We start from the raw sequence: 133,739 nt of genomic DNA on the forward strand, positions 1-133,739 counted from the left end.
AAGAAGGCTTCTGTTATTTTTATTATTTTGCAAATTCAGCCAAGAACTTCCTTTCCCAAGTTTTGTTTTTTATGAGTTTTCTCTCTATACATATTAGAGGCTTTGATATAGCCTCACCAAAGAGAGGAGGACAGAGAAAAAAAGCCTTTTATTTTATTTTTACTCTTTAGGAAAGTGCCTTACTTTGTCCTCCAAGAGCAGCCTTTCCCTCTCATCTCTCTCCCACTGCAGCGGCGGCCTTGATAAAAACTTTTTCTTTACTGACCTTCTATAGAATGGCTTGAATATATTATATATATATAGCGGGGCACAAAGCGGCGGCTTTTACTTGACAAAGCTTTTTAATTGTGTATATATATTTTTTTCCTTAGTCGAAATCTTGGTTTCTATCTCCTCAGCAGTAAAATCAAAAAATAAATATATAATTTAATAGTTGGAAACATCAAAACTCTTGTTCAAAAGCTCTTTGTCCTTTTTAATTCATTTGATTTACATAGATCATTCGGTTCTGTTTAATACTTGTTTAGTTTGGTGTGTTTTATTGTGCTTATTATTGATGTTCTATCATAATTGAAAGAACATATTATCATACATACATCAGCATGCTCTAAGATATTCATCTGGTTACTTTTATGGAACAAGGATCTTCCGTGTTGTTGATTGTATATAGTAAATAAATATGTAATGGAACTATATTTATATATATTATTTTTCTACCAAATGCTTGATTAGAAGACACAATAAAAAGGGCTTGAATGGCAGAGAGTACTGGGAGAAAGGAAAGAGAAAAAATAAAAAGGAATAAAATATGGGGGGGAAGGAGGGGATGATTGAACTGAATCCCTGAGAGTAGTTAACCATTACATATTTATACACTATACACAACGAAGGAATATAACCCTCACCTCATCTCCAGGTTGTTTTTGTTGTGTTTGTGGATAGAGACATGAGACTCGGACCTTGTCCAATTCTTTCGTCGTCGTCCTCAAAGAAGAAAAAAAGAAGCAGTATTAATTTGAATATCCCTACCATTCCTAGTTTGTGGAGTATGAAAGCTTTGTTTCTTCAATGATTACACAAGAGGGGAAGTACAACATCATTCAAGTATTATGAAGACGTCGAGGAGGAGTATCCATAGGAAGTTGTCTACACATCCTTCTTCTCCTCCTCTTCAATTAAGTTTTAAATTGAACAACAATTTTAAAAACAAGTGTAGTTATCAACAGAGCGAGGAATGTTACAATAATCAACTTGAAATATTGTCCTAACGACAAATAAAACATTTTCATTCGTGTATGCATATGCAGTACTCATTATTGTCTTATGGTCATTTCCAAGTCCTACTCCTCCGTCTACTACTACTACACCGACACACATTCGTCAAATTCCCATTATAAAAATTATCCATTTCCTCCGTCTCTTCTTTTGTGGAAAGACGAACGAAAACGAGAAAAAATATTACAAACATGAATAATCCCAGTGATCTCTTCCTCAAATTCATTCTCATATTTGGGATTCTTGCCGTGTTTTTTGGCCGGACTCTCAAAATGAGTGTCGCTGCTCAAAAGTAAGATATATATCCCTAATCAAAGATGCCTTTTCGACACTTCTATTAACGAATTTTTTATATTCATTAACCAACATGATTTTTTATTGTGTACAGGTTGTAACTTTTATAAGGATATTGCACAGGGTTATCATTTGCACTACGTTTCATATCACCGTATTCAAATACAATAATTATTACCAACTATTAATAGATGCTATACCATTACATTTTGATTTAGTTTTATGGAAATTAGATATGTATTATGCATTTACGAGAACTGTACAATGTGTCAAAGAATTCTACTTATTAACTATTAGTAATAATCAAAGTATCTAATTACACCATTCAGTTATGAATCTTCCAAAGAATATTCAATTATGAAATTGTCTTCATTCATATGATTCATGACATTTTTTCTTATACAAGTTACAACTTGCTCACAACATCAAGAATACGTTTTCTGCTAACATAAGGGATTTAAAGAAGAAATTAAGACTCACTATATTTATAAATATATATATTTTTCTCTCATTTCAGCGGCAATTTTAATGATGTAAACATATCGGCAATTTTAAATAGCTTTCAGATGGGTTACGATAAAAGAGTACGGCCAAACTATGGTGGTAAGCAATCCTCTACATATTATATAAATATCACATAACATATCATAATCTAGTTTTTTTTTACATATAATTATTTGATGATTTCTCAAATAATCTGTCAATTTCGAGTATATATATATTTTATTATGAGTACTCTATGCTTGAAGTTGACATGCAGTTCCATGATGTAATGAAGTTTTTTGACATCCTAAATATTATTTATTCACAATAATAAGTTATACATTTGTATATATTTTTTAAAGGAGACAGAAAACATGTCTTTAAATTGGGATAGTTGTTTAAAAGCTAAAGATGAGAACAGGATTTTTCCATTCTATGCTTATTGAATGATAAATGGGGTTTATATATATATTTACAATTCATCTCTATGCTTAAAGATTAGATAATTGCTTCCACCACTAGAGTATTTTATCTCTTAAAATATTAAGTACAACAACTACATATTCGAAGTATGTAATGATAATCTTACACATTCAAAATGACGTGCTTCAATTTAGTTATTATGAGGGATTTTTATATAAGGGAAACAGGAACCAAGTCATGTATCCGTTTGTTTTTTACTACTAATAATTACCACTTTTTTTCACCATTTTCACAACAAGAGACAAAGTTTATCAATCATTCTTCTTCAAGTCTACTCGTAATCTCCTCAGTTATTTTTTACTACCTTATATAGCATATCCTACTAGTCGAATACCCGAACCCCTATCTCCTAATCATCTTTTTACAAATAAACAGTTCTCTTGCAGCAGCCACTCACTTATACGAGAATTTAAAAAAAAACCCGAAATAACTACCATCATCCTCAATATGTATTAATTAATTATTATTAATTACCAACAATTAACTAATAATAGAATCGTAGTATTAATTCTATTGTTTCTTCCTTTTCTTTCAATCATAATAATTATAACCAGAGCTGTAGTAAAAAAAAACACTTCAGTCCGGATTTGTACCAGGGATCATATGACAGAGTTGTATTTGACTCAACTATCATCAATGGGCTTGGATTAGAGATGTTGAATTATTCGAATAATTTATAATTAAGTGAAGCCCTTTTATAATTTTTCCAATCACTTTTTCTTTAAGGAAACAATAATTTTTTTTTTTATTCGATTGTTTGAAGCATAAAAAGTCCATATCTGCGGATCGAATATAGTACATTTAGAAGCTAATGTTCCAATATTCTTTGTTTGATTAACTTCTCTACCCTGGAAGAGTAATGCACTCATATGTCGCAAATTCGGTCCCATGGAAGAGCCTCTATTGATTATCGAAACCATCCATGTATTTGATGGGCAACTATCTTTTATCATGTTCGGTTTTTAGTTAGGTTCCATAAGTTTTTAAGTACAGGGCGAGTCTCTTTGTTGGGCCTAGATCAGTGATATACTTGTATCCAGAAAATCTGATCTACATCAAGAGCAATTTTGGATTAGATAAACTATAATGCACTTAATAGGGAACCGTCTTTTGTCACGTTGAGTATTTGTCCTAGTCAGGTCTCATCGGTGGGTCTGGATGAGTGATATACTTGTACATATTTGACAAATTCGGTTCCATTCAAGAGCAACTATAGATTAGCTAAACTGTACTTAATAAGCAACCGTTTTGTGTCATGTTGAACTTTTAGTCCAAGTCAGGTCTCATCTGTGGGTCTGGATAAGTGATGTACCTGTATGTCCCAAGTTTGATAGTTCATAAAAATAATAAACAAGACATAGGCAGAAAAGTCCCGGGCTTAACAAGGAAAACACATTTTTTTTCACGTACCAAATCGCCTTTTTTTAAATCATTATTTACTTATTCGCTTTACACCTCAACACTTTTCAATCCATTGCTTAGCTTGAACGGTATTTTTTCCCATCAAGAAGGAGTGTAAAATTAAAACCCGTAATTGTAATACTTAGCATAATTACTCACAAACTAAAGAAATGAATTTTAATCAAATTTTGACACTGTCATTTGAAGGTTGGTACACACTAAAAATGAAGTGAATTTAAAAAATAAACGGGCTATCTATGTGTGAAGTCCCAGACTTTTCAGCCAATGTGTTATATTATAAGTCAGTATATGAGTATTTCTGTCATATGGACTTGTAGTGCAATGATTTGCAAGGGCGTCCGCAGGGGGTGGGCTGGAGGGGCTGTAGCCCCCCAAATTAAGGAACTTTTGCTTTTACTCCAATTTATTTTGTCATTCGGGCAAACTATGGAGCAGGGCAAAAAAATTAATTCTTTGTGAATTTTAATTATCAATTTTTTTTTCTATTTCTAACTATGGATTTTTGAAATTTTTGTCCAAAAATTTTAATATTTAAAGATATATTTTTTGAATTTTTTTTCCAAAAAATTAATTTATTTTATGTAGCTTTGGAGTTATAAACTTTTTTCCAAAAAAATTTATTTTTTGTGAATAGCTGTGTACTTCAAAAAAATTCACAAAACCAATTCAAAAAGAATAAAAAAAATATATATATATAAACCTGTGGACGCCCCTGATTTGGAATCGGTGACCGTCGAATACAGCAGCTCTGGACAACCACTACTAATAACAACACACCAACCACCATTTTTAGCTCTGCTTCTTCCTTTTCTTAAGAAAATAGTCACGAACAAAAACAGAACAAGAAAAATTATAAAAATATTTTTTTGTTTTATATTCATATTTAAAAAAAAACACAAATATGACGAATACATAAGTACATACATAGTGATTTATGTATGTATAAACCTTTTTGGACACAAATGTATTAAGAGTCAATTTGTATACGTAGGACATCAATATCTTAAAACTTACTTATCATTATATTATTACTCTAATTAATTAATTATAATAATCTAACTCATATGAGAGAACTGAAATTCCCTTAGTTACTTATAATTCTTTTTAACTTACTTAATAATCATATTAGAATATTTTTTTGCTTAGTTATCTATCAATATTTATATAAATATTAATTAACAAAACTACGTATTATATACAAACATCAATATGTACATTCTATCAATCACACACACCACGAAGGAAATACCGATAACCGTACTTTTTACAGGTCCAGCGGTTGTCGTGGGCGTGACCATGTACGTCCTTTCCATCAGTTCATTATCGGAAGTTGAAATGGTACAGGACTACTGGGATTCAAAAATAAATATATAATACTCAGTCTTTTATTTATAACTATAGATCATACTTTATTTCATTTTTACAACTATTTGCTTTATTTATTAGTTGGATATTTTTTATTTCATTTAAAAAACTGCAAATGAAGCTCGTTCCTCTATTTATCTATTCTATTGTTTATTTTTTTAATTGTCTTGCACGTATGTTTTCATTATTTATTTATCACCTACTCAGGGCAAGGGTAAACAGATGATGAAAAGTTAGTTTATTTTTTCTACAGACCCTTTTGGTTACGTTATTTTCTTTCTTGTTAATAATAATTACTCACTTGCATACCATAAAACATACTATTATATTGAATATCTGTTAACTCCCTGTTACTACCATTAATACCTTTCGTCTGTTTTTTTGTGTGCATAGTTATAATGTGCATTATCATTTTGTCCTCTACTCTTTGTCTCACTACCCCCCACCCCCAACCCCAAGTCATCGTCGTTACTATAATAAAAACCTCACATCTCTCAGACGAGCATCATCTCTCAAAACTAACCCTGGAATGAACTCTGTCTATCTCCTTGCAACAAACCATTATTACATTATGATAAAATATATGGAATTAGCTTTATATACTCCAAAATAAATTAGAGATAAATAATTAATCTATAACGATTTGAGTGTAGGAATAGGTTTGTTGTTTTTCTAAAGGTCATGAGCAAACTAATGAAGAAAAAAAACTACAAGATGGTGCTAAGATCATGTGCCTGAGTAACAAGTACTTTTACAGGGAGTGAGCAAACTAACAAAATACTGTCATATATTTCTGTAAGATGGCAGTAAGATACTGAGTCTGTTAAACAAATAGCCATATCCTAATAGGGAAGAATGTGACTGTTGACTAAATAAAGGCGATGTCAAATATATATGTTGGTAAGAGCTAAATATAAATGATCTTATCAATTATTCCTCTGGAGTTTCTAATATAGTTTCTAGTAAGGAAAGAATTTGAGGTTAATCTCTATTTAAACAATATTACCATCCCTACCAATATGGCGTGAGTAAACTAACACAACATTCATAGTTGGCTGTAAGATGGCGTTAAGATTCAGAGTCTAGTAAAAATACAACCATGCACACTGTGCTTATAGACACGAGGAAACTAACAAAATATTTTCATATCTAGCCGTAAAATGTCGCAGAGATAGTGTCTTTAGAAAACAAACAAGTAAGCAACACTTATGCTCAAATGAAGCGTTTTCACTGATATCACAAATAAAGTCAAAGTGACGCCATGTTGTAGACTAAAATTATTAAAACAAATATATATATATATACACGTATATTAATAAATCCTCCACTAAATGCCTTAAAAAATGTAATAAACTTTATATGATATACCATGATGTCAAAGGAAAGTCGTGATATTCGGATATAATCAAATTACTCCCAATAGTTATTGAAAATCTCTATCAAATGGCTGGATTTGTACAATTAATTCAGTTCCGGATGGATATTCGAACCAAAGAAGTCGAATAACATCATGCAAAAGCAGTTTTGCCCTTTAGGATGAAACCCACATTTATTATTGTTATATAAGCCATAGAACACGAAAATGACCTTAAATGGTAATTTTCGTGTTTTACAGGTTTGACCTTTAAAAAAATCAAGTTATTAGGGTATAACTACAATTCAGTGCCCTATTTCGACATGAAATAACTATATAAATGTAAATCAAAGTAATTAACAAATTGTTAAAAACATTTCAGCATTTGAAAAAGGAATTATTTATCACTTTATCTTGATTAGAATTCATAAAAAACGTATATAGTGACCCGAAAATCCAGTAAAATGAAGGAACTTACATAACATCTAATATTTTTTTTTTTTTTTTTTTTCAAGAGCTATATATCATAGCTGAAGTTATAAAGTAGACCTTATACTTCAATTTTTAAAAAAATCTTTAAAAATGTCGATTTTGATTTATTTTTAGTCAATTTAGTTTTAATATTTATTAAGAAATTATATAAAACTATATTTTGAATCTGAAAACTAATCAATTATTTTGAATATGAAGCATCTATAAACTTTTTTTAATCCGCTTCCATTTAAATTATTGATTATATTGTAATTATAGACTCATAAGCTATTCTATTTTTTCTCTTGGATTACCATTTAATCTATATGGAACGCAACCTAACCAGGTTATTTTATTAAATTTATTAATAAATATTAAAAACTAAATTAAATATATTTAAATGAGACACCCAACTTTGTCATAAAAGCCTCAAAGCAAGTACTAAATTATTTTTGGGTTTAAATACCTAGATATATTATTCTTCATTTGTGGGAACTTATTTAATAACTTAGATCCCAATGGCAGGACGCCATAATAATGATGGCGTGACGTAAAAATCTCACACCAAATTAATTTCAAAACTTGAGAGCCCTACTGATGAGACATGAACGTTGCTTACTTAATAATAGTAGTTTGTTTACTTAGCCAAGAGTAGTGACGCCATCTTGCGGCTGAAAAGAGATTAAAATTATATAATACGTAACATAGGTTATTACCATTTAATTTCGAAAGGTGAAAGTCACACAAAACGTTTTTTAAAAAGAATACAGGATTACTGAAAAAGTTAGCAATCTATTTTGGTGAAGCTTTAGAGGAAGGTTATATATGCTAACAGTCAGTGAGCTTTAAATTTTGAGAGGTACATGTCAAAGGTCAGGGTCACACAGTAAAAGAGCTAACTGTAAAGAATGCATAATTTTACCCAAGATCAATAGAAATACAAGGTTAGCCCATCAGGTAATCGGGCTTGCTAAGCTTTTCAAATTGATGAATGGTACCGACTGTTGGACTAGACAGCCAGATTTTGACCAAACACGCAACCAATCATAGTTTATGACGTCACTATTGCCAAAATTTTCAATTTCATTTATTGTAGCGACTTCTGAGTAAGAAAGACAGATTTTGACCAAATAAGCAACCACTCATACACTATGACGTCAATATGAAAAAGCATGGGGGAAGTCAAACATCAGTGGGAAAAGCGTTATGGTATAACCTTGAAATACATGGTTTTACCATAATGCATGTTCGACGGGTGAATTTAAGACTACATATATATATACTATTAATAATATAATTTCTAGTAATTTATGGTGTTAGTTTACCTTTGTTATTCTCTATCTGTCTGTCTCACCCAGCAGACGGTAGAGTACATCAAATTAAAAATTCTTGTAAGTCCGATTACATGATGGTCTAACCTGTTATTTCTATTAACCTTGATTTAACCAAGTGCCGATTCTAGTTTATTATGTATTTGTTTTGTTTTTTTACTTATTTTTTTATTATTGCTATGGTCCAGTACTGCAGCGCCACCTTGCATACATTTTTAAAATGTTAGTTTGCTCATGTCCCATTTGTATTTAGCTACAAGATGGCGTAGAGATTTTGTGCCTACGTAATTAGTAAAAAACGGCTCATACCCTAATTAATAGGGTAAATTCATAACTTCATAATTAATGCCTATGTTTGGAAAAGGTTGGAGTGAAAGACTCGAAAGAAAAAACAATCAGTATTTGATTATTGCGTGGTGGAAGCAAAATAAATTATGTAGTATGCTATAAAACAAGCCAAATTAGTCTCATTCTTACATCATACATACATAAAAACACAAATTACATGATGTATTTATTGTAATTATTGTTGGGGTCATTACAACTAAAGAGACTCCATGGAAAGAGATGACAAAATGGTTGATGAAAAGGTAGTAAGTAAACCAAAAAAAAAACCCTGATCTGTTTATAAACTATGTTAACCCATTCACACAACCTCGATAAAAACAGATCAACAAGAGTTGAGCGGAAAGGTTGAATAAAATTAACAATGAGGCACAAGACAAAAATGTATCCATAGCCATATAAGAAATGGGAAAATTATGTAAATCCTTGCGTTTGTTAACTTTAAAAACGATATTGAAATGTGGAAGAGTGATCCTATTCATAATTTGTACCTATTATGAACATTCAAACGTATAAGCAAGCGAGGAGATCAATAGTAATCTCTATCAGCTTTTTTTGCATAGTTATGCAAAAAAAGGACCTTGCTCACGGTAAAACTGACCCTGAATATACAGTAGAGGATTAGATCCCTTGACGATTTTTTAAGTTTGCCAGTGGATAAAGATTTCATATCGGATTGAGGCCACTCCATGACCTTAAAGTACTTCTTCTTGAGCCATTCCTTTGTTGCGGTAACCGTATATTTTGGCTCACTTCCTGAGCTGGAAGATCCATTACACGACACATTTTGAGTGTGTTCCCAAAAAAATCCCGATGCGATTCTACTAAAACTTCCGGATTCTGATTCTTTAATACTTTAAATATTAACTAAAAAATACCATTTTGCTATCAGGAGCGTCCGCTGGATTACTATTATGATTTTAGTTATGATTTAAGGTTTTTGGAATTTTATTTAAAAAAATCCAAAAATTAAAATTTTTATGAAAATAATATAATTTGTAATATTTTTTTTTTTCAAATATACAATTTGATATTTTATTTTTTCCGAAAAATCTACAGCTATTCCTATAAAATAAACTTTTTGTAGTAATAATTTTAAAAATCCACAGTTCAACAAAAAAAAAAAATTTTAATCCGCTGCTGTTCTCAAAATAGTAAATTTTTTGGAAAAAAAATTCAAAAATTAAATTTCTAATATAAAATTTTTTGAAAAAAAATTCAAATATTAGATTGTTTTGGAGGAAATTTTGAAAATACGGTTTTATTCAAAAAAATAATTTTTTGAGAAAATTTTGAAAAATTACATTTTTCCTGTAAAAAAAAAAAATCATAAATATGTAAATTCTAGTAATCAATCAGAATTGGAATTGCAAATTAAACATCCTTTTCCTGATGCTGATTTTGACTTTAAAAAAAGCACCGGATTCTCCGAGTAACACGCCGATTAATCGTGCGATCATTAGTTTCCACCCTCAGACTTGACGGTGGGGAGGGTATTTTTATGGGTTATACTCAGGATTTTTATTCCATTTAACAGTTTAAAATAATAGAACATTCTTATTTTGTTAGTGGGCTAACTTAGAAAATCGCCAAGGGATCAAATGCTTATTTCTTCCACTGAACTTTTGAGTCCTTCATTTATATTTGCTTAACAATTTGATAATAAATCCATCAAGTCCACTTTCTCCTTGGAGTCTCTTTAATGACACTCATGTATTTCAATCATATCTACAACCATATTATAATATTAACACTTAATTCCACGCAAAAAAAAAAAAAGTTCTTGGGTTTACTCATCATATGTTGTTTTTGTTCCTTCTTCAATTTTCCCATCCCGCCACCACATCTTTATGTCATATTTGCAGGTATTGCAGTTACTGTGGGAGTGTCCATGTATGTTCTCTCCATATCCCGTTTGTCTGAGGTCGAAATGGTATTTATACATAGCATAGAATATACATCAATCAATTACAATACTTTTATACAATAATCATTTACATAATATTTAAATCTCTCTTAAGAAATCATAATACTTATTACTTACTTAGTCCAATCATACAATCATTATATTACTCTCTACTAGGGAGGGGCGTTGCTAGCTTCGTTCAATTATCAACACCGAAATACAATTACTTAATTAATTTGGTTTGTTACATGGTCTTCCTAACAGAAATCTGAACAAATTTTAGTACAACAATCTTTAATCATGCAGGCCCCTCCGTGTAAAATACAATTTTTTTTTTCAAATGGACCGATCTTGTCGAATTGGTTATATTTCGATTTTTAACCCTAAAATCTAACCAAGCCAACCCAGAAATGAAAGCCTTATAACCAAAAATATTGAACAAGGTAGGGCTGCAATTCTAGAGCTATCTGCGAATGGAAAATTACCATAAGAGATCTATAGTATTAGGCTTTAACCACTCTACTCTGTACCGGGTGACCGCGAAAGGTATACCAATTTCTTGTACGGTGTCCAAATCAAGACCTAGAGGCCAAAAGAATTGATTGAGGTAGTTAAAAACACTATTGAAGGCAGAATATGTAAAATGACCGTCAATTTCCTTACTCATGAATTTATCAGGAGCTAGGCCACTATGCAGGGCTTGGTGAAGCAAGACTTAATCCTTAATGTCTACATGAGAACTCCTTGTAAGATTTTGAAGCCTTTGAATCTAGTAAAGCCTTTGACTCGCTGTAAAGTCCTCATCAACAAGCTTGAAAAGCAAGACCCTTGGCCTCCCCACAAACCCATCTGCCCCCCCTGGACTTTGGTAATTTTGGACACCTTAAAGGATTTGGTAATTCGATACAAGTCAAATTACAAAAAGAAGACCCACATCATCACTGCTTAAGCCTACTTAGAGCCGAGCTTTGTAAAGAAATTCTGTACAAAGAACCGCTCCAGGCTGGAACTGGGCATTATGGAAAAAGGCGGCTTATATGAAAAATAACCATTTTTGTAATTTTCAAAAAATGAGCCTATATATCTTAAAAGCGATAGAATATATAAACTTGAAATTTTATTTAATCAATCATACAATTAAGTTATAATTTATTCGATATGATTGACAGTAACTTCCATAGGAGCCTCTGGGCGGGCCTTAAAGGCAGATCAAGTCTTCCTGATGTAGGCCTAATCCATTTTGTCCCAGGCCGGAATTATGCAAGCTTTTAGGTCATCCACATTCCTATGGGAGGCTCTACAGGCTTCCATCTCCACAATATTCCATATGCTGTAATCCAATGGATTCAGATCTGGTGATGATGGGTACTACATGGATGGAGGCCAAAAATAAGATAAATTGGACTCAAGCCAAACTTTGGACTTTAAGCCTTCAATTTAACCCAGATGCCTCAAATATGTCCATAACAGCATACCAAGTAGTGGGGAGCTCTTTTTTTTGTTTGCTGCATGATTTTAATCAAAACAAAATATAAAAAAAAGCTACTCGCAAATTATCTTTGTAAAATCATAAAACCTCTTTAGAAATTTCAAAGTTTGTAACTTCACTCCTTACTCTCCATTTTCAACCTTTTATACTTGTTCAGATTTCGGTTACCTACACTGTATTTGTATATGAATTTTTTTAAGGTGGGTTTTACAATTTTTTTTTTTTTTTTGGTGAGGGGGCTTGAGGCCCTCCAAATACAGGCTAGCGACGCGCCTACTCTCTACTACTACTTAGTACTTTATATCAATTCATTATTATTATAATCACCACATCAACTATTACTACTAGTTACTAACTAATATATCAATATTAATAGCGTTACATTTTATATTAATTCGTTAGTGTTGAGACTCGGTCCGAACCGCTTCCTATTCTCAGTTTGTTCTAAACCCATGTATAATCCCTTCACGACGTACCTAACTAACTCACAAAAAATACACACTATATTTGGTTGTCAGCTTCTTTTCTTCTAATTAATTTTTTTGACGTTGATTGGCTGAATTATAATTATCCCTTTGAATCTGTGAACAACTCCTAACAATTATTAAATATTAATTTTATATTTTGGAAGATTTGACAAATTATCAACAGATTATAGGATTTTGTATAATAAAGGTTGCATGGTACATTAAGCCTTTGTATTGTATCTTGCGACCTTTTATTTGACAATAAATCAAGAAAGATCTCAAAATCAATTTGTAGTTTCTAGCAAGGATGCCATAGGGGAATACTGTCACAGTGGGCTCTGTACTTGATTAAAAAAAGTACATTTTAAATGTAGGTTTCATTTGATGGAAAAGAATAAAATAGCTCTCTAAAAAAATAATAAAAATATTTATGTAAAAAAAAAACTGTCATTAAATGAAATTGGATAAAATCATTCAGTCATTTTTTATAAAGTGGGACCGATTAAGATCGGATTTTACTACTATTAGACTGGTCCAGACTCAAAGCTATTATAGAAAGTGGCGAAATGTGCGAGCTAGTTCTATTATTAATATCTTCTTTTTTTCCACACAAGATGTCGTTTTGTTTGATACTGCAGATAACGTCACTAAATATCATTCTCTTATGACGTATATAACTTTTAGTTTTTTAATTTCCTTCTTAACTCAGTTTACAAAGGTGAATTCATGGAAGTTATTTGGGTGTTAATTCCGTAACACAAAAATATACGGTGCATATTTTTGTCAGCTGTGAATGTCTCAAATTATTTTCTCCTAATCAATGTTGATACACGTTGATTTGTTGGATAAGAATGAACTCCTTTTAAGGTGCTATGAATAATTATTGAATAGTTGTTGCATATTTGAGAAGAATTGGGGCGGAATTGCTAACTACCAACTGATTTTTGGCCTTTTTTTACTAAGTTTCTTTTTGTGTGAAAGGTTACGTGATACATTAAGGGTAACGAGGCTACACTAAGAAAACTACCTTGTAAAACTATTGATCATGTGGTCTTTATTTCGCCACTTGAATTATAGCGATCCATTGAATCCATAGCGAATAAGTTGAGTCTAATTAGTTATAACGGTGGTCGTCTGGGACGGGTCTAGTACTACGGTTCTCAGACCGAAGCCCAACACTAATATTAATATATAAATGATATATCCTTCTTCTACTAGTAACTCTTTTCTTCTAATCAACTTCTTCATCATTATTCTTATTATTTCATGAGACCCCCTTATTTTTCTATTATTGTTTCATATTACTTATATATTTTTTTTATTATACCACATCATATTATATGCTCACTCACTCCGTCTTCCTTTTCTATAATAAATACAATATCAAGTTTTTCTGCGACTACTATATATATATATATAAGATGGTAATGGTGATTGTGAATGACTCATGTTGATGATGGTCTGACTGCATTTGTACATAATAATAATAATACTATCAAATGCCGTAACACGACTAAAAAGGACTCAACATTCACTTTTGATAGTTATGTACTTTATGAACATACGAGAGACCTTTGTTTTGAATTTCAATTAAGGTTAGTGAGGGAAAAAGTTACCGCCTGCGGTAAGAAACTAATATATGCAAAATATTTACTCAATGTTTGAAACAACCACAATAATTACACTGGGGAACACTCATTTTGTACGAATGAATTCAAGTCAAAAAATGAATTTATCTTTGAGGGCAGAATCCAAAACTGATCGCAGTTTTACTTTCAGTCATCTGAATTCTGAAATATCTGGGATTATAGTAATTCGGGACCATTATCTTTCAGAGTCATTTTTTACCCTTAAAATAATCCCCAAATTAGAAATAAGATTAGTAAAACTTATGTAAAAGTTTTTTTATTGATTCTCTATCTTGTTCTGAACTGGATATATTTCCATTTTTAGTCTGAAAAATGATGAAAAATGGTACTCTTCTTTAGACCCTTCAAATTAATTTATAATACATAGTGATGAAGAATATCATAGCTTTAGAAAAATATTCAATGTATAATTGAAAAAAGATCAATTTTAAAAATATGTATGAAAGGATTTTTATTTCATTTTGTATTTTTTTAAGTGATCTCATTTGTAAAATTAATATAATCTACTCATTGTCAAGGGGTCACTTTATTGTTACAATCCTGGTATTTTATTCACTCTACTCCCTTACAATGTCTGGTAGTTTTCCTCGGATGAATTCTCCTCCCTTCCTCCCTAGTGGAATTCGGAATCTGAATTCGAACATCTCTTGAAATGGATGATCAAGTTAGAAGCATATTCCTTCGATCTTCCTTTTACGAGGTATGAAGTCATGAAATTGACATCCTATTCAAATAATTTGGACATCATTACTTATAACTCAACAAAGTTTTGTCAAAAAGACAGTTCCTTTTTTTTTTTTAAATATGTTTCTGTATTTGTATCAATCAAAAGCTTAATCAACAATATTAGACTTTTAATTGCTTTATGTTTTTAGCGCTTTTCAGCTGCGTTTGATTCAAAATAAAGGAGGAAGGTTCAAATTCAATTATATATTTTTAAACTTTGACATAAACAAAATTATCTCTATTCCTTTTAGAAAGTCATAAAACAGACAAGTTTTCCCGTTGTATTTTGGATTCTTAAAAAAAATGCAATTAGATGCTTAATATTCTATATTAAGGTAGTTCAATTATTAAAGAAAATTATGCAAACATTTTCATTTTCATAAATGTTTACTTTCTAGAAGATAAAACTTTGTTGATTACGTGTAGTTTAAAGAGTTTTTAGGTTTATTTAAATGTGACATTGTATGTTCAATGCTAACTCGAAATTAGGGCAATTATTCAAATAGAATTGCTTTATTGAGATTCTGAAATTATATATATTATATATCCGCCGTATCTCAAAAAGGATCAAACTGTTTGTTGAGTCCTTCAGTCGTGATCGATGCTCAAAAAAATCATCATTGAGATCCACAAGATTACCACAAACACAAATTATGTAATAACTATCTATTCCCTTCATCATTACCATTTGAGCGACCATCAAATTCATAGTAGTTAGTTGTCTTTCTTGACCTCTAATGGCTTCTCTAAAACTTAAAGTAAAGATGAGGTTTCAAATTATTTATTTCATTATTTCCATCATTCATTATATTATAATCTCTTATAATAGTATTTAGAAAGAGAGCAGTGAAGTCCTGGGTTTACGATCTAATGTGTTCATTCAACAAATAACTCGTAAATTGAGGTCCCACTGTGTCTGTAACACAACAAAGATTTTGTAGTTTTCTTCTTCTTTTTAAATACATACTTTTTCTTCTCTACTTTTTATACTTAATTCTTTTCTTTATTCATGCCCCTTTTTTACTTGGTTTTGCCTTATTTATCTCTTTTAAAATTCAATTCAATGAACCGTGAGCGGATTTTGGGCAATTTAAAATAATAGTATGATAAATAGATACTGCTCATGGTTCTAGGTATTTTTGCCGCCAACATTTTTGCTGCAAATATTTCATGCGGCAAAATCTCCCCCGGACAAAATTACCAATGGTAAAAATGTTCTTGGAAAAATTACAAGTCAATATATGCCATATGTATATGTCGTATAAGATAAATAGAAAAGTCTTATTTTGCAGAAAAAAAATTATTTTAATAATTATATACATTATTACTAATTAAATAAACACAACGCAGTAGTACATGGTTCGAATTTAGTTCGAATCATCTTTACCTTTATAGTACTTTAAATAAATTAAATGATAAAAAAAAAGAGACCGGTTCTAATGGAATAAGTGCTCCGTCAATCGACATGATGGATTATTCATATTGTTAAATACTCATGGACTGAGGATCAAACATAACATCTTCTTTCATTCGAGTTGCTGTTGTCTTCTCATATTATTTAATTTATTTTAAGTAGGTCAACTATAAAGATTATTCAAACTATATTCAAACCACATACTACTATGTTGTGTCTACAATGATTATTAATGGATATTTTAATAAAATACATATTTTTCTACAAAAGAGTGCAAATTAGTTAACCTTATATGACATATTGAGCATATGAACAATAAGTATTTATCATACTGCCATTTTAAATTGGATTAAAATATACAATTACATATATTGAATATCATTTTTCGATCAAATACCCCTAATAAATGGTCCTTTGGCAAAATTACCTTCAGCCAATGTCCTAGAACCCCAATAACATCCAACCCATAGAGGAAGGTGTATTTCTTTTTTTCTCTATGATTTAATAACCCATTACTTTCAATAAATCATTACCTTGAAGATTTAATATACCTTTTGTAACATTAGAAGTGGTAATAATGTTAATTGCAGCCACAGCAATCTGTAACTAGATGTCGCTTACTATCATTAATATACTTTTTTTCTTCAATGGTCTAAGTCAGGGGCGTGCAACTTTTTTGGTATACACATATTTTTTAGAAGAACGGGTCGCAGGTCGCACAGCCCTGATCTAACTAAGTAACTACTACAAATTACCTTTGCAGGGTGACTGCAGGATTATATTAGGGTTGACTTTTTCAAAAAATCCTAAAATTAATTTTTTTAAAGACAATTAGTAAATTATATTTTTTGAAAAATTAAATTTAAATTTCTATTGTTACATTTTCAACTAAAAAGTAAAAATTTCTTAATATGAGGGGTGGGGATCTTCAACTCACCCTCTGCGGACGCCCTGTTTTGTCCCCTGTAAACACAGAAACAATCTGGAACAAAAATTAAAAAAGGGAGGAATCATAATGTTTTTACATCATAATTTTTAAAAATGATCACATATTTCGGTCAATTAGTAGCTTAATCATCAAGTTTCTAAGATGCGTTGAAATATCCAAGATCGTTAACTATAGTTTGATTCCTTCATTTGATAAATGAGCCTTAATTTGACCCTAATAAGTATTTTTTTCTAATTCTCTTTGCTACATTAATTAGTAAAATTGATGCTCTACTCAAAGGGTTGATCAGAATAGTTTAATGATAGAGATTGACGATAATGTTTCGTCGAAGAAATCCAAATAATATGTACTCCAAACTTTATTTCTAGCTTGCTTCTGTGTTGACAGGCCACATTTACATATTTGATTCTTCAATCACATCCTCTCGTTTTTGTTGGGGGAGTAAATAGATGGATCCGTCCATGACTATAGTTATAAAAAGTATGACCCAAATCGAGTGTATAAGATTTTGAAATTGCAACTATACTTTCCAACGGAGCTGTTCTCATTATCCCTTCATTCTTGATGAGGGAACTCAGTAGTATAAAACGAGTTTGCTCATGAAAACCGGGAGAGTAACACTGATGATTTGTTTAGGAGTACTAAGTCTATAAATCCTTAGATTTGAGGGTCGTCAGCGGAGTAATTCTTGTCTATGTTTTTAATAGATATGGAGTGACAATTGCAGGGACTTCCTTAATATTATATATTCGGGAAAGCTTTCTTTTTTTTTTTTTTTTTTTTTTTTTTAAACTAACACTTGTTAACCCAAGTTAAATTTTTTGGACCAAAACTTCAAAATTATATTTTTTAGGAAAAAAATTTCAAAAATCCACTTCTGTTATCAAAGAATTTAAAAATTAAATTTCGTTTATTAAAGGTTTTGAAAAAAAAAATTGAAAAATCAATAGCTATTCCCAAAAAATTAAATTTTTTCGGAAAAAAAACAATTTCAAATATTATATTTTCTGGTAAAAAACGAGAATTCCTTAATTTTTTTTTTTGGATGAGGGCTACAACCCATGCAGACTCTCCTAATGTGTATTTAGTTCCTTTCACTTATACCTTTACGCAGCGAATGTTATAAAACGTTATTACTGCTAAGCCTCTCTCCTCCCAAATATTCTTTAAATTGTCCGGGTTATCACACTAATTTTTTTTTTTTTTTTACATACCGGCGGGTAATATTTTTTATAACTCTATCCATGACCGTATCAAAACAACCATAAATATATATGTACCATCTTCCGATTATGTAAAAACCAAATGACTTTAACTATATCATCACCATCATCTTAGGAGAGAACGAGAGACGCGACGTTCCTCAAAAGATGATGTCTGCTATAATATAAGGGATGCCCTCACTTAAGAAGGGCAAAGATGGGATGGCTATGGGGGATTAATGAGTCATCATTATCAGTGCCTTTGCAATTATATATACAAATATATTAAGAGGAAATCCTTGGATTAATTAACTAATTAAAAACGAATTAAACTTTATTGAAGTTGCATATAAAAGTTGTTTATACAACGATAATGTTATGTATTATGACATCACTCATGAGTATATACATATATTAGGGTTATATCCATCTTTTATAAGAGACTTCAAATCGATCCCGTCCCGGTCCTTGAAAAAAGTTATCTACAAAGTATAATTTATACTAACATTTACGAAAATAAAAGTGATAAAAAATCTGCTGAATGGAATGACCATGACGTAGAAAACTATTCATTTGTCATTAAGGCTTAAATAACATATTTATTCAAAATGGCTGATATTTTTACCAATCTTAACATAACGGCTACAATTTTCTTGTTGCTTAACCTTGTTCCCATCTTTACATCGCATCATTTAGTAAAGACTGTTCCATTCAGTGTCGTAAAACTTAAGGATTTTGACTAAATATTCTGAACTATTGTACTTAATAATTATTTATTTTTAAATGTGCCCCATAACCTGTGACTACGAAGGGATGTAATAATAGCATAAGTTTTAAATTTGTGGTCTTTATACTAAATTAAAATTATAATCCTTTCAGATTTTGGGCTTTTATATGAACAAAAGTCATATTTTTTTTTTTCTTAAAAAATGAATGAATATAAACGCCATTTTGAGCTAGTACCTACCTTCTCTTAGAATTTGTAGTGCTCTTTCTTGGGTATAGGTCTTAATAAAAAATTAATAGGACCATGGGACGTCTTTAGTATTTAAAACCGGATTGAACGGGACGGTAAAACTTGGAACTGATAAGTGTACATCCCTAAAATATTTATTCAATTTATCAATTTTTAGTAGAATTTAATAGGCTTAAACAACATTATATTAATTATAGTCAACATACATATTATCATGAATAGAAACCCAGAAATAGAAGGTCTTTTTGTTAAATTCTTTTACAGGTCCACCCGTGACAGTAGGAGTTACCATGTACATCCTATCCATAAGCTCCGTGTCCGAAGTCATGATGGTATTATTATCTTTATAAAAAACAAACAAGAAACTAATAGTATTATAATAATATCATATTGTGTACATAATATTAATTTAAATAATTCAATTCGTTATATCTACTTATCACTAATGTTACATATTATCACGTATGTTTATAGTATACAAATGTCTAGTGTTGTATCTGTACTCATTAATTCGGTCCAGTCCAGTCTTCGAACCGGTTTTGTGAGTCTTTCGGACTGTTAAAATCCGAACTGATCTAAAAAAAATAATAAGAAGAATAGCTTAGTGACGTCCTCAAAGACTCTATTTTGTAAATTGTATTTCAGAAATACAGTACTGAACTGAACCGGGCCGAGAATTAACTGGATGGGACACAACACTAAAAGTGCCTCGTTCATGTTGTCCTCATTAAGGCTGTTCTTGTCGTATCTTTTTCGTTTTTTTTTATTTTATATATACTGGGTTGATCTTATGTAAAGGTACACATTTTATTATTTTCAAGAGTAAAATTTAAACGGGAGGTTTTGTGAGGATATTTATTTCACAAAGTCATCTGAAAAGGGTGCTTGGCAGAACTTTTATTCAGTATTTGAGCCCTCAGCTCTAATAATTGCCTCAATACGAGGTATAAATCCATTGCAAGCTCCGCATATCTAGTCAGAGTCGAGCCTGGTAAACTCCTTCTTGATGGAAGCCTCTAGAGAATGGACACTCCTATGAGGAGTTGCAAACACCCTCTCCTCCAGACGTGCCTACATAGAGTAGTTCAAGAGGTCCGTCCCTGGAGAGAAGGGTGGCCACATTTTGATGTCTTCAAAGTTCAAAAGGCTTTCTCTTAGTGGTGCAATAACACAGAGATCCGTTTTGAGTGAAAACAAAGTTGTCACTCAGCTTTTTTCTGGCCCAATGTAGGACTTTCTTATCCAAAAGTGCAATGTCAGCATCTGTATTGAGTTGCTCCTTCCTCTTGACAATAATTTGAGGGCAGACTACCCACAATGGGCAAGATCATGGTTCCGGTTGGATTTTTTTGTTTTAAAGACATGTCTCACTGAAGCTGAACCAAGCTCTTTGGATATGGTCATGGGAGACATGCCGCGTGTTGCTCCATTTTACCAGTTCTCATTTGTATTGTTTTTTTATTGAGTGGAAACTTTACCTACATAATTTTGAATCACAAAACCTATCTTTCACCGAGTTTGAAGACAATGCACCATTAAATATCCGATTTATTAAATTTGAAATTAAGTGGACCAACTAGATAGTATCAACCCTGTATAAATATTTGGCTTTTTAGTAATCATTATTTTGCTATGTACTTTTTCCTCTGTCTGTCTTGGGAAAGGAAATATCTCTATATATGGAACGCCGTACACTTTTTTCCCCCTTTATCATATTTTTACCAACTTAAGGCTACTTTTCTATTCGTAGAATAGTTTTGAAATGAAAGAACTAATTGAATAAACGCAAAATTATGTCTTAAATATCATAAACTGCATTTAATTACGTAACAGGGATGCACTGATTAGTAAGCAAAGTAGCCAATTAATTGGTAATCAACCAATACTGCTGATCGAGTGTGTTTTTTTTTGCGGTTTAGTTACTTCTGGTCTATGACCTTTGCTTCAGTTTAAGGATAGTATGTTAACATTATGTACTTATTAACATAATAAAAAAATATTCGGAAGAATGTCCCTTAATAACCCAAGATACCTAAAGACTGAGTTTATTAGACACACTGTTTTCATGAAAAAATAATTGAAAAGCAGGCCCAATTTTGTCACGTATTAAGTGTACTAATATAAGATGTTGTGTTCTTGCTTTATAAGGAGTGGGATTTATTGTTTATTTCCTTTTTCTCACCCCTTCTTGCAGCTGATCTAATAAACTGTCATGGCAGCTAAGCTGCTCTCCTTTTAAACATTATTCAAATTGTCAAGATTATCTGGGTTTAATACCAATACAAGGTTAGACACTCATGTAATCGTCTTGCTATAATTTTCAATTTGATGTATATTTACCGACTGCTCGGCAAGAAACACAGATTTTGACGTCATAGAGTATAACAACGGTACTCTAACAGTAACAGTCAAGGAAGGTGATATATAGCTCCTCTTGTTAATTGTTATACTCTATCAAAAAAGCGTAGTGGGAGTCAAACATCAGTCGGAAAAGCGTTATGGTATAACCTTGAGGACTACCATTATTCATTTAGGGTTTCTTTTATTTTTACATATCTGCAGGACATATTTTATACCACACTACTGATATATCTTGCCTCTAAGTATCCCTGGACAATTCAACATTCACTTGTTGAATTATTTTTTAACAAATCAAAATCTGTATTTAGTATTTATATACATATTTTTTAATAATCTGCCAAATTCCTTAATGGTGCATCCCTAGAAAAACATTTCTAATTCATAAGTTTGAACTCAATTGTCTTTTTCATTTTATAAATATTCTACAAATGATAAAATAGCCTAAAGTTGGTCAAAAAAGGGAGGAAAAAAAAGAGTGGGCGTTGCATTTGCAGAGTATTATTTACTGTGGGATAGGTTCTTACTAGTTTTTCTTCCGTCATATTTTTATTTTCTCTGTATTGTGACTTATGTATGCCTACCATGCCTATTATTGGATACTGTGTACATTGTCTGAATAAATAAGTACATTATAATTAGTGTTGAGACTCGGTTCATGAATGGTTTGGCCTTAAATAATTTTTTTAACCAATTTGGATCCATATTTCGGATCGTAGATTGAAATTAAATCGCTTTCAAATTGTATATATGTATCAACCAATCTTTTTGCTTTCTCTATTTATGAGTTGTACATATATTATTTATGCAACACATTTGGTAACATTGTTAACCCATGTACCAAATTTGAAACAGACATGACGTCATCATTCATCAACATTTCGTCTGTATAATCGGTCTAGACCGAATTTTGAATGTAACCAATCCAGACGGAAATTTTCATTGAGAGTGGGAAAGACCGAACTTATTTAAATGATCCGCTTAGTGCGGTACACTAAAAATCACAAAGTATATACAGGGTGCGGAAAAAATACCTTCCTTTTCTCCAAAATAAAAAAAAACAAAAAACAAGTCAAACAAAACAAATCAAAAAAAGTTTTATGATAATACGCATTTAAAATTTTGTTTCCACAGCTTTAAAATCCTCTTAGTTAGGTTATAGTATTAATTTTAACTCTCTAGCAACATTATCTGTGGAGTTATTCGCGTTGAAAGAATTTTGCTTATTTCAAATTATGAAAATGATATTAAAAAATCGTTTTTTCTTTATTATGAATTGAAGCAATTAACTGATTTTCTTAAATTGCATCAATAAAAACTCTGGAGCTACATTTTAATTAGTTATATTATGAAGAATCATTTTTTATTTTTTGGGGATATATACTTTCGAAGGCAAAACTACTATTCCTCCAACCCATGACTTTAATTTCAAGAAAACTTCTTTTACCACTTTTACAGCCTGATTGCTACATATTCTAAGGAAAGGAAGTTACTCTGTATTAGAAATTTTTCCAAACACAATAATTTCTTAGAAAAAAATTAAAAATGTTTTTATTTCTGAAATTTTTTTTAAAAACCAAAATTTCAAATATTTAATTTCTTCAAGAAAAATAAAAAAAATTGATTTCTTTTAATACATATTTTTATAATGTAAAAATACATAGCTGTCTACAAAAAATAAAATTTTTGTAACAAATTCCAAATATTAAATTTTTTGGATAAAAATTTCAAAAATCCACAGCCAAAATATTTTGAAAAAAAGTTCAAATATTATAATCTTTTAGAAAAATTTCAAAAATCCATAGACATTCATAGAAATTTTATTGTTTTTGGAAAAAATTGGAAAATTTTAATCCAATATTATTTAAAATTTGATTATTTTAATTAAATTTTATTCTTAATTCGAAAATTTTAATTAAATTTTAAATATTACATTTTTTGAAAAAAATAAATCAATGTTTAAATTTTTTGAAAAATTAAATTTTCTAGAAAAAAGCAAAAATTCCTTAATTTGGGGGAACTACTCCCTCTTTAGTTCACCCCTTGTAGATGCCCATGAAGAAGGATTACGTTATTACGTAGCAAACCATAGACTATGTGTTTAATATTCCATGCTCACGCTAAAACCGAACCTTGTTATTAAGTCATGTACTTATTTTATTAGTGAATGTACACAAGTAAATTTCTCTCTTTCTCGCATCTTCACAACACATTTTTGAGAAACAAACATTGATCTGTTCATCAATGAGAACACTCTGTATCAAGAACTAATTAGAAATGGAAGTTTTTAATTTTTTAGAGAGATGCGCGTTCCTTCTTATGCTTAATAAAATAGGCATGACTTTTTTATTTAAATATAAGTCTGTTTGTTCTGCCTGAGATTATTCAGCACACATTTTAATTCCATTTGATGATTCATTAACTTACTTCAATCACTGGAATGATGTATATTATATAATTTATTAAATGTTATATTTATTTATTTGCTTTTTCCCCATGTCAGTATTTGGTCAAAAATGTACGTATTATGTATGTGATAAATCAGCACCAAGACAATCTTGAAAATATCCAAAAATAATTAAAAATATCAAATTTAAACCCAAGACTGATTACTCGAGCCGCTTTATTTCCTTTGAAATTTCGATTATGGCTAGTGTGGAAAAGTTGTCATGGGGTATGCAAATTATTTATGCTAAATTTCGTTTTTTTTATAAGGTCATTTTTAGGTTGCACATCTCGGTCACATTAGGAAAAAAGGCAAAAACTCTTTACTTAGTAAATGTAGATACTTAGAAGATATTTCTATGTATTTGGATTGAATAATTTGCTAGACATTTGGGTACAATGTATAATTTTGCCCACACGTCATGCTTTCTTTTTCATTCTCAAAATTGGAGACAGTGACAGGCGGATGGTTGAAATTCAAATATTGAAACCTTTTAAAAATAAGGAAATAACTTTCCAAAGGAAATAATATATTATTTGATAACAGGAAGAGAAATCTCTACTTTTTTCGAGATATTCGGGTAATTGGCACTTTGGGGGATCATAAAAGTAAACTTTCAACTATCCACTCTCATTGTCTCCGATTTCGAGACAGAACAAGAAAGTATGACATGCGGGCAAACTTATACAATGTACTCTGACATTTTTGTAACAAAAAAAATGATTAATATTTGTCATAGGTTAAAATCATTTATCCATCAAAATTAATAAATGAAAATTAATTATTAATGCTGTATCTTCATTGAGTAAATAGAGAACTTTTGTCTCCTTTCAATCTTTTAACTAATGTGCTACCTAATGATGACCTCGTAAAAAAATTAAATTTTGATTAGTCCTTACTGCATGAAAACATTTCCAAACTAACCGTAATTGAGATTAGAAAAAAGTAGAAAAATAAGCCGCCCTACTTTTTACTATAGTTTAAAACAATCATCCGATTAATAAGACTTTATTAGAGCTTTTGTAATATATAATACAAAAATCACAAATGTAAATCAGACTCAATATTGAGAAAAATAATTCAAGATTGCTGAAGTGTTGATGTGCCACGTATGTATACATCAATATCTCCCAATCGGAGTGAACCCTTGTTTAAAAAAATTCAGGTGCATGCAATTTATGAAGGTTTTTTCATCTGCTATGAGTCATTTTTAATCTACGATTCACAAGAGTTATTTAAAAGTACCAACAATCTATATCGAATGGGTGTCTACAGGATTATATTTGGGTGGCAAATGGGGGGGCTTGGTATTTGAAATTTTATAAAATAAAAAAAAAGGTTTGAAAAAAATTACAAAAAATCCACAGCTTTTCACAAAAATATAAATTTTTGTGAATAATTTTTTGTAAATATAAATTATATTTCAATATAATATTTTTTGAAAAATCCCGATGACAATTCTTTAATATTTTAAATAATAGCTGAAAAATATCATCCTGTTATAAATTTCTAAGAATTACAGTGAATAAAATAAATCACCTTCCTTTCTTCTTCTTTTCCACCTAAAAATTAAATTTTTCGTCAACAGTTGTAAATTTTTGAAAATTCTTTCCACCAAACTTAATATTTGATTTTTTTTGAAAAAAATGAATTATTTGTAAGCAACTTTGGATTTTGGGTTTTTTCTCAAATTTTAATATTGATTTTTTTTGGAAAAAATTAACTTCTTGAATATTTTTTCCAAAATTTTAAATATTAAATTTTTCAAATTTTTTGTCAACTGCTATAGATTTAGGCATTTTTTCCCCCAAAAAAATGTAATATTTGAAAATATTTTACAAAAAAATGATTTTTTTGAAAGTAATAATTTTTTTTTGAATTTTTTTTTTAACAAAAATTGAATGTTTGTATTTTTTTTTAGAACAATTTAATATTGGAATTTGAATTTTTTTCCAAAAGTTTAGTCGCTAACTTAGGTTTTTCTTTACACAGATCCCATCTTTAACAATATGAAAATGTTGTTCGAAATTTACATTGCTGAAAAGTAGGTCGCCCAAATAAATCCTCACTAAAATGACACTCGCTGAAAATCAATTTTGCTGAATCACTCCATGAATAGTGAACATTTATAATATGTATGTTATTATGATTTTTATTTTCAAAAAAAAGTTAAAAATTATTAAAAGTGATGTATATATGTATGTAAGCATGAAAAACTTTTCTTATATACATAATATCATATTAATCATACATGAAAAAGGGAATCAAAAATATATTAAATAAAAAAGTTTATTTTTTGTTTTTGATCGAATGAGAATAATAATATATTCGCACTCCACAAATCTGAATATTTATATACAATATAAATCTAGGTTCAAAATAAATTACCAATGTATATAATTTAATTCTAAATATGATAGCTACTTGAATATAATGTTTTACATCAGTGGTTCTTATCCGGGGTGGAGAAATTACCCTTTTATTTTGTATATTATGCCATTTATGAAAAAAGGGTCAAACTATACTATTTTCTATAAAAAACCCACATCAATGTCTATATGTGGTGCGTTTACCTAAAAACAGTCTTAAGTAATCATAATAAAAAAAAAATATTCAAAAATTCTTTTTTATTTTGGGCAAAAGTTCAAAAAATTAAATTGTTTGGAAAAAAATTTCAAAAACTAAAAAATCAAATATACCATTTAATATTTCATTTTTTTTTGAAAATTTACAAGTTCTTCTGTATAATTAAATTTTTTTCATAAATCCACTGTTGTTTACTAATAAAAAAAGTTTGCAAAAAAATCGAAGAAATCCTCAGCTCTTTTCAAAATAATAAATTTTGTTAAAAAAAATTTCAAAAATTAAATTTCTACTTTGAATTTTTTGAAAAAAAAAAATCAAATATTAAAATTTTTGGTAAACAAAATTATTATTCTCAGAATTAATTTTTATTAATAATAAGAATTTCTTTAAATAATAATAAATAATTGAAATCACATGGCCACCACATATAGATGCCAAAATTTGAACCTATAGTTTAGAACCTTTATTTCATTTAAGAGACTTATCTATATTGCTCGGTCATTCCTAAATAAGCAAATATACTTCATGCATATGGACTTCAAAGAAGATTCCTATGTTAGATGGACTAAATGTAATACTATAATGTTTACTTATACTTAATCAGTGCTACTCCATCTAACCAAACCAATTAAAGGAACATTATATATATATTTAAAAATATGTTATAATTTTCGAAAAAAGATCATTCGTTTCAAATTCGGTCTGTCCCAAAAATTTGACAATTATGCCAAAGTTCTTCAAAAAGCCCCCTTCTGAGAAAAATCTTAGTAACAACACTGTCCCTAATAAAATATATCCTGTAGACGCTCTGATGGTATCCTTATCAATACATTTGCCACTGGTTGCAGGAGATTGGAATGGAAACAACCCTGGTGGCCTACATTAAACGTTCCTTTACCGATTTTACGTCCACGGCAAGAACCTGCATGAGATTGCACGAGGACTTTTAATGGATTGAAGTAAAAATTTTGTTCATTGCAAACTTTCTATTTGTGCTACGGGGTCAGAACTCACATTAAATGGTTCATTTAAATGAAAATAAAAAAATCATTTTTATTTTTATAAAAGGTCCTCAATTTTCTGTGTACAATATCTGTGAGGGTATAAGCTACTGGGCTTATGAAATTGGATTAAGAACCACTGATCTTTATTATGGGGTATCATGAACAAAAAATTTTAAGAAATCAGGGGTCAAGGTATTTTTGAAAGTGGCTTTTTCGAAAAATAAATATCTAAAAAAAAAAAAATGTAATATCCTTCTGTATGAAGCTATTTTTTATTTTATTATGTTACAATACTAGTTTTGTTCACAAATACCAAATTTAGATCTTCAGAATAATCTAGTTTTAATTTCTTTTAGATGTCAGTGGTTTCCCAAAATTTATTTTCAATGATACTCCATCATATATATTTATCATAATCGTGTGTATTTTGGGCATGCTTAAAAAAAATAATCAACAAGTTAATCCTAACAATTTGAAAAAAGTTTGGAGGAGAGAAACTAAGGTGTGATGACGTTTCTTAGATGAGCTTGAATCTGCAGCCATGAGGGATGAGGGGGGAGAAACCAATAATCAATGGTTTTGGCAAGAATCACTCCAATGTCAGTCGTTAATTCTGTTCTGAGTCCAACAAGGACCGTCCATTTCAGTCATAGAACTTGTAAAGTTGAGTCCTTGAATACGTCGCTAAACTTTATTTCTTCTTCTTTTTAAATCAATTCTAGTACTGACAGTCCTAAGGACCGGTCTCAAAGACTGATAGGAGTAATCCTAAGAATGGACTGGACTGGCATAATACTGCTTAAAATTATTACTTTGTAACAAATCCTCAAGGTTACTTAGTCTTTTATGAGCACACACGAATGTGCAATTAGGTATGGAATAAAATTAAATGTAGTAGGACAATAAGTTCCCTACTCAGGAGTATACTAATAATTACAGTAGTTGAGGAAAATAAAATTTATTCTTTAGATAACCAATTTCAAGAAGGTGGGCGGGCCTACTATAAAATACACACGATTTACATTACTACTTATCTACAAAGATGGGTAATGGGATTTCTTCTACAATCTTTTACAGATGTCTTCTTTTTTTAAGTTTAAACAGGGTTTTTTTCTTTCAAAATTGTTTTTTTTTAATATTATTATTTATTATCTATTTATTCGTTTTATGGAATGGAGTCCCCATAAGACTTTTCATGCCATGTCTTAGTTGGAACAGTGTTTTTTCCAATCAAAAAGTACTGATAAATTAAAACATAAATTTTAATCCATTGTTATGGAAATAACAAAAGATGCGTATCACTTTGCACAATAACACAAACTAAAGAACAGATTGTCATGAAATTTTGACAGCTGTCTTTTGAAGGTTGGTACTAACTGAAAATGAGTTGATTTAAAAAAAATAGTGCCATCTATGTGTGAAGCTCGGGACTTTTCAGGCCATGTGTTACATACATAAATTGGTAATTTGATTTCTTCTACAATCTTCAACAGACTTCTTCCAAAAGTTTAATTCGTTTTTTTAACTTCTGTGTATAATTATAGCAAACATTGCTTTCATCCATTTCCTATTATTAAATATATATTAAATTGCATGGTGATGATTTTTGTGTAATAGGTAGGGCTCTACTTACTAAGCATCATAGGTGAGGTAGCACAGGGGGTAAACAATAGCAAAAACATATAGCTTGCTATACCTATATACGTTACATAAAATATTTATAGGTACATTTTGAAAAACCCATTTCATATTGTTGTTGTAAAATACCATACATAATACTTTCTATTTAATAAACAAAGCATGATGCACGAATTCTAATGTTAGGAGGATGTGAAAAGGGTTTGAATCCCGGCGAGCGTAATTTAAATATAAATATATATATTTGTTGGTAACCTGCAATTCAAATATTAGTACTTTCATTAATTCAAAGGTATAAAGCAAAGTGATGAAACGCTTGTTCTCACGATGATGATATTTTTTATTCAATCGAAACATGGAATTTCTAAAAAAAAAAAAAAGAGATGCCAAATTGAAGCTATGGGAATTTTTGCCATGCTATAATATCTTCCGGCAAGCAAAGATGTACATATTTAAACTTTTTTTTTTTTTAATACATACATATTACATAGAGTCAACGAACGAAAAAAACAGCTGGAAATTGTATTTTTGTTACTCCCAAAAAGCGAATGGTGTAGCTTGAGCACTTTTCCTCATCTTCCCCCCACAAGATGTCACTTCTGAAAACCCATATATGACGTTGCCTTGCCGTATTTACACGATGTGTTATAATGTATATATAACAGTCTTGCCTCCACGTACCACTGAAGAGAGTTCGTGTTTGACTCTTTGAAAACCACTGCCTTATTGTCATATTTTTCAGAAAAGATAATGTTGTTACGACTATTGTCTTATGCAACCTCTCATTCAAAAAGAAATAGCAGGCATAAAATCAGTAGGTAGTTGGACAATGATTGCCAATTATGGATGTATTACTCTATAATTGGTGAGAATTGTTCATAGCTAGTCATAATTCAACCAATCAACGTTTAGACATATATCTTAGTAAGTTACCATATATATTTTTTTTAAAATTACATTTTCACAGGTTTTTTGTACGCTTACCGGGAACTGGACTATTTTCATATCTTAGATTAACATAATCGGTTTTTTCTTATTCTTTTTACATACAATAAAGTGTAATACTAAACTTCCCAATAATACCCATCTCTGAATGTGGAATTTCCTTCTTTTCTTTTTTTTTTTCTGAAAATAGCAAGAGAAAAAATTATATTCTTTTTTTATGTATTTGACACACAAAAGAAAATGCCTCGTCAGTTTCTCTCAAAAAATGACCAGGTCTTTTCCTCTTCCTCTTCCTCTTTCTCTCTCCATCTCTCCCCCTTCCCTCCTTCGTCTTCTTAAATAAATATGTAAATTTTGCCTGCTGCTTTAAGTATTGCTATTACTACTAATAAACCACTACATAAAAAATATATTGTTAACATTTTGTTATGTTTTATTTTTTAGTTTATTTTCTGTTTATTTGTGTGTGTGTGTTTGTCTCTCTCTCTCTCACTTATCTATACAAGGAAACCTCTCTATATATGAAGCCACCACTCTTTTGATCTCTTCCTTTTTTCTTTTTGGACTTACATTGGGCTATTCTTTTAAAAATCGTACTATAGTATTAAAGTAAAACCACCATTGTTCCGGAATTATCTCTATGATAAGAATTTGATACCTTCCCAATTTTTTTTTATCTTCACTGGAATGGAGTCTGGAGACTCGCTAAGGCCTTGATGTGTTTCTTCTAAAGTCACACCTTTGTTATGGTAGTCATATGTTTTGTGTTTCTTAGAACAGGTTGCAGTTAGAACAGATTTAATTGTTCAATAATAACAAAAACATATATTCCGTTAGTATTTACCACATAATTTTTTTGGGGGAGTTATTATACAAATACGACCAACTTTTGAATCTAATTTGTTTGGTGTTATTTAAAACTGAGTAGTTTTTTCGAAAAGAGTTAGCTATGAAAAATTGTTTATATTCAAAACTCTTTTTGAAATTGATTCTACTCATAGAGAAAAATAACTTTAAGTGGCTCCAAAAAAGAAAAAAATGAATTTTATCTTTTAAGCTGCATAACGATTCTACTAATAGAAAAATAGAGCCTTAAGTTGGTCAATAACAGAATGTTCTCTTTTAGTCGCAATGGAAAAATGGCTTCAAGTTTGTATACAATAAGAAAAACGGTCTCAAGTGGGTTGAAAAAGGAAGGAAGGGGACAAATAGTCCAGGTTCCATGTATAAAGGTTTCCTTGATCCATCTATTTATTTATCTTTCTCTGTGCCTGTACAGTGTTTTTATTTTGTTTTAACTCAATTGTATCTATAGTTTGTATGTAATAGAGACGTTTTTTTACTTGAATGTAATCATTTTGAACTACTACATACTTTCATTAAATATAAAATACTTTCTCTTATAGTTTTTTTGAATTTAACTCATTCTCCTTTCTTTTTCTTTCTCACCTTTCTCTTCCCCTCTCTACCCTACTCTCTGTATCTCGCCTTCTCTCCCCTACCAACAACACTACTCTCTCCTTCCCAACTCCCCGCCAACGCACACTTTTTAATGGAAACACCAAGGACTTTACCCTGGATATGTACTTTCGTCAATTTTGGCAAGATCCTCGTCTATCCTTTACTGGTCGGCCTGGACTTGAAAAACTTGTTGTAGGAGCGGAGTACATACGACTCATATGGGTGCCAGATACATTTTTCGTGAATGAAAAAACCGCATATTTCCATAAAGCCACAACTGAGAATCAGTTTCTTCGTATTCTTCATACTGGAGAAATCCTGAGGAGTATAAGGTAATATATATATTTCATTAAATGTATAGTTTATTTATAAAGTAGAGACCGACCAGTCATGTGTAATCTTTTATGGGTAGGCGTTCGCAGGGGCTTAAGTCCCTCGCCCCCCAAAAAAAAGGAAAAGATTTTTTCTTTTTATCTTAAAAATTGAATCTTTGTAAACTTTTGAACTTTAATATTTGAAAATTTTTTACAAAAATATATAATTTTTTTGTAAAAAAAACTGTGAATTTTTGAATTTTATTGTGAACAGCTATGAATTTTTGAAATTATCTTACAAAAAAATTAATTTCTATAATTATTTTAAAAAAATCCTAAAACTCCCCCCAAATATAATTGTGCAGATACTCCTGTTTATACGTGGGGCGCTACGAATTAAAGTCCTTAAAAAAGGGTAAAATGCCTTTTGATAAAAAACAACTTCATTGTTATGCCCCTATATGTTTTTAAAATAAATGTGAGTTGGGAATATGCATAACTAGTGAAATAAAATGTCTATATTTTTTAGCTGGCTCGTTATTTTGAAATTGGTAATCTGAAGAATGCATTTTCTTTTCCTTAGCAGTTGTCATTATTATTTTATTCCTGAGTAATAAACTTCCTTTCGTAAATAGATTCAAATACATTCAAAACCTGATTGGCCATTCGTATATACTCAGAAAAGACGGAGAGTAATCTGTAGGATTTGTTATGGAGTTACAATTGTAAATAATGTTGTGTCAATTCTTACTTATTTGGTCCAATCTAATCCTAAAACTAATCCAAGCACTCCTTGGGATCGGTGCTTAAGGAATGTCGGTCTTGACTAGAACTGATTAAAAATAGTTGAGTGATGTCATCAAAGACCCAACTTTATAAGTTTTAGGATGAATATGTAGGACTGAACTGAACCGAACCGAAACTGAAGAGTCCTATATGAGGACTGGCATCGGGGTAATTCTTGCCCATGTGCTATTGTTGATTGTAGCTGTTCTAATGAAATGTTTTGAGAGCTAAGCTACTCTCCTCTAAAACATTCTTCAAACTTTCAGAGTTACCATGTTGATTTTCTGTTGATTTTTTGTTACAGACCCATTATACACACTACTACATTCATCATTATTTTATGCTCTTTTTGTTATGGCCATCTGAAAAGAATCCTTTATTTATCAAAGCTTTCTTCATTATTCTTTTTTGTATTCGAGGGAGAACTATAAGAATAAATGATAACTAGGGCTGTAAAGACGAAGAGTAATTCTGAATATTAGCTGTGGATTGAAGTGTATGAGTTGGACATGGGAATCATTCTATAATCATTGCTATATGCGGGATGGGGTTTGCAGAGTCGTCAGCAGGGTTTGGGCTGGAGGGATTGTAACCCCCTTCAAAAAAAAGAAAAAAATCGGCAAACTATGCAGGATAGCAAAAAATTGAATATTCATATTTTTTCCCCAAGAAATTTTTTTTTGTGAATGGTTGTGAATTTTTAAAATTTTTTTCGAAAAATGTAATATTTGTGTTATTCTCAAAATATTTAATATTTGAAATTATTTTCCAAAAAAATTAATTTTCTATGAATACCTAGGATTTTTGAATTTTTTTTTCTAAAGAATTAAATATTTGAAATTTTTTTCAAAAAAATTGGACATTATGTAAATAGCTATGCATTTTGGAAAAAAAAGTTTCAACAATTTTATTATTAAAATTTTTTTTTTCCAAAAAATTTAATTTTTTGTGATTAGCTATGGATGTTCAAAAAACATTCAAAAAACCAATCCCCTCCCAAGATATCATCCTGGGGACGCTCCTTGTGTGTGTTTCTTCTTGAGCCACTCCTTTGTTGCTTTGTCCGTATTTTTGGTTTCGTTGTTGTGCTGGAATACTCATTACACTATACATTTTCAGTGCCCTTCAGTTATAATCAGGAATTGACAATCACGCTACCCCCTTGCTAGTAATAACCAGTCGTGCTAGCACAGTGTTCTGTATCTTGCCTGTATAGCTACCTAATACCCTACCTTAGGTACTGCATATACACAAAAAAATTTGGGTTTAAATTATGAGTATTACCTTGTGTTAACGTCTCATCATCATACGTCGAAGAAACAATGAAAACAAATACTATGTTTGAATTATAAAAGTAAAGTATTCTTACTTTACTCCAAAAACTAACCTTAGTTTAAAATAAAAGTACCTATTCCTGTTGTAGTCTAAAAATGATTCACCCGTGTATATGTTTTTTTAAATTTGTTATTGCTTTTACTAGCTCTCTTGGCTACTGTTATATTTTAACGACTGTCGAGACTTCGTATTACTCAAAAATTTTCTTCATCCAAACAATGTATCTCACATATCAAATAAACTTTCGATTAAAATTATAGACAGTTATTTTTATTGTCAGTGGGCAAACTTACAAACTCCACGCAAGGGATCAAATACGTAATTCTTCCACTCCATATATATAAATATACTAATAATACAGCTTGATAACTAACGCAATTTTAAAGAGATCCACTCTCGCCGGGAAGAGCTCTTTTTTAATATCTCTTGTGGTTATTAATATGGAACTTTAAAGGATAAAGGAAAAACTATAATATTTCGTTTATCGAGTTTTTTTCACATCAAAAAATCAAGATCAAACCCTCAAAAGTCCATATTGGTTGAGTCCTTATAGTAATAAGTAAATATTATACTATAAATATATATATATTTCAAAATTATGTCAGAAAGAAATCAACATCAAATTTATATACATATAAAGATATATATAATTTAAAAATGTGTGGCATCATCACAGACGAGAGAGAGAGAAATATCATATAAACAGATCCCCCCTTTTTTTTACATACATAATCTATCTTTAAGAATATTTATTTTTAAAGGCCTTTTAAACATATCAATATTAGGGGGCTCTTAAAAATCAATTTTTTAGTTTGACTTGTCTGCCCCTTCAATTTTGTCTCTACAAGAAAAATAAGAAACTAACTATTACACAAAGGAACAATTGGGGGGGATTTAGTACGAATGAATTGAAAACAATAATCGAATCTTAGTTCTTCTCACAGTCATCTGAATTCTGAAATATCTTAGTAATTCCGGACTGTTATCATTCAGAGTCATTTAGGCCTTTAAAACACTCCTCAAATTAAAAGTAGGATTCATAAAACTTTTGTAAAAGTGTTTTTATTGGTTTTGTATCTTGTCTTGAACCCAATATATTTCTATTTTTGGGCTGAAAATGATGAAAAAGGACAATCTTCTTTAGACCCTTATAACTTATTCATAATGCATTGAAATCGAGGATCTTTAAAAAAAAGAAGAAAAAAAGGGCTAAACTTTGTTGTACTTCGAAACTGAGTTTGGAATCAATCATTAATTTGATGCGCATATTACTCGTATACAGGGCCAACTGTTAATATTTACACATCTCTATTGTGCAAATTTTGAGATATTAAGAATTATTTTTTGATTGCTAAGAAAACCACTGTCTTAGTCGTTACAATGAACACTCAGTACAATATGAGGGTTGAAATCACAGCGCTCCTCCATGCAAGATTGTCTTTGATGGCAAGCTGGGAGTAGACTGCGAACTCGAAGAAGACGATTTACATTGTCTACATGCAGTTGAAAGTCGTGAAGGACCTGAGAAACTCTAGGAAAAGTCAGGAATCCCTCCGTGTCTATCAACCGCATGAAGTCGGCCTTCAAGAAAAAACCGAATTCTTCTATTGCCGACATGGCCAGAAAGAAGAACAAGTTCCCATCAGCGGTCTTCAGGGCTCTAAAAAAGGCAGAAAGAAAGTATCTGCGACGTTTTACGCGCCCTCTGTTGACAGAACAGCAAAGAAAAGTATTTTTTGATGAGATTACTTTTACTGTTGACCCTATCTTCAACAGGCAGAATATGGCAAAGGAGCACTGATATATCTCCACCACTAAACACCCTACTTCCGTGATAATGTTAGGATTTTTGTATCCAACGGGAAGGCCTTGAAACCTTTATTCTATTTAGGATACAGACTGAAGGCTGATGAGTACATCGAATTTCGAGACACCAAAGTTCTGCCATGGCGGTGACTAGAACAATGTTTTTTCTTAGCAATTGACAGCTTATTATGTGTTCTATAAGAATACTTATAGGAAAATTGTAAACAATTACTCTTAAATTCTCGAAATTTCCATAATGAAGTTGAGTAAATAATAATAGTTTGTCCGGTATAACAGTTTGTAAAAAAGCGGAGAATTGTAAATTTGAAAATAACTTTTTTGGAAATGAACTCCATAATTATTGAAAAATTAGCTATTTAATAAATTTTTTTCTATTAACATTAAGTTATAATACCGACTTTATCTCTAAGCATAAATATATTTAATTACCTTTACAGGTCTAGATCTTTTTTTATTGTCAATATTAAATCCCTTTGATCATCAATGATCTAATTTAATTCCTTAACGGATTGATCAATTTTTCAAATATAAGTCAATTTCGTAGGGAAACAAACTCTAAGAAATCACATTTATTTTTTGTAAAATAACCATCCTTATAATTGGTAATATATAATAAATATGGTTGCCGTGATTCCTGAGAGATAGTATATCAACCTTTGATATTTGAATTTTACAAGAGAGCGAGTCATCAATCTTCTACGAGAGAAGATCCATTGTGAATTCGAAGATCCATAGATCTTGAATCACTAAATGGATCGATCCTCTGCGAAGGCTACATATTTAACACAATCAATGAATACCTTCCATTAATTCCCATCGAATTCATCATGATCATGGATTCATTTGCTCAAAGAAACCCTGAAGCTGAAATAACACCTCTCTGACAAAGGTTTTTCAATAAGAGCGCTTCAAGTTTTTTGTTTTTTAATAAATAAAACACAAACAGTTAAAGGTTTTGCCAAATTTATTTTTTCAGTACAAATTATTAACATTTATGTATGAAAATCGAATTCTCAAGCGTGACCACCACGAGCACGTTTATAGAAGGCCAATTGCTGAACCCAAGCTTGCAATAATCTATTCAATAAATTCACTGATATTACAGAAATTATGAACTTGATATTTTTCTGAGCTTTCTGAGGTTATTGGTGTAGTATACCATTGACATCATACGCCCCCAAAGAAAATAATCTAAAGGCGTTAAATTGGACGATCAAGGCGGCCAATCAACTGGTCCATTTCTCTAAATAACACACTCACCAAGTTTGCTTTGAAATATATCGATTGTAACGCTTACTGTGTGACAAGTGGCACCGTCATGTTGAAACTACATGCTTGCCAAGTTCCTACCTTGCAATTGGGGTTAAAAAAATTATCATGTTATCATGGTGCGATAGAGATTTCCATTTACAGTAACGTGGCGATTATCATCATCAACGAAAAAAATATGGCCTTATTGATCCCTCCAGCAATACGCTACGGAGATAATACTGGGGCTATGAAGTCCGCGTTAGAAGTCGGGAAAATTGTATCAACTTTGGCTACGAAAGTTATTATAACTTATGTAAATAAAACTAATTTATAATCTAAGCATTACATTATCCCAATTCCCCAACATCCCTTAAAGTTTATATTATTATGTTACGTATAGCGTAGCCACTATCCATGCTAGTTCATTACTTCTTAGCCCTGTGAATAGTCAATGGCATTAGTGACAAGTGTAACTTTGCTCCGAGAGGTTGTATGAATGGTCGTTTTTTGGTTACGAGTGCATACATTATACTCAAAAACTTCAGAATTTATTTATCAATAGATAGCTTTTCTTGCATTTCATTTGATGTTCCTCTTATTATATTCCAAATATTTTTTCAAAACCTGGCACAATTATTTAGTATAGCAAACTAATAACTACCTACAGCTATAAATTAAATCAATATTTATAGTTTCTACACGGAAATGACTCAATATTACTTATATAAACTATAAAATGTATTATTGTAAAATTGTTTGTTAGAGTTGGAGTTGGTGACATTCAAAACATTGGTATGGGATTCAGACATTTTATGTACATCTATGAAGCAATTGTACTGTATTGTTTGAGTGAGTTGATGGAAATGTTTTTGTGAAAATGGACAAAATTGAGCATACATATAAAGGCTTGTTGTGGTAAAGTTTGACTCATATTAATCCATCCAACTTGGAGTAATTGACTCTAAACAAAAAATATCTCGTAAACAATTATTTTGCAAAGAAAAAAGCCAAGTACTATTTTGAGGGGTTACAAAAATGGGAGCATCGCTAAGAGAAGTGTGTAGAGCTACAAAGAGACTATGTAGAAAAACAAAAATTGTGGAAAAAGGTGGGGGGGTGTCTTTGTTAGGTGGGAAACTTTTCAAAAAAATTCCTTTTAAGACTGCCGCAAAAAAACAGTACAAATTAAAAACTACATATCTCGTCTCAAATCCGCTAAGGGTTTTACATTGATTATAATATCAAATGGTTTATCTACAAAAAAAGAACAATTATTTGGTATATTCTTCTTGGACGTCGTAGAATTTTAATTTATTCTACGTTTCATTTGTGTTGTAAAAGTATAGCACTTGCAAATATTGAGAAATACCCCAAGTTCTAGAGCCAAGGACCACAACGACCTCTGAATGTCACTTAAATGGTTCAATTTTTGGCAAATGAATAATAATATATTTTCACTATTAGAACCAATTGCAAGGTTGTGAAAAAAGGCAAATAATTTTTTTTTTAATTTACACATTAGGGACCACTCTAATATGTATATTTATATATTTCTGTGAGAAGAAGAAGGTGGGGAGAAAACTTGAAGGAAAAATCAAAGCTTATATTATATATATTTAAGTATATAATGATCACGTTCTTATAAAAATGCCTCTCATCTATATATATATTATTTGTTAGGCATTGAAGAAGGTGATTTTATCTAAGGAATACTAAAAAGATATGTTTATACATATATATATTTCTATATATCACTGATAACTTAGTATTTTTATTTTATTTGAATACATTTTTCTGCCTTAGCAGAAAATATATTTAATTCTGAGGTACATACTACGAGGAGGGTCGTTTGAAAGGTCCGTGCAAAGTCCAAGAGATGGCACTACTGGCGTGTATTGAGGTTAAAGTTACTTAGTAGCATCTCTTGGATGAACACACACCAACTTTCAGCCAGATCTGTCTATTTCTTTGAATCGAGGAATTGGTCGGAAAGATTATGGAGACTGTCATCCTCATCGACTATCTGGAAAAGGGTAAAACCATTACAGGTGCATATTGTTCCTCGTTATTGGACCGTTTGAAAACCGAGTTGCAAGAAAAATGCCAACGATTGCCCTACAAAAAATCATTTTCATCAGGACAATGTACCAGCTCACACTTCAGCAGTTGTGGTCGCAAAATTAATGGATATAGGGTTCCAACTCTAAATGTATACAGCACTCTCTATCAATCGTACGCATCTTCACTCTTTTGTCATCCATCATCATATCATGGGGCTTACCAAAGATTTATCGAGTACAAACCCCGAACTTTCAGCGTCACTTGTGCCCATATGGCCACTCTGAAAATTTTGAAATAAATAAGAAACTATTTTAATCGAAGTTGCAGAGTCCCCATAACGTTAATCAAGCTTCTTTTCAGTCTCTGGAGGCTTTTTGCCTATCATAAAGTAATGTTTAATCAACTCCAGAAATGATTATACGTCCATTTTTTGAAGTTAGCTTCCTCGATTCAAACAAATGCCGAACAGAAATAAATGGACCGATCTTGCTGAAGGTGGGTTTGTGTTCTTCCAAGAGATGCTACTAACTAAACATAATCTTGATACGCGGCAGTAATGTCATCTCTTGGACTTTGCACGGACTTTTCATATGACCATTGTGCATGGTTGGGTAGCATAGCGTGGACTCGAAAGGCTGCTTTAGAAAAACTTTAATATATATTTAATTTCAAAAATAACAAACAAGTTCCAAGTCATTGCATCCCTCCTGATGATGGTCTTGTAGCCACGAAGAAGTCTTGGGCGAGGTAATTCCTCGATTTGGTGGGATCCTCCTTGATTATCTTCTGCTAGCTGGACGGGAAGACGGATCCCTCTTTTAATTACCCCTCTAATTCCTGAATTACTTTGGAAGTCTTCTCCATCATTCTTCATATTACCCATCTTGAAAACCAGGCTCCTGGAGCACTTTACAATGTCGATAATCCTCGCCACCTTAACTTCAGCATCTAGGAATCTAGCATCTAATTTTTATAAATAACACACTTACTAAATTTGCTTTGTAATGAATCGATTGGAATGTTTGTTGTGTTACAAGTGGCATCATCTTGGCAACCTACATGTTTGCCAAGCCCATACCTTGCAATTAGTGCCAAAAATAATATCATATCATGGTGCAACAGTGATTTCCATTTACAGTAACGTAGCAATTATCATCATCAACGAAAAAATATAGTCTAATGATTCCTCCAGCATGAAGTCCCTACCAAACAGTAATTTTTTTTCGGAATGCAATGATCTCTTGTGAATCACTTGTAGATTTCTGCTTTACCAACAACGCATATTTTGCTTATGAACAAAGCCATTGAGGAAAAAATGAGCTTAATCAATCAAGATGAATTTGCGATGAAGATCAATTATTTTTTATTGCAGTTATAAAGTTTGGATAATTTACAATTGCTCATCAAGTGTATATCCCTCCATGATGAAATGTATACTAATGAAGTGTCTAAATGTCAAAGGAAGAAAAGTAATAGGGATTCGTTTTTTCCCTAACAAAAAAAAATAATAAAAATAAAATAAAGTGTCCTTAATTAAAGGCCCTTTACATTTGTACTCATTAAAACTCAATCGACTTATTACCCAAAACAGGGGTAAAAAACATAATTATACATTAGTTGTGAAGAAAGAGGAGAAACCTATGAATGTGTTGTATTAAGTCCTTTAATACGTCAGTCGTGCTTTTTATTTTTGCGCACTGCGTATTTGTGTTGAGCATTCATCGTGTTTATTTTTTACAATATATGGTTATAAATTCATCATGCAAATATATAAGCTACTGTGGTTCGGTATACCAGGGTATAGAGAACATTTAAAATAGTACTATAGAACGTGACGTCATAAATTGGATCATAACTGAATACGACTTGGGGGTTCATAGTTGATATTTTTACTTATAAAATGGGCACATTTCCAAAGAATATTTATTGAACATCATCAAATGGCATTATTTAGGTGTGTTACAAAATGCCGATTTACGGAGATGGAAAATCTTGCAGGAGGCGTGCACAGAATTTTAGAAGTGTTTTAGGGATCCCCGTATAAATACTGGATGTTTATTACTTAAATTATGGAAATCCATTTGACATCATTTATATTTAGTGTAGAAAAATTCTTAATCCTTCACCAAGTTTTTTTTTTTTTTTTTTTTTTTTCAATCTGTTGCTTTGTTTAATTGCACCATTCACTGGAAAATAAGTCATCTCAAGATAGCATTCAAACCCACGGATAGGGTGTAATATATCAAATAAAAGTTATAATGAACTTTAAAACATTTATTTATCTAGTATCATGTATAGTTTAAAAAAATATATGTTTATGCGACGTACATCAATTTTATCCCGACACTAGTACCTTCAATCTTTATTACTACGTAATATGAAAGTACTTACTTTTAGTTTTTAACCTCTACTTTTTTTTCAATAACTATATTAATTGAAGATATTTATATACTCGAATTTCATATTATACAATTCAAATTGCAGGGATTTAAAACTATCATCTTTTGCACAATATTGTATTCAGTAATTCATGAAAATTTCATTCAATTCTTTTGATGTTTAAAAAAATTATGTTATTTTATTAAAATATCATATTTTATTAGATCACAGATTTTGATGTAAGTTTTAACATAAACACCACGAAAAAAAGATACATATTTTCGATGATAAATTGCTCATAGCTTCCTTAATATTTAAGCTACAAACATGATTTTTCTATCAAAAATGTCTTTTTTAACATTATCTATAAAATAAAACATGTTTTAAAAATTTAAATTCTATTTATTCCTTTTAGGAATAAATAGAATTTAAATATTTTTGTAACATTTTTAGATTATTAATAAAAATTGACTTAATAACTTAATCAAAACCACTTGATAAGAATGATACACAGTGATAAATTCAAGATTTATGTACTGAAAACCCTTACAAATGGCTAGATTTATAAAATTTATTTATCAATCTGATCGTTGAGGAATGATGAAACTATTGTCATAACTAGGCAATAGAGCCGCGGGGTGGGGGGCTTGGTTTTTGGAGTTTTTGGGAAAATACTCAAAAAATCTTTTACTATACCAAAAAAAATATTTTTTTTTTAAATCTCAAAAATCCACGTTTGATAACAAAAAATTCCAAAAATCATTAGCTATTTACAAAAAATTTATTTTTTGGAATTTCTTTTCAAAAATTAATTGCTATAAAAAAAATTCAATAAGTTAAATTCATTCAAAAAAACTTCATGTATGCAATTTCAAATATAAAATTTTTGAAAATTAATTCATAAATCCACAGCTATTCACAGAAAATTTAATTCCCCCGAAATAAATTTCAAGTATTAAATTTTTGGCAAAAAAAAATTAATCGGTTTAATATTTGAAATTTAATTTTAGGATTTTTGATTAAAAAACCCAATTTTTTTGAAGAAGTTGACCTTTTTTGTGACCTTTGACCTTTTATATGACCTTAAAAATGTACTTCATAAACATAAAATGTTATATGTTTATTGTTTTAGGCATAAAAAGGCTTTAATGATGATAACATTGGCGAATTTCTTCTTATTACTTTGACAATAGATATAAAAATATGCATTCATGGGTGAAAAAGTAATTTTGGGTGTAGAGGGGTTGGGAAATTTGCCGGGATTTTTTTTTTTTTTCTAGAGTGCTTAAAAAATAATTTTCCCTCCGAAAAATCGGGCTAAAATTGAATTTGATTTTAACACCCCCAACCTCCCTATACTATAATATGAATCAAACACTAATCCTTATATATGTATTTATTACTTAAATAATAAACATATACATTTTTTTCTAGATTAACAATCACAGCTTCGTGCCCAATGGATCTACAGTACTTCCCCATGGATCGGCAACTGTGTTATATAGAAATCGAAAGTTGTACGTATTTATTTAATTAATTAGAGAATAATTAATTCAATCATCATGGTTTGCATTATAGTCGGTTATACTATGAGTGATATTCGGTACAAGTGGAACGACGGTCTGAATTCGGTGCAAATTTCTTCGGATGTATCTTTGCCACAATTCAAAGTACTGGGACATAGGCAGAAAACAATTGAGGCTAGCCTAAGTACTGGTAAGTATTGCTCAAATGTCCTAGTAGGGTGACCAACCGTCGTCCTCCTCTTTTCTCTGGACATTTCCTTAGTTTTTGCCATGGACTTTTGTTTATAAATGTCCGATTTTTTGCGGATCAAAGAGTACATGTTAAAATAAAGAAATTCAAAATCACAAAAAAAAAAAAAAAAAGCAAAATCTTATTTAAAAAAAAAAAAAATACCAATTTACTACTAAATTAATCATTTCAAACTTTTAACCCCCTCCTTTTTAATACTGACACTAATTAGTATGGGGTATCATAGCACAAAATTGATAGAAACAATGGATTAGGGCTTTCAATAGTTACCTTTTAGAAAAATAAGACTTTCTAAAAAAAAAAAAAAAAAAAAAAACCCGGGACCCTGGGCTTACCCTACTGGGGTTGGCCGGAAAGTTTTAGTATTAATTTAGACTTCTTTTATTATGTTATAATGGGATTTATTTTACTAATATTAAGTTTAGATCTATTAAAAATATTAAGTTATAATTTTCAACAAAATAATAATAATTTAATTAAGAATTAATTCAATCAAATTAAATCTTCTTCCTAAAAATTAGAATCACGAAATTACTAATTTATTCCAGGTTAGAACCTGTTCACACATTTTTTCCATTGATCGGGATATTACTGAAAAGTTTCCCGTTCATTCCTTGATATTTTTTCGTTCATTTTTTTAATACGAAAAAACCACCACGTAATCATTTTTTGTTCAAATTTAGTTGGCTACGATAAGACTTTTTCCCTCAAGAGATATCACTGTTGAGATACCACAGATGACGTCACTTTATGCAATTTTTTCTTCCCGTTACAGGATTCACCTTGTTGCGTAGTTAATTGTAGATTAATTCCTGATACCCTAAGTGCCCCTAGCAGACAACAAAAGTATTCTCGTAGGCAACAAAATTTGGACAAAAGTAGATCACGTGATCGTCGTTTCGCCACTTGGTTCTAGCTTTGGTACTGGGATATAAGATGTCTTTGGAGAACACTAAAAAAGGAGAGAAGAAATGAACGGCTAAATGACTGCCGGTCAAATATTTCCCCCCTTAATCGCTTCATTCTTTTCCTTTCAGACGTTACGGTACTACTGCTCCATCGATTAAGTGATGGGACGATTCCAAAAAAAATATCGATGCCGATTCTAATACGATTCTAGTAAACATTCCTGATGCTGATGCTTTCATATTTTAAATAATAGTTAAAAAATACCATTTTGCTATCAGGGTATCCACAAGATTAAACTTCTTTTTTTGAGCTTGGTTTTTGGGAAAAAATATCAAATATACAATTTGATATTAAATTTTTTGTTAAAATCCACAAATCATTTCAAAAATTCAAAAACAACAGCTGTTCACAAAAACATAATTTTTTTGCAAAATCCTTTTAAGATAAAATTAAATTTTTTGAAGAAAAATATCAAAAATCCACAGCCCCTCACAAAGGTTATTTGCTTTGGAATTGTTTTCCCCCAAAATCCAGTTATTCACATACTGTTTTCATTAAAAAAAAATGTAGAAAATTTTTATAAATTAATAGATATTCAGAGAAAAATTATTATTTTGAAAGAAAAGAAAATGAAAAATTAAATTTCAATATTAAATTTTCTTGTAAAAAGCAAAAGTATTAAACATATAATAATATACCAGTCGTAAATAAGAAGTGGAATCGTAAATTATACATGATTGTCCAGATGCCAACCCTGATTCCAGAAAAAACACTATATTCTCCGATTAATCGTCCTATCACTACTATCGATCCTTAAATTGTTCATTTCAAAGTCTACACCAATCCCAGCCCATCCTTGTCCTTCCACAATAAACCGACACTGATTAGTGTCCTCCTTTATTGGAAATCAAAATATGGTCACCCTAAAATATGTTCACTCACATTATACTCTCTCTCAACCTACTATTTCTTACTTTTCAGGAAATTACTCTCGTCTAGCTTGCGAGATTCAATTTGTTCGTTCCATGGGTTACTACTTAATTCAAATTTATATACCTTCAAGTTTAATCGTTATTATTTCTTGGGTTTCATTTTGGTTAAATAGAGGAGCCACTCCTGCTCGGGTCGGTCTCGGTGTGACTACCGTGCTAACCATGACAACTCTCATGGCCTCAACTAATGCTGCTCTACCCAAAATTTCCTATGTTAAATCTATAGACGTTTATTTAGGAGCTTGTTTCTTTATGGTGTTTGCTTCACTTCTAGGTACATATATACATTAGACCAGAGGTTTTCAAAGTGTGGGAGAGCGAGCCACCCCACCCCCTCCCTAGGCGTCAAATAGGGGATCATTACCCCTCATTTTTTGAAATACAATAACAAGTGCATGATTACTATTTATGTTTTCATCAATATATGACGTCGCTATTATGAAAATGCTCCCCCCTCTTTTGGTATCCCTGACCCCCCTTTCCACATACACCTTTACAAAATTCAATATTTTCTTCTTCTTCGTTGGTTGACGGTGTGTGCATTAATTTTCTGGTTTGGTGCCGCTTCGGAGAACTTTCACGCCCCCCTGGGGAGTGTGCTTCCCTGTTTGAAAACCGCTGCATTAGACTGTTTATAAAATACATCATTCAAATTATAAAATCATGAGAGGACTGGTAGGAGCTAGGACTTCTATAACCTTTCCTTTAGTCGTATTTCTATTGAGAAGCAATTCACAAAACGGAGTTGCCTGGAGCGAACTATTTCAAATTTCATTTATTTGATGAGGGATGATTAGAATTCAAAATTGAGATAGATCTTAAATTGTGACTGAATCATCTTGATGATATAGAAAAAAATACAAGTTTCATTATTTAGGGGTGAGGGGCTCTGTATAATTAGGTTTGGTCGATGTTATAGGTAGAAACTAACTCCAACAGGCATCCCAACATCCAAACACTCAAAGAAAAGATAAACAGATCAAATTTACTAGAATTGGACTATTTATACTAGAGCTAGAAGCGTTGGCTGGAGATCCACAGTGTCGTTACCTTTACTGTATCTCACAACCTTTCCTCTAATAAGGGACAAAACCAGTTTGTAGCAGTTCGACAATTATTCTACACAACTAGTGAATTATATTTGAATACTTATTGTCTGTTCTTTACAGCTTAATATCAGGAGCTAATTGTAATTCAACAAAACATAGACGTTCAGAAAACTAGAGAAGGATCATTTATAAATTTTCATGTTAGTGAGGTAATGCCGTGTTCCACAACCAAATACTTATAACATTCAGCTGCCACTATGTTATTTGAATAATTGGAAATGAGTATTATTCAATATTCCTGTACAATAGTAGTACCTGATTAGAAATGCATTTCGTCACTTTATTAAACTGATGTTTCAAACCGTATCTGCAAATAAAAGGAAAAAACAGACAAACTTTGCTCCAAAAATATAGATACAATGTAATCTCCTTTTTCTTTTGAAATATGATGGGCTGAGCTTTAGCTACACCAGCTCGTTGTAACATTCATATTTCTTAGATCAAGTAGTCTCACACACTCAAAAACGAGGATACCACAGACAAACTATTGAGACATACAATACATAAGGTTCCCTAATTTTAATCAAAAATATCGCCACTAGTATAAAAATTGACGCTACAGTCAATAATTAACTACACATTTGTTGTTTCAATGTGAACCAAGTTTGTTTAATCTTTTTTTTTTCAAGGAACGAGAGAACTACATACGGTAAATTTGAGCAAATTTTTGACAATAGAGCTCAAACCAAAAACAGAACTAATGTGGAAATCAATTAGAATGGAACTTTATAGGTTGTTGTTGTGGATACAAGTAGCAAGTTCCATTCATGTTGAACTAATACTGGTTTGTTAATCGACGCAGTCAATTGTCCTTAACGATTAACTACAAAAATATCTTAGATTTTATAATTTTACCAATGCCTATATTGGTGTCAAAATCGCGGTTGGTCTGTTAGTAAGCAGAATGATGGAAAAAAGACCGATTTCGATAAAACTTTATACAAACATTATATATGTTAACAGGAAGAGGGCAATAAATTTTGTGAGCTAGAGTTCAATTGCCAAGGGCACATAAAACGCACCATTACTTTAGACCCAATTTAGATACATGGCTCAAATAAGCCACTCTAGGAAAGACTGGGGCGTAAACCTACTCACATTGAGTTCAAGAGAATAAATTCTCCTGAGTGTGTTGTCCATTAAACTATGTTGTTCCAGTTTTTTAATTATTATTATTCACTTTATGGATCAGAGTCCTCATATCACTTTTGAAGCCATTGCTTAGCTTGAATGGTATTTTTTCCATCAATACACAGTGTTAAGTGTTAACACCAAATTGTTTTGAAAATAACAAAAGTAGCGTATAACTTACCACAATTACTCAGAAACCAAAGAACATATTGTTATGAAATTTTGACAGCTGACAACTCCATCTGACCAATTAATTGAACACATTAAAAAAAGTAGGCTAATTTTAGTGGGAAATAATTTTAAGCAGAGGTTTGCATTCTACAGAGTGCTTTATTCTAGCTGTATCATGTATCGTCTTCTCCTTCGAACAGAAACAGGGAATTGGGTAAAAATCAGTTGATGAAGGTGGTCGTTAGTCCATTCTTTCAAAGTAGGGTTAGGATTAGGCCAGAGAGATAATTGACAGCTGACAATATAAACCATAAGTTGTGGTAGTGAGGAATAGACGGAGTTTAGATGGATATAGGTATACAGTTGTCGCATAAAATTCATCTATAAAATAAGGAAAATGCTGGGATTTTGTCCTCTCACGATTTTATTCACATGTATTTTAGAAACAGTCTATGTACTACACATAAATGTGTTACCCAACCTCGTATTTCAAGAATCATTCATCATACATTTAAAAATACATGACAAATGTATTTGTCATGTATTTTAAAATGGTTTTTTACATTATTGATTATTTTATCTTATTTTCCCCAACTTAAAGAATACGCTAGTGTGGGCTACATGGCAAAACGAATTCAAATGCGTAAAAATCGTTTTTTGGCCCTACAAAAAATGGCAGAACAAAAGAAGAATGAAGCCATGAACGCTAGTAATGCAGCCTTAAACGATGGCGATCACGGAATGCCTAAGCAAACTGTAAGTATTATTATACAATAATTATTGTAATTGAATTAATTATGCGTGATCATCAGGTCTATATCCTAGTCACGTGACCATGTATCACCTCCGCCTGATAAAATCTTATTTTATGTCTTATATGTTCTTATATGTCGAAAAGTCAACGTTATTTCTCAATTATTTTTATTCCCATAATTTTGCAATGAAGAATATTTTTAGTCTCTTCTAAAGAAAGTTATTTAAAAAAAAAGTAAGATGTCGAATGCCATGAAAAACAATTTATAAAAATAAGGTATTTTGTCATCTTTATCAAATTTTATCTTCCAAATTTAGCTATTCTATAATAAAAAACACATATTTTGTCAATAATATGAAAGATTTGTAGACTTTCTGAAATTTTATTTGTCAAATTTGGGTTTTTAAAAAAATAATCCTAGTTTTGGTCCTGATGATCATCAATTTCGGAATGTGTACTCTGTTTATGTTTTCATTGATAATAATAGTTAATATTAAGTAAAACTCACTCAACCATGACAAGATCAAACATTCCGGTTGCTACATTAGGGAGCCTTGTCCAACCAAAACAATACATATGTCTTCGCCCCACCTGATATATACACACACACAGAAAAAAAAAATGCTATGCAAAAAATTAGTAGCCAATTATACTTAAGTGTCTTAGTGCCCACTAATTCAAAAAAGATTTTATGTAATAATATTAAATGAGCGATATGGGTACTAATGAACCAAACTACTCTGTAGCAAAAAAAAAAAAAATTCACGAATGATTTTAAATATCATAATTTATAAAAGCAGTTCAATTATATATTATTTAATCAGTAAAATTTATCAATTAATTATAATTATCGTCAGAAAATGAGGATCCTTTCGAATTTATACTCTTTAATAAAAAGGAAAGCTATTAATAGAACACAAAAGTACTTCATAAATCTTCCATGGAACCATCTGTAGTAGTGAGTGGCATGTAGAGTGTGAGGGGAAAATGGGAAATGGTACTATTAAATAAATAAAAAATATTTTTATTTGCTGTTATATTATTTCGGGAAGAATAATCAAAATTATAAATTATAAAATTATATAAGGCGAGAAAAAGGTACAATCTCAATTATTGACTTAATTTTGTGGGATGAGTTAAGATACCCAATAATTTTACATACATTTTTTAACCTCTATTTGATGTAAGAATTATATTGACCGGCTATGGTCTTTCAAATATAATCAATCTATTTCCCATTCTTTTATTGTGACAATCAATTTTGGCTACTTAAAGTGAAATTTGTCACATTCCATGTGGAAAAAAATCACTCTAGCTTGCCTTTGTGTTGACGGGCCACATAAATAAGTCCATCTATAGTTTATACCAGGGATATTCAACCTTTTAATATAAAGGGTCGCATTTTTAATTAACTTTCATAAAAAATGTCTACATATAACAAAACTATTTCAAATTTTGGTCAAATTTAAATATAACTTTTTAAAAAAACAATTTATTACTGTTTTCCCATAAAAAAGTTTTCTCAGAGTGATAATTTTTCAAAGATTCCTTTATTTGGGGAGGGCTAAAGTCCTCCAGGTCTCTAGTTTTAATGATAATTTTGCTAAAAATAAGAATGACAATGGAATGCATTTAAATATTAAGTGGGCTGAAATGCGGCCTGAGAGCTACAGGTTGGACATCCCTGGTCTATATCGCGTGTCTCTATAAATCATGAACGAATTTTTCCAAGCTCAACTTTATCAACTTGTTCAAAATCAGGGGCATATGCCAGATTATGAAATGAAACGTTGTATCAGGATAATTTTTTGTTTTCATACCCATAATTGTCAAAAATTATTTTTCAGCCCGAAGGGGGGTTTCGGACGCCCCTGATAGTGCAAATACAAATAGTAAGACGAGACATAATTTATACAATTAAATCTCAAAGTTGCTACCCTTGGCCTCAAGCCAAGGCCTGAAATCCTAGCAGGTCTTCTTCACGCATTCCTCCGACATGTCAGTCCACTTCTTTGTGCAGCCTTTACGATATCTATATTCACCTAGGAAGTAGTACACACCTTCATCTTGCCTCAAATACCATAGTCTGGTGAGGGCGAAGGGCACATTGCACAGGGACAGATATTTGCCAAGTTGTCTTCTCAACGCTTTTTAGGGTTGTTGTTGTTTTTTTTCCCTTGTGGCTTCCAGGCTTCCTCTCAAGGCTCTTGTTATTGTTGTCCATTGATGTCACTGGCGTTGGTCTCATTTTCAAAAGGGAAAGAAGGGGCGGGAAGGGAAGAAAGAAAAGAAGAAGAAAAATAAACCAGGGCAAAAGAAGGAGAAAGAGATAAGACTGATTCATATTTAACTGAGTTGTTCTTTTTGTAATTTGAGCACATGCACTCGGACACATATTCCGGGTGATTAAAGGTTTGTTTTTTATCATGTAGAATATGTATTTTCGGGCTTAAATGGTTGTCGGACATAACATAGACTGTAATGTCTTTGTTGTCGCCCTTCAGCTTTTGATTCTTGATAATGATACCCTTAGAGCAGTGGTCTATGTGTAAGATCTTGTCATTGCTCATTCCTGCGTCAAGAAGCGTCGAAACAAGCGATTTCTTTTCTCCTCCATCTTAGAGTGTCCTTTGTCTGATTAAGAAGTATTGTTTGTCTTCTACGTGTTAATATTATGGAAATAAATTGTTTACAAAATCAATGAAACCTTTCCAAAATGTCCTTCACAATTTACTGTGACACGCTGTAAGCGTCTGTAAAATATACGCAACGCCTTCAATTTTTATTATTGTATGTTAATATTCCTAAGGATGGCGACTGGGTTCCTTTCAGTACTAATATAGACAGATAAGTACGAATAGAATAACAAGGAAAGCTGAAATTGAAATTGGTTTCCAATACATTAACTGTTTTTCTTTTTTGATATTTTGGGAATAAGTAAAAGAAAAAAGCGGGAAATTGAAGTCATCTTCTTTATATATATATACAAATATTGAAATTGCTATTGTTACTCTCATTATTTCTCAGCTTCGAGCCAAAATCTTGAGTAGAAAACAAATAGAACAGTAAAACTATAAATAGGGTTAAGATGATTATTTCTTTGTGACACACGGGATTTTGGTAGATTTTGAACAAAGATTGTTAAAATAACTGTTCATTAATTTATCACAAAGGTTGCGTGATTATTTTATGACATCATTTGTTTATGAAATGTAAATAAATAAAAAGATAATTATTTATGATGAGTCTCCGTTGTTTGTTTCGTTTTTGTGCCATCAAAATTGACTGAGGAACAAGCAAAATGGCAGAGGGTGTGTAATCTCCTCCGCGCACAAGTGAACGTTGTTTTAAACAGGAGAAAGGATTACTTCTTGGCTTAATCAAGGGCTCCGGTCGAGGTAACCTTCTGGACAAAATATCCAGCTCAGGTCATGGTCATCGGCGTTGTGACTTCCGACGGTAGCAAGATGCCTCCCAATTTTTTCAAGGCCAATAAGAAAGTCAACACGGACGACTACTACAAGGTTCTCAGATTCCATGTCTTGAAGAACACTTTCCCGAGGGACAACTAAGTCCCTTAATAACCAAACGGGGCCTCAGTACACACGTCCAAGAAGGTGCAGCATTTCTGCAGGGAGAATATGGTTAGCTTCTGGCTGGAAGAATACGGGCCTTCGTCCTAACCCCCTGGATTACGCTGTTTGGAGTACCTTGTAGGGCAAGACTTCTCACCTGAATGTCGATGCCCGGAATGCCATTATCACGGAGGAGTGGAACAACTTGTCCCTGGACTTCATGAAGGCCAACTGTTATTCTGTTCGTCGCCGTACTGAAGTTATCATTCAGAATTGAGGGGACATAATGAATAGAAATTGTAGAAAATTGTTGAGTTAGCAACTTTTTCTTCAAAAGTTTGGAATAAAAAGGTGATAAAATAAAAATATTGAGAAGTGAAAACAGCTTTCTAAAATTATTTAATTTTTAAGTCCTCAACCCTTGCTTACGATTTTTACCTGACGTCACAATTTTAATGTAAATTTTGGGCCTAAATACCCAAGTTTTGTTACTATGGCAATCTGTTTTTCGTTAATATTAACGAAAATGATTATGTATGTATTGGAAAGTTGTCTCTTTTATGTATATCAACTTTGAGCCCCCAAATTATGTTTACTTGAACTATGATGCAATCCATGACGTTAGTGAAAACGCTTTATTGACAGACTTTTTTTCAGTCAAGACCTAAGTTTCTCCATACTCCTGATTTATAAATTGTAAAAATATGATTTATGGAACAAATTAAACTTCCTAAGACGTACTGGGGTTATTGTCTCAATGTTCACAACTTTGAAACACAAATAATGTCATTGGCAATTCCTTTATAGAATCTTTCTAGACCGAATTTTAAATGATACAAATACAAAGAAATATTTAAATGAGACTAATCCAGACAAGATTTTTCTTTCAGACTGATTAACACCAATCTTCTTAAAGGGACCGAATTAGCTCGGTACACTAAAAATCATTACAGTTTTAGACTAATCTAGGATTTTCAAACCAGATTTTGAAGAAAAAAAAGTCAAATATATCAATGGCTATGGATTTATGAATAATTCTTTCCAAAACATTTAATTTTTGAAACTTTTTGTGTAATTTGATTGTTTTTTTTAACTCCAAAAAGTGCAACAGGGAAATTTTCTGTGCTCAAGAAACAAAACCTTTATAACTTTTTAATAGAAAAGTGAAATGAAAAATGTTATTGAAAATACTTTTAGAAATCAATCTTGGCAAAAATTATTCAATTTGACCACCTCCACCCTCTATCAAAGGTTGGAACTTGGCGCAGGTTGTAACAAAATCCTCGGCAGAAATGTTGGCCTTGAGCTCATGGACATTTCTGTGTGAACTCTTTCCAACCTTGCTCTCTAAGACGCTCCACACACTGAAATCGATGGGATTGAGATCCGTACTGGAAGAGGGTCATAAGGTATTTTGCCTGAAGTGCTCCTTGCAGAAGTTATGTGTCTTCAAGGCCGTAGGGCTGGAGCACTGTCAAAGTTTTACACATAATTGCTCTCAGTATAATTAGCCTTCAGCCAGGGCAAGATTTTTCACCTCAGGACCTTATAGTAGGCTTCAGTCCCGATTTTCTCATTGGGCTTAAAGAAGAAAGGATCAATTTTCTTCCCATCAGAAGCATATTGTTTGGGCTGGATGTTTTGTTCTTAAGGTATCCTGTACTCCCTCAGGTGAACCTGATACAAATTTGTCGTTTCTGCGGTTCAAAACATTCACAGTCAACGGATGACTCTTCAAGTAATTAAGGACTGTTTTGCATCCATCAATACTTAAGGTTTCATATTCTCGGTGATGAGATGTCTTGGAGTCCTGACAAAGTTCTTAAGGCCGAGGTCATCATGAACTGCCTCAACTCTTAATTAACACAAACAAATTAATCTTAATAACAGGAAAATTTTACTGTCGCACTCTGTATATTTAATAATGCGGACATCCCTTATATCTGACCCTAAAATGTATTAAAAATATGTGATTACATCGTTATATAATCATATTTCCATATAGGAAACGATAAATATAACTATTACAATGGAGAGACAGAAGTATTTCTCTCTATTTATGATCCTTTTTATCGCCCCAAAATCTATAAAAAAATCATGATTATTATTCAAATTGAATTTTTTTATATAGATTTAACATTTCTTTGATTTGATTCAAATATCTCTGTTGAAAATTAACATCAAGTAGTAATTAATCCAAGTGTTAAGTTTACTTTAGTTTTAAAACTATGAGACTGAGTTTAACCAATATTTATTTGAAATTTGTCAATTTTATGCAGTAAAAAGATCAACTTGGAGCCCTTCTAAGAAAACAAGATTTGAAACTATTTTTACAAGATCCAAAACTCCCTTTTCTATATAAACTCTTGTAAATATGAAGCACGAAAACCAAGCCTCCATAATCATATTAATACTTTTGATGCAAAAAATAATTATATAGTCGTACAAATGAAATATTGCAGACGTGTCCATGTATAAAAAGAGACTGTTTCTGTTGGTTTTTTGTTATCGGTCTCATATGTATAAGTTATCTCATTATATATATTATTTTTCTCAACCTCTAATAATTATTATTTTATTCTTTAAGACAGAACAAATATGAATTGATATAAGTATAGAGTAGTAACGTATTAGTGTACCCATGGAGCACAGAGAGTGACACTGAGGATTTCTTAAGTAAATACACCATGCAACAGCATTTTTTCCCTCAGGCAGAACCCCACATTTATTATTGTTATTTAAGCCGTAGAACACGACTATCATCATTACAACTTTCAACGGATATCGGTTTGGCCTTTAAAGCCTTTTTTTTAAATTAAGTTTTTAGGGTAAATTACGATTCAGTGCCATACTTCGACATCAAAGAACTATATTTATGAAGGTTGCGTGAATATAGATTATAATAATTTTTCGGATAAAAATGAATTGCTTATGAGTTCCATGAATCAGTTAATTTGATTATGAAGCATCTATAAACCCCTTACATCTAAATTATTAATTATAATTATAGTATAAATTATAATAAACGATTCTATTTCTTCCCTCAGAATATTATTGTTATCTATATTAACACAACCTGACCAGCTTATTATTTTTAAATATCTTAATAAACATTAAAAAACTAAATTGACCAAAAATCATTCAAAATCAATCTTTTTTAAGGGCGCAATTTTTTTTAAATTGAAACATAAGTCTATTCTATAACTTCAAGTAGAATATTAAGTACTTGATGAGAAAATAAAAAAGATATTAACTTCTAAGTAAGGTTACTCAATTTTTTGGTGGTTATATACATTTTTTATTAATTGTAATCGAGATGACTAAATAAATCATTCAAATGCTGAAATGTTTGTATCAATTTATATTTGCTTTTATTTTCATCTGTATAGTTTTTTCATGTCGAAACATGTCACTGAATCGTTGTTCTACCATCAAAACTTGATTTTTTAATAAAGCCTTTAAAGGCCAAATCGATATCTTTTGCAGTTTTAATGGTCATATTTGTGTTCTATGGCTTAAATAACAATAATAACAGTGAGTTTCAGCGTGTTATCTTCCATACTAACAAAGGAACAGATGAGTCAAATTTTATCAACTCATCTAATACTCAAATTGTAGATCAATATCACATAATTAAATGCCCTAATTTTTTAATGGAATATCCTTTTAGATTGAAGGAAACAAGAGTATTATTATAAATGTACCAGGAGTGGAGAGTGGACATAAATAGTACACATGTTTTGTATAAAGGGGACCTCAGCCAAAAATGTATTAGTGTAGGTGATATCGGTTTACTAAAGTTTGGGAATCCCCGGCTTAAGAAATATTATAGGGATTTGTCAAGCTTAGTAGCGGACCTGGATCCATAATCTAAATCTTTTATTTAGACCATCTGGTGCCTAAAACCACTTTTACAGTTCTATAAGAACCCCTTAGCTATTTAGAACTCAGATACAAATGTAATACCCTAGCAACGTAAAAATCATTGAAAAGTGCTGGAATTGCACAAAAAAAAAAAAAAGAATCCGAAAATTGACTTTTTGATTAAAGCTAATTTATTTTCTTAAGATATATTGTATTTTCTTTATACCTCCTATATATGAAAAAAAAAAAAACAAAAAAAGAGACTGGTAAGCATTATATTGCGGTCTTTGTTCGACTTTGTCGGTTATAGTTCTAGCGGTTTATGAACTGGAACTTCTTGGATCCTAGAACCGTTGGGCCAACAATGGCACAACCTTGCTAATGAAGTTTCTAAATGTTAAAGGATGAAAATAAATATGGCGGTGTTTTTTCCTTAACGGAGAAAAAAAATTGAAGTGTGCGTAATCAAAAACTCTTTACTTGATGTCATTAATAAACACTGATATTTGAATATAACTAAAGTAATGTGTATTGAAATTCGATAAAAAATGTCTCAATTATACATTTTTTTGGTCGATTAAGAAAGAGAAAAGTAACATCATTAGTTAGAGAAAAATGTCTGATTATTTCCATTATAATAGTTAATTTTTATCTACAATATATAAAAAAAATTGTATAACGATGTTGTTATACCATATTTTAAATACATTTTAGGATCAAATATATTTAATAAAAATAAGCAATAGAGCAGGGATTATCTACGAGCTCCCTGTGCTCCATGTTCGGCCTGCAAATGCATTTCGTACGACCTGTTAAAATTATTTCATAACAATAATAAAAGAAAAATGAATTGGATGGTGGTATAATTAGCCTAAACTGTGTTTTTATAGCCCGACTGACATGCACTACCCAACAACCTAGGAAGGGTGTGAATCCATTGCACCCAATAGTTTTTCTTGGTGCTAGATTTGATTCTCTTTTTTGTAGCACGATGCCTGGACAGCAACCAACATTACCTCCACTCTAAACTATTGACTAGTTTTTAGTGTTCTCTGGTTGGATCCTTTGTTTATATTAATTACGGATGCGAGTCTGTGGTCTCTGAGATGAATGTGGGGAGAAAAAATGTTGCACTAAACTCACTCATGAGCCCTTAGATTAGATAATGCAGATTGTCACAACCAGTCGTCTGGGTGCGAACTTTAAAAAGACTGCTCAGAATCGATGTGGAAATTACAGATATTAAGTGTTATAATATCTATAAATAAAAAGATTCAACCGTCAATGACTTTTTTCATTAACTCTCAAATTACATAAAATTGAAGCTTATTAGTGTGGCCTGCAAGGTGACTCTTCATGTAGTTTTGGTTTTTTTCCCAAAAACTGTTGAGAATCCTTGCAATAGAGAGATCGATTTTTTTGACGATAGACTGTAAGGCTCAAGTCTCAGTATTCCTCAACTTATTGTTAAAGAGGGAATGTGTTATAGAAGAAAAAAATACAGTGATTAAAAAAGAAAAATGTTGAATGTGTGTGCTCCTTTTTTTCATTTCTTCCCAGTATTTAATAGAGAGGAGATCTTTAATATCTCTCTCTAAAAGAAGAATTATCGTCTATCTTTGGTGTAAATTCCTTTGAATTGTCATGATAAAATGAATTTAAACATAAATGAAATATTTTCCCAGCTCTAATGCTATTTTTTAAAGGTGGAATGTTCTCCTTTTTATAGCAGTAATTTATTTTTTCCTTCCAAACTCAAAAAGGGGCGTACATTGTTTTTGTATAGATTATAAGGCTTACGTCATTTTTTTTTATGGTCCCACGTTGAGATCTAATTGCACATCCCAAAGGGAGTATGTTTTGTTTTATACTAGAAACAAATTTTTATGGAGGGTCAATTTTTTTTATGGGGATTGATATGCTCTAAAAAAAAGTCATTCTGGCAAATTATACAGCGGACCCCGTCAAATTGTTACGCCATTATAAAAATGTAACCGTAAGTCAAATCATATTTTATTAAGGTCTGATATTTGGGTAAAATGTTCCTTAAATTAGAGAAAAGTATTCTTCTTATTTTAGTTTCAGATGTGGATCTGGGTACCATACATTTATTCGAATATGTATATCTAAAGATCCCATCTGACTCGGATTCGATAAATTGTGGATCTATCCTATTTTTAGGCATAACACATATTGCAAATGAAGCGCAAGAATGATACAAAGACAATTTTGAGGACTTTTGGTCTCTCTCCTTACCTGAACTTAACCCCTTCTTGACTTTGCAATGTTGGGTATGGTCGATTGGGGGGGGGGGTACGATAAATAAGTGAGAATGCGTCTCTAGCAAGCTGTAAAGATTGAGATAGACCCCAGTTGTAGGATAATATTAAACCTGTAAAAATGTAATCACACATATTCCGATTATATATGGGCTGATATCAAAATAATTTTCGATGCGATATTATTAAGAATATATTTTCATATCCAGTATTTTTCAAAATATTAGATGTACCCATATCCTTGAAAGCATATATTTTGTCTTGTCAGAATTGGTTTTCTTTCGTATGCCAACAGATTTACATCCAAAGTATAGACCATTGAATAAATATCAAGGATCAATATATATTAGTAGCTTTACAGTAATAAGATATCTCTAGCGTAATAATTTCAAATTTGAGATTTTATTTTCCAGAAAATTTAATTTCCAATTTTTTTTTTTTGGTAAATAAAATTAGGTTGATTTTTTTTTTTTTTGAAGGGGGTGTCTGATAAGATATGATAAAAAAATTGGGGGAGGCTTGAGAAACCTATATGGGGCTAGCAACCCCACTGGCCCTCACTACTCCATGCACCACTTAAAGAGAGTTCACTTACCAGCAATGATATTTGATAGTTGAAATGCAATAGTTTGAGAATCACTACTCTAAATGTCATACCTACTTATAATATCTGCATACATATTTTCAGGAAATACGAGTAGATATGCAAGAATCCAAATCCTTATTTGGAGCTCGTTCTCAAACACGACACCTTGATTTCTCCAAATCTCCTCTGAACCATCCTATCCATTATTATCCTTGTAATAACATGGAAATTCAAAATCAACCCTCAAATCATCTCAATAATAACGTTACAAACAATTGCATGAATGGCCATCAGAGTAAATACAATCCTCCTCCTCCTGTTGTTGTGAACCCTGATGAAGGTCGTCCGCAATTCCTCAATTCATCAAAACTCCCCCTTCGAATCCTTCCAACAGCTTCTTATCCCATCCATTACAAAAAAAATTTACAAAAAATGTTGGGGATTTCTCCATCTGATATTGACAAATACTCAAGGATATTCTTTCCTGTAGCGTTTACCTGTTTTAATTTAATGTATTGGATCATTTATCTGCACGTATCTGATGAAATTGCAGAGGACTTGGTCATGCTTCATCCCTCTTAAAACTGTCCACTGAGCTTCCTTCTCAGCAACTCGTCAGACAGTTCATTCCTATTACATAATATTGGGTATCTATTAACACATATTTATATTCTTGTGTGCCAGTGTGTTATTGTAATTGTTGTACTATGAGCACATTTGCTGCACCTCAAAGTCTTTTATTATCACTTTCAAATATTCATGCACGGTAAATTTGTTCGGGAGGGAAATTGTCAGTGTGGACAAGTTTACTACAAATTTTAGGTTGGATGGTAAAATGGGATATTTTGGACACTTTTAAAACTAATTGATCGATGTTTACATGTTTAATGTATAACTGTCTATATTATAGATGGAACGCACACACATATTTTTTTTAACTATTAAAGACTATTTTGTCAATTATCAGAATAGTTATGAAATGCACCAATATAATTAAATTCATGCGTGGACACTTATTATTATTCATACTGTTTAATTGTTTCCCACGAACACCAATGATGTAGTGTTCATAAATTACTTATTGATTTTGATTGTATAATTGTCAATAATTTTTTTTGCAATTGGACGGGAAACTTACACATCACACAAGGAACACAAGTCCCTACAAAAAACCAATACGCAAAATATTCACCCAATTATTGTTGGATCGGTAAAAAAACAAAACTAAAAAGACTGCAGTTCTATCAGTCTGGCCCTAATTGAAATTTCCAGTCCTAAGAACCATTCATATGGTTCTTTTAAGGTAATTGCAACAGGTGAAATAACGTAGTTACCACTGACTAGTAACTACATCATTTCAAAATCCAAAGCTATTCTTAAAAAAAAAAAATTGAAAAAAAAATCCAAAAATCCAAACTTGTTCACAAATAAATCATTTTTTGAGGAAAAAATTCAAAATATTAAATTTTTTGGAGAAAATTTTGAAAATCAAGAGTTATTCTCAGAAAATTATCAAAAAAAAAAATAGAACAAGTTTTATCAGAACCTCTCTCAAAGAGACGAGATAGCTGAAATTTAAAGTAGGAGTTACTATTTTTTTTCACTCTTATATTCTACAATACTATATCTAGATGTGAAGAAAATAACGATTCCTAGGGCCGTAAGACAAAGAGATAAAAGATTTGAAGTTAAAGTAGGACGTGTTTGACTAGAACACATTATTATACATTCTAGTAATAATTAATTATTTTCTTAGTTCTTATATTCTGTTATCCTACCTGAATGTTAAGAAAATAAAGATAGCTAGGACCATAGGGCTGAAAGACCGATGTATCAGTCCTTAGGACCGATACGTGGTAATAAAAGATTGGGCTGACAAAAATAAAAGACTGAAAAGGTATGGAAAAACACTGATTTGGAAATCAGTCGTTGGACCAATCCAACACAAAACTCAATAAATCCAAACATCAACAGCTGAATTATTGAAAAAATTTCGCAGCTTCATAGGGGAACATTCGAATTCAACCAATTCACACGCCTCATTATATTATTTGTATAACTCCTTTGCAACTAAAAAAATATTATTTAATAATTATTGAGGATTTTTCACAGTTTAATAAGAGTTACTGGGACATGAGCGTTGTTTTCTTATATTTTTGCGTAAACAAACCGTATGAAGGGGCGATGTTTTGTAGCTAAATAATACAACTCCCTAAAAGATTATATTATTTAATATAAAATATAGGTGTATGTTACTTATTAGGGACCTGTGAATACAATGAGCCATAGACTGTCACATCACGTTGCAGATAATTTATGTTTTTTGTGTCTCATGTACTATTGAGAATGATAAAAATCTGGTGTATTTTATAGCCGCCCCATTTTTTTGCAATTGTTATTTGAAAAATAAATTTTCTTTTCCTTAGCAGTTGTCATTATTATTTCATTCCTAAGTAGTGTACTTACTTTCTTAAATAAATTCAACTGTAGAATTTGTTGCAGAGCTATAATCCAGAATTAGATTTATTTATTTTTTTTTTTTTTTTTTGTAGAAAATTTCAAAAATATATAACTATTCATAATGAAATGCAAGTATTAAATTTTTTATTTCAAAAATCCAAAGCTATGCACATAAAAAATTTCACATATTAATTTTTTTGTAATAATTCACAAAAAGTTAGATTGGTTTGCTCTCCTGCATAATTTACCCGAACGACCTTTTTTTTAAAGGAAATAAATCTCTAAAAAAAAATTCTACTCGTAATTTTGCTAAAAAAAAAATTTCATACTGAATAACATACCTTAATTTTTTTTTTTTTTTGGGCTTGGCTGGAGGGAATTCACCCTCTAGTGACGCCCCTGAATTACTTCAAGATGTATCGGTTTTACATTCTTTAAGGACCAACAAGTGGTACTGGTCTGATTGCGGTCCTCGTTTCTAAAAAAGGACCAAAGCAACACAAGGCTTACGTTGGTCAAATGAAATGAAGGGGGAAAAGAATGCACGTCCTATGTATAGAGTAACCTTTTTATAATCCAATCGAAATATTTTTTTTGCGATTATCCATACTGACCATTTACTTCCAGCCAATTTCCCTAGAAACCGTTCATGTCTGCGTTTTACAAAGTTATTGAATTGAATAATATACACGCAGAAGCTTTAAAACGTATCTTCACTCCTCGTTGCAGCCCTCATATTCAGTGTTGCACTAATATTAGTATTAATATAGATTCCATCCACTTTACATATTTCTATTTTAGGCTCTGTGTACCGTTTTTGAAAGTGGAGGAGCCAAACACTAATTTTATTAAAATTATCATTTTGCAAATCCTTTTGTTAGGACATTTGCATTTTTAAGACAGTATTTTTAATGTCTTGTGATTAGTTTCTTTTTCTCTCTCTGCAAGGTAACTAACATTAGGGTTTCTCGTTTTTACTGAATGGAGGAACCCCAAAAATACGTTTAAATGATTTGAAACTCAATATACGGTAACGACTTGTCTGCAGATGTACGGTGCTATCATCGCAAAAAAACTAAATAGTACTTTCAGCGATAATTGATTATGAATCAAAACAGTATCCAATGTAAAAAAACGGAGTAATTTGATTGTTTTGACAGAATTTCAAGTTCTTCTTGTGTGTAAAATTTGAGTTTATGTCAGATTTCGATTGGAAAAAGGGGCCCCTAGTGGCTATTCTCATTGGTTATCGTTTTCATTTTTTAATCGTTTAGTTCACTTTAATTGTTCATTTTTCGCATTCATTTAGTTTACTATGTTGTTCCCTTTGAATTTATATAATCGTTCACTTTTTAAACAAATTTTCCTTTCGTTTGAGTCAGTTCCAGACAAATAAGTGGCATATATAGTTAATCGAAAAATTTACAACATATTTTAATACATAAGTCATCAAACTACGGGATATATGCCCTCTTAGTCCATATTCTAGCTCTTGGGATATTATAAATTGTTGAAATTATTTGTATTGAACGAGTGAGTGTTGTTGATTTATTTCATATGCCTATATTTTTGCACAGAATTATGATTGAGATAAAATTATTACTATTAATTTCCTGTAATTTCGAATTAATATTGTATCATCGCCATACCTTTTTGTTATTTGCACGCGTCCTTTAAATACATACCTGGCACCAGATCTCTTCAGTTCTTGGATGTTTCAACCTCGTTTATACGAGGGTCGTTTGAAAAGTAAGTGTTAAGTCCGAGATATGGCCCTACTGGCACGTATCAAGGTTATGTTTGTTCATGGAAGAATACACACAAACTTTCAGCCAGATCAGTCATTTTTTTTCATTTTGGCATTCGTTTGAATCGAGGAAGTGGAGTGATTTTCAAAAAATGAGCGTGAAAGAATTTGGTTTGTTGATTAAACATTACTTTATGGGAGGTAAAACTTCTCGGTAGACTAAAAAGAACCTTGATAAACATTATGGGTACACTACAACTTCGATTAGAAAAGTTCCTAAGCGTTTTCAACATTTTTGGAGCTGCCATATAGACACAAGTAACGTTGAATGTTCCGGCTTACTTCTCTAAAAATCGATAAAATCCATGATATAAAGATGCAAGACAAAATAGTGAAGGTGCGTAAGGTTGCTTACGAAATTAGTTGGAAACTTTTTTCGATTAATTTTGCAAACACAACTGCTGAGTTGTGAGCTGGTACATTGTCGTGTTGGAAAAGGACTTTATTGGAATAATTGTGGCATTTTTTGCAGCTCAGTTTTCAAAATGGTCCAATAACTATACCTAATATGTTCCTGCAACAGTTTTACCTTTTTTCAGATAGTCCATAGGTATTATTCCTTGCGAATCCAAAAGACAGTCGCAATTATATTTCCAGCCGATTCTTCGATTCATACGAATGATTAACAGCAAGAATTTGTCCGATCTGAATGAAATTTGGTATTTGTTCAGCCTAGAGATTCTACTAACTAAACATAATCTCGATTCGTGCTAGTAGTGTCATCTCTCGTACTTTGCACGGACTTATCAAACGACCCTCGTATATTATAGCAAAAATAAATTTTCTCGCATATAATTTATTTATTGGCTAACAAATTATATTCGTGAGGAATTATGTATGAATTTATTCGAGTAGGAATGGAAGTTACTTTAGTTTTTTTTGTTGCCAATATCGTATATTCCTCGACAAACTTGAAGTGCTCAGGAGTAATGCTACAGTGGTTTCAGACAAATTTACTGTCACTTCAGAGATAAGTGATCTCAAGGAAATCCCTGAGTGTGAAGTTTTAACTTTGGTTGGCCTCACAAACCTTATGCATTAATGGGTTATTGTGTTCACCAAGCCTCTTAACGCATTCGTGTTGTAAGTATATTGTTTACTTTGAATTCTTAAAGTTGAAAGCTAGCAACGCCGCTAAAAACATGATTTAAAAAAAACAATAGTAATTATTACATTGGAAGAAAGAAGAACGTTTTAGCCTACTCTGGTTAGACCAAGATTATTTATCCGGCTGAGGTCACAATCTGTTACATCATCACAAAGGCCAGGTCCTTAGTCCTAATGTTGCTGTTGGTATTACCTAAGCAAGCCACATGGGCATTGTTCTTGTTGTAGACAGGGTCCAGAAAAAATGATTCGATTTTCTTTGTGTTTGGAGTAATTCAAAAGTAACCAATTTGAGTTTTTTCCATTTTGCTAAAGAAAGGGCAACCTTAATCCTCTTGAGTAACTTTCCACCAGCCTTATAAACGTCTTGCTAACTTTTGACCAATCCCACTTCTACATGTTTATGTACTCGGCGAACTTAATTGCCTGGTTCTTATCAAAGGGCTTGCTTACCTCTTTGGACTTTAACCTAGTTGGTCTATAACTCCTAGGCTTGTCCTTAAGGATGTCCCTATGGTTTAACGATTAATGACTCCTTACAGTGGTTTTTACTACCTCAAGAGTCTTCATGATATCGAACGTGTTCTTGCCAGCGTGGACTAAAAGGCCAATGGAAGCTCTGTTTTCTCCCATAGAGATTATCCCTAACCATTCACAACCATGAAGTTCTTACAGTTTAAGAACTAAGAAAAGGTCGAATTTCTGTAGAAAAATTCAAATTACTCCCTTGAATCTTTTTTTTTTTTTTTTTTTTTTTTTTTTTTTTTGGAAATAAACTTTGCTATATTTTGGATTTTTCACATTGCATAGTATTTTTAGTTATAATTATAGTTTAAAATCTTATTGGCTGCAATACTAGGGCCATGCACCTGCAGACAGTCGTGCTGACGTTAAACAGTCCCTTTATACCCACTGAGTTCTCAGCTTGCAGTGATTGACTGGAACTATCTAATTAAACTCACTGAGCTTTTGCGATTGAAAACGGACTTTTCCCCCTATCGGTAACTCCATAACTTGTTATTAACTCAAAAATGAATTAACCTCAATTCATAATAAATATTAAATACAGAAATAATTTTATGATAAATAGTGAATTTACTATAACGTGGACTAAAAATTTGATACACAAGATATTTTAGTCTCTAGGGTTGTTACCCCTAGGAAAGTGGAATAAAATATCCCAACGAGATAAAATATCACTTTAGACAAGCACACATATGCAGATATTGTTTTACTATACGATGTTGATCTTCTTAACAGTTGAATCTACATAGGTTTCCATTCTAGGTTATTTTAGCCTATAAAATCTATTCACTCGAATCTAGTTAACTTAATTTTATGATTGGATAATTTTCAATTTGACTTGTACTCCAGTCAGTATTTGCGTAGTTGTAGTTAGGTTTGAGCTCTAAATCAAAGACTCTAGACGTGGTTTAGACTCAAATGTAAAGAGTTGAGACCAATTTATTTTTTATTATTGATTTTCACACTCCACAATGTTCATATGTTTCATTAAGAAAAAACTCAATTCGAGTAATTCAAGTAGCATAATATCAATTATAGTCTATGAAATACAAATTTGGGCACTGGGACCCGAGTCTGAGAATACTCGAGGCGTAACATGATCTCAAAATGAAAAATATCTTTTTTAAAGAAAAAAAGTCTTTAAAACAAATTTTTCTGTTTTTTTTTGGGGTGGGGGGCCTCCAGCAGACGCCCCTGAATTATCCATTCAATGTATATAATAAATAAGATTTGGCAACAAAAAAAATTCTTAAGGCTAGCTTTCAGATGTTTTGGTTTATTTCTAATTTGTCTTTTCCCTTTTGTCAGTCAAAGTTGTGAGGAGATAAATAAGCTGAATGATAATTATCCATTGTCGTGCTTCTAAAATTTTATAGATGGTGGCATTTTCATTTTGAAAGAGTTGATTTTTCAAGTTTGAAGATTATAATTTAGCTTCTTAAATTTAAGTAGTCCAATGACCCGTTCCAAAATGACACACGTATTTTCATGTACATGCATGATAATTGATAGTTATAGATGTGGAAAATCACCTTTAGATTAATGGAGCGCTGATAAATACATGTATTATAAAAGGAGAATAAAAGCGCATTCAGTGTCTAAACATTAATTCCTCCTTTCAACTGTTAAAACATATTTATACAAGTAGTAATTTGTAATTGCAAATTTTAGAAAGCAAGGGTATTATTAATATTTCCACGGTAAATGTGCTAACTGTTCTTCTCTAATTATAAATAGGGATGCGACTTTTGTTGAGAAAAAGTTGAGTCTAATAGTTGGTATAATAGTGTGCATCAGTTTTATCAGTAGTGTTTTGTAAATTAAAGAGATGTGCATATTGACTTAATAGTGGTGAAGGTTAATATTAAATATAAGTACACATATGTTGGTATGAGTGAAATATAAATCCACTTATTTTTTTATCTCCTTATTTTAGCAATTCTAATTTATAAGCAAGCAATGAGCACCAAAAAAATATAATCCTGCAGATGCCCCTGTATAAATTTTATGGGCTGATATGTAGGACTGAACTGTACCGAACAGAGACTGAACTAGTCGTAGTTTTCATTACTAATTAAGAGCATACACACTCACCTCAACAAAAGTCACAAAACTAATTATCAGTATTATTTACGTAATGATTATAACAATTATAGTATGAAGTATTGTTCAACTAATTAACTAATTGTTTTCCTTTTCTTCTTCCAATACTACAATTTCAGACTGTCCACTTCAAAGTTCATGATCCCAAGATGCATTGTAAAGGCAGTTCTCGAGAAAATACGATTAGCCGCTACACTCATGGTAAATACATGCCTCGTCCTCCTCCAGGGCGCTATGACGATGAGGCCCCACCTCCGCCGCCTCAACCCCATCACGTCGCACCTCAACTACCCCCTTGCCCACCACCTCCTGCACCTCCTCCACCAAATCCAGAGTGCGATATGAAAGATCTGAATAAAATGTTTGGGATGACGGCTTCAGACATTGATAAATACTCGCGAGTCATATTCCCTGTTACTTTTACGTGTTTTCAACTCATGTACTGGATTATCTATCAGCATCTGAGTGATGATGTAGTAGATGATCTTGTCTACTTACACCCGGACTAAAATACACAAACATTAACAAAAATGATAATAATATACAAACAACTAAGAAATGAAGAACAGACTAAGAAAAAAAAAACACTGTATCTTCGATTCAATTTTTTTCATTGCCATTCTATTGAAGAAGATATTATTGATAATATATTTATTGTATTATATAATTAGTTTTGTATTCTGTTAAAGGAACGGACATGCCCCGACCCAATCCCCATGATCAGCAGCAGAGTGGCACGGATTTCGCAGGGGAGGTCAAGATTTAAAACATGAAAAAAAAATCGATTAGCCAGTCTTTACAAATATTTTTTTTTGTTCGGAAATAAATTTTGAAAACTTTATTTTTTATGTATATAATTTAATTCTTGTTTTTACCAAAAAAGAAACTTCAATTTTTGTTTCTTTTGAGAAAATATATATTGATTAATTTCTTGTTATTCCTGCAAAATATATATTCACAAAACTTGTTTTTTAAAGATAATTTAATGCTTGTTTTTATTATATAACAAATTTCAATAAATTTGTATTTTAAAAGATAATTTAATTATTGTCTGTAATTAAAAAATTAACTTTGTTTCTTCTAGAGTATAACAAATAAATTTCAAAAACAGTTTGTTTTTTTAAAAGATAATTTAATTTTTGTTTTTTTTATTACAAAAGAGATTGAAATTCTCGTTCTTATTAGAAAAATATCTTAATTATTGTTTTCATTGTAAAAAAGGAACTTTAATTTTTGTTTATTTATTTTTTTCAGAAAGATATTCCAAAAACTTGTCTTTTTTGTTTTAATATAAATTAAAAATTTTTGTTTTTCGAGATAATGTTTAAATTTAAATTTCCATTACAATTTTTTTAGACGCCTCATGACCCCCCTAACCACTCCGCCACTGCCCTTGATTGTAATCTAATGAATATATAGTAATCTTTACTGCATTGATAATATCAAAAATCCAAGACTTGAATGACCCATTAAGAATAATGGTGACATTGATGCATTTGAATATCCAGGAATATATTCCATCATTCTCTATGAGGGATTAACAAAAAGTTTGAGGGTGCCTTTTTCATTGTTTTAATAAAAATAAGAGTCCGTTGATAAAAAATTATAAAATAATACAAAAAAAAATACATTTTAATATGTTTTGAATATATCACATACTATATACAAAAATACATGAAAAAATTGCTCAAAAAACATGTGGCAACATTGATCTAAAAAATCACACTTGCTTTTGAAACATAATTTTTTTTATTTTGATGAAGTAAAAAAAATATTGTTCCCTCTTTTAGGGTGTAGAAAATAGTGTATAATGATAATTAGATAAGTTGATTTTTTTAAACTGAGGGACGACATTGAAACACACGCATAGGTCAAACATTTAAAAAAAAATATAGTCAAATATCTTTTTTGAATAGATGAAGAATCTTACATTTATAAATAAATATTATGTATAAAAAATTAAAAGTCGTTAATTTTTTTTTTTTTTTTTGAGATAGATATTAATAATATTATATAAATATATATAACATGTTTAGGTATATTATGTTTATATTATATTTATATTCAAAATACGCTTAAGTATAACATAAAATAATATTATTAAAATTATTTAAAATAATCATTTGAAAAAATTATTTGTAAAATAATAATATTTGTTTTTAAATTTTTATATATTAATACTTTATTACTAATTAATTCTACTAAGAATTATAGAGGTACGAAAAGAAGAAGAAGAAAAAAAGATACATAAATAATCATCCCTTTAAAAAAAACCAACATTTTTCTTTTTAAATATGATTGAGAGTTACACCTTCATTTTTTTGTAATAAACCAAGAACTAAGAAACACAGAAAAAAATGCTTTTTTGCATGTTCATAATACTACTACAATTTGGTCCATACTTCATAATAATAGTTTTTTAGACATTTTTTGAGTTTTTTTTAAATCACTTTATTACTTTTAGAGAGGAACAGAAAAATTAAATTATTCAACTTTCAATCAATGTAATGATGGGGGCATATTTTGCCACTGACTGCAGCATTTGCAATCACCCCTCTACCCCAATACTGGCTGCATTTCCATATGTGTACATAAAATTATATGTCCCATATAAATATAATTTTCAGTCTTTTAAAATGTTTTTTATTTGTAAAAGAGTAAAATTGCCACGATCCATATTATTTTTGTAACAATAGTATTTTAAAAGTTGAGTAACTGAGCCTGAAATTACTCAAAGATGTTTGTTACAAACAAATTTTATTTGCTTCCTGTAAGTGGGGTCTTTTTCCTTATTTTTACAATGCTATTGAGATTTGTTTTGTAAAGCAAAAATTGTTTACAAATGATTATCAAATTTTCTTTCTTTCAAACAATTAACATTTTAAAAATTTTACAAAAAAAGGTTTGTAGATTATTCTAGAATTATTGATAGATGTGGACCTTTAATTATGATTGATTTAACTAAAGGACGTCTATATATCGAGTAGTTAACTCTTGGAAATGTGAACATCATACGGTTCTTCCTGGAATTCTAGGGACTTATAATAAAAATGCAGAATTTGTATTCCCATTCGAGACAAATCACAAAGGAGTAATCCTTTGTGTTGGATCGTTATAAAAACTGATTTCCTAGTCTATCCTTCCAATCTTTTTGACTATTTAACGGCCCTAAGGACCGATACGCGGGTCCTATCTATCTTTTCATTTTCTTCACCCCTAGATGGGATTGAATATAATATAACTGAAGAAAATAATAATATCTAGAACATATTTAAACAGCTGAAAGGACTTTCTACGTTTTATATTAAGGGGGGTTGCATAATGCCGCGGTTAGCAGCAAATTACGTCTCCATATCTAAAGAGTAACACATGTAATATAATTTTATGTTAAGAATATTTCAAATTAGTAAACAAAGACAATAGGACTTTTAATTCATTTCATTTTTTGTGTTTTTTTATTTATAGTGAGTGATTCTCCAATTTATTTATTGATGATCTTAAATTTCAAAAGACATACATTGTGTAAACGCTCTGTTCACAATTACTCCACACTTTTTAAATATTTCTGACGCCGCCAGGACCCACTTAATAAATAAAAAAAACCATGTGTTACATTATACATTGGTAATATATATTTTAAGAAAACAACGGTCGGACACTGACTGGATTTTTTTTTACTAAAAAAAGTATCTTGTTTTATTGTATTTTTTCAAGAAAAATAATCATGAAATTACGAAAAATAAAAAAATAAAAAATAATATTAGAAAAATTTCTTCGTTTTTCGAAAAGATTTATCAAAGGATGTATTCTCAGATCCCCGTGATGTGTAAATAATAAAAGAATATTATAAATATTGAATGTGATTCATTTCAAATTATAGTCGTGTTGATTTTTTTTGTTTTGTTTAACATTTCAGCCCTCCCATGGCCCTAAAATCCACCCTTTTACACGTTCCTTCCCTTTCAAATTTGGTTGTTTTTTTATAGATTAAAAAACTCTTAATCGATGAATTATATTAAATAATACAAATTATTTTCTGTTAGAATAGGAAATTGTGCCAAAATATTATCATCACAAAGAAGAACAATGTTCGTTTGCTCACAACACATTGAGGGTTTATTATTCATATGTAAATAATTCATTACTTTATATTATAATCTTCCTTGGTTCAAACGCCTTCCTTCAAATTTTGTCTTCCATGATTCAAATCATTGTTGGATTACTGATATTTGTGTTATTTTAATTTATGATTTGTAAGTTAATTCAAGCCCGTTACCCCCTCTCTCAAACCCCACCTACCCCCTAACATTGTACCCCCTTCGAAAAAACTAAGAAAATTCGTGTTCCCTTCTTTGAAATGCTGGTTCATCACAAATTTTTAAATAAGAAAAAAGATTGAGATAATATTTACTAATTAGCAAAACCGAAAAAAAAATATTATTATTATGTATCAATAATATATTTATAAAAAATGAGTATAGATATATTCGCGCGGAGTGATCTTGATGATAAAATAAAACATAAAAACCATTGCTTTGCATGACAAATAACAAATAAATATACGTTGCTTTATTCATTAAATATAATTATCTAATTGGAAAACTAATAAAAAAGAGGAATTGATAATTTCTCCCATCAGCTTGACATCCTAAGGGGTATCTGCAGGATTATATTTTGGGGGGCTTAGCTTTTGAAATTTTTATGGAAATAATTTCCAAGATATATATTTTTTTACATTTCAACTAAAAAAATCCACAGCTGATCAGAAAAAATAAGAAATATTACATTTTTGGAAAAAAATCAAATATAATATTTTTTGGAAAAAAAATAAAAATCTACAGCTGTTTACAAAAATTTTCAAAAATCGACAGCTGTTTACAAAAAATTTCAAAAATCTACAGCTATTCAGAAAAAAAAATCAAGTATTTGTTTTTTTGAAAAAACAATTTAAAAATTCCACAATTTTAAAAATATGATATTTTTTGGGGAAAAAAAGATTACCCCTTTGTAGGCGTAAATTTTTTTTATCCTGAGCATAAAAGTTTCTAGTAAAAAGTAAAAATTCCTTAATATGAGGGGGGGGGGCGTTAGCAAATATAATTATCAATTTATGGGAAGAGACTCTCCATACACATCTCCGTAAGAGGCCATTTTCAAATACATATTTTGACTTTTTTCAGACTTTGTAATATACCTATGAATGGGACCACTTATAAGAGAGATCAACTGACAAAATTTGTGTATTGACAACCCTCTTCGATAAAAATTAACAGCATCGAAAAATGACCTCGGAAAGAGACAAAAAAAATAGAGATTGCTACTCACCTTTTCGTGGAACACTGAACTTAAGCAAGCAAGGAGAATATTTACAAGTTAAAAAAGGCCATTAATTACCGTATTGACACCGACAAGAATCCTTCACCCTGACGTCCACCAAGTAACCAGAATTGGTGATGAGCTTTGGATTTATTGCATCCAATGGACTGGCTATTCCACTCATTTGGATCAAAATAGGGTACAAGTTCAATGCTACTAACTAAATTGACATATTGAGGACTAAGTCCTGGATCCGGACAGGAGTGTGGTACTTCAGCAAGATAGTACATTGGTAGACATACGAAGGTCGTTTGAAAAGTTCGCCCAAAGTTTGAGAGATGGCACGTATCGAGGTTGTGTTTAGTTAGTTGCATCTCATGGAAAAACAAACACCAGCTTTCAACCAGATCGGTCTTTTTCTTTCTCTTTGGCATTTGTTTGAATCGAGGAAGCGGAGTAATTTTCAAAAATTTTACATAAAAAGTAATTTCTTGTGTTGATTAAACATTACTTATGGGCACAAGTGACACTAAACGTTATATACGAAGGACAAACAGCAAGAAATATACATTTTTAGCTCAAAGTTGGTGTGTGTCCTTCAAAGAAATACTACTAACTAAGTATAACCTCGATACTCACCAGTTGTTCCATCTCTCAGACTTTACACCGACATTTCAAACGACCCCCGCAGCAATGGTTACATTATCTTTTTTGGAAAAATAACATTCTATTCAGGCCAAAAACAATGAGGCCAGAACTCGCTTTTTCTTCTGGTCGCATGTCGAGGGAAAGGCCTGCTAGTCAAGGGCACCGAATCTCGAAGCTATCAAGGCTTCAGTTGATTAGCATTGGACCCCAAATTACATTAATACCCCCTTTCCGAGAATCCAGTGGCACATCAAGGCAATTATCAAAGTCGACAAATGTGCTAACATCTATTAAAAATTTAATTTATGTCCCAAGTTTCCGATATAAACTTGTTAACGCTCCAGATTCAAAGTGTCCAGTTTTCAATTACACAGTTGGTATGTACTGGTTGGAAGCTTGAAATTTACACTCAAATAATTCAAAATCCTGTGACTAAACAGGAGCGTCCACGGGGGGTGGGAACCTCCTTCCCACCAAATTAATTAATTTTTACTAGAAAATTTAATTTTTTTTGAAAAAATTCCTAAAGAAATTAATTTATTTTTTGAAATTTATTTTCCAAAAAATTTAATTTTCTATACACATTTTTAAATTTTTAAATTTATCTCCAAAAAAATTTATTTAAAATTTTAATTCAAAAAATTTAGTATTTTAATTTTTTGAATTTGGTGTCAAAATCATGATTGTTTTCTGTGAATAGTTATGGAGTTTTGAAATAAAACCAAGCCTCCCCAAGAAAAATAATATAAATATATAACCCTACTGATTTAAAGATTTAAAATAACTTGGGTGAAAAAATCTGTTTGAAAACAAAGTGGTCTCCCTACAGTCCAGAAGCAAACCTCCATGACTATTCATTCTGCCAACATATTAAGATGAAGGCATATAAAACGGAACATGGGAGTGTGTTTGGCATGAATACAGGCATAAATCAGCCCCGGATTAGAATGAATTGGACTACATACCCAAGACTTGCCTCGCTCTCCAAAAGAGGACAACTGCCATAGTCACAGCTGGTGGTAGGAAAATTATATAACCTATAAAAATATACCAGACATCCTCCGAATAAATGTATTATAAAATATTTTTTGAGCAAGGCAAAATAAATATATCTTAGAAGAATAAAGACTGAAAAATAAAACATTTTATTTTCTTTCAAAAAATTCAAATTAAATTAAAATTATTAAAAAAAAAGTTACTAATTTTTTAATAACATTTTCTGAAGTGTAGTTTTTACCCTCACAGGTGTTCCAACTATTTTTTTTTACATCTCTACTAATAGCAAACTTAGCTGAACCAACTTATTATGTGATCATAAAAAAAAAAAAAATAACCGAAAAATAAACGTTTTGATTCATTTTTAATGATTAAGATTAATATCATTTTTTTTTATTGAAGCATAAAAATGTCATTCCAGTAATCATTTTTGTAATTATACTCACTTTTTTTTTAGTATCCAACAATTTATAAAAAAATAATTAAACTTTGCCCAAGTGTCAACCCTAGTTCAAATAGTATAAATACTCCCTAAACAGTAAGTAACAGTATTACAAACGTTGTTAACATCATGAAGTCATTATCCCTTCTCTTCCTCTTAGTCCTTGCAGTGTCCTGGAATGTCCGCAGTGCCGTAGCTGCAGGTGACAATGGAGTTACTTACAACCTCTGCATTACATCAGAGGACTGTAACGAAAATGAAGTCTGCCTTCCGATCTCACAAGAGTTTTCTGACCTTAAAGTCTGCCGGATCAAAAAGCTTGATTAACAAACGCCGATTTATATCCAACCGACATTTCTGCTCTTCCGACCATTGATTTCTATATAAGTTAATTGTAATAATGAATCCAAGTTGTTATCATGTATTTATCAAGCATCATGTAATAAAGTCTATTAAAATTTAACTGCAATCAATCATTTGTGTTCAAAAAATAGGGTGCTTTCTTTTTTTTTGTTATAAAGGGCTGCATTAATATAAGAAGATTCAGGGATTATTTTTGACATTCTGGTTCCGCCATCCTTTGTGCATAAACAAACTATTATAAAGATTTCGTTATCTTGTCATCATGAGTGAGCAAATAGACCAAAGAATCTCAGATATCTTCCATGCTGAAGTTAAAGTGGCGAGAATTATGGACATTTTGAAGTGCTCAAGGAGCCTGGTTTTCAAGTTAGCCATGATGAAAAATGATGGGAAGATCTCTCCAAGAAAGCAGGAAGTGAATGCACAATTTAAGTGGGATTAGTTTCTGTCCAGCTTGGAGAAGAAGATCAAGGAGGACCCAATCGATGAATTGCCTTGTCAAAAATTTCGTCGTGGCTCCTAGGACCATCAGACGGTGTGTGAAGTGCAATTTGGGATACACTATGGGATATTTCCTCATACACAAGCACCCCAAATCACTTTCTGAAAGAGGTCATGAGGCTTGAGAGTCCTCTTTGCTACCCAAACCAACTCATGAGTTATCATTTTGGGAATGTTAGAAAAATGAAACCCCTGTCAATTTGAACAATGCTTATGTGAAGAAATGTGAAGCTGTCATGACGTTTCATTAGATCCACTCTTAGAGATAAAAAACAAATTAATGGGTTTTACTCGTACTCTCTATTAAAAATGTATCCCTCTACTACCTAGTTTTAATATCTATGAGTCCTTAATTTGTATTTGGAATATGTTATTATTAAAGAAGGGATCTGTGATTTAGTTCATTATCTAATAAGTCGTGTTAACATGTCTCTCTAAAAGAAGAATTCTGGCTTACTTTTGCTATAAATTGATTTAAAAATTGACAATAAAATGAAATATATATAGATTGAAATATATTTTGTACATATATTCTACAAATCTAGTCAGTGAAGAAGGATTTTCAGATCATATTACATTGATTTTATTCAAATATTACCAGTTATCCTTGGTATAAAGTATTATTTAATGCAGGTAGGTGTTAAGTGTAACTTATTTTTAAACCCTTTGATGGAGTTTATTCAAGATTTATTGATTATAAATATGGTCATGTCCCAAGATGGCGTCTCCTTGAATTATGATGCAATATATGACGTCAGTGAAAATGACCTATATATTTTATCTTTATCAGTGGCTGTAGGAGTTGTAGCCCCCAATTTTAGGAATTTTGCTTTTTATTACAAAGTGTACTATTTGAAAAAAAAATTCGAAAAAAAATTAAGTTTTTGTCGACAGTCTTGTTATTTCCCCCCAAATGGACGTTGTATTATCAGGCAGTAAGGGCATGATTGCAGAGAAGTTGGCAGTAGTGGAGCCTATCCGAGTTGAAGAAATCAGGGCTATTCTGATCGCAGTCGCATCCCGATATTCTGTCTTCTTCGTTAAGATTCTATGTGCGCAACATTCTATCATTGTCTAGATAAAAACTTAAATTCTTTTGCTGTTTAATGCACAATTATAGAAGAAGTTAAAAAGATATTCCGGAGCTACAGAGTAATTATAGTTTTATCCTTTTATTTAAATATTATGTAACTATGGCTCAACAATTTTTGGGGATGTCTGACTTTGTTATAGGGAATTAACTTTAAACTAGAATGTGTAGTTATATATATATATATTATATGTAACTTCTTTAAATAAATAACGTCATTAAAAAATTACTCTCAAGGTTTTTTTTTTTTTTTCTAAATGCTAAATTCTTTATTTCACAGACAATACACGGATACAATTCAGTATATAAATATTCACATGATTAAATATTATAGAGGAACAATTTGAGTAATTAATTATTTATTTTACATCCTGATATTATGACAAAGGATAAGAAGATTAATTCCATTCCTTGCTTAATGATTCACCTTCTGCGAAGGTTGACACATCTTGATATCTATGGCAGTTTGTCCTTCAATTTCTTTGCAAACAAATCCTTGATTACAATCCTTGTCCTCATCACATATTTGAATGTTGACGTTGTCCACAGAGGCGGATACGTTGGCAGCAAAGGCCAAGGCAATGCAAAGGAAAACAAATGCGTATTTCATGCTGATGCTCGAGTTAAAATCAAGTGATGCTCTAATCGTTTGAGAACTCAGTATTTATATCAAATTGTAGATATGAATCAGTTTATTCTTTTGTATGAAATGGTATGAATAAAGATATTTTAATAGATTAATCCAACTCTTAATACGTATAAACATTAATTGAAATACAATTGTCTCTCTTAACTCAATTTTTATTGTAATGCCATGTTTTTAATCCATAAAACGTATTATAATAACTCCGAATACAAACATTCATTGTCATACCATATAATTTTTCCTCTTTTCTAAAGATGTGCTACGAACTGAGTTTTGATGATCAAGTATTTTCGAGCCTATAAAAAAATAACCTTGAGGAATTACGAGCTATTTCGTTACTCGCTTAAATAATATTTTCTTTCTGGAATACTCCAGTAAGAAAGATTGAATACTCATCACTATCATGAGTATGAAACTTAAAATGTTTCCCTAACTGATAATTTTGCGTGATAAAAAAAAATCATTGATTTAGGAGGACTATAGCCCTTCCAGTACACCTTCTGCGGACGCCCCGAACACTACTTAACATGTTTTAGGGGTGTCAACAGGGGAGTGGGCTGGAGCAGATGAAGCCTAAAATTAAAGAATTTTTCCTTATTACTAGAAAAAAATTCCTCATTCGGGCAAATTATACAGTAAATTAAAAAAATTAAACTTGATTTTTTTCCCTTAAATTTAATATTTTTTATTTTTATTTTTTTAATTTAATATTTTTTTTTTTTTTTTTTTTTTAATTTAATATTTTGTGAATAGCTATGAACTTTTGAAATTTTTGTGAATAGCTATAAATTTTCGAAATTTTTGTAAATAGCTCTATTTTTTATGTATTTTTTTCAACTAAATTTAATTTTTGAAATGTTTTTCAAAAAAATTTAATATTCAGTGAAGAGCTATAAATTTTTGAAATTTTTTTCCAATAAAATAATATGTGAAAATGTGAATAACTAAGGATTTTTGAAAAAAAAAAGATCAAAAATTTAATTTTTGAAATTTTTTTCTAAAAAATTAAATTTTCTATAAATAACTATTTCTTTTTCCAAAAAATATAATATTTGAAACTTTTTAAAAAAAAAAAAAAAAATTCTATGAAAAGCTTTTGATCGGTGAAATTTTTTCTGAATAACCTTGGATTTTGAAATTTATTACAAAAAATATGATATTCGAAATTAAATTTTTTTAATTGCATTTTTCAGCTAAAATTAAATGTTAGTTAATAAATAAAAATTCAAAATTATGAATTTTCGTTTTCATATTAATTATGTAGAGTGTTTCTTTTCTTTTTGACAGTCGAGGTTGAGAGTGAGTAAAAAAGCTAGCCGTGTATATGAGTTATACGGTATGACTTGCAAGAAACCGGTTGATGTTTTTCTATCCTATCCCTTCTCTTCTTCAAAGCAACAAAAAGATGTTTTTATTGAATTGTAAACACTGATGATATTAATACTGTTTTGTCAGATCGACTAACCAAAGAAAGTGTCATTATATATTTGATATAATTAATAGTGTCTTGTGGATCAAATTAGGACAATTATGAATAAAAACCCTCAAACTATAACAATGTGCCACGTTAGGGACATTCGATTTCCCACATCTCTGAAAGGAGATGGATCTGATGCCATACATCGTGATCCAGATTATTCAGCTGTGTATGTGGAGCTGAAAACAGATGTGGAGGACCTATCAGGCTGTGGATTGAGTTTTACTCTTGGAAGAGGGAATGAAATAGGTAACTAATCATTAGAAAAATAGGTTACGGGAGTTTTGGGTAGAAACGCATCGTTACTAATATATTACTTTTGTAGTAACTAATAGTATAAAGATACTATTTTGCTAAAAAAGTAATCAGTAATATATCAAAATTACTTTTTAAATTGATAAATTTGTAATAACTTATTACGTATTACTTCATTGAATCTTTCATAACATAAGTTATTAAATATCTTAATTGGATCAGAAGACAAGCAACAAAGAGCTCAAACAGGGGCGTCCGGAGAAGGTGGCCTGGAAGGGCTTTATATCCCCCCCCCTACCCTAAGTTAAGGAATTTCTGCTTTTTACTAGAATTTGGTATGGTCCGGATGAAAAAAAAAATTACCTGAAAATAGGTGTAATTTTTTTTGTGAAAAATTTACTTGCTTAAAAAAAAGGTCATAAATTTGTGAAATTTCGTAGTGAATACCTTGTAATTTTTAATATTTTTTTGGAAACAATTTAAAAAAAATTTCTTTCATTTGTGTAATTTTTTTTCTAAACATTTTTATTTTCAATGAATAACTTTGGATTTTTAATTATTAAAATGTTCTCCCAAATAGTATATTTATTATGAACAACTGTGGATTGTTTGAATTTTTTTCCGAAAACTTTAATATTAAATTTTTTTCCAAAAACGTAACTTCTAGTGAAAAGCTGTTGAGGTTATAAATATTGTTACAAAAAAAAATATTACCAGCAATTTTAGTTTTTGAAATTTTTTACCTTAAAATTTAATTTCTGAAAAAAAAATTCTAAAAAAATTAATTTTTTGTGAATAGCTATAGATTTTTGATTTTTTTTTTCAAAAGATATATATATATGTATAGAATTTGGCGGACTCCTCTGTCCAAATAGCTTATTGTAGATGTGCAAGGCTCACTTATTTACAGAAAGGAAAGCACTTTTAAGTTGTCTTTTTAATAATATTTTCACTTTAAAGTTGAAAAATTAAAGTATGTTATATTATTTGTACAAAAATTTATAAACTGTCTGTGAACCAAAGAATAAATAGTTTTCGAATTATTAGAGATAAATTGAGATTGTAAATTAAGAGATATTTGCATGCTTCATCATTGTTAATGTTTAATCATTATTGGAAGTAAGAAAGTCACCGAATAGATTGTAACCGTGGATGGCGGAAAACTGCCCTGAAAAAAATTGAACGTGGGAGATTGCGCTGGAGAAAATTGCCTGTATTTTGTTCATGACGAATTTATAAATTACCTTCAAGTGTGACTAGTATTATTGCAAAATAGGAGTAGGAGAAGGGGGCCGGGGGAATAAATAGCTTAAGACCTCTTAAAATATGGTTGAATACCCTCCTCCCTTGGATTGGCTTGGTGGTAGTGTGGGATTGTTAAAAACCACTGCCAATGCATCACATACATGCAAGGAACCCCTCTAATACCAAAAAATAGTTTCAATCCCTCGGGTTGTGAGTGGAAGTCTTGATATTTTTAAAAACTCATAGACTCACTCAACAAGGTGCATGTCTCATATTTACTTATAAAATTTAAAATCTTATAGGCACCGCCAGTTTAATGTATACTTGTCTATATTACTTCAGCACGCACATATTGTTGACACTTTTTAAACCCTCCTTCATTTCATATGCAATATAAACATTTTGCAATTTTTTTAAAGATTAAAAGCTTGAGGCCCTTTCGTGGAGCAAGGACGGTATTCTATATTTTGTAACATCAAAAAGATGGCTCTATCATTACCTCAGTACCTGACCTTTTATAGCTTCCGTGACTCTCATGGTACTTCCCCAAAAATCGATAACTTGTGTCTAGTTCATGACCATAAATTTCTAAATGTAATTGTTTGTAACATACACATAAATAGTATCTTCAATGTCAAGCATTGTGCAAATTAATATTCAATTTTCTTTTGGTTGCTCTAATATCCTATTACTTATTTCTACAATATGGCAAAGTTAATAAAAAGTGGAAGAAAGAGTTTGTTGCTTGTGGATGAATTTCAATACATTTATCACAAGAATGACAAAAATTCGAATGGATGATTTTTTTTTCCGGAAATTTCATGCTAATTCAGACTTAGAAAAGGACACAATTTATTAATAAACACTCTCATGAGGCGACAAATGATGAATTAAAGACTATTAAATTCAAAAGGGATCTGAAAGAAAGTTCTAAAGCCAACATTTATCAATCAAAACCCTATCTTGTCTTCAATACCATGTCAAATCTTAGTCGGGAAACAATAATAATTGCAGAGCTCCCTGCAATAAAAAATATATCCAGATGTGTTAGAAGCTGTAAACAAGAGACTCACAACTTTTCATCTACTCCTCTATCTCGGGCAGGATATTCCATTCCACTCCAGTTTGCGGCATTGCAAGAGAATGGAGAAAAATTTCTACTATAAGATTTTGGGAAAAATGACCAAAATTGGATTCTTATATTTGGTACAAATCCAGGATTGGAAGACTTGCAAAGCATAAAAAATGGGACATGTAAAATTACACCAGATATATATTATCAAGTCGCTACAATTCACGCAATCGTTCAAAACATTGCTATCCTAATAATATTTGCACTCCTACCATGTAAAATAGAAGAGATATGCTTAATATTTTATCAAAATGTAAAATAAATTATGTAAGAATCTCCTGACTATTTATTAGTTGACTTTCAAATGGTAAGGAATTGATAAAATATTGATATTTGTTTAAACAAAATTATAATTCTTACAATTTTTATTTCATTTACTCAAAGGATAAGATAAATCATTTCCAATAGAAATCAGTTAGTTACTCTAACCTCTCCAAAAACAAAAATTAAAATTAATTTAAAATTGAGTGTGCCCATTACAAAATTAAAGAAAAAACAATTATTGATAAGACTATTGAAATAGATATTATGTTATTTGCATGTAACTTTGCATCTATAAGAAAAAATAGTTAAATGGTGTAAAAAAAAACAAAAAAAAATGAATTTTCTATTTGCAAACTGGGGGTTTAAACATTTTTTTTTAAATTAGTGGGATTCCTTGGATGTATTGGATGGTTTTTAGTAATCCCACACTACCACCACGCCAATCCAAGGGCATGTTTTAAGAGGCCCTAAGCTATTAACAATCCTCTAGATCCATTTCTTAGAAGATCAGATTGAATTTAAAATATTATTAGGAAATTGAATTGCAATACTATTACAAATATGTTTAGATATTTGTCATAAATAATATTAAGGGAATTTATAATCTGTTATTATTCATCATGAAGTTTGAACAAAATACGGGCAATTTTCTCCAGGGCAGTTTTCCTAGTACCGATTGCAGCTTTGCTTTGTTTATCTCTTAAGAAAATATATAGAAAAGAAGAAATATTAAGTTATGTAATATTATTATTTTAAGTAATATAACTAAATTACTTTTCTACAGAGTAATATCTAATAAGTAACTGATTACTCAAATAAGTAATATTACCCAACACTGGTTATAAGGCATAACTTTTGGCTTTTTATTCAATAATCATTGTCTTCCATTCAGGTTTCAAAAGTTGAAATGTATATGAATTATTTTATAGCCATTAATGACTATTCAAAAAAAAAAAAAAAAATCCCGATTACAATTCTGATGCTATTCCATTAAAAATTCCTGATGTCGATTCTTTAATACTTTAAATACTAGTTAAAGAATATAATTTTGCTATAAATTTCTAAGAATTGCAATTGATAAAATTAATCGCCTTCCTATATTTAATGCAATAATATTTGCATTAAATATAGGAAGATATGTCTTCATATTTTGGGATATAGAATGGTTCAAATTGGCCAACTGTTGTTGGTAGCGATCACCATTAACAGGTTAACCGGGTTGTAAATGGGCATACCATATGACACCACACCACACACAGCAATGCCTTCTTCCCAAAGTGATCTGGTCTTGGGGTCGGGTTGGCCTTGCTGCCAAGGTAAACATATGATCTTTTTCGTTTCGGATTCTTGAAATAGACCCACGTTTCATCGACAGTTACGATTCGATACAAAAACGACTTCCTTTTGTACCAGGCGAGCAGCATTTCACAAGTGGTTTTTCGTTTTTTTTGTTGTTGTTTTTTTGTTCCTCTTTATTCAGTTAATATGGCACCCATCTACCGATCTTTAAAAAATTTCCCATTGCTTTTAAACGTTTTCCCACGGTCTGACGGTCAACATCCAATAGTTTTGCGAGCTGTTCTTACGTTTGGCATTCATGGAGCAATACCTGCATTTCGGCATCTACAAACTTTTCGGTGGCCGGCTACACTCTTCATTTCTCACGTCAAATTCACTACTTCGGAATTTTTCAAACCACCTGAAGCATTTTGTTCTGCTTAGAACATAGCCACTGTAAGCTTCCACTAGTATTTGATGGGCTTGAAAAGAATTTTTCCTCAATTGCTAACAGAAAGTCAGTTATGTCCGCACATCGAATTCTGTAGCCTCAAAATTTTACATTTTTACGAGCGAAAAGAGGTCGTTGTTGAATGAAACGTGTTTGAAACACCACCAATTTCACTTAAAGTAGTAAAAAAATAAGTATGCCACTAAAAGAAATACAAGTTGATAGATTCTTGGATTGAAAAGTTATAATATTAAGTATAAATTCAGTACAATAAATTAAATTAAGCTTCTAAACAATATTTAACATTTTTGGGTGTCTCAACTCCTATAAAAAATAAGCCTATAATGTAGCAAATATATCCATGAAATTCTGGGCTGTATGTACAATATATGATGTTAAAAAATTAACTGGGAATTTCTATTTTACATGATTGTTATTACTAGAATGTTTTCATGTTGATGTACGACACATATCCCAAGTTTCAAAATAGTTATGTTATGAAGGATAATATGTTTATTGACTTAATTCATATGTTTTCACAGATGACGCACTATTTCACTATAAAAAATGTGTTTTTCGTTACAAATCAATCTTACGTGTTATTATGTTGCTGAAAATGAGAATATTCTAAATAGCTTTGACTTGAGTCGAGTCAATAAATCAAAAAAAAAAAAAAAGAAAAAAAAATGAAGTATATACTAGTGCTAAGACTCGGTCTAAGACCGTAGTTTTTTCGGTTCGGTCTCAATAGATTATCTGATATTTCAATCTAAACTGCGATTTCAGATCATATACAGGAGCGTCTGTAGAGGGTGGGAAGAGGGGCTACAGCCCCTCTTCCCAAATTATGGAATTTTTTAACCAAAAAATTTAATTTTTTGTAAATAATTATGTATTTTTCAAATTTTTCTCAAAAAAATATAATATTTGAAAAAAATTAAAAAAAAAAAAAAAAAAATTAGCGAATAGTTGCGGATTTTTGAAATTTTTTTCCAAAATATTTTATTTACTATCTGATATTTTTTTTTTTTAAAAAATTTAAAATTTCATGAATAGCTGTAGATTTTTGAAAAAAAATTGGAAAAAATTTAAAATTTGAATTTGTTTTCCAAAAATTTAATATTTTTTGAATTGTTTTCAAATTCTGGACCAGTCCATGGAAAGATTTTCTTCCCACTGATTTACAAGTTGTAAAAATTATGATTTTATTCAGATTCAATAGAAATTAGGCATGCAAGAAGCTGATGCAAAATTTTTTGAGATAAAGCTATGAAACATAATTTGATCATTTAAATAGTAGGGTAAATTAGGATTGATTAGTAAATCGCTTATGGAGGACACGGTGTTACCTCGCTAACACAAAATTACCCAATGCATTTCGTGGGCAACTGTCGATTCCCTCATTTCACTTGATACTTTATGTCTATTTCATAATTTATTATTTTTGATGAATAAACGAAGTAATAAGTTAAAATAATAAACTTAAGGTCCCTTTCCATTAGGACAGGAATACAATTTCGTGTTGATCCCCCGTCGTATATATCGGCCAATTAATTATTTATATGAAGAAATATTGGCTATCATATACAATTACAAATGTGTAGCCATGCTTTTAATAAAATACTTGCAAAGAGTTACCCGGTGTTGCTCGGACAAAGGAGGTAGTGAGTGGGAGATCACATTGATAATGGGCAATGCAATTTTTTTAATGTTTATATCCCATCGGTACGGGTGAGTGTTAGGTTATTCTATAATCATTATATTATAACGCTTGTATATTATATGATTTGTAATATTATGAATTTAAAAGAAAATGTTATACACTTCAAATGACATTTCTGAATTTGAAAGACTGCAATCTTTGAGTCGAGGCAATACAAAACTACATATATACGAAATTTTCTATGAAAAGTATTCCTTGTCATAAATTTAATCCTGAAGCATGCTTTAAATCTTAATCATTTGAATTGTATCTTTGAATGTATAATTTACATGTATGTTATTTTGACACTCTCGAACTGAATCATTTGTTTGTAGATCTGATTGTATGATCTATAAGTACAATTGTGTTAGTCATCAATTTTCATATCAAACGTTTGTTGTTAATTATGTCTTAGTCATATAATTTGGCATTTTCATTGATATAAAATTAATATCTTTTATTCAAAGTAAACAGATGTACATTGTATATTGTTCCATACCCCCTCATTATGTGATGATAGAATCTCACACAATCTCAAACAGGTTTTTTTATGTTTGTTGACGGATTTCTATTCAATGAAGTCATTTGTACAATTTAAGTTCACACATAGATTGATTGATAAAAAATTAATTCAATTCGACTTCAAATTTAGACATAAATATGTTTATAATATGTGGAACCTCAACATATAAATATTAGTTTACGACGATTCTTAAAAAAATCCTAATCCCGATTCCGATGTGATTCTAATAAAATTATTCATGGGACGATTGAAAAAAATACCGATTCCGATGCGATTCTACTAAGAATTCCCCATACTCATTCCGATTGTATAATATTTTAAATAATAGTTCAAAAATACCATTTTGCTATCAGGGACGTCCAAAGAATATATGTGGGGGGAAGGCTGGGTTTTTGGAATTTTATGGGAAAAAACAGAAAAATTACATTTAAAAAAAAAAAAAAAAATTCTAATATTAATTTTGTATTTCAAAAATCCACCACTATTCACAAAAAAAATTCAAAACCCATAGCAATTTTCAAAAAATTAAATTTATTACGAAAAACTACAGCAGTTTACAAAAAAATTATCCAAATCCACAGCTATTCACAAAAATGATTTTTTGGAAAAAAATATTTATTTATTAAAAATTTCAAAAATTAAATTTCTTATATAATTTTTTTTTTTGTAAAAAAAAATCCCGTGGACAGGATACGGACGATCAATTCTGGTTAATTTAAGTACAATTTGCGACATTCTCACTTTGTCAATAAGAGTGAGTGGTTAATAGAAATTGATGATAAATCTTATAGGAACACAAATGTATTCAACACTAAATTTTGAGAAAAAACATTCTAGCTTACATTTAAGTGATATATATTATTTGTATATTTTCAGTTAAGTGTGCCGTAGAGTCCTTGAAGTTCTTAATTGTTGGAAAAAATATTCGAGATATTCAGAGTAGGCTCTTGAAAAATCTTCATGCTCACCAAAAATCATTTTATTCGAGGTTATCATCAGGTGTTTTTTTTTTTTTAAAGGGAGGGAGGAAGGGTCTCACCCCATGATTCCTATCCTTGTATGGTTACTTTAGGAATGGGCGGGTGGGGGGACTTTTTTCTGAGTCTTGGGCGTCAATATCTATGGTATTCTGTAACCCAGGTGATGCAACTCGTTACATTTTATTTTATTTGGCTACAAAAGAAACCAGTAGTGTCATCTCTCGGACTTTGGACAGACTTTTCTAACGGTCCTCATATGTATATTGATTGAAAAACAATCTGAAATGAATATAAAAAAAACATACAGAACTAAACTTCGCCATTATGAGAGTTCTTCAATCTCATAAATTTCTATGAAATTGATATGCAAAAAATGAATGAAAAATTGGCTTTTAGCAGATTTTTAACTTCATGTTTCTTCTGAAATAATTTGTTCTAGAAGCGTATTTTTCATATATCCGATTTGACTGTACTTATATTATTTTCTGTCAAATACATTTTAATTCAATGGATTTAATTTAGAAATATTGAACAAAATTGCAAATAAACATTTTAATCCACATTTTAACCTACCTTTCTGATGAAATTATAGCATGTCATAGCGTTTTTAATTAGAACCTTCAATCCTTTACAACACCAAAGAATGTTAGTTTATTAAAAACACCCTAAGTCATGTTCAAGGTAAGTTTCTATATTGTTTTTTTTTAATGTTTACCAAATTTAATGTGTGGCTTACATAAAAAGGTTCGAACTTATATGCATGAGACTTGAAATCCCTGGAATGTGGCCACTTTTATTTTGTAAGAAATGTGACATTTAGTCACTCTCCAGATAAGAAAATATTCTCTGAAGAAATCACAAAATATTTATCCTTTTTGGTGTTGCATCCGCAAGAAGCCGAAGTTCAGTTTAACTTAAAAATATACATTGTTTGAAAACGGTTTCTACAGTGAAAGAATTGGACAACACCGTTTACGTGTAATTAACATTTTCAATCTGTTTGTACAAGTTGTAACTCTGGTTTGAAAATATACAAGCTAATTCACGCGTAATGCAATTTTAAAGTCCGATTGCTCATAAATACTATATATATGTACAAGATGTGTTCAAAAAATAAGGTGACTTTGTATTTTTAAGAAAAAATATTTATTTATTCATCAATATTGATGTTGTCCCATTCAAAGTAATTCCCCTCAGATACAATATACATTTGCCAACCCTTTTTCCAATCCTCAAAGCACTTTTCGGTATAGCCATGAACTTTTCCGGTGATGCAATCCTTATCTCCTCCATCGTTGCAAATCTCCGTCCTTTCATAGGTCTCTTCAGTTTTGGAAACAAGAAATGTCAAATGAATATGGTGGCTGAGACATGATTGTGGTGTTGTTTTTGTCCAATAAATCTTTTACGGCAATGGGACATTATCGTGATGCAAAAGCCATCCATTATTTTTACACATTTCCGGACGTTTTCTTCGTATTGTTTTCCGCAAGCGGTGCATAACTTCAAGATAATACTCATTATTGACCGTACAACCATATAGCAAGAACTCCTGATGACTACGCCATGGTAGTCGAAAAAAAAACACAGTGATTAAAACAATGAGGCTCGTCATTGGCATCTTTCTGACCCTGTTGGAACAGTTTGTACCGCTTATAAACATTTTTTTTTAACTCAGAAAACTATACCTATGCCATTGTCAACATTTCAAGTGTTTTGGAAACTTAATTTTATTTTTTTAACAAAATTTGATGTTAATTCATTTATCCATGTTTTTTAATAGCAAAAAATCGCCCAACACGCAAAACTGTTATGCCTCTCACAAACAAACTAAACAGTAAATAAATGATCGTGGCGAGTGTACTAACATAAAAAAATCAAAAAAGTGATCATTCCAAATGTATGTTGCCTGCGAAATTTGAAAAGTCACCTTACTTTTTGAACACGGATTGTTATATCAGATAACAGAGGCCCAAGTTAGGGGGCATATTCACCTCTGTTATTATGTCACATGCGGCCTTCCCATTTTTAAATACCTTAACAGCCTAATTACATCTTCTAAGTGGTTTTGGTGATCATGAAAATTTGTTATTACACTAATTGTTAAATAGCAAATATGGGTAAATGGGTGTACGATATTTCAAATGAGAGTCAACTTCGATGGATTGGTCCAGATAAAGGTGTTATAAACCTTGCATTTGCTGCAATTGTCAATGCATTTTGGGATCTATGGGGTAAAATGGAGAGGAAGCCTGTTTGGAAACTCCTTGTGGATATGAGCCCCGAACAAATTGTTTCTCTCATTAATTTCAAATATTTAGAAGATGCATTGAGTCCACGAGAGGCCTTAAATCTTTTAAACAAAGCAAGGAATGGGAGTATGGACAGAGAAAAGGAAATTAAAGTATTAGGATTCCCTGCTTATACTACTCAAGTGGGCTGGATGAACTACTCAGATGAAAAAATACGATCAACAGCCAAGGCTTTTATCGATAGGGGATTCACTGCCTTTAAAATGAAGGTTGGCCGTGATATCAATGATGATAAAAGACGTTTACGGTAAGAAATGAATCATTTTAGTTAAGGGAGGGATTCTCAACCTTTTTTAGTGATATACCATTAGTAAAATATTTATTTAACCTGAGTAAGCCTTTCCAGTACAGGATTATACATATATATATTATTTATTTATTTTTTGGAAAAGAATATCAAATAGTAATTTTTTTAAATCCAAAACCCACAGATATATCCAAAAAAAGAATTTATCTAGATAAAAATTTCAAAAATCAATAGCTATTCTCAAAAAATTAAATATTTTGGAATTTATTTTTTCATTAATCCACATCTATTCCTAAAAATTTAAGTTTTATGGAGAAAAAAACTCAAAATTCACAGCTGTTCACAAAAAAAATTTAAATATTGAATATTTTGGAGAAAAATTTAAAAACCATAGTTAAACACAGAAATAAAATTAAATTTCAAATATTAAATTTTCTAGTAAAAACAAAAATTCCTTTTTTTGGGGGGGATACAACCCCTCCAACCCACCCCCTAGGGACTCCCCTGAGTTATATACCATTAGAAAATATTTTTTCAAAATCTCAAGTACCCCCTGCAGTGCCTCTCAGTACCCCAAGGGATACGCGTACCCTCATTTTAGAACCACTGAATTAAGGAATGCTCTATACTTAGGACGACCAATCTTTTTTTCCTTTCTTCTTTTGACCAAGTTAAGGCTATTCTTTCGGATATCTTAAGAAATTAAAATAACTTTTTAGGTTGATCTATTTATTTTATGTGTCAAAATAATAATTAAAAAAAACCGTAATTAATTCCTGAAGACATTTATTAAGAAATGTTTCTCTTTCATTTTGAAATTACTGTACTCATAGAAAGCAATGTATTTTAATATTTATTTCCATTTATATTTAATTACAAGTAATTGAACATGAAACTGTAAGAAAGTTATTAAATTGTGTGACTTACGCTCAGCTGCTTAACTTTTTTGTGCACAAAAATGCAAACAATAAATATAGAACATGGCAATAGAGACACCGTACCGAGAGGTCCATTAAAATCTTATAATAAATTAATATTTTAAATAAATATGTGTCTGAGCTCTTTACATTAATGTAGCGGCTCTTAGTAACAATGATGCCTTCAATGCGGTGGCGGAAGGCCAGGCACCCGCTACGGAAGTAGACATCTGTCATGGCGTCCCAGTGCTGGCTGACAATGGCTTTGAGGGCCTCGGTGTTTGGATTACAGACAATGCAGACACCTCGACATACACCGAAAGTCTAGGGGGCCTAAAATTGTCATAAAAGAGTTTGAAGAACTCAAAAGACACATTCAGAAGAGTTTTGTAAGGGAAGGGATGGTTTCTTTAATTGCTGTTTAATATAAAAAATATTTTAAAACAAAATTACCTTTAAAATCTTCATTTTATAAATTGAACGTTGTTTTCTTTCTTTTTAATATGGACTTATACACAAAACAGTCAGCTAAAACATAATTAATTTTAGTATGAAATTGTAGGTATTCAAAAAACTCGAAAGGTATAATTCTTTTTTTTTTTTTTTTTTGTTATGTGCGACAAAATTGATACAACCTGCCGAAATGAAATTGATAGCTAAAACTTGTCAGGTTAAAATGGAAAAATGAAACATTTGAAAAGTTCATCACCTTTTTGCCCATAATCTATTTGTTTTATGTTTACATGAACCATGTTATTTTTAGAACCTTTCTAAATGGATCATTAGTTTGCCACAGTCATTTGAGTTGTGCAAAAATGTATTTGTGAGTCACGGTTTGTATTACTAAGTCAATTTGTTCAGAAGGAGGAGTCTTGTCAAATCTTATTCGCATGTCCTATCGATCTATAAAAAAGAGGAATACACATATTTACAACCTAATTGCTACCTCATTTGATATCAAATCTCAAATATACCTATACTTGATTATTTCTTATCGTACTGTACATGTAGATATTCACTATTATTTTCTAAAGTACATAAGTATGCTGTTTTTGATGAAAATATATGACAAATCTCTAATAACTACCTTTGTTAACAATTGATTCATCAATAAACAAAAAATGTTTTTACTTATGACATTCAATTTTCTCTATTTAAAATAAGGTATGATGCGTAGTGTTGTGTAAGAGATTATTTATTCGGCCCAATCCAGTAGTATAACTGGTACTATCAGTCCTTGGGACCGGTCCTTTTGACTTTTACTATAAAAAAATTATTTAAAAAGAATGAAATAAAGTTTAATGACAGTTTTAGGACTGATATGCTGGACTGAACTGGACCGATACTTAACTGGAAGTGACGGCAGTTTTCAGCCCTAAATATGGAGCAACACAACACTAATACTCCGTACATAATCAAATAAACGAAAATAATACAAAGGTATTTTGAAAAGTCTGTGCAAAGTCCAATATATGGTACTTGCAATACAACGTTAGACCATCATATAATCGGGCTTTTTAGAATTTTCAATTTGATGTAGTGCAGCAACTTCTGTGCAAGACAGACAGATTTTGACAAAACACATAACTAATCATACTCTATGACGTGCCTATTAACATAATTTTCAATTTGATGTATCGTACTGACTGTTGGGTAAGACCAACAAATTGTCAAAAAACACACAACCAATCATACTTTATGACGTCACTATTAAAAAGCGTGTCGGAAGTCAAACGTCAGTCGTACACGCGTTATTGTATAACCTTGTATTTTTATTAGGCTTGAAATGACCCAGTCTTTGGTCTCCAAGCTCACCGAATCTCAACCCCATGGACTTCCTTGTGTTTGGTGCAGTTGAACGACACACCAACATATCCTCTTCCTACACCAAATCCGTGAGGATATCAAGGATTAGGGATAATTTAAGTTTCTTATTTTTCTTTATTTTGGCAGGTTTTTATGTAAATCAGATTTTTAGTGTAGGAGAAAATAAATTTGTTTTAAAATCGTGTTGGTTGTTAAATAGAGGTCACATCCTATATTACACTATTCCCCCTTATTTCCAACGTCCAGGGGGGTTAGTAAATCATGCTTCAATTTGAAAAGACATATTTTAAAAAATAGATAACAACGACTGAGGCGTCCATAGGGGGTGAACTGGAGTGCTGTAGCCCTTCCAAAAATAGGAATTTTTCCTCTTTTCCAAAAATGTAATTCTTTGCGAACAACTATGGATTTTTGAATTTTTTATTCCAAAAATTAAATTTTTTATGAACAACTGTAAATTTATGAATTTTTTATAGAAAAAATCTATTTTTTTGGGATTACCTGTGGATTTTTGAAATTTGTTTCCAGAAAATAATATTTCAAATTTTTTTCCAAAAGAATTAATTATTTGTGAAAATCTGTAGATTTTGGTAAAAAAATTCAAAAAATGTAAATTATGCTGGACTGAACTGGACCGATACGTAACTGGAAGGGACGGCAGTTTTCAGTCCTAAATAAGGAGTAGTTAAACAAATAAATAATCTTGCGAACGCCCCTGAATGAGCATTATTCATTTCAAATATTGACAGTATAATTCATTTTTTGACAAGATTGCAGTCTTAACATAACATACATAACAACAATGTTAACACTGCCATATCCCGTTAGTTAGTTGCCTACCAATATCTTTTTGTCGATGCCCCTTGCAGATAATTCAGTAAGGAGGAACATATATACTTGATATATATTACTTTTTTTTAAATGTACTGTTCAATGAGTCATAGCCAATCTATTCTCTTAACACATGTAGAATAGAGACTATAAATACAAAGAGTTTTAACGATTAAAGCATCAATAGATTCTAAATTCAAGCATCAACATGAAATACGCATTCGTTTTCCTTTGTATTGCCTTGGCCTGTGCTGCTGCTAACGTATCCGCTGAAGAAACTGACGTCAAAGTCCAAATTTGTGATGACGACAGTGATTGCGAAGGTGGACTCGTCTGCAGAGAAGTTGAAGGAAGTAACGAAATTGGGATCAAGATGTGCCAAGCTTCTAAAAAGAAGGATTAATAATTTTCTTCTGCTCCGTTATCACTCAACAAGGATTAGTAAATTGATTCATTTCTTCTATAATATTTAACCATGTGAATATGTACTGACACTGTTTCTATCTTTAATTGCCTGCGAAATATAAAACTTAGCATTTAGATACATATATAATCATTTCATGACTACTCACTCTTTAGCAAAAATATCCTGAGATCGGCGTAGGTAGGACTTTCAAGAATTTGAGAACCTGATTCCAAATTATCCTAGGTTCAGATTCTTACGGCAAAGGTTTAAAAAAATTGTATTTCAAATAAACTAGTATAGCCAAATATACAAACCAAATTACTCATTTTGTACAAATGAGCTCAAGCCAAATAAGGAGTTTATCTTTGAGTGCGGAATCTAAAATTTATTTCTGTTTTTTTCTCAGTTATCAGAATTCTGAAATATCTAGGATTTTAGTAATTCGTCCTTATTATCGTTTAGAGTCATTTTTTCCTATAAATAACAACCCCCAAAATAAAAGTAGCATTTCTAAAACTTATGTGAAATTGTTTTTTACACTTAAATATTGTTTTTATTGATTCCGTATCTTGTTTTGACCACGATATATTTCCATTTTTAGGTGGAAAAAAGATTAAAAACAACACTCTTCTTTAGACCCTTATAACTTATTCATAATACTTAGTGATGAGAAATATCATAGGTTATGTTATAGAAAAATAATCAATGTATAATATAAAATTCAAAAGTTACGTATCTTAACTTATACTCCTTAGCTTGAGGTTATTCATTCGCTACTTCAAGGTCAACTTTTGTGCAAGATAAGGCTTAGAGTTAAGGATTCCCAACATGATTAATTTAGCCTTCTGCGAATGAATTAACATATTTTTGAGCAGCGCAAAAATAATTATAGTCGAGTTTTTGTTTGGAAAAGTGTTGAAATGCCTTTTTAAGTTCCATTCAACAAACTTCCTCAAAAATAGTAGAAACGAACACTCATCAAAAGCATGACCAAAATAATTGGAAACCTTATTGTAGTCTTTCCAATAGTCATTAATTATTATACAACCCGTAGCCACTTGAAATTGGGCAATGAATTACCTGCCATCGGCATCCTTATAGTGGAATTCATTATATGTCTTGTCCATTCGTCCTTCAAACTTAAATACGGAGATACTTTCTACAAGCCTAGATGGCTTCGGTTGATAAATTTTTAAATGAAGCTATTTTCGTAGGCCAAGGAGTTAGCAGATAATATATTTTTCTTGTTGCCAACTCTTCATTACTATTTAGAGAATAGTCAGAGTTGTATTATACGAAGGGTAGTTTGAAAAGTCCGTACCAAGTCCAAGAGGTGGCACTATTGGGGGATATCGAGGTTATATTTTGATAGTAAGAGTTCTTGGAAGAACACACACCAACTTTCAGCCAGATAAGTATATTTCTTTATGTTTTATTCTTTTGCCAATTACTGAAAATATATACTTATTGATGTATTTCTTAATCCATGTCTTGAGACCACTTTTTACTGTTTATGCCTCATTAAATTCGACCAATCAACGCTCAATACACTAGTATGGCAAGGAAAAGCAGATAAATTAACTTGGATAACAAAATACGACGTATTTTGTTTTATATTAAGTGAGGTTACACAGTGTTACTAACTGATTTTTGGCCTCTTTTTATGGGTCTTTGTTTATGAAAGATTGCAAGATGCAATAAAGTTAACGACGAGCTTCTCTATTTTTCTTCCTAATCCACTAATAAATGGACTTTTCAAATAAAAGCTCGACAATAACAACCTTAAGATTTAAAAATTATCTTAACCTTATCTCAAATTGACCACAATATATAATTATATTGAGGGGGGGCCCCCCCTCAATATAATTATATATAGTTTTGGCTAAATTCCAGATTTCAGAGTTATGAGCCTCTGAATAAAAAACATCAATTTGATTATTTAAACAACGATAACTTGAAATCTAAAAATGATTGTAAAAATGCCTTTAAAGTTTTTAAACATTAGTGGCTCAACCTCCAACTTTGACCCTTCGTTAATGATCTGGGATTTTCTGCACCCCAATTTTAATAAAATTGCTCCTAATCTCTTTAAAAAAGATTTTAATAAAGGAAAAATAATTAATATGCTCGTGAAACATCTTTCAGAATGAATGCAACTCGTTTTTTGTTGCAAAAATGTTTTTACGTGAAACTATTTGCAAATTTTGCAATTTTTTATCAAGGTTTGTTGAATTTGATTTTTTGTTCACTTTTAAGGTGTTCTTTTGCTTTGTCTATTTCCCTTTGTCAATTTTAGATACAAGCGTTGCTACAAATCTAATATCAGCTGGTATACCATATATCAAATACAATCTCATCAAAGTTAATGAATACATTTTAAGTACCAAGAGACGGGTAAAAGTAATCAATATTTCATAGCAGTTTTTATCAACAATAAAATTATAATATTTCAACTATTAAAATCCATATTTATATCTTTTTGATGCCCAAATCTAATGTTATCATGAATAATTGGTGTAATTTTGAGTCTACGTCAACTGTGTATACAAAAAAATAAAATACGCTTAATATTCACTAATAGAAGGTTAAGAAAGTCTGATTTGTTGGATAGTATTATTTAATCGTTGACAGTTTAAGACCTTAGAAAAAAATATATGGACTCTAATATTTATGATCTACATTTGCAGAGTTATTCGAGAATGTATTGGACCAGATTGTAAATTAATGGTGGATGCAAATCAAATCTGGGGTGTAGAGCAAGCCATCCATTGGATGAAAGAGTTAGCAGAATTCAAAATCACATGGATTGAAGAACCAACGTCCCCTGATGATATTTTAGGACACATTACCATCAGTGAGGCTCTTCGACCCTACAGTAAGTAAACTTATGTCGTTTTTAGTGCACTTTGTACTATTGGTGTTACGGTACGGTTTTGAATCTTTTTCCAATAAAAATATATATGAAAAATGTCGTTAATGACAATAGTGAGCGGTGGTTCGAGCACGGATAAAAATTCTTGAGCGAGAACGGGAGGGCGCTCATTGTTTCAAATAATGAGTGGGAGCGTGCTCGCCGTTTTAGAATAACGATAAAATCGCTTGAATTTTCGCTTATTTATATAAATTTGTATTACTTTTCCGTTTCTGGAACTTATAAAGAATTTTTTTATCAATTTAATCATGGTTATTCAAAGATATTTGTATATTTGGCAGAATTGCCCTTTAATCAAGCACAAGTGTTACCTTCTGATTGATACACTGCTGTCCTCAGCTACCGTGAAGAGAGTATTTTATAAAGGTGATCAATTATTTATGGATAAATACTGGAATTTAAAAGATGAAAACTTGAAAAAAAAAAAACTTATGACAATGAATCAAATCATTTTATGGATTTTTTAATTTAAAATATAATTTTAGATTTTGAAGTTTTATTTATTCTTGTACCTTATTTCTCTTCATTGTTTGGAATAAACAATACTCGTATACTAGTATATAAATTTCCGGAAATGAATTGCAATCATAAAGAGTTGTCAAATTCAAGTACTACTCCTATAAGAGCGGAAAAAAAATTATTTGAGCGAGAGAGCATTTCTTCAAAAATGAGCGAGTGCGCTTACAAAATTAGGAAGTAAGCGGAAACAGGAGTGCACTTCGGCTTTCCTGACCAGACAATTGGCATACACTTATAGGGGCGTCTGAAGATTTGTTGTTTTTGGGGTAGGAGCTAGGATATAAATTTGATGACTTTTCTTGTGAAAGAAAATCTTGAGTACATTTTCTTGTGAGGAGATTTTAGAGGGTGGTTGGGTCAGAAATTTGAGGGATTAAGTCATCGCCAGGGCGATTTTTTATAAGATACTGGAACTGTAAGTACCAGTATGGAGCAACGTAGCTCAGTGAACAACGCCTTCAGGAAAAATTATTCTCTTGAACTCCATGTGGATAGGTTCGCGCCCCAGCCGTTCCTAGAGAAGGAAATATAATTTATGCTTATGGACTTCAGAGACAATTTCTATGGCAGCAGATGGTGTAATACTTTAATAATACCTGGTGAAATAACATAACAGAGCCCTTAATGAATTTTTTTTGTGAAGGTGAAAAAATTTTACGTGAAAATAGGGATAAAATTTTGGTTTTTTAAGATTTATTTTCTTAAAAACAACGTTATTTCGGTCAAATTATGCTACTGAGCTAAAACTTGAATATTTTAAATTTGTTTAGAAATACATTTTTCCAGTTTTTTCCAACAATTTCAATTTATGGAAATAGCTATGGATATTGAAATTTAAAAAAAAAAATATGTATTTGAAATTTTAAAAAAAAAATATGTGTTTGTAATTTTTTAAAAAATATATGTTTTTGTAATTTTTTATTTTAAATTAAATTTTTTTGAATAGCTGGGTTTTTTTTCTAATTTTTTTCAAAAATTTTATTTTTTGTTAATAACTATGTATTTTTGAGATTTTTTTTCTAAGACATTTAACTTTTTGTGTATAAGTTTGGGTTATGATTGTTTTTTTCCAAAAATGTTAATTTTTGGATTTTTTTCTCAAAAAAATTTCAAATATTAAATTTTCTATTTAAAAAAAAATCTTAATTTGGAGGATGGCTATAGTTCTACATCTGACTAGTTACAGGAGCACATTCAAATAAAATTACCCATTCTAAAATCAGATGATAATTGTTTTTTTTTATTTTTAAATGTCTTAGTATATCAGTACTACTCTATTTTCTTATTGTTTTTTCATACATAAACCAAATCAGACATTGGAGTAGCTACAGGAGAGGTTTGTCACAATCGAGTGATGTTCAAACAGTTTCTTTCAAGTGGAGGAATGCAGTTTTGTCAAATTGATTCGGCCCGAATGGTTGGACTGAATGATGTTTTAGCTGTTTATCTCATGGCTTATAAATATGGAATACCAGTGTGTCCACATGCAGGAGGGGTTGGACTTTGTGAAATGGTTCAGCATTTGCAGGTATTAAAAAAAGTTTATATGTGTACATTACCAAGGGCCTCGGTATTTGGATGACGGGTAGTGCAGGCCTTCCCCTCGACATGCGCCCAGAAGATGCAGTTGAGGGGGTGGAGATCAGGGCTGTAGGGGTCCAAAAGTATCAAAAAAAGATCAAAAGAACTCAAAGAATTCAAAAGAGTATTTTAACCGAGGAGATAGGTTTCTTTCATTTTTACTGTTTAGAATCCATGTATTAGTATTTTTTTTTTTTTTCTGAAAAATTACTTAATCCTTTTGAATAAGAGAACCTTTCTTATTATAAAAATCTTTATACATGGCAATGAACCTTATTTATAGTATCTATTTATTTCAAGAAGTCCATGTTTGTTTTTATTTTCAGTATTTTTACACAAAAAAATATTTTATAAAAGTCAATAGATTTGACAATTTTTGATCGATCAAATTAATAAATAAAAACAAAATGCATTTATGTTTGTTTCAATAGGTGTTTGACTATGTATCCTTGGGTGGCACTTTTGAGGATAGAATGATTGAATATGTGGATCATTTACATGAACACTTTATCTATCCTCCGGTTATTGGAGAGTCCAAGTAGGTTTTCTAAATATTACTGTGAATGATCTGATTGTTAACCCTTTGTCCTCCTTCAGATATTTTCCACCGACTGCTCCTGGATATAGTACGGAAATGAAGCGTGCTTCCATTAGAGACTTTGAATACCCAAACGGAATAACATGGAAAAATATATTATGTAAAACAATTTAATAATTATTTATTGAATAAAATATCTGCTTATTTGATATTAATTTATCTAGTGTGATTGTTTGTAATTGTGAGCGGACTATTGGCTCAAAAGTTTTGTACCATAAGATAATGTGCCACACGGACATTTCGCTGAAGGACTACTCGGTACATTTGGGTGAAAAATTATATTTAATATCTTTATTACTCCTATAATAGCACAAACTCTTGCTTCCTCCAATCTAAAAGGATGTTCCATCAACGAAATTACGGCAATTCATTATTTGACCCTGAGATACAATTTTAATTTTCAGTGAATTGATGCAATTTGACTGAATTGAGTCTTGTTTTGCAAAGTATAAAGAAGATTTTTACATATTATATATAGATGAACAGATTATATATTTTAATATATTTATGTAAGAAAGGAGGTTCACACTCTGTAAATTTTTTTATGGAAAGTACATATTTCTATCAATAATATTGGAGAGGTGTATATTTATGTTATATATATTAAAAATAGAGTCGTCGTAGCTCATGGAAACGCGATTGGGTTTCATTATTCTCTTGAACTCATTGAGCGTAGGTTTGTGCCCAGGGCATTCCTAGAGAAAGAAATATACTTTATGTATATGTACTGCATACAAAATTCCTAGGTTAGATAGATTAAATGTAATATTATAATGTTTACTTATAATTAATCACTGCAACTCTATCTTACCAATTAAAAGAGTATAATACGATGTATGTAAAGTAAGGTGACTTTGTATATTTATTCAACAATGTTTATGCTGTACAATATACATTTGCCAACGCTTTTTCCTATCCTCAATGCACTTTTCATAGGCACTTTTGGGTATAATTTCGAGCTCTTCCAGAGATGCAGTCTTTATCTCCTCCATCGTTGCAAATCTCCGTCCTTTCATAGGTCTCTTCAGTTTTGGAAACAAGAAAAAGCCCTATGGGTCCTAATCTGATGAATATGGTGGCTGAGACATGATTGTGGTGTTATTTATGGCTAAAAAATATATCACAAGCCACGATGACCAAGCAGAAGCATTATCCTCATGCAAAAGCCATTAATTGTTGTCACACAATTTCGTACCATTTCTTCGTATTGCATCTTGCAAGCTGTGCATAACTTCAAGATTATACTTGTTATTGACCATAAGACCATATAGTAAGAACTCCTGATGAACTACGCCACGATAGTCGGAAAAAAATAATAGATCAAAACGTTCCAAAAGTGAGACATGTCATTAGCATGGCCATCTTGGAAGAGTGTGTACCAATAGTAAACCTTTTTTTTATATTCAGAACAGTTTCACCGTTTGCCCCTGTCAACATTTCAAGTGCTTTGGAACACTTCATTTCATTTTTGACACAATATTTCATGCAGATTCTTTGATCCGTGTTTTTCATTAGCAAAAAAGTCGCCAAACAAGCAAAATACTTGTAACCGTATTGCATTTCAAAAAGTAAATAATAATATATGTTCGTGGCAAGTTTATTAACATACCTGTTAATTGCTATTACTAAGAAGTGCTATTATATTGATTTTGATTGACATATTTACAAGATATAAAAATATTTAAAAAAATAATTTCACTAAAATGAGATCATTTATTGAAATCCATATAATTTTCTCAAAAATAATTTGTTCAATGAACATCTGTGATCGTTTAAAAGAATAGCTAGACTTTTCAAATCGTTATATTTATACGAATGTATATAAGTGACTTATTTTTTAGTTTATTGAATGTGTTTAAAAATTTCCGATATAAATTCTAATTACTCAGATCAATAACCTCTACGAGTATGAAGTACTTTATCGCCTTCATTTGCACTGCCATATTTCTGTCTGTCCATTTTGCTGCTGCAGATGTGAGTGTAACAATTTGCACAGAAAATAGTGCTTGTACACCTCCCGAAAAGTGTCTCAACTTACCTGAAATACAAGGCCGGAAACAGGACGGGATAAAATTCTGTAGTAATCCTTCTGAGGATTTAAAAATTTCAAAATAAATATCATTGTATGTATTCCAAATCATAGCTTGTGTAATTTTAATTTGTTCTTGTGAATCATATATGGAAAATATAATACATTCCTTTATTTAAAAAATCCATTTTTTTGAGCTTTATGATATTTAAACTGAATTGTTTCACAAAATGTAGACATTACTATGTAGAATTATGATTTTTGAGCGATTTTTTTGGTGAAAATGAACAAAAAAAGAGCCCTAAATTTTTGTAAAATGAACACTCAAAATATCATAAATTTGATAAGTAAAAAAAAAAGAATAATACAAAGTGTTATTTCATAATTTATTCATATTTGTTATATTATATAGACAAAACAAAATTTTAGATAGATTTTCCTCCGTTAGCTAGATGGAGGTATCTCTTCGTCTCTCTTCGTCTCTGCGACTGATATTACGTCGAACCTTTGTATAAATGAAAGATCCGTATTCTCCAGTTTGGTACTGAAGTATTTTTCATTTGTTGCAGGACTCAATGGGATTATTCAACAGTCAATTTTGTGACAAAGTTACCCTTCATCTAATTGGCTGTTGTCATAATCTGGTTCCCTCACATATCTTATAATGTAAGCATTACATACATATATATTACCTCCAAAAAGAGAGCCAAATGAAGAAAGGTTTTGGTAAGTAGATTTTCCCTCGAAAAAATCATCAAAAGCTGTTGTGTAATCTAAATAGAACCCATAATTTCCAAATTTATTTCATACCAGTTTGGAAAAATGAGCCATTTTCATATAAGTGTATTTTTCTTTAAATAAAAATTACTTAATTTGAACATTTTGAGAGCTCTTTTTTTTGCTCATTTTGGCTAAATAAATCGCTCAAAAATTGTAAATTAACTGATAATTATTTTGAAGAGTTTTTTTCTCCTATGGAATTATCGATACACAATTAAAGAATTGTCTTGGTACTACGAAGTAGCACAACTTGCCTATTAGTTTAAAATTATGAACCAAAATGAGAACATGTATAAATATTATAGAGTAGAATTGTGAGTGTTTAATTTTATTATGAATCAATTTTTGTGGTTATTATTATTTATAGAAAGTATTATTTGTAAAAAAAATATTTATAGGAAATAAAAATATTTTTTTGATTTAATATCAATTAAGAAGCATTTTATTTAGTATATTAAAGATAAATATATTTTCCACAATTTATTTGTTAAAATAAAATTATGATAAATATAACTTTGTTGTTGCTAAACTGCAAAAATACTTTTGTAAATCCATATTATGGTCAAAATTAATCGAATAAAAAAATTATATATTTTATATAGATAATTCATGATCAATTTGCATTAAAGAAAAATATCATAAAGTTGAACTAAATCAATGATTTTTTTAAATAAAAATTAAACAATTTAAAGTTGAATTGAATCAACTTGATTTACATCAGCCAAACCTGTGTATGAGGGTCAATAACCACCACCAAAGTTTCACATACTCAAGCCATTGTGTTGTGTAAAATAATGAGGGTCCTTGATGTTCAAGGAATTGGCGGCAGTTGATATTAACCCACCTTTTGGACCAGCGGTTCACTTTTACAACCCATAGGCCGTGGGTATATTATATGATATTAGAAGAAGTCCTTGATGGTCATGCAAGTGGCGGTGGTGGGCTTTGACCCAAATCTTGTAGACGATTACTTCACTTGCATAACCCGTCTACCCGGTGTGTATTATAGTATATTAAAAGGAGTCATTGATAAACAGGATAGCAGTGGCGATAGGTTTTGATACCCCTTAATGACAGCTGTCTACTTGCACAACCTGTAGGAGAAGGTATATTTCGAAAATAAAATGGGGTCGCTTTTACAATGACAATTTATTATATTACAATAGTTTATTAAAATAGATTATTGATATGATAATCTGATATTCTGTTTCCACACTCCTTTTTTACATAAACAAACTATACAAATCATTTAGTCATTTCATCATCATGAACGAGCAAAAAAGCAGCGCATCTGAGATCTCCTGGGTGCTTGAGTTGATGTGATGAAGATTACGGACCTTGTTAAGTGTTCTACAAGCCTGGTTTTTAAGTTGGCCAAGATGAAAAAAATAGAGAAACCCACTCTAGGATGTTAGGAAGTGGAGGTATAATTTAAACAGATTTACGAAGTTCTTTTTCAGTTTGGAGAATAATGTGAAGGAGGATCCCACTAAGTTGATGAATAGCATCGCCAACGACTTCTCTGTGGCTCTTAGGACTTCTTAAGAGGGCTATAAAGTACAATTTAGGATTAATTTATTTCACAAAGACTCCACACCCCCCTTCTGAGAGAGTGCCCTCATGAGGTACAAGAAAATCCTCACATGGATCAAGGTAAATGGATCAATTGTGAAAATTTTCTCACACAAGAAGATTTTCACAGTTGATCAATTCCACAACTACCGGAGCAACCGCTGGCTAGTAGAAACAAAGGAAGAGGCTCAAGGAGTTTACTACATCAAATATCCTGCCCAAATAATGGTCCTCAGTGTTGTGGCCTCTCATAGAATGAAGATGTCTCCGTTCTTTTTCAAGGCTGGACAGAAAATTGGCAGCAATCGGCATACTATAAGGTGCTTAGTTACACAATCTTGCCATGGCGGAAGATCAACTACCCGTAGGGTTACTACTTGTTGACTCAATATAAAATTATTGAGGTACTTTAAATCCATCTCCTGAGTCCACGTTTTAATCACATATCATTTATATTATTAAATAAAGTGAAAAAATAAATTGGGATTTTCTCGTTTTTTTGATTTTTGTACAAGATTGTTTAAAAGTTGACACACCACATTTATTCAATTTTGTTAAAAAATAAAAAAAAACTCTAGTAATCAACACAGATGACAATTTATCATTCATTTAAATGAAATCATATCATATTGTCAATAGTGTTATCATTGAAGGTGTTCATTAATTCCTGCTTTTTACACATATGTGAAAGATTTAAATCATCTTAAAATAATATATTATATTGATTAAAAACAGGGCATTAGAATATCAATTCAAATGAGATCCTCTTTAGAAAAGAGGAAAAATTATATGGTATAACAATGAATATTTGTATACGGAGTTATTATAATATGTTTTATGGATTAAAAACATGGCATTACAATAAAAATTGAGTTAAGAGAGACAATTGTATTTCAATTAATGTTTATACGTATTAGGAGTTGGATTAATCTCATAAAATATCTTTATTCATACCATTTCATACTAAAGAATAAACTGATTCATATCTATAATATGATATAAATACTGAGTGCTCAAACGATTAGAGCATCACTTGATTTTAACTCGAGCATCAGCATGAAATACGCATTTGTTTTCCTTTGCATTGCCTTGGCCTTTGCTGCCAACGTATCCGCCTCTGTGGACAACGTCAACATTCAAATATGTGATGAGGACAAGGATTGTAGTCAAGGATTTGTTTGCAAAGAAATTGAAGGACAAACTGTCATGGATATCAAGATGTGTCAACCTTCGCAGAAGGTGAACCATTAAGCAAGGAATGGAATTAATCTCCTTATCCTTTGAAATAATATCAGGATGAAAAATAAATAATTAATTACTCAAATTGTTCCTCTATAATATTTAATCATGTGAATATTTTTATACTGAATTGTATCCGTGTATTGTCTGTGAAATAAAGAATTTAGCATTTAGAAAAAAAACCTTGAGAGTAATTTTTTAATGACGTTATTTATTTAAAGAAGTTACATATAATTATATATATATAACTACACATTCTAGTTTAAAGTTAATTCCCTATAACAAAGTCAGACATCCCCAAAAATTGTTGAGCCATAGTTACATAATATTTAAATAAAAGGATAAAACTATAATTACTCTGTAGCTCCGGAATATCTTTTTAACTTCTTCTATAATTGTGCATTAAACAGCGCAAGAATTTAAGTTTTTATCTAGACAATGATAGAATGTTGCGCACATAGAATCTTAACGAAGAAGACAGAATATCGGGATGCGACTGCGATCAGAATAGCCCTGATTTCTTCAACTCGGATAGGCTCCACTACTGCCAACTTCTCCGCAATCATGCCCTTACTGCCTGACGTCCATTTGGGGGGGGAATAACAAGACTGTCAACAAAAAGTTAATTTTTTTTTTGAATTTTTTTTCAAATAGTACACTTTGTAATAAAAAGCAAAAATTCCTAAAATTGGGGGGAGGGGAGGCTACAACTCCTACACCCACTGATAAAGATAAAATATATAGGTCATTTTCACTGACGTCATATATTGCATCATAATTCAAGGAGACGCCATCTTGGGACATGACCATATTTATAATCAATAAATCTTGAATAAACTCCATCAAATGGTTTAAAAATAAGTTACACCTAACACCTGCATTAAATAATACTTTATACCAAGGATAAATTGTAATATTTGAATAAAATCAATGTAATATGATCTGAAAATCCTTCTTCACTGACTAGATTTGTAGAATATATGTACAAAATATATTTCAATCTATATATATTTATTTTATTATCAATTTTTAAATCAATTTATAGTAAAAGTAAGCGAGAATTCTTCTTTTAGAGAGACATGTTAACACGACTTATTAGATAATGAACTAAATCACAGATCCCTTCTTTAATAATAACATATTCCAAATACAAATTAAGGACTCATAGATATTAAAACTAGGTAGTAGAGGGATACATTTTTAATAGAGAGTACGAGTAAAACCCATTAATTTGTTTTTTATCTCTAAGAGTGGATCTAATGAAACGTCATGACAGCTTCACATTTCTTCACATAAGCATTGTTCAAATTGACAGGGGTTTCATTTTTCTTTACGGTTTCTTTTTTCTAACATTGCCAAAATGATAACTCATGAGTTGGTTTGGGTAGCAAAGAGGACTCTCAAGCCTCATGACCTCTTTCAGAAAGTGATTTGGGGTGCTTGTGTATGAGGAAATATCCCATAGTCCCAAGTTGCACTTCACACCCCGTCTAATTGTCCTAGGAGCCACGACGAAATTTTTGACAAGGCAATTCATCGATTGGGTCCTCCTTGATCTTCTTCTCCAAGCTGGACAGAAACTAATCCCACTTAAATTGTGCATTCACTTCCTGCTTTCTTGGAGAGGTCTTCCTGTCATTTTTCATCATGGCTAGCTTGAAAATCAGGCTTCTTGAGCACTTCAAAATGTCCATAATTCTCGCCACTTTAACTTCAGCATGGAAGATATCTGAGATCCAGTCCCAGTCCCTTTGGTCTATTTGCTCTCTCATGATGACGAGATAACGAAATCTTTATAATAGTTTGTTTATGCACAAAGGATGGCGGAACCAGAATGTCAAAAATAATCCCTGAATCTTCTTATATTAATGCAGCCCTTTATAACAAAAAAAAAGAAAGCACCCTATTTTTTGAACACAAATGATTGATTGCAGTTAAATTTTAATAGACTTTATTACATGATGCTTGATAAATACATGATAACAACTTGGATTCATTATTACAATTAACTTATATAGACATCAATGGTCGGAAGAGCAGAAATGTCGGTTGGATATAAGTCGGCGTTTGTTAATCAAGCTTTTTGATCCGGCAGATTTTAAGGTCAGAAAACTCTTGTGAGAACGGAAGGCAGACTTCATTTTCGTTACAGTCCTCTGATGTAATGCAGAGGTTGTAAGTAACTCCATTGTCACCTGCAGCTACGGCACTGCGGACATTCCAGGACACTGCAAGCACTAAGAGGAAGAGAAGGGATAATGACTTCATGATGTTAACAACGTTTGTAATACTGTTACTTACTGTTTAGGGAGTATTTATACGATTTGAACTAGGGTTGACACTTGGGCAAAGTGTGATGATGTATCAAAATGATTTTTTATGAGTTGTTGGATACTAAAAAAAGTGAATATTATAACAAAAATGATTAGTGGAATGACATTTTTATGCTTCTATAAAAAGAAAATAATATTTTCTTTCAGCTGAATATTTAACATTAGATAATGAAAAGCAAATGAATCAAAACCTTTATTTTTTTTTTTTTTTTTGTGATTATATAAAAAGACTATGCTTTATTTGTTCAGCAGCTGAGGATCTCATTAGTAAAGATACTGAAATGTCATACCAAATTTGGTAACTCTTCATTTTAAATTTGTTTTTAATTTCGATTTTTGTGTAATTTTTCCATAACATATTTATTAATTGTATCATCCCGACGAATTTTTTTATAATTAAAAAGCAAAATTCCTTGTGTACTCTCTGAACTCATTCCTGATTGGTGGGTTCACTTCAAAGAGCCGGCTCATAGAGCTGTTACGTTCGAGGACAATAAATCATCCTTTTTGAGTACATATATATTGGATTACCTTTATTAAATGGATAATCATATTCTAGCCCGTGATCTGACACGAAACTTGACACCTTGTAGCTCAACTTAGTAGCTGGATCAACCTCAAGTATAAGCCCCATAAATTTAAGGAGAAAAATCCTTAGTACTTAGCATCGAAATATTTATCTATATTTTTTAAAAATGGAATTAAACTAAATAATTTTAAATATTGAACAACATCATTGTCCATTTATGTAAATTACCCTATAAAAAAAAAGTTTAGAGTCCACCAATTATATCTTTGTTTTTTATTGCCCATAGTAAGTACGTACAAATTTTCTTATTTTCTAATCTTCTTTAGATTTTTCTTAAATGTACTTAAATACAACTTTTTTTTCCTTACTTCGTTTCATAATATATATATATATTTTTTTTTTTTTTTAAATCACAGTTCTTTTAGTACCTACCATTCTATTTAGAATAATATTATTATATTTTTCCCATTTTCAACATACTGTGGAGACCTACAAAGTAGTTCAACTTAATACATTCATATATTTTACTTATAAGACTATTTGACATTTATTTCCTTAGTGAGAAAAGTATCTTTTCCTTGTCGCTTTTTTCCTATTCAGGAGAAGGTAATTAACTACTACATGTAAATGCGTTTTCTCAACAAAATAAGTCTCATTTCCTTTTCTTTCTTCTTCAAGGATCAAAAACATTCGTTTGGAGATCTTTGTTTTAAGAAAAATAATATAATATATCGTATACTGAAGAGATCTTACGTTAAAAAGAAGGAAACGTCATTTTCACCCTTCTTTTTATGTCTGATTTATCTACTTAAAATGTTCATTTTTTAAGATATATTTAGTTATGGGACGATTTTTTTTTAAATTGCCGATTCCGATGCGATTCTAGTTAAAATTAGCGATACTGACTCCAATTCTTTAATATTTTCAATAATAGTTAAAAAGTACCATTTGGCTATCGGGAGCGTCCACCTGACCCCTTTTTTTTGACATTTATAATATTAAACTTTTTGAAAAAAATTTCAAAAACTTACAGTTATTCACGAATATTCTAAAATCCAGAGCTGTTTGCAAAAACTTAAATTTTTTAGAAAAAAAATTAAAAAAACAAAGCTATTCACAGAAAATTAAATTTTTAGAACAAAAATTAGAATATTAAATACTTTAGAAAAAAAAATTAAATATCAACAGCTGTTTACAATAGATTAAATTTTTTTTGAATAAAAACTTCAAATATCATTTTTTTTGGAAAGAAATTTCAAAAATCCATAGCTGTTTACAAAAAAATTATATTTGACAGATTTTATATAATTTATTTTTTTTTAATTCAAAAAATTAAATCTGTCAAAAAAAAAATTGAAATATAAATCTTTTGGTTTAATTTTTGGAAAACAAAATTCAAAAATGAAATGACCAACAGAATTTCTAGTTCAAAGCAAAAATTCCTTAATTTTGGAGGTGATACACCCACTCTAGCCTACCCTATGTGGACGCTTTTGTATGTCGCCACCTCTGTCAAAAAAATAGTAAAAACCTCCCGAGGGAAGCGTTTCATCTTGTCATCCAATATGTATGTATATACTTAAGTAGTAAATCTTTTCCTTTTTCATAGAGTATTTTTTTTCCAAAACAAGACAGTCATTTTGTTTACATTCACATGTCAAGGCTTTATTCTAAAGCAATTAACCCCTCATGTCTTTTTATGTACTTTTCGCTTAATTTATTAGATTTTTATGAACTTCTACATATATATATATATATATATGTAGAATGGAGTCGTCGAAAATGCTTTAATGGCTGTTGAACAAAGTGAAACAAATTTCAAACGACTTCTTTCTGAAATTATATATACACTCACAGACAAAACAACACTCAAGTTTTGGAGATACCCCTACCAGGAATGTATGTACATAGCTCGAGTTGTAATAAATATCTCCTAGAAATCGGAAAGGACATTTTGTAGTTTCAAAACAAACCAAATTTTGTAGTTTCTAAAGTTGCTTTCATTATTATTTAATTTAGAAGGCAGAACTTCTAAATACTGTTTTGTTAATCTATATTTATTTGGTCAAATCCAGACTTAGTACAGGTGCTTGAGACTGCCAGTCCTTCCAGGGATGCCCGCAGTGTGGTGGTGGGGGGGGAATATAAAGGAATAAAGGAATTTTTGCTTTTGATTTTTACTATTTTATTCTTTAATAATTTATTATCTGGTACAAATATATTTTACCCCTTTAAAAAAAAAAGCGATTGGAAAATCTATTTACCGTTCCATGGGTTGGTTTTTGTCAACTGGGATATATTATATCAATTTTTAGTCATTATTTTTTTTATAAACAAATACATAAATTATTTCTTATATAAAAGGATGCTTACGGTTATGCTTATGGGCTTAAAGAAGTTTATAAATTTAAAAAAAAAAACAAATTTTAAAACATCAAAATATTTCATATGTGATAATATACATAGTACCGTCGTACCGCACCGAACTTAAAAACGTACCGAACCGAACCGTAGTACAGCCCTCTACCGTACCAGCCCCAATAATTATGTATATAGTAATTAATCAATAGCTTATTGTCTCTAACCAAAGCTGTTGGAATATTTTTGATTAATGGGATATTTTCGTTTGAAACAAACTCAACTAATCAAACTTAAAATGATAAAAAAAATACACAAATATTACATTTCCATGTGGAAAAATAAAGGTGAAGGATTTTATCATTCTGTTTCTCACGTGAATTTTATCACAACATCTGTGTTGTAAATCAAATATCAAATTAACAACCGAAAATACTACTATGAGGTTCGTTCAAGTTATTTATAACAAAGTCTGAATCATGTTAAAAGTTTGTAGGAAAATTAACAAGTCGAGTCTAAGCCCTTTGATACGAGTCGTAATCGAATCGAATCTTAATATTACAATTCAAGTAAAATATCTAGCAATAAGTCCATGTCATATCTGATGTTTTTTATGATTAGATCAATATTCATTAATAGCAATACAAATGATGTCCCCATAAATCTCAAGTCCCTAAAAATAATACTTAAGTCACTTATAGTAACCTTCCTTTGGAGAGGTCAAGCCTCCATTTCCTGTCTTTTCTTATCCCCCACCCAAGTATCGGTCCTGTTCCTGGTGGTGGCGATAGGAAATTTTTCATGGGGGTACTCAGGGGTGGCCCCAAAAGCGGAGAATTTTAGAAAATTAGGGCCCCTCATAATCAATTGAAGGATATGTTTTCTAAAAAGAAATATTTAGGATTTCTTTTCTAAAAAGAAATATTTTGGATTTCTTTTCTAAAAAGAAATATTTTGGATTTCTTTTCTAAAAAAAAGGTCTTATGGAATACTAGGGAAATGGGGATGCTTACAATAAGTGAGATTTTTGGCTAATAAACTTTCTATATGTGTGTGGCGATAACATACAAGCAAACTGGAATACTTTTTTCAATATTACGATATTATAATAAAGGTATCCGTTGATATAAGTACCATTGTTTATATTAATTCAAAAAAGTGATACAGTCTTTAGTAGCTGCGGTTTTTAAGGTTAACTGAACCTGATAAAAATTGGTAATTTGTTTACACTGATCATAAAAAAAACTGAGACGTCATGACGTAAAAATTATTTTTAAAGAACAATGTATAATTGTACACGTTGTGAGAAGGGATTAGCTGTTTAAGAACAAGCCTCACCAACTTAAATTCGATTTAAAGTTCAAATCCCGCAAGATCAAATTGACTGAACTTGTATTTAATATGTTCAATGAAAAATTCATACAATTACCAATCATATTAATAACTATATTAATTTAAAAATTAATGAAAAAAATTTCTAAATCTACAGTTATTCACAAAAAATTACCAAAATCTATAGCTATTCTCAAAAAATAAAATTTTTAGGAAAAACATTTCAAATATTAATTTTTTCGCAGAAAAATTTCCAAAAATTCATAGCTACTCACCAAAAACCTATAAATTATTCTCTAGAAATTAAATTTTTGGGATTTTTTTTTTCTCAAACATCCAGAGTTTCTTTGAAAAACTTAAATTTTTTGAAAAAAAATTATGAAATTAAATTTCAAATATTAAATTTTTCCTAGAAAAAATCAATTATCCATAGTTATTCACGCAAAATTAATTTTTATAGACAATAAATTCACAAAACTATAGCTATTTTCAAAAAATTACAGAGTAAAAAATTTCAAAATTCAGAGCTGTTTAGAAAAAACAGAAAATATTTGGAAAAAAATTTATAATATTAAATTTTTTGAAAAAAATTACAAAAATTCATAGTTTCATATTTTATGCAAAACATATTTTTTAGAAATGATATTTTTGGAAAAAAAATTTAAATATTAAATTTTTTGGAAAAAAAAAATTCACAAATCCACAATTATTTACAAAAAAAAAAAAAAAGTGTAAAAAGTTTAACAAGACCACAGCTATTCAACCAACATTATTTTTTTTGCAAACATTTCAAAAATTAAATTCCAAAAATTATTTTTTTTTTTTTTAATTTTCAAATATTGAATTGTTTGAAAGAAAATATTCAAATATTGAATTGTTTGATAAAAAAAAATTCAACCATTACATTTTATGGAAAAACAAATCAAAAGCTCATAATTACTCACAGCAATTATACTTTATGTTAAAAACATTATTGAAAAATTAAATTTTTGAAAATATAATTTCAAATATCATAAATTCATAGTTACTCATAGAAAGTTATATTTTTGGAAATGTTATTTCAAATATTAAATTTTGTATTAGTGTAATTTTTTTTTTTTTTTGTAAAAAAATTTCAAATATTATTAGTTTGGTTTGACTGTCATTGAAGGACAAACTCACACATTTAAATCGACATTTAATATATAGATAATAATTACTTATTATTTTATTTTGCTACAGAAAGTATTTTTCAAAAGTGACTATCTATATTCAATAGTCCAGTAGGAGCTGCAGCGAGGAAGGAAACCAGGTGTTGAGAGTTAAGTCGTTGACTGTATAATTAATGGATAAAATAACAACAATACAACTGCTCTCACATGAAACATTACATCACATATAAACAGTAATACTTGGAGATACGAGTTTTTTTATATATATTTTTTGCAGAGAATACATACTGTATTCTCTGTAAAAATTTTACAAAATGACATGGAAAGAAAATTAAATTATGCATAGGGAATGTTTTTATCACATGACAACTTTTCCAAAATAGCTGTATTCGAAATTGGACAAACAAATTAGAGTAATGTACAAGTTACAATCCTACGAAGAGAAGAAAAAGTTCCAGACAGTACATTATTAGAGACGTTTGCAGGGGAGGGCTTTGGATTTAGCTCCCCCACCCCCACCCCTCCCTCCAAATAATAATGAAGGAATTTTTGGCCTTGACAAAGAAAAAATTCCATATGGAACAAAAAATTTTAAACTTTAAAATTGAAAACGTTGAGGAATTTTTTTTTTTAAATGTCAAAATTTTAAAACATCCATGGGGAAGGATTTTTTTTTTTCTTTTTTGAAATGGAGTACAGAATTGGTTTTTTTCTTTTAAACCGTGTTCTCCCAGCCCCAATATATAATTTCCACGGACACCCAACCGAATATAGTGACGTCATTTGTGGTATCATAAAAAAAGATATAAGTACGATCAGGAATCTTCTCAAGCTAACAATTTTGTTCTGCTACATTTATAATTTAGGCCGTGTGCACTTCGTTTTGCATAGGACCCGCTCATTTAAGGGCATCCCTGTACCAATATTATTAGTACTAAAACAGGTAAAATGGGAGAAATATCCACTTTTTACTATTTTTTTTTCTTCGTATGATTACGACGATAAAACATTTTATTCATCATAAGTTATTTAAAATAATATACGACAGACAAGATACTAGTAATATAATTATAAAAATTTATTCTTAACCTGGTATCTACTTGATTTTTAATCTGGTAATTTCAATCCTGTAAATTTTTAACAATCGGAACTTTACCAATATTTATTCAGCAACCTCTTTATTTGGAAGTTTATATCATAAATAGTAAACAAAAGTTTTAAGTCTAAGTATAGAAATTATATACTTAAAAGACAATCCCTCACACTCCACCCCCATTGCAAAATTATCCATGGTATGAACAAACTCAATAACAACTACATTACATAATTGTATACCTTAATACAGGGATTCTCAACATCTTTTGTAAAAATATATATTTAACCCAAGTACCCCATACCAGCACAAAGCATTTTTAGTCGGCATAATTAGATTTTGGAGAAGTCTTGGTTTTTGGATTTTTTATCAAAAAACCAATTCAAAAATTAAAATTTTTTGGAAATTTTTTTAAATAATAATTTTTTTGATTTTTTTTTTTTTAAATCTATGCCATTTACAAAAAATATTTCAAAAATCCATATCTATTGTCAAAAAATTAATTTGAATTGAACAAAAAAATTAAAATCATTTATAGAAAAATTTCACAATCTACACCTATTCACAAAAAAAAATTCCAAATCCATATCTATTGTAGAAAAAATTAAGTTTAAAAATTAAAAAATGCTAAATTTATAGCTGTTCTCAAAAAAATTATTTTTTTACTCAATAATACTCAAAATTCAAAAAATACTCAATTTTTTGGAGAAAAATTTAAAACTCCATAGCTTTCATAGAAAATTAAATTAAATTTCAAATATTACGTTTAAAAAAAAAAAAAAAAAAATAGTACATTTTCTAGTATAAAACAAAAAATTCCTACAGCCCACGCTTTGCAGACGCCCTTAATTTATGGACCACTTGTAAAATATTATTTCAAAATCTCAAGTACCCCCTTGAGTGCCTCCAAGTACTCCAAGGGGTACGCATATCCCCAATTCAGAACCACAGCCTTAATATATAGTTTTTTATAATTTATTATCATACTTTACAAAATCTTTGGTGTTTGAAATGGGTTATGCGTCAATTTCCTGTGTATTTCATATACATTAAATTACTTTGACTTACGAGCTCCGTCCAGGAGTGAATTGCACTCGTATTGCAAGGTATTACTGTAGATATAAACATCATTAATATATGTAAGAACACTCATGTTCAAATTAACCTTTTCTGCTTTTCTCGTTTAAGAAAGAAAAATATAACTAGTAAGCCCAAGTATGTAAGTACACTTATAAGTCATACTTCTTGTAATCACTTGAGCCGACTTCTATCTCTTTATCTCTCCCTCTCGAGGGGATTAAGTGACTTAGATGCTTAAGACATATTTAGCATTTACACTAGACTGTATTTTAAGAAGAAACATAATAATGATAACTGTAATTCGACAAATTAATATCATGTTTTTTGTGGGGGAAAGAATATGGGGTTTGCTTGTGACGTAAGAATGCTCATTGCGCATATTAAGCGAGGCATAAGCAACTACGTTATTTCAGAATACAAAACAGTTTAGGGACAAGTTACCAAATATACATATTTTTTTTTTTCGAGGGAGGGAAGCTTGGTATTTGGATTTGGAAATTTTTTTTTTTTTTTCTTAAATCCATAGCTTTTCACAGAAAATTCAAAACTTAAATTTTGAGGAAAAACAATTCAAAAATTAAATTTTTAAAAATTAGAAAATTCACAAGTGTTAACGAAAAATTAAATCATTTGGAAAAAAAATTTCAAATATTAAAGTTATTAGAAAACAAATTAAAAAAACCATCACTTTTCACAAAAATTTAATTTATTGCAAAAAAATATAATTCAAAAATCTTTAACTTTTCATTAAATATTAAATTCTTTGGACAAAAAAAATAAAAATTAAATTTTAAACTTTTTTTTTTAAAAGTTACAAAAATTTATAGATCTTCACGAAAAATTAAATTATTTTGAAAAAAATTTTAAAAATATGACATTTTTTGAAAAAAAAAATCAAAAATTAATAACTTTCCATAAAATACTAAATTTTTCGACAACAAAATTCAAAAATTAAATTTTAACATTCTTAGAAAAAAAATGTAAAAACTCACAGATGTTAAAAAAAAATTAATTTTTGGAAAAATTTCAAAATACATTATTTGCAAAAAAAAATTAAAAATTCATATTTTTTCATAAAATGATAAAATTTTTGTACAAAAACATTAAATTTTAAATTTCTTGGAAAAAAATGACAAAATTTTTCCAATTCTCTCAAAAAATTACTCTATTTGGAAAAAAAAATCAAAAATTCATAACTTTTCACAAAAAAATTAATTTTTTGGATGCAAAATTCTAAAATTCACAGCTGTTCAATAGAAAACAATTTTTTTTTCTCGAAAATTTGGATTTTTGGGGGGCTACAACCCCTCCAGCTATGAAGATACCCCTGAATTGGCTAACACGAGTCAGACCTAAATTGATTCGAAGGAAAAAGGCGATATAAATGGGGGGGGGGGATAAATTATGATCTTGAATACTGATAGGTATGAAAAGTTTATATAAATCGGAAGTATTTTTTAGCGGGCCAATTTTTTGGAATTGGTAATCTGAAGAAGTAATTTTCTTTTATTTCACTGTTGTCATTATTATTTAATTCGTGTGTAGTGAACTTCCTTTCCTACTAAATTCATCTATATTCAATTTTCTTGTGTAATTCCTCCTCCCTTGTAAAAATTCGTATTTCTCATTAATCGAAAGATAAATTCACAGTTTTAGTAAGTACGTAAAACTGAGTATTTCGTATTAGGGATGTACCGATACCCAATTTTCAGCTGGTTCCGATTATGATACTATCTTTATGGACGATTCCGGTACTGACTCTGTTTCCTTATTTTGAATAAGGAAATTTCATAAACAACTAACAAAATTGTTTTCTTTTTTTCATGTTTACCTTTTTATTAATGAAGGTGGGACGGATACTGATGACTTGAACTTGACTCAGAATAAATGGACCCGCTCTTCAATTAGTATATAAACCATTTTATTCAACAAACATACAAAAAAGAAATACTTAGTCAAAAAGTTGCTTAATAGTTTCAGAGTAAACCGCTCAACCCAACTCCTACCATTCATGAATTTTTGAGCAACTCATATGCTCGACAAATTTCCATTCGCTACCTTCAAGCAGTTGGGCGTCTTCAGGACCACTGTCTACGCCGTCAGCAAGCCCAAATGTTGGAGAGGATGATGGGTTTTGTCAAAAAGGCCAAACTGTATCTGTATGAGGGCTAGGAAACAGCCCAGGCCAATCCCCTCAAGTCCATGAGGACCTATGCAAGACTATGTGACTGCCTTGGAGGAAAACCCTTGGCTGTGGGTGGAGGCAAACTATCCTGATGGAACTATGTATAGCTTTTCAGTAGATGGTGCAACTGTAAACCCCTCAAAAAGAGACGTGAATAGTTGTCCAACAACATTCCGTAATGGCCCAAACACATTTTCCCCTCCCCCTACAACACTGATGTAAACACCCACCCTCGACTACACTTTTTGGATGCATGTCGAGTGAAAGGCCTCCAGTGTCCGTCATCCAAACCCTGTGGACCTCAAAGCCACTGTCAGCCAGCTATGGGATGCTATGACAAAGAACTATATCTGGAACAGATGTCAGGCCTTCTGCATCCACCTGGAAGCAACCATTGCCCCTACTGATGTTTACATTAATGATTAAGAGAGCTCAGATACACATCTATTTATAGTATTAATTTTGTTAAAATTCTATTGTTATATAATTTTGTTAAAATTTAAATTCAAAGTGTTCAGATTTTAATGGACCACCCGGTATAGCCCTTAACTTAACGGAATTATGGGGTTTAACAAGGAAATGTCTCTATGTCTCAAACTAATATCCATAAAGGCGGCCACTGACCTTCTCCGGTTTAAACCAGGGGTATAAATCTTCTATGAAAATACTCTCAAAAGAGTAAAATGTCAGAAAACAATCAATAAAACCGAAGAACATCCCTGAGTCCTTTAAATGCAACTATCCCTTATCATAGGTCAGCTTTAAATTTAGCCCCTGATGACACCCCTCTGTAGAAATATCTAATGATCACTCCGGAGCAAATCTTCATCATAAGTTATCTCTTCGAGAATAAAAGAATAATGATCTTAAGCTTTTTACAAGAAAAACTTGTTCAGTGCGATCTTTTATTTTCATATTTTTACAACCTATACCTAGATTATGTGTTCCGTAATTGAAATTGATTTTATGATCAAGCAACGTATAATGGCGTCGCTTTTTAAGGTATAGAAAAAGCTTTAAGTGCTTTTAAGTGAATTAGTATAGGAAATATAAAAAGGAAAAAAATGCGTGCTGGAGGTGACTTTCAATATGAGTGTTTCTGTATGGGTAATATAGGTGAAAATGCCGAAAAGGAGGAGTCAAGCTACATACTCGACGGCACTTGGGGAATCTGTTTTTCCCTTTATTAGTCAGGGGGAAATTATTATTATTATTTTTTTGCTTTTTTTCCCATGCACATTTCAAAGTACACGGACAAATTACTTTGAAAGCATTGGATTAATTTGTAAAGACCTGTGAAGTTTGGTGTTAATTTTCGTGCGTAGTCAAACAATTTCAGTGGTTCTTGTGGATAGACTTTAATTATTTAATCTTTGGAAATAATTACGGTAAGGACGGACTAAAATAAATAAATTGCCATTGTGTTTCTACAAAGATTTTAAACTGTTGTAAATTAGTTACATCCTGTGAACTATTCCTAAATACATTTTGAGTGAAGAGATAAATATAGCATAATCCCAGGGCTCGATCTATTAGGAGTTCGACACAAAATGGTAGGACAACTTTGCTCTAAGGTAGTGTTGTCACTTGAAGGGGTATTAACGATGGCTGTTTGATGCCCAACTGAAATATAAACATAATTATAACTTAGGGTGAAAACGATAAAAAACGACACTCTTCTTTAGGCTCTTATAACATATGTAGTACTTACAGATAGCAATGAGAAATATCATAGATTATATTATAGAAAAAATTAATGTATTCAATTTATAATTTAAAAAAAAAAATATTTAAAAAATATGCATCTCCAAGGATTTTTGTTCCAAAGAAGGGTCTAAAGAAGATTGTCGTTTTTCCTCATTTTTCTGCCTAAAAATGTAAATATATCGATTGCAGAACAAGGTACAGAATCGATAAAAACACTATAAAATCATAAAAAACACTTTAACATATGTTTTATTTATCTTAATTTTAATTTTGGGATTGCTTTAAGGGTAAGAAATGACTGAACAATAGTAGTTCCAAATTCCAATAATCCCAGATATTGCAGAATTCTGATGAGTGTGAGAAAAACTGAGATAAGTTTTGGATTCTGCACTCAAAGATAAATTCATTTTTTTGGCTTGAACTCATTTGTACATAATGAGTGTTCTCCTGTGGGATCTTTGAAGGAAATATGCATAATGCATATTTCCTTCTTTATGAGTGATCGAGTATCGAACCTATGCTTGTGTTGGATTGGTCTAAACTACCTAAAAATATTTCAATCCTATCCGTCCAGTCTTGATTAATTTTTTCCGTCCTATGACCTATTCTTATGGATCGTTTATAGTAACTACAACACCTGAAATTAATTAGTTACTATCTACTTCATACTCAACTATTATACGTTCGAGCTATCATTCATTACTTTCTTCAGTCCTTGCTGGGCTGCGGAGTTGGAGTCGAAGTCAGGAGTCAGAAAATTTGTACCGACTCCGGCTACAGAAATTATTATATTTTATGTAAACAAAACTTATTTATAATCTAAGCCTTATATTGAGTATTTGTAAAGTTATTTTCTAAGTGGTTATAAATTATAGGTATTAAGGACTATCCCCTATGCTCTTTAGTCTATACGTCTATACAATCACAATTCCATAGCAACCATAAAGTCTAAATTATTATGTTGGGTAGAGCATATACATTAGCCATGCTAGTTCATTACTTTGACTAATGAATAGTCAATGTTATCAGTAAATAGTAAGGTTGCAGGGAGAGGTTTTGTATATTGTTGTTCTTCTGTTGCGATTCCATAAATTATGTTCAGAAACTTGTGAATGTATTCGCAATAGATAGATTTTGATCATTTTATTTGTTCTTCATCTGGTTAAATATCTTATGTTCCAAATATTTTCTATATACCTGGCACAATTATTTGTTGCATATAACTAATAACTACGGATAGGCAAAATTAAAACTATTTTTATGGTCTCTAAACTTTGCTGTAGTCTCAATTTCTTGAATATACTTTTCATAAATTATAGAGAAAATGATGGAAGTAAAAGTTTGACCAAGGGAAACTGGAGTTACAGTAGGCCCTGCACTTCCAATTGGTCTCACGTACTTGATTGAAAAAATACATCAGAAATTTATTTCCCAAAAAAGATCATTTGAGAAAAATTAAACGTTTTAAAACGTGATAAATACTTTTTTTTTTTAAATTAATTGTATCTCATGAAAAGTTTCTTAACCATTAAAATCCCAAATATGCCCAACACAACTATTTCTGAAAGTTTTTGAAACTTTAATTAATATTTTTGAATGTCACACTTATTAAGGTATGTTACATCATATTAAAGTGCGGTCATTTATTTTCAAAAACTTTAATAAAATCCTTTGTCTGGCTACATCCACCATCATTAAATTAAAGCTGAAATAACAATTTAAAAATACATTAAAGATAAATTATATAGGATGTAATTTCTCAAAATATTTGCCACTTATCGGTTGTCAGTTTTTAACCTAAACAATCAGTCCACAAAAAATCCATATCAGTCAAATCCTTGTACTAAGGTTGTATGAGTCCTTAATATATGACCTAAAGTCTATTCCCTCCCACGAGCCGTCCTGTTTCGTCTCTTTTATTAGTCCTTTAAAATGTCCCAAATTTTAAAGAGCCTTAGAGAAGCTGCCATTTTTAATAATATTATAGCAATACATTTAAGTTTATCAATTCAATTAGTTTAGTAAAACTTATATTAATTATAATCCAAATACAAGAATAGTCAGGCATTATTCTTCGCTTATGCCCAATTAAAGATGATATTACCATACTCTTGTAAAATTCATTTAAGATTTATTAATGGTGGCTTCATTAGGTGACAAATATGATGACTTCATTTGACAAAGGTTGTTCCATCATGGTGTTACCATGACTAACACAAAAATATGTATGATGAATTTTGTTGTCAGCTGTCGAGATTTCTTCTAATCAGTGTTCCGGGTTTGATTATTTGTGGTTTGCAGGCTTTTCTATATGAAACAAAAGAGTGTGTGAAATATTCGGATTCTGTAACTCACCTGGGCTGTCCTAGGCCTTTTCAATGTTGGGCTAGTGAGTTGCTGTGTTGTTCAGAAGGCAATAATTCTGCTCGTAGTGGCTCTATTTAAAAATACGTCAAAAGATGCTCAAGAACACAAACTTTAGCTTAACTATAATAATACTAATACTATAAAATCAATGCTACATATTCTAATTAATGTTTTCGTTGGAAATGATCCCATTTAGATCCGATTCTGAATTTTGAATTTGTTTGAAAACATAAATTGAGACAGCTGTACCAAAATTAAAACAAAATCGGTTCTGCTGCTTAAAATCCTATACCTGTCGAAGACCGTTTTGATTTTTTGTAGACCTAATTAATTGGGCATTTTAAAGAAGTTCTGTCTGGACCAATTTCATTTTAAATTTGGTCTAGATCGGTTTATTTTAAAATTCGGTCTATAATAATTCAATAGATTAATTCTTCATGACATCAGTTGTCTTTTAAAATTGTGACCATTGGCCTACCATAACGTCATCAGGGGTGTCCGCAGGAAGTTGGTGGCTGAAACTATATCCCCCCCCGAAGGAATTTTACTTTTTACTAGCAAAATTGTGCAGCCTAGCAAAAAAATTTCATATTTGAAATGTAATTTTTTATAAATAGCGATAAATTTTTATAATTTTTTCCTAATTTTTTGTCATTACGATAAATTTTTGTAATTTTTCCCCAATTTTAAGTGATTAGCGATAAATTTTTCGAATTTTTTTGAGAATAGCTATAGTTTTTTTTATTTTTTAAGAAACAAAATTAATATTTAAAATTTTTTGCATATTATGAATAGCTGCGAATTTTTGGATTATTTAAAAAAAAATCAAAAACCAAACCCTCCCAGAAAATAATCCTACGTACGCCCCTTGTAATATTAAGTGGCAAAAATCATAAATTTTTATCTCATAATTCGAGAAAATTTGTCCATGGATTGTGACCAAAAAAAATTTGGTCAACTAATTGAAAACTATTAAATATTGGCCTACAGTCTAATAAAATCACTTTGATCAAACTGAAAAAAAAATCGTTCTTGGACCAAGACTGAACACAAGTAAAAACGTGCTATACAACCATTTTTACGTCCAATTCAGATGCGATCTTAGGCATAAATTACTTAACATCTGGATGAACACTTATCCAGATGTCCATTGAAAATCTTCATTTGTGATTTAAGTAATTAATCATGCATCTGAGGATAGGTGAAAGTTTTTGTCGGAATTTTTTATTTTTTTTTGGGTGTGAAACTTGAAAGAGTGCTCCCAAAGAAAGCAATGCTCAGGTATGATTCAATTTGGTAGAATAAAGAGATATTTTTTATTAAGAATGTTCTTCTATTCCTTTTATATATAACTTATTAGCAAAGTATTACCAGGCTCAGGTCAAGGAGGGAGTGAGATATCACATTGACCATCGTCAATATTATTTCTTCTTACTCTTCAGACCCCTTTGGTACAGGCGAGCATCAAAATTTATATATTATTATGAGAGAGGGGCCGTCCTGAGACCATACAAAGCTCACCTCCAGATAGTTGGTCTTCATTCATGACAAGATGGTGTACCTAAGCACCTTATAGTGAAAGAAGGTCAAGATTGGCCTCCTGACCAATTTTCTGCCCAGCCTTGTAAAAGAATAAAGGGATCTTCTTTCCCTGAGAGGCCACACAGCCCGAGGACCATTTTTAGACAGGATGTTTAGTGTGGTAAGCTCCTTGGACCTCTTCTTTTGTTTCTGCAAGCCAGTGGTCGTTCCATCGGTTGTAAAATTGATCAACTGTGAAAATCTGTTGCCTTTTTGCTTGTACCTCGCTCATAATGATTAAAAGACTAAATCATTAATATAGTTTGTATATGCCAAAAGGGTGTGTGAAATAGAATGATAAAAAATAATCGTTTAACCTTTTCATGGTAATAAGAAAATAAATATTAATTAACATTGGCCATTTTAGTTCCCTACCCTTTGGTAGAATGTACTCAAATATTCCTACAACGCGGATTTCATATAATATGGATTCTTCTTGTCCCCAAAAACCGCGATAAGTGGTAATATATTGTCAATTCCTTCGTAGTTCATCATATTTCGGCTGTATTCGAGAAAAGCGTCTCTTTTATTAAAGCCTAATAAGCATACATTTATTTATAATTCTGACAACAAAAAAAAACTTAAGAAAATACTCCTACACATATCTGACAAGGGTTAAAAAAAAAAAATTAGGAAAAGAATACTAAAAATTCAAGCTTCTTTTCATTTTTGTGATACAAATATTTAAAAGTGCGAATTAACGACAATTGTCAGAGAAATTTTTCCAAAACGTCAAGTTTTTTATCGATTACATCTTCCAAATTTGTTGGAATAGGTTTCTTGCTGCATCTGCAAGAATAAATTACCTCCTGCACTTTGTTGATGATGGCCTCCATCTTAAAAGCCCTACGAAGATTTGGATCCAAGGCTACTACCCAATCAGTTTTTGAGTTCGTGACTTCTAGATTGTCTTTCATTTTTTGTTCACAAACTCCTACCAAAGGACTTATCTTATCACACTCGTAGAGAATGTATATTGATGTTTCTATTTTCTCGCTACAGAATGTGCAATTTATACTCTAATCCTGATTATTCGACTTATTTGTATTAATTGATGAGTAGACATAGGAATTTGGAGAGACTATTTTGGCCAAAATGATTTAAAAAAGAGGACAAAAAATATTAAAATAAAGCAATTTGTCCTTGAAGAAAAATACAGTTTTAAAAGGATGATTTCAAATAATCATCGTTGTTTTATATTTGACATAAGTTATTGATATATTCTGCAATATCATATCGTCAAATCAACATTTTAGAAATATTTTTATCAATAAATTTTTGCCTCCCATCAGTATTGCTAGTTTTAAACATACCAAAAGACCTTTCAAGTAGTTGGAGCAAATTTGAACTTGGCAAGATCTTCAGGAGTCCTGCTGTCGGAATCAGGCTCTCTCATATATCCGATCATGTAATCATAACCTTGATTGCATCAAATACATAGTTTCATACACTAAGAGAGAGGGAAATTTCAATTGTTTTCCGGCCTAATGAAGTAGTAATTTTGAATGTGGATTTTTCCAAAAAAAAATATCATCAAAAAATATTCAAAGATGTTGTGTTATCTAAATCGAGTCCAAATTTTTTTTTTTATGTCATACCATTCTCGAAAAATGAGTAATTTTCAAACAAATAATACAAAATGAACAATTTTCACACAAAATTTTGTGAGGAATTGCGTACAAATCCTTAGTGAATTGATGAGGTAGCAGCGATTCTGTAACTGAGCCTTTGTTGCATACATGAAGTAAATGGGAGATCTAATCTGTCCAACCGTTTGGTTACTAATGATTCAGCTGAAGTTTCCCCCCCAACCTAGAATCCCGTCCTTATTGTTTCTTTTTAATTAAGTCCACAGCTAGGAAAAAAAAGAGTCATTGGTTAATAATAATAGTTATAATAGAGAGGTTGTGTTATTTTAATAGTGAAAGGTTTATCCAGATGTCAAGTAATCCATTCCTTAAGACTTAAAATAACACGGATATGTAGGGACTAGACTTTATAGATAATTTCTTTTCAAAAAAAAATAATTTATTTTGAATATTCAGAGGGACTGTGTCAAACATCAGCACGAAACCTTTCAAAATATGGTGTTTTTTTTGTATACTTTTAATAACTATAAATGATTAATATAAAATTAATACATCTTATATTTACAAAACTAATATAATAATTAATTATAAACTAATTTAATATTATGTTCCTTTATTTTAAACGTATTTACGAGGAAAATAAATGAAAGAAGAATAAATTTAACGATTCCTGTCAAATGAAGATTTATGAGATAATTTAGAATGAAAAAAAAAAAAAATACTCAAAACGTGATTTATGAAAATAGATGATTGTGTAACATAAAAGGGGAAAAAATAATAATTTTAACTTTTTAATAAATAATATTGTAAACGTTATATATAAAATAAATAATAATTAATTATTTCTTTGCCAAGGAGGGAGGGATCATGATCGAGTTCTATGGAGTGCAACTAGATCGTCCACAAGAAGAAGAGGATGACGAAGAGGATGGGACTTCGGAGTACAATGGAATAGGAGGCTACGAAGGAGCTGATTCTCACAGTACGCATTGTTTAGTATGGGCGTGTACCCTATGCAAAAGAAGGAGTAATCATTTAAAGGTGGATCGACGACATGCAGCCACGTTGAGGGAGAGAAAACGCCTCAGAAAAGTATGTAGGTTGACATTTTTAAATAAACAATTAGACTTACACCAGGGTCAGTCTTAGGGTAGGGTGTTGGAATCTATAGCTAGTGATGAAAATTATGTATTTTGGGCATGTTACAAAAAAAGAACCATAGTAACCGAATTTTCTTTTATTCGGATGAGAACAAATGGAATGTCGACAGATCCCACAACATCCAGAAGGACAGAAGGGTGTAACCCACGTCTTGAAAACCAAGTTTCCGGCCATAATCATTACCCTTGGGGTCTTTTGGCACAACAACAGTTGTATACCCCCATACGCTTTGAGCCAAAAGAGAGGGTGGGTCCCTAAAGGTACTGTGAACTCCAGTTCCACCAAGTCATACGTTGGATGACTGCTGAGGCCATAGGTGTGGAGTTCTGTTCAACATGGCCTGCAAAACCCAAAACATGTTGAAGGAAGAGAAGGTCCCATATTTGACCTGGCCCTCTAACTCTCCCAATATGAATCCCATGGAATACATTTTTTTTTTTTTTTTTTTGGGGAGTGAGAGAGGAAACTTTCTGCCAATTCACACAACATCATCGGCATCGGCTTTTTGAAAGCATCCATCATCAAGTATAGGGAAAAAGTCTCCCCTGAAGGTGTAGTCAAGGCCTGCAAATAATTGCGAGTTCTAATGCAGTTAAAGGGGGTCCGGATTTCCAACAACGACCCTGTTGTGATAAAAATCGTGTGTTCATTTTTTGGCACCTGAAAAAAACTGATTTTGGTCATTTTCACCGATTTCTTTTTTTGTCTTCCCATAATTTTTTTTGATTTTGAATAAATTTAGATAAAGTAGTTGTTAGTATAGTTGTTTTTTTGAGAAAGTAGGTTTTTTTAATTATTATTTATTCATAATTCAACACCCTATCTAGTCTCCTTTAGCTCAAAAAAAAAAAAAACAATTTTTGTTTTTGTGGGTATAGAATAAGCCCCCTTATATGATTTCCCCCCCAAAAATCGACACCTGTGTCGTTCTCTGACAAGGTTGAAAAGAGACACCCATGCAAAATTTTACCCTCCTTGGTCCAACAGTGTGGATAACCATAAAGGACACAGACCCACAAACTGTATTTTATATATGCATATACAGTAAGTATTTTAATATTATAAAATACATATATATATATTTAATTCATTTTAAAAATTGTGAAGAAATAATATGACCATGATAGCCTAGAATTACTTAAGAGATTAATAGCAGTTGGTATGATTGACCTAGTTGCCCAACGACCCGTTGATTTCCAATCTTTTTACGTTTCTTTTTGAAAGACATGATACAATAAAGGTACCAAAATTATGTATTCCTCTCTCTATGGCCTACCCTTGGTACTAAATCATATTTAGTTACCTCAGACACATAAAAATTTGAAAAATACTTTGTTGTCAGCAGACAATTTGTCTACTCCCCCCACATGATCACTGTTATGAACGTTGATTGGTTGAATTCGAATTAGCTCTTGTTGCTAAGCTGTGAACAATTCCAACAATTTTAAAAATAATAATTCCATAGTTGGGAAGATTTGCCTTATATACAGCTGATTTGGAGTCTTGTTTCTGTTTCTTTTCGGAGGCTTTTTGTGTATGATTTTTAATAAATATTAATATTTTTTATAAATTAATGGTTCTGAACCTAAGAAAAACTCTTTCCCCTACCCACCCACCCCAAATGAGGAATTTGGGACGTTCTATTGGGGAATTGAGGACTGTATAAAACGCCATCTATGTTCTAAAAAAAGATAGCATTTATTATTTTCAAAGAGAATGCATTTATTTTTCTATAAAAAAAAAACGTCAATTTGTTTTTAATAACTATATAATTAAATTTATGAGCAAAAAATAAATATTGAAAGGAATGGCTTTATTGAATTTCTGAAATCGTCAAACTTATATAGATAAAAAGTTAAGAACCACTATTCTAAATACTAAAATAATTATAGTTTTTAATTTGAAAAAAGATTTAAATATTTATCAAAAATTCAAATTTACATATTTAATTTCCTATGGTATTATATAAAGTTGTTTTTTTATTTTTATATTTAAGATGAAATTAATCAATATAGTTTTCATTGAAAAGTTATGAATTAGATTCTCTTGACATTAAAATCATTTGTTCAATGTTCAGTTTTATGTCAAATAATGTACAATTTTAATACATCTACTTATATTTTTGTTAATATATTCAAAAGGTGAATGAAGCATTTGAAATATTGAGACGTCAAACGAGTGGCAGCTGTGGAGTATCAGCACAACAAAGACTACCCAAAGTTGAGATACTACGTAATGCAATTTATTACATTGAGTGCCTGGAGTCTATGCTTAATTCTGGAACGGAGGATTGTTTACAAAATGGACGGCATTATCATCAACAAAAGAACTCTCTGGAGGAAGGACAAAATCCCCACAGAGTAAAAGCAATTGGTTGTGGGTTATTCCACATCAAGTCGCCCAAAGGCTTTCACCTAAACAACTTAGAATATGATTAAATTTAGTCATTGAATTCTAGAGGTTTGCTCTTATCTAGTGGTACACATTTTTTATTTTCTATTTTTCAAGAGTAAAATTTAAACTAGAAGTTTTGTAAGTACAATTATTTAACAAAATCATCTGAAAACAGTGCTTGGCACAACTTTATTGAATATTTGAGCCCTTAGCTCTAATAATTGTCTCAATACGAGGCCTAAAAGGTTTTTTCTCGGGCAGGCCTGAGTTTTAGTGCCCCAATAAAAAGGACAGAAAAAAAAGTTTTCCCCGAATGATCTCTTGCCCCAAGGTAGAACTTTCTTATCCAGAAGTTCGATGTAAGCACTGAATTTTCACAAAAATGGGAGGGCAGACTCCAGTACGACCAAGACCATAGTTGCAGCTGGATTTTTTTGTTCTGAAGGCATACATCACTGAAACTGAGACATTGTCTGTAGGTTCGGCTGTGATGTAGCGGCTATTTTGCTTATTTACAATGGTATCAAGAGGGAAAAATTTTCATCAGAAAAGAGACAAAATTTGCGGAATTTTTGTTGGCTTTGAGAAAATTTAGAACCTTCTTTGCTCTTTCCAACTGTCTCAGCTTGCTCTGTTCAGAGATCAGATGTCTTGTTGTCCTCCTACGTATTTTACACCATTGTAATTCCGAATTGAAAATAATAAAATGTGTACCACTAGATAAGATCAACCCTGTATATACTTGGAAGTCTATTGACGTCATTTTTCACTCTAATCTCCCCACTTGAGTGATATATCCTTCTTTTTATAGATACTTACATTAACAGCTCTTAGTGCAAAATTTGTATTTAGATACATTTTTGTCGATATTTTTTTTGGAAACAAACACATTTGTTGATATCTGCGATAAGTAATGAGTTTTTTGTTTAACATTTTTGTAAAAAATAATCCTTGAAATTAAAATTTGTAATTTAAACAAATTTTGGCAAAGACGAATCTTTGCTGAAATTTGTAGTGACATTCAAGAAATGTTAAAAACAATATGTTGAGGCCCTATTTAACTTATATTTATTATTGTACACATAACAGAAAAATTGACTCATTGGGGAAAAGAAAAAATGCCGTCTTTATTCCAGATATCTAGAGTTCCATGACTAGCGATTGTCATTTTATATGATTTGTTATAAACCGGGATTTTAAGGAAATTTGTGCTTTATCACGGAGAATTAGACTTGGAGTTTGTTGGTAACAATCTACAATTTGATGGTTTTCGGGTATTTTTTTTTTTTTTTTAACGGGTAGAAACGGGAAATTGAACTTCGGACTTGCGTATTACTGGGTGTTTTAATACCCACGAGTAATGTGAAGAAACTAAGTCTTAATTACAAAAAACCTTTAGAAGTATAGAATAATGTATTAATTCATCTAGGTTATAGATGAGCATAAGTGCCGCAATATGGAGAGTGTCATTGGCATTTGACAGGCAATAGCAATAAAAAGTTGCGTTATTATGTTGCCATCAATATTTGTAAGTCATTTTTATGATACCATTTATTCTATAGTGTGCGAGGTAAAATCGTGGACTTGACTTTAAATCAATCTGGAATACTTAAGGATGAATTTTTTAAAATACTTGGTTGCGATATTAAAAGTAGGGACTATTCTGGTTAATTAACAGATGTCACCATGGATGCGAAAAGGTAAAAGGTGTTTGATTTGCTCCACGTGCAAGTGAGTGTTGAGAAGATCATGAGGAGATCGTAGGGTGATCCCGAAGTCTTGTTTATAAGATTCAAAGCATGTTGGGTTCAATTCAGAGTCTTGAAAGTTCTCTTGGCAGCGGTAACGTCGAAAAGTCGGGATCATGGAGGACGTGGACTCCACAGTCACCAGAAGTCCAGCCAAGTCGATGAAGCAACGTATCAACCCTCTCAATGACAGTGATTAGACTGTGGTGAGATATATGAAGGATTTTGTGAACGCCTCTTCTTTACGACGACATCAGCTACTGCTTTCAACAGGAGGCTAACCGAGTCAAGAGAAGACAGAAATTTTTGACTTGGTTAAAGCAAAATGGGTCAACAGCATTCCGTTTGGCCACCTTCCTCTCCAGACTCCCCCTCCCCTTAGCTCTGTCATTGGGGGCGTAGAAGAAAGTCTGTGCTACCACTCACCGAAGTTTAGATGGCCTCAAGCCCTACGTCGAGTAGTAGTGGATGACTATGTCCGCAGCCTACATCAATAAGTACTGAGGCGTCTTTAGGCACAGGCTGCAGCCACATGAATTCATTTTGAAAATACAAAGATATATCAATAAAGAAGTTTGTGATAAAGCCTCAATTTTGTTCTCCTTTTCATTCTTACAAAGGTTTACATATTCATTTGTTATAAAAAAGTCAACGATTTTACCTCTAACACTGTACATATAACGTAATCGATTTTGATTTAAGCTGAGTAATTACTCAAAAAGTACAGGGTATTTTATATATACATAGATGTTCTGTGTAAGGTTATTATCCGGAAGTTTTCTAAATCTGCATATATTTTACTAAGTTTCAATAAATTCCAAGGTTGTCAATTGAAAAATTGTTTTTGTAGGGGCGATTTGATTTGGAATGACCCTTATATAGGTATTGAGTTGTATAAAATATGACCAACCAGTATGTAAAAATATAAGAAATTAAAAAATTGAGTGTGGTAATCCTAATAATTAAACGAATATTTGGGAGAAGAGAAGTTTAGCTGTCAGACGTTTATATTATATCAGCTGCAAACATTCGTGAGATGAAGGAAATAAGGCAAATTCAACTTCTTATCTAGCAAGGACATGCTGGATTACTCTGGTGTCGATCTTCAATTCTACTCCAAGTAAAACAAAGACTTACACTCATAATTAATTATGTAAATCCGATCTGTGTTTTAGACTGCCTCTTAATTTGTAATTGGTAATTTTAAGAATGAATTTTCTTTTTCCTTAGCATATGTCAATATTATTTAATTCAGATGTAGTGAACATTCTTTTCTAAATATATTCAATTATACATAAAACCTGATTGAACATTCGTCTGTGCTCATAAAAGATGGAGCCTGACCCAGATGATTTGTTGCGGAGTTATAATTGTAAGTCCTTCTTGGACTCAGAGTAGAAATGGGGATCAACCCCATGGTATTAATTCTAGTAAATTTCATTGTTCATATCCCTTTCTCCTTCCTTTCTTGTCTCAGCTGATCTAATGACGTCATGAGCATTATTCTTTCTCTCCTCCAAAACATTCTTCAAATTAACAGGGTTACCATGTTGATTTTCCTGTTTCTTTTTTTTTTTTTTTTTACATGCGCATTCTACACTGGATTTTCATCATTGCTTATAATCATAGATGAAAGTAATATCCTTTTTTTTGCATGTACATATTCTGGTAATATGTTTTATTTTATTTTCCAAAGCTCAACAATTATGCATAAAAGACTTATAAGTATTAATAATGTCTAGCTCGTGAAAGACGATAAGTAACACTGAGTATGTGTTACAGAGTTATAAGTCCTTTTGGGACTTGGAGTAGAATTGAGGATCAAGATCAAAGTAATTCCTGCCTATGTTATGGCTAGATACGGAGTGAGTTTTGAGTTTATTTATTTCCTCTCATTGCTCCTCACAATTAATTTAATCAAACCTCATGATAGCTAAGCTGCTATTCTCCCAAATATTCTTTAAACTATCAGGTTGATCACGTTAATATTGGGTAATGTGAATAATTCATTTTCTTCTCCTTAGCTGTTATTATTATTATTGAACTCCTGAGTAGTGAACATCCTTTCCTACTACATTATATTATATTCAAAACCTGATTGAACATTCGTATATGCTCACAAAAGACGAAAGTAATCTTGAGGATTTATTATGGAGTTATAATTGTAAATCCTTGTTGGACTCAGAGTAGAATTGGGGATTGACATCGGAGTCATTCTTGGCAATGTATGTATTTATTTACTTCGTCCTCTCCTTTCTTGTCACAGCTGATGTAATGAAACGACGTCATGACAGCTAAGCTGCTCTCCTACAAAACATTGTAAAAAAATGAACAGTTTAACAATGTCGATTTTTAGTTATTAATTTTCTTAACATCCCCAAAATGCAATCGACTCTCACCAATACTTATAACCCCTGAGCAACTCTAATTGTTATTCACCGTCATCCATGTGATCGCGCACTAGTTATTAATTGTTATTCTCAAGAATTAAGTAATAATGATAATAGCTTTCAAAAGTCAATGATCATATTTAGTTAAAAAATGTAAAAAAATCACTCCCACTTTCTAGGACATATTTCATACAGCTCAACCGAACTGAAATGCACATATGACAATAATTTTATTTTCCACCATTCTCTAGGAATTGGAATCGCACAACAACTATTTCAATCCCAGTTATCGGAATGTGTATGACAACAAATTTAGTAGGATTTGTAGATAAATAACTAATTAAAAGATAATGTATTTAAGGCTAAAATTTCCATTTTTTTACTAGGTGACCATCACGAAATAAATGGAACTTCGAGTCTCAAAAGATTAAACAGCATCGTTCAAAATATACATACATAGGATTATATCCTTCAGATCACCGATATATATATATTCCAAAAGATCAACTATTACCACAAAAAATATGGGTACACAGGGGTGTATGCTGGAAGGTTGTAGCCCCTCCCGCAAATTAAGGAATTTTTGCTTTTTACTAGAAATTTTCTTTTCGTTATTGCGGCAAATTATGCAGCAGAGCAAAAAATTTTTTTTTTTTTGTAAATAACTATAGATTTTTTGAAATTGTTTTCCAAAAATTCTAATATTTGAAATTTATCTAAAGTCAATACCTATTTTTTTTTTATAAAATAAAACCGTTAAAAATGAAATTTTTTAGAAGAGGCTAAATTTGACCGACTTATTTTTTTTAAGTTGATATTCTAAAAATTTTCTTTTATAAATAACAATGCTTTCATTTATTTTTCCAACTGTGCCCTTCCCTGCGGACCCTCCTGTATACATTAGGCCTATATTTTTCATCATATTACTGAAATATAGATAGCAAATGTTTAACAAGATCGACGTTGTTATTAATTAATTACTCGGTTTCTTTTCAATATTAACATATTTTTGCATTACATGATCTCAATTTGTACGGATTTTTTTTTTTTTTACATTTTCAAAATATTATCTCCCTAATTAACAACACTAATATTTTCACTTAAACTGATAAAGATTGTGTCAATTTAACTGTTCAAGGCCACCCCAAATACCTATGTAATCATCAATTAACTTTACAAAATGTTGCATTAATGAACATTATATTCAATAAATAATTATTTTATTTATATATTTATTGACTAATATATAAGTATTTATAATATTTAAATATAAAAATTATAATTTTTTTTAAAAAGAAACATTGGTAAAATTATTATGTATATAATGGGAATCGTGGGCCACGTCTTTAACAGTAAAAACTTTCTTTCATTTTCAGAAGCGTCTGCAGGGAGTAGACTGGAGGGACTTTAAGCCCTCCCCAAATTAAGAAATTTTTGCTTTTTACTAGAATATTTAATATTTGAAATAATAAAAAAAAATAATAGTTGAAATTTAATATTTGAATTTTTTTTGGGAACACCTTAAGATTTTTGAATTTTTTTTCCAATTTTTTGTAGATTTTCGAAATATTTGAATTTTTTTAAATGTCTGTGGACTTTTAAAATTGTTTTTCAAATAATTTAATGATTCAAATTTAATTTTTTTTTTGCAAAGCTGTGGATTTTATAAAAAAGTTCCGGAAAAAATTGATTTTGACATTTTTTTTCCAAAAAATATTATTTTTAAAGTTTAAAATATTCTTACTTTTAAAATTCCCCCCCCCCCAAATATATCCATATATAATCCTGCGGACCCCCTTAATTTACAAAATAGTGTATTCCACGGGAGAAGTCTGTTTGATTTTTTCAAAAATCTGTCTGAGATGTAAAGTGGCCGTCTGGAGGTCTATTTAAGTTTAAATTGAAAAAATATTGATGTATATCAAACTTTAGTTAAATAAATACGAATTCACTATTTTGCCTTTAGTTTCTTCAATTTTGCTCAGATTTTTATATCGTAGGTCAAAGACAACACCGTTTTTATCATTACAGATAAAATATAGGGGCCCCCAAAAAATAAGATTTTTTTGCTTTTTACTAGAAAATTTAACATTAATTCTTTTTTTTTTTTAATTATTATATTTGAAATTTAATTTAGTTTTGAAATTTTTTTTCCAAAAAATTTAATATTAGAATTTTTTTTCCAAAAAAAAATAATTTTCTATGAATAGCTGTGGATTTAGATTTTTTTCCAAAAAATTAAACATTTGAAATTCTATTTTTTTTTTTTTTTCAGAAGAATTAATTTTCAGTTAATAGCTATGAATTTTTATAATTTTTTAATATTTTAAATTATTTTTTTACATTTTTCTAAAAAATTTAAAGTTTTGTGAATAGGATTTTTGAATCTTTTTGATAAAAAAAATTAAAAACCAATAAATTTAATCCTGTCGACACTCCTGGAATGTGTAGCCGAATTGGTTGATTGTTATTCAGAAACTACATATTATGTCACCTCAAGGT

At 30.7% G+C, this 133,739-nt stretch overlaps 3 protein-coding genes across 42 annotated transcripts; all 3 read left to right on the forward strand.

The window, feature by feature from the left end:
* Positions 1 to 295: 295 nt before the first annotated feature.
* Positions 296 to 67,671, forward strand: Rdl (Resistant to dieldrin). Of its 40 annotated transcripts, none has more exons than XM_071889324.1 (11): positions 370 to 681; positions 917 to 1,567; positions 2,087 to 2,172; positions 10,689 to 10,756; positions 19,866 to 19,933; positions 32,145 to 32,371; positions 43,427 to 43,509; positions 43,571 to 43,708; positions 45,659 to 45,943; positions 48,682 to 48,836; positions 67,260 to 67,671. In XM_071889324.1, exons 5-11 carry the CDS (start codon positions 19,892 to 19,894, stop codon positions 67,647 to 67,649), a joined length of 1,320 nt encoding a protein of 439 aa, XP_071745425.1. In that variant the 5' UTR covers positions 370 to 681; positions 917 to 1,567; positions 2,087 to 2,172; positions 10,689 to 10,756; positions 19,866 to 19,891; the 3' UTR covers positions 67,650 to 67,671. The 40 variants fall into 40 exon arrangements, with proteins under 40 accessions (XP_071745406.1, XP_071745405.1, XP_071745413.1 ...); XM_071889322.1 differs by having other exon boundaries at positions 370 to 669; XM_071889323.1 differs by having other exon boundaries at positions 370 to 662; positions 891 to 1,567.
* A 10,851-nt stretch (positions 67,672 to 78,522) lies between these two features.
* LOC121119811 (mitochondrial enolase superfamily member 1) lies at positions 78,523 to 98,774 on the forward strand. Its single transcript, XM_040714610.2, has 7 exons — positions 78,523 to 78,868; positions 86,346 to 86,408; positions 88,561 to 89,008; positions 95,677 to 95,864; positions 97,754 to 97,968; positions 98,453 to 98,559; positions 98,619 to 98,774. The coding sequence occupies exons 1-7, from the start codon at positions 78,673 to 78,675 to the stop codon at positions 98,731 to 98,733; spliced, it is 1,332 nt and encodes a 443-aa protein (XP_040570544.1). The 5' UTR covers positions 78,523 to 78,672; the 3' UTR covers positions 98,734 to 98,774.
* Positions 98,775 to 117,552: 18,778 nt separating this feature from the next.
* nau (myogenic-determination protein nautilus) lies at positions 117,553 to 132,560 on the forward strand. The gene is made up of 5 exons (XM_040715812.2): positions 117,553 to 117,688; positions 124,400 to 124,636; positions 126,847 to 127,065; positions 131,489 to 131,552; positions 131,624 to 132,560. The coding sequence occupies exons 2-5, from the start codon at positions 124,412 to 124,414 to the stop codon at positions 131,695 to 131,697; spliced, it is 582 nt and encodes a 193-aa protein (XP_040571746.1). The 5' UTR covers positions 117,553 to 117,688; positions 124,400 to 124,411; the 3' UTR covers positions 131,698 to 132,560.
* Positions 132,561 to 133,739: the final 1,179 nt, after the last annotated feature.

This window comes from Lepeophtheirus salmonis, chromosome 6, assembly GCF_016086655.4.
Source record: "Lepeophtheirus salmonis chromosome 6, UVic_Lsal_1.4, whole genome shotgun sequence".
Lineage (NCBI taxonomy): Eukaryota > Metazoa > Arthropoda > Copepoda > Siphonostomatoida > Caligidae > Lepeophtheirus > Lepeophtheirus salmonis.

Excerpts from the sequence above, each read along its gene's own strand:
- Rdl (XM_071889296.1), top strand. The coding sequence starts at position 1,467 with ATGAATAATCCCAGTGATCTCTTCCTCAAATTCATTCTCATATTTGGG. Across the intron at positions 43,510-43,570 it reads TTATATAGAAATCGAAAGTT|TCGGTTATACTATGAGTGAT; the intron begins GTACGTATTTAT and ends TTTGCATTATAG. Across the intron at positions 45,944-48,681 it reads GGTGTTTGCTTCACTTCTAG|AATACGCTAGTGTGGGCTAC; the intron begins GTACATATATAC and ends CCCAACTTAAAG.
- LOC121119811 (XM_040714610.2), top strand. The coding sequence starts at position 78,673 with ATGAATAAAAACCCTCAAACTATAACAATGTGCCACGTTAGGGACATT. Across the intron at positions 95,865-97,753 it reads TGAGGCTCTTCGACCCTACA|ACATTGGAGTAGCTACAGGA; the intron begins GTAAGTAAACTT and ends AAACCAAATCAG. Across the intron at positions 97,969-98,452 it reads AAATGGTTCAGCATTTGCAG|GTGTTTGACTATGTATCCTT; the intron begins GTATTAAAAAAA and ends TTGTTTCAATAG.
- nau (XM_040715812.2), top strand. The coding sequence starts at position 124,412 with ATGATCGAGTTCTATGGAGTGCAACTAGATCGTCCACAAGAAGAAGAG. Across the intron at positions 124,637-126,846 it reads AGAGAAAACGCCTCAGAAAA|GTGAATGAAGCATTTGAAAT; the intron begins GTATGTAGGTTG and ends TATATTCAAAAG. Across the intron at positions 131,553-131,623 it reads TGTGTATGACAACAAATTTA|GTGACCATCACGAAATAAAT; the intron begins GTAGGATTTGTA and ends TTTTTTTACTAG.